At 57.6% G+C, this 132,071-nt stretch overlaps 13 protein-coding genes, 1 long non-coding RNA gene and 1 other non-coding gene across 23 annotated transcripts in view; 8 read left to right on the plus strand and 7 right to left on the minus strand.

Moving 5' to 3' along the window:
* Positions 1 to 513: 513 nt before the first annotated feature.
* On the minus strand, positions 514 to 9,808 carry PELI3 (pellino E3 ubiquitin protein ligase family member 3). 3 transcript variants are annotated; one of them, XM_008146910.3, is made up of 8 exons: positions 9,685 to 9,808; positions 8,401 to 8,550; positions 7,793 to 7,864; positions 5,435 to 5,564; positions 4,271 to 4,372; positions 3,313 to 3,507; positions 2,807 to 2,995; positions 514 to 1,518 (listed from the first exon to the last, which is right to left on the minus strand). In XM_008146910.3, the coding sequence occupies exons 2-8, from the start codon at positions 8,547 to 8,549 to the stop codon at positions 949 to 951; spliced, it is 1,407 nt and encodes a 468-aa protein (XP_008145132.1). In that variant the 5' UTR covers position 8,550; positions 9,685 to 9,808; the 3' UTR covers positions 514 to 948. The 3 variants fall into 3 exon arrangements, with proteins under 3 accessions (XP_008145132.1, XP_054581528.1, XP_028009642.1); XM_054725553.1 differs by lacking the exon at positions 2,807 to 2,995; XM_028153841.2 differs by lacking the exons at positions 7,793 to 7,864; positions 8,401 to 8,550; positions 9,685 to 9,808 and adding an exon at positions 6,161 to 6,192.
* A 6,531-nt stretch (positions 9,809 to 16,339) lies between these two features.
* On the plus strand, positions 16,340 to 19,123 carry MRPL11 (mitochondrial ribosomal protein L11). The gene is made up of 5 exons (XM_008146914.3): positions 16,340 to 16,564; positions 16,914 to 17,009; positions 17,445 to 17,538; positions 17,629 to 17,788; positions 18,845 to 19,123. Exons 1-5 carry the CDS (start codon positions 16,442 to 16,444, stop codon positions 18,948 to 18,950), a joined length of 579 nt encoding a protein of 192 aa, XP_008145136.2. The 5' UTR covers positions 16,340 to 16,441; the 3' UTR covers positions 18,951 to 19,123.
* A 4,013-nt stretch (positions 19,124 to 23,136) lies between these two features.
* Positions 23,137 to 27,849, minus strand: NPAS4 (neuronal PAS domain protein 4). The gene is made up of 8 exons (XM_008146916.3): positions 27,675 to 27,849; positions 26,825 to 26,976; positions 26,550 to 26,652; positions 26,172 to 26,433; positions 25,884 to 25,993; positions 25,406 to 25,541; positions 23,850 to 25,279; positions 23,137 to 23,185 (listed from the first exon to the last, which is right to left on the minus strand). Exons 1-8 carry the CDS (start codon positions 27,847 to 27,849, stop codon positions 23,157 to 23,159), a joined length of 2,397 nt encoding a protein of 798 aa, XP_008145138.2. The 3' UTR covers positions 23,137 to 23,156.
* A 20,502-nt stretch (positions 27,850 to 48,351) lies between these two features.
* SLC29A2 (solute carrier family 29 member 2) lies at positions 48,352 to 55,207 on the plus strand. Of its 3 annotated transcripts, none has more exons than XM_054725282.1 (12): positions 48,352 to 48,640; positions 48,895 to 48,976; positions 50,113 to 50,273; positions 50,500 to 50,639; positions 51,033 to 51,167; positions 51,779 to 51,876; positions 52,112 to 52,196; positions 52,737 to 52,873; positions 53,115 to 53,220; positions 53,317 to 53,402; positions 54,272 to 54,354; positions 55,020 to 55,207. In XM_054725282.1, the coding sequence occupies exons 1-12, from the start codon at positions 48,612 to 48,614 to the stop codon at positions 55,129 to 55,131; spliced, it is 1,254 nt and encodes a 417-aa protein (XP_054581257.1). In that variant the 5' UTR covers positions 48,352 to 48,611; the 3' UTR covers positions 55,132 to 55,207. The 3 variants fall into 3 exon arrangements, with proteins under 3 accessions (XP_054581257.1, XP_008145139.1, XP_054581256.1); XM_008146917.3 differs by having other exon boundaries at positions 48,353 to 48,640; positions 54,155 to 54,354; XM_054725281.1 differs by lacking the exon at positions 48,352 to 48,640 and having other exon boundaries at positions 48,794 to 48,976; positions 54,155 to 54,354.
* Positions 55,208 to 60,705: 5,498 nt separating this feature from the next.
* Positions 60,706 to 60,787, minus strand: TRNAS-GCU (transfer RNA serine (anticodon GCU)). Its single transcript has one exon. It is a non-coding gene; the product is annotated as a tRNA-Ser (tRNA).
* Positions 60,788 to 61,258: 471 nt separating this feature from the next.
* Positions 61,259 to 63,207, plus strand: B4GAT1 (beta-1,4-glucuronyltransferase 1). The gene is made up of 2 exons (XM_008146918.3): positions 61,259 to 62,425; positions 62,666 to 63,207. The coding sequence occupies exons 1-2, from the start codon at positions 61,370 to 61,372 to the stop codon at positions 62,855 to 62,857; spliced, it is 1,248 nt and encodes a 415-aa protein (XP_008145140.1). The 5' UTR covers positions 61,259 to 61,369; the 3' UTR covers positions 62,858 to 63,207.
* Positions 63,208 to 63,790: 583 nt separating this feature from the next.
* BRMS1 (BRMS1 transcriptional repressor and anoikis regulator) lies at positions 63,791 to 70,547 on the plus strand. 3 transcript variants are annotated; one of them, XM_054724972.1, is made up of 11 exons: positions 63,791 to 63,928; positions 65,060 to 65,392; positions 66,617 to 66,762; positions 66,868 to 66,958; positions 67,108 to 67,235; positions 67,410 to 67,489; positions 67,569 to 67,665; positions 68,206 to 68,298; positions 69,096 to 69,160; positions 69,559 to 69,598; positions 69,971 to 70,547. In XM_054724972.1, exons 2-11 carry the CDS (start codon positions 65,319 to 65,321, stop codon positions 69,976 to 69,978), a joined length of 822 nt encoding a protein of 273 aa, XP_054580947.1. In that variant the 5' UTR covers positions 63,791 to 63,928; positions 65,060 to 65,318; the 3' UTR covers positions 69,979 to 70,547. The 3 variants fall into 3 exon arrangements, with proteins under 3 accessions (XP_054580947.1, XP_054580946.1, XP_054580948.1); XM_054724971.1 differs by having other exon boundaries at positions 70,054 to 70,547; XM_054724973.1 differs by lacking the exon at positions 65,060 to 65,392 and having other exon boundaries at positions 70,054 to 70,547.
* Positions 70,548 to 71,483: 936 nt separating this feature from the next.
* On the plus strand, positions 71,484 to 77,674 carry RIN1 (Ras and Rab interactor 1). The gene is made up of 10 exons (XM_008147035.3): positions 71,484 to 71,590; positions 71,729 to 71,909; positions 72,007 to 72,121; positions 72,210 to 72,282; positions 72,382 to 72,473; positions 72,629 to 73,378; positions 73,622 to 73,927; positions 74,223 to 74,354; positions 74,465 to 74,616; positions 75,721 to 77,674. The coding sequence occupies exons 1-10, from the start codon at positions 71,502 to 71,504 to the stop codon at positions 76,183 to 76,185; spliced, it is 2,355 nt and encodes a 784-aa protein (XP_008145257.2). The 5' UTR covers positions 71,484 to 71,501; the 3' UTR covers positions 76,186 to 77,674.
* Positions 77,675 to 87,695: 10,021 nt separating this feature from the next.
* Positions 87,696 to 90,309, plus strand: CD248 (CD248 molecule). Its single transcript, XM_008147036.3, has one exon. It carries the CDS (start codon positions 87,719 to 87,721, stop codon positions 90,038 to 90,040), a length of 2,322 nt encoding a protein of 773 aa, XP_008145258.2. The 5' UTR covers positions 87,696 to 87,718; the 3' UTR covers positions 90,041 to 90,309.
* A 12,415-nt stretch (positions 90,310 to 102,724) lies between these two features.
* Positions 102,725 to 107,471, minus strand: TMEM151A (transmembrane protein 151A). 2 transcript variants are annotated; one of them, XR_008557996.1, is made up of 3 exons: positions 107,237 to 107,301; positions 105,527 to 105,640; positions 104,961 to 105,026 (listed from the first exon to the last, which is right to left on the minus strand). XR_008557996.1 is itself a non-coding variant. In XM_008146919.3 (2 exons), the coding sequence occupies exons 1-2, from the start codon at positions 107,309 to 107,311 to the stop codon at positions 103,695 to 103,697; spliced, it is 1,407 nt and encodes a 468-aa protein (XP_008145141.1). In that variant the 5' UTR covers positions 107,312 to 107,471; the 3' UTR covers positions 102,725 to 103,694. The 2 variants fall into 2 exon arrangements, 1 of the variants encoding a protein (XP_008145141.1); XM_008146919.3 differs by lacking the exon at positions 105,527 to 105,640 and having other exon boundaries at positions 102,725 to 105,026; positions 107,237 to 107,471.
* A 2,225-nt stretch (positions 107,472 to 109,696) lies between these two features.
* On the plus strand, positions 109,697 to 113,713 carry YIF1A (Yip1 interacting factor homolog A, membrane trafficking protein). Its single transcript, XM_008146920.3, has 8 exons — positions 109,697 to 109,902; positions 110,469 to 110,680; positions 110,844 to 110,948; positions 111,064 to 111,142; positions 112,530 to 112,587; positions 112,738 to 112,893; positions 113,325 to 113,418; positions 113,510 to 113,713. The coding sequence occupies exons 1-8, from the start codon at positions 109,872 to 109,874 to the stop codon at positions 113,654 to 113,656; spliced, it is 882 nt and encodes a 293-aa protein (XP_008145142.1). The 5' UTR covers positions 109,697 to 109,871; the 3' UTR covers positions 113,657 to 113,713.
* A 388-nt stretch (positions 113,714 to 114,101) lies between these two features.
* CNIH2 (cornichon family AMPA receptor auxiliary protein 2) lies at positions 114,102 to 119,815 on the minus strand. The gene is made up of 6 exons (XM_008146922.3): positions 119,735 to 119,815; positions 115,991 to 116,059; positions 115,514 to 115,561; positions 115,160 to 115,272; positions 114,914 to 115,057; positions 114,102 to 114,718 (listed from the first exon to the last, which is right to left on the minus strand). Exons 1-6 carry the CDS (start codon positions 119,813 to 119,815, stop codon positions 114,691 to 114,693), a joined length of 483 nt encoding a protein of 160 aa, XP_008145144.1. The 3' UTR covers positions 114,102 to 114,690.
* A 974-nt stretch (positions 119,816 to 120,789) lies between these two features.
* Positions 120,790 to 127,837, minus strand: RAB1B (RAB1B, member RAS oncogene family). The gene is made up of 6 exons (XM_008146923.3): positions 127,729 to 127,837; positions 125,990 to 126,062; positions 125,623 to 125,718; positions 125,415 to 125,510; positions 122,288 to 122,419; positions 120,790 to 122,207 (listed from the first exon to the last, which is right to left on the minus strand). Exons 1-6 carry the CDS (start codon positions 127,740 to 127,742, stop codon positions 122,013 to 122,015), a joined length of 606 nt encoding a protein of 201 aa, XP_008145145.3. The 5' UTR covers positions 127,743 to 127,837; the 3' UTR covers positions 120,790 to 122,012.
* LOC129151055 (uncharacterized) overlaps positions 127,104 to 132,071 on the plus strand; it is a 9,774-nt gene continuing 4,806 nt past the window's right edge. The window contains exon 1 of the long non-coding RNA XR_008557855.1: positions 127,104 to 127,348. This is a non-coding gene — a long non-coding RNA (uncharacterized LOC129151055). The remainder of the gene's footprint in view (positions 127,349 to 132,071) is intronic.
* Positions 128,662 to 132,071, minus strand: part of KLC2 (kinesin light chain 2) — a 9,803-nt gene continuing 6,393 nt past the window's right edge. For both annotated transcript variants that reach the window (XM_008146926.2, XM_008146925.3), the window contains exons 10-16: positions 131,664 to 131,713; positions 131,479 to 131,546; positions 130,721 to 130,829; positions 130,485 to 130,643; positions 130,289 to 130,413; positions 130,005 to 130,062; positions 128,662 to 129,659 (exon numbers count right to left, since the gene is read on the minus strand). In XM_008146926.2, coding sequence (XP_008145148.2) covers positions 129,576 to 129,659; positions 130,005 to 130,062; positions 130,289 to 130,413; positions 130,485 to 130,643; positions 130,721 to 130,829; positions 131,479 to 131,546; positions 131,664 to 131,713 — 653 coding nt within the window. In that variant the 3' untranslated portion in view covers positions 128,662 to 129,575. The remainder of the gene's footprint in view (positions 129,660 to 130,004; positions 130,063 to 130,288; positions 130,414 to 130,484; positions 130,644 to 130,720; positions 130,830 to 131,478; positions 131,547 to 131,663; positions 131,714 to 132,071) is intronic.

The following is a 132,071-nucleotide window of genomic DNA, read 5'->3' on the forward strand; positions in this document are numbered from 1 at the left end:
CTCCTGACTGTCCGCAAACGAGGTTCCGAATCCTCCGTCCAGCATCTTCCCTCTCAGCACAGCCCCAACCTGCTGCCCTCCTGGAGCCCCTGCTCCAGCCACGCTGCACCCCACTCAGTTCCTGCTTCCTTACCTCAGAGCCGGTGTTCCACCTCTCCCTCCCGCCGAGGGCACCCTCCCCTTCCTGTGGGGGATCCCTGAGCTCCTATGCCACCTCCTCTGTGACCCTCCCTCACTTTCCCACCTGCCAGTGAGACCCGCGCCGCAGCCCCTGGTAACTCTCTGACCCGGGCACGCAGGAAGCCATGCTGTCATTGGGCAATGCGCTCTGTCGTCCACTAGGCTGGGAACTCCACCAGGCAGGGAGCCCGGTCTCATTGTCTTTGTGTCCCCAGAACCCACCCGGCATGGAGTCCAGCCCACAGTGGTATCAGCAGGTGCTGGCCCCAGCCTGCCGCCGCCTGTAACTCCGTCAGGGGCGGGAGGCACTGCACACATGCGGGACACGTGGGGTTGGTGAGGGCAGCTGAGCAGCAAGGTTTATAGAACCCAGGGCAGCAGCAGGGTGGATATCTGAAGCTGGGTCAGCAGGCTCCGGGCACAGCCAGCCTCAACTGGGGGTCAGGGGCCCAGGGCCCTTTCACTCCCCCAGGGGCACAGTGTAGGCGGCATGATGTGAGACACCCCAGGAAGGGCCAGGGATGGGGGTGGGCTTTCTTCCATCAGGCCAGGGCAGAGCTGGTGCTGAGGACCCCACCATTCTGGCTGGAGTACGGGCCTCAGGAACACCTCTGGGTTCCCAGGGGAGGGGCACAGCCCATCCAATGCGTCCACGTGGTGCGGCTAGGTGCCCGCAGGTAGAGTCCCACATGCAGAGCTCCCTCTAGGCTGCAGGAGGTGGGGGAGCTGGGTGGGCAGGTGGGCGAGGCAGCAGGCGGTCTTGGGAGCCTAGTCCAGCGGTCCCTGGAAAATGAGGCGGACACAGCCATGCTCGCCGGTGAGCCAGGCCCCACAAAAGGGGCAGGCGGCGTGGAAAGCGTGAGTGCCGTGGGGCAGTGGTGTCTGGGCCCAGTAGCGGGCAGTCTTCTCAGAGCAGACATGGCCGCAGGGTGCAAAGGCATGGCTGGGCGGTCCGGGGTCCAGACAGAGGCCAGCCTCCTGGCCAAGCCACAGGGGCACATAGGGCCCCACAAGACGGCAGAGAGGGCACTCGCGCTCCTGGGGACCCCGCTCTCGCCGACAGCCCCAGCCGTGGTAGCCGTGGACGTGGCCGCAGCGGACGTAGACCCAAGGCTGCTGCTTGTCAGGGGCCGTGCGGCCCCGGGCCGGGCTGGGGAAGGCCAGGGTGCTGAGGCCCACGGGGCACTGGGGCCGCGCCGCATTGGCTTCCTGCCGCTGGGCCTCCAGCTGCTTCAGCGTGGGTGCCCGCAGCAGCCCCGCCGGCGTGCGCCACAGCAGCGTGGCCCCGCACAGGTCGATGAGGGAGCCGTCCCGCAGCACATTGGACTCGTTCTCCACCTGCCAGCGGAGCAGAAGGGCCTTATTGCCCAGGAGGCCCCCAAGCCCCTACCATCGGGCAGCCATCTCCCCAGACTAGCCACCCATCCATCCCACGGAACCTCCCTGGAGAGGGCACCCTGGACTGTCAGAGCCGGCTGGGGGGAGGGGTGTGGCTGGGACAGAGAAGGGGAGGGTTGGGGCAAAGGAGGGGGGAGGCTCAAGAAGCCACGTGGGAGGGCTGGCAGGTGCTCCCAGGCACACGGGGTCCCCCACGCAACAGAGCAACAGAGCGTGGGCCTTGGTTACCTCATCCGTCAAATCAGGAGGTCTGGACCCACACGGAGTTTTCCCAGGCTCCCCCCTAGTGGCAGAGGCAGGAAACTCCTGTATCCGACACGGGACTGAGCCCACAGCAGCTGGACTCTAGAGCTAGACTGCCTGGGTGGGAATTCTGGCCTCACCAGTTACTAACTCTGTGTCCCTGGTCGAGTAACTCGACCTTTCTGCGTCTTCATTTCTTATCCTCCAGACGGATCCCACTTTCCTGTATGTCGAGTGGTTCGCATGAGTCAATCAACGTAAACTGGACCGTGCCCGGAACGTAGTGCATGCCAGTGACACATCACGTGCACCATTTTTAAAAATCATGTTTCCCCAAACCGCCCAGTAGAACTGATGCTCTGGGAAGATAAGCCACGTGGTTCCTTGAGGTTTTGCCTCTCCTGGCCTGACACATGCATACCCAGAAAGAGCTCGGCTTTGCCCGTTGGAGGAACTTGGCCACATGGCCTTGGGCAAGCTCCTGCCTCCGTCTCAGACCCTCTCCCAGCTGCTAACATTCGTTTCTATCGGGACCGCAGGGCGCATTCCCTGTCACCTGCGTCAGAACTACTCCACAGGCTCTCCCGCTGGGAGAGGATGACAAAGCTAAGCCCGTCTGCAGGTGACAGACACGTTACAAACTGCCACCAACACTTCAGGCTGTAAACTGCTCACACATGGGCCAAGTGTCACTCTCATAAGAGCGTGTGATTTCTTGCAGCTGCTGGCATCCTCTAAGCCATTGGGTACTGCATGGTGTGTTTGTGCTCCACCTCCTATCACCCCTTGGACCTCCAACAAGGGTGGTACTTGGGGACGTTAGCCTGGTCCCCTCTGTGCAGGAAGTGGCGCGTGGAGCCTGTTGGGGCTCCCTCGTGCAGGAGGACTGGAGACCACCTCCTGGCTTGGGCAGGGAGACAGGCAGATTTGGAGATCCCAGGAAGGATGACTGCGCGGGGAGGGAGGGATGGGGCAGACCACCTACCAGCTTCCCCCGCTGCTGTGCCGAGCGGCTGTCCCTCAGAGTATAGACGTTCCCACAGACTGAGATCTCCCGCCAGACACCTGGGGCCGAGTCCTCAGAGAAGCCGCCCGCTGGGTGCATCACCAGGACCCCATTGGTGGTTAAGCCGTCCATCAGGCCATCGGGGGTCCGCCATTTGGCTGCCCGCTCCTGGGACCACACGTGGGATCAGACCACACACCCCCAAGTGGCCCCCAGCAGGTCATGAGCCAGGGGGGCTGTCCCTCTATCCTCAAGGTCACAGGTAGCCCAGAGGGGACTAAAGTTGGCGCTGCCTGCCCTTGGACGTCATCTGACCTCTCTGAACCTCACTTTGCTCATTTGCTAAGTGGGGTGCTAATCCCTGCATAGGACATAGTTATGATTACGGAGGGCTGGTGACATCACCCCAGGATGCTGCCCCTCCCCAGCCTACCCCACAGCTCACTCTCAGATGAAGCGCTGGTCCCTGCCTGGGGCTCACTCACTCCAAGGAAGATGTTGCTGGAGGCATCGAAGCCAGCGGCATAGATGCGGGCAGTATAGGGCGGCCGGCGGTCACACAGGATGCGGCAGGCATAGCGGGAGATGGTGCTCTGGGGAGAGGGGCCCTCAGCCACCCCTCCTCCAGGAGACGTGTCTGTTACCACAAAGTCGATCATGTTCTCTGTGGAGCGGCCGATCTGTGAGGAAGGGGAAGGCAAGCACAGGAACGCTGTGTGTACAGGTCAATCCCCCGGGCTTCCCACCCCCGGGTTTCCTGGTAGCTGCTCTGCATGTAGAGTCACCAAATAATGAGGGGGCAGCACCATCTCAAGTCCCCGGGGAGCTCCAAGTCCAGTCGCCAAGGTCTAGAACTTCTCCCTCACCTCCCCCAAAGTTCTGGGGAGCACCCCACTCAATAAAAACTAGTCGACTTGCTGACTAACAGTGAAAGGGTGATATCTATGGTCTGGAAGTGCTCACATACTAGCAGCAACTAGTGAATTTTTAGTGTTTATTATATGCCAGACTCCTTGCTAAGCATTTTCTATGCGATATCTCACTTCATCTTCCCAATAACTCCATGGGCCCCACCTGAGCGATGAGGTAAGCAAGGCCTGGAGAGGTTAGGTGACTCTTTCTCAAAGCCACCAAGCTAATAAGCAATGGAGCTGGGATCTGAACCAGGTGGTGTGACTCTCACACGGCACTCTGAACCCCTAAACTGTATGTCCTCCCACAGCTAGGGAGTCCGGTCTTGGGTTTGAATCTTGATACAGCTACTACCTGCTGTGGGCCCTTGCTGGGATGTCCTGTTTCCTCATCTGAAGAGTGGTTGACTGCACTAAGGCCCCCAAAGCACCTTCCCCGGGGCCCCCGGTCCTCCAGCCTCACCCTGGAAGGTCTGTAGAGCCGAGCTTTGAGGCTGGTGGCCAGGAGGCGTGAGGAAGGGCCCGAGCATACCTGGAACATGTCTGTGTCACTGTCATGTGTGTATTCGACTATGACCGAATGGCTCCGGGACAGTGTGTACGAGATGCTGTGCTGGCCCCGGTTACTCAGTGCCTGGTGGGGAGAAAGAAGAAGTCACTTCTCAGGGCACATAGCCATGAGAAGGGTGAGCCTTTGAACTAGAAGCTGGAGCCCGGGGCCAGCGGCCACTCCCGGGGAAGGGTGGTTCTACCCTTTGCAGAGGTGTGCGGCGCAGCCAGTGCTTCACACAGGTTACCTTTGCTCGCTCCAGCCACCCCAACAAGGAGACATGGTTATCATTCCCATTGTACCGCTGAGGGAACAGCAGCTCAGAGAGGGGAAGACATTGGCCTAGTCATGGAGCTGGAAACAGCAATTCTAGCCTAAAGGCTTTTCCTTTGTCATTGCTGTGTGACTCTCATGTCCCCTCTCTGACCCCGGGCTGCCTCTAAAATTAGCCCTAGCTGGTTTGGCTCAGTGGATAGAGCGTTGGCCTGTGGACTGAAGCATCCCGTTTAGATTCCAGTCAAGGGCACATGTCCAGATTGCAGGCTCAATCCCCAGTGTGTGTGTGTGTGTTGGGGCAGGGAGGGGCGACTGGCATGCAGGAGGCAGCCGATCAATGATTCTCTCATCACTGATGTTTCTGTCTCTCTCTCTCTCCCTCTCCCTTCCTCTCTGAAATCAATAAAAATATAATAAAAATAAAATAAAATGATGCTACCCAGCTGGCTGGCGTGGCTCTGTGGTTGAGCGTTGACCTATGAACTAAGGAAGTCACAGTTTAATTCCCAGACAGGGCACCTGCCCAGGTTGTGGGGTAGATCCCCAGTGTGGGGCAAGCAGGAGGCACCCGATCAATGATTCTCTCTCATCATTGATGTTTCTATCTCTCTTTCCCTCTCTCTCTGAAATCAATACAAATATTAAATAAATAAATAAATAAATAATGCTGATAACCGTCCAGTGGATGGCATCTGGTGGTCAAGGAAATGCTTTGCAAACTGGAAAGGACTGTGCACACTGCAAAGACTCTCCCATTTCTCCGGGAGCCCAGCAGGCAATGAGTAAAGATACAGTGAGCTCCCGGGCTCCGGTGGGGCGGGGCCAGAAAGGGCAGGACCACTCCCGGCTCTGCTGGGATAAGCGGCTTGCCTTGGAGATGAGCGGCGTGGAGATATGGTGCATGACGTCTGGCTTCACTCCGTTGGCATGTGGCCTGCGGTTCAGTGCCAGGCGGCTTCGCCGGCGGCCCTTGTCCCCACTTGATAGACACCCATTGTAGCTGTGGATAGGGGGAGTTAAGAAAAGGTTGCAGGGAGAGAGGGACAAGTGAGCCTTTGAGAGACGAGTAGAGACTGCCAACTTCTGGGCAGATCCCACCTCAATAAACAAGCCCTAGAACCACCTGAAACCAGAAGACCCTACTTGTCAAAGTGGTGCCTTTCGGGAGCGGACTGGGTCAGAACATCTTCAAAGGATTTTTCACTAAATTAACCAGTGGTTCCTGGCCCCCTAAGCCGTGCCTGGCCAGATGCTGGGCACTGGGGTGGCATAGGTGATGAACCACAGGTCAGTTCTATGCTCTAGTGGTGGGGGAGGGGGATCCTCAGCTTTTCAAGGAACCTGGGTGCCACCTGCCATGACCCAGGCACAAGTCAAGTGCACCACAAGCCCAGAGGCAGGAGAAGGGAATTCTGGCCCCAGGATCACATTTCTAGGAGAGAGAACACCTCTACTGGGCCTTGAAGAACTGGAAAGGAGTCACCTTTAGCAAACTGCCATTTATTACACCATAGTACTACTGGAAACCAGAATGAAAGGAAAAACTAGACCCACAATGCCACGACCTCCATATATCCATTCACATCAAAGTTCTACCTTCCTTTCCAGCTCTTGTCCGGAGGGAATGATGTGGAAAGCAAGGATGGGGTGAGTCACAGACTTGATTGCTGCCATGTACTGGAGCCTCCCATGTTCCTGGTGCTTCATTAATTACCTAATGGAACCTGTGCAATGTCCTGCCAAGCAAGTATCTTTCTTCCCCTTTTATACATGAGGGAAACTGAGGCTCAGGGAGGTGAAATGACTTGCCTGAGGTCCCAGGCTAATAAGAGAAGAAGTCTCTCTGGCTCCAGCCTTTCCTGCAGAAGCCCTTTTAGAGGTAAGGCTCACCGTCAGCAATGGCCCCGAGGCTGGCAGAGCTTGGTGAGATCAGGGCATGGTGACTCGGGTGGTGAAGTGCAACAGGGGAAGATGAGGTTTGTGGAAGGGCCCAGAAAACCAGGCGGAGGAGCCTGGACTTTATTCTGTAAGCAGAGGGGAGCAATGGATGGTTTGACAGGATGAAGAGCTGCCAAATACAGCCAAGGACCACTTGATCAGAATCTTCTAGGAGCTTGTTAAAATACAAGCTCCACCCATGGAGATGGTGATTCTGTAGGCTTGGGATGGGCCTGTCACTGGCCACTTTCCATGTGTTCTCCAGGTGGCTCAGATGTACAGCCAGGGTGGGCTTCAATGCTCGGCATTGAACCACCAGCTGTCAAGAGGACCTGGCCCTAGGTCTGCGCTCTCCCCCATCACTAGCCTCACCTTCATCTGCACAGACAGCCCTGGTTTTGGAACACCAAGCAGCTGCTATTCTAAGGCAAACACCCCTGAGCGGGCATCACTCTTACCCTTGTAAGCTCTTTCCACATATGGGGTGGGGCAGTTCAGGACCCAGGCTGGGGCTCAGGAGGGCCTAGCTGACATCCTGGCTTGTCCATTTATCACATGACCTCTGTAAAATGGGGCTAATTTATCAGGACCTACCTGTGGGTTCATTGTGAGAACTAAACATGATAAAGCATTTAAAAATGCTTGGCACAGAGTTTGGCATATATACAGCAAACCCTTAATAAATGTCAGCTATTATTATTTTTTAAAGCACATGGGCCTGGCCAGTGTGGCTCAATGGTTGAGTGTTGACCTATGAACCAGGAGGTCACGGTTTGATTTCTGGTCAGGGCGCATGCCCAGGTTCCGAGCTCCATCCTCAGGAGGGGGCATGCAGGAGACAGCCGATCAGTGATTCTCTCTCATCATTGATGTTTCTATCTCTCTCTCCCTCTCCCTTCCTCTCTGAAATCAATTAAAAAAAAATTTTTTTTAAAGCACATGGCATGTGTAGGTCAACAAACAGTAGCCATTATTATTTCTACAAAATCATCATAATGATAACATAGCTCCTTGAATATTTTCTTCAGGGCAGATGGCAGAGAGAAAGGCCAAAAGGAAGTACTCATGGGGAGAAAGAGGGATCTGTGTCTGGGGGCAAAGCAAAGTGGTTGTTGCAGGGATCCTGATCAGACGGAGACCAGGAAGTCTACCCAGCCACCAACTCACATCACTTCCTCTCTTCAGGCCTGTTTTCTCATCTGTGGCATGAAAATCAGCTGTGGCTTAGTGAAAGCGCACTAGACCTAGAGTAAGAAAGACCTGGATCCAAATCCCAGCCCTGCCACTTACCAGCTGTGTGCCCTTGGGCCAGTCACTTCCCCTCTCTGAGCCTCGGTTTCCTCACCTCCTTCCTCACAGCATCTTTGTGAAGATTGAAATGAAATAATGTCCATGAAAGGGCTTGGCACAGGCCTGCCTCCCAGAACACCTGATACGTGCCAGGCACTGTTCTATGCGCTTTACAGAAATCACCTTATTCATTCCTTCCAACAACCCTCTGAGGTATTATCATCATCCCTATTTGTAAGAGGGGAAAACGGAGGCGGAGGGAAGTTAAACAACTTGCAGAGGCAGGATTTGAACCAAGCAATTTTGATAGAGAACCAGAGTTCTTCACCTCAAACCACACTCACAAGGTGCTTTATGAAAGGCAGCTGTGTTACTTTGTTCTGATCAGAAACGGGTGGGTAGTTAAGAGTTGTCTTCGTAATTTATGAACGATGGGAAGATAAAATAACGATTATGAATTAAGTGGGTTTGGTCAACTCTGTCCCTCAGCTGGGAAGGTGAGGAAGGACAAATAGCAGAAGGTCATAGATGGGGAGAACTGGGGCCCTTGGTTTGGTTGCCCTGCAGGAAGCCTGGTGCCCCACCCCACCTGGACGAGGGACGCTCACCCCAGGACGATGAGTTCGCCATACTTGATGGGCTCCTCGCCTGGCTGCACATCTTCACCAGAAGAGAGGATGCAAGAGCCCTGGCTCCCAGGGTGCTGGAGGTCTGAGGTTCGGGGGGACCCCACGTCAGGGTTTCCTTCCAGCACCATTCTGGGCAAAATGGGAGAGGAGAAAAAGAATTTTGTAGCCTCCCATCCCATCCCCCCTCAAGGCCAGCTCTGGCCTGCTGCAGGGCCACCTAGGCTAACGCCAGAATGACCTTTCACCGCCTCTGTTGCTGTGGCAACCACTTCACCTCTGCCTCTCCTAAACTGCCCTGGGTTGCTGGGATACCAGGGAAGGGAGTTGATAGGTGGAATGGAACCAAGAGGGAGAAGCCCCACAGAGGATCAGAAAATTTGGTGGGGTCAGAGGGATGAACTAACTTGGAATGGCCAGAGGCTTCTTTTTGGCCAGGACCCCAGTCTGGGATGTTTTTGGAAGAAGGGTACCCCAGGAGTTGGGGGTCCTTAACTCCTCATCTCAGACTCAGTTCCTGGGTTTAGCTCTCAGCCCAGGACCTTCCTTCTGTCCGGTTATTGGAATCTGTCCTTTTTAATCTTTCCGCCTCTTTGCAGGTCTGGCCTCTGTCTGTCTGCTTTCTCAATGACTCTTCGTCCTCCCCGCCTCTGTCCTCTTCGCCATCTCCCTTCCCACCTTCTTCCCCATCTCCGCCTGTTTGTCCACCTCCACTTCCCTATCCATCTGCCTCAGTCTGTCCATCTTGGCCTCGCCCTCCGGCCAGGCCTCTGGACCCATCCCGGGTGCGCGCCCCCTTCCTCCCTCAGGTGTCTGTCTGCAGTCCCCGGGCTGTCTGGGTCTCTGGAGGCCTGTGGGGGCGGCGCTCCCCCCTCCAGCTACGGCTGCAGCAGAGCCCATCTCCGCAGGAAGCCTGTTTGGAAAACATACCCGCGCAGGAGGGGCTGCGCCGGGGCAGGCCCGCGCCCCGCACCCGGGCCAGGCACAATGACGGCCCAGCGCATACGCAGATACACACCCGGGGCCCCTCCACACAAACACGCGCGTGCACGCACAGTCCCGCACACCCCAAGCCCCGCAAGCAGAACCAGGACGGGCGCACAGCCAACCCTGGTCCCGCGACTGCAGGCGCGAGCGCCCAAACAGCCACAGGCACTCGCCCTCGGACCCACTCCCCCTGCCACCCCCAGACATGCAAACACGCCCCCTGCACCCGCCAGGGCCCGCCCGGCGCAGCCCCCGCCCCCTCCGCCCAGGCGTCCTCACCTGGCAGCTCTCGGGGATCCGCTCTGCGCCGATCCCTCCGCACCTCGACTCTGCTCGGCCCCGGGGCCGCTGCGGCGGGATGGGCCCGGCCCGCGGCGGCTCCGCGCTGCCTCGTCACGGGGACACCCGGGGCCGAGGGAGGGGGACCAGCGCGAACCTCCACGCTCCACCCCCCGTCCCGATGCCCCGCCCCTGACCCGCCTCCATGAGAGCCCCGCCCACTCCAGACTCCGCCCCTTGCGGCGAAGTTTAGCCCTAATAACCTGAGCACCGCCCCTTCTGGGAAGACCACGCCCCTCTCTGACCCCGCCCCCGGCACTGGGAGTCCCAGATCGCCGCTGTCTCAGGAACCCCGTGGACTACCATCGCGGGTTCGGCGACTCCCTGGTAGCCTAGTTCGGGCTACCCAGATCCCGCCCTGATTTCTGGGGATTTCCCGGGTTCCCCCAAAGACCTGGGCGCCCCCTCCGCCACCGCAGTCTAGGGCCTTCGCGCTGGGCAGGAGGCCCCTCTTCCCACATTAGTCCAGGGGCTCTCCACCACCCCCCACCCACACCCCCCGCCTTCTACTTGGGGAAGCCGCAGAATTAGAGGGGTGAGCTGGGGCGGGAAGGAGAGGGAGAAGGAAAATACTAGAGGAGGCCGACGGGGGGGGCGGGTTGGAGAGGGTTGTGCATCTGCAGGGAGGCCGCAGAACGCCGCTGCGTCAGACCTTTTCTTCCAGCCCAGCTCGGCCACTTTCCTCTCCTTGGGTGCCTTCTGGCCCACTCTGGACCCCCTGGTGCCCAGGAACACCTCCCTCCCGCCGGCCGGGCACGCGCGCACACACACCACGCGAAATGCCACAAAAGGGATGGAGGGCCCACAACCCCTGGCGGGCCTTGGCGCGGAAGATATCTCATCTATTGGTCTGTACAAGGTGCTACCCACTGTACTTGGAGCAAAACAAGCCCTTTAATTGCTGGGAGGCAGGCACGATAATCACCCATTTTACAGATGAGAAACAGATTTACAAACTCGGTCATGGTTATTCTACTAGAAAGGAGTGGATTTCAGCTGTGAGATTCCAAAGTCTGGACTCCTAACTTCCTTACCTGTGATAACTAGGAGTGGCAGGATGGGCTCAGAGCAGGAGAGGCCCAGAGATGCATCAGATGAGATCCCTTTAGGACATTATCTCTTAGTATGTTTGGAGCCATAATCAAGAAATGAGGGAAGCTTAGAGGATGGATTCTCAACCTGCATCTTTGGAGTGAGTGTGTGTTCCATTGCGGAAATCAAACAAGGTTACACAGAGGAAATGGCCTTTGGCCCTGTCATGAAAGGTAAGTGAATTTGCCCACAAACATCCTGAGAGGGAGCATCCTTCCCCCGCCCCAACTGTTGCTTGTGAAGCTCCCAGCCTCTGAGACCACCTGGGCCCCACCACATTCACACATCCCACTAACTCCCCCACCAAAAATAGTCTAGGCTACCAACTGCTTTGCCAACTGTTCTGGGGCCCTCTGTCAGATGAAACAAGAAAGCCGAAGACAGCAAGTCCTCTAGGGGCAAAGGCACTGTGATCAAAAGGAAACACCACTGAGCAGGCTGGACTGCTGGGCTGCCAGCAGCAGGTCATGCAAACCCTGCACCACAAGACAGCTCCCACCCCTGAATGCCTACTGTATGCCCTCTTCCATGCCAGGTATGCACAGCTCCATTAGGACATAGGGACACTGGGACAGCCTCACTCCCCTTTGCACTCCCAGCTTCTAGCACGTTGTCTGCCAGAGCAGGCCCATTGACCATGTGCTAGATTACTATAGAAACCTCAGTTCACAAATGAGAAAAGGGAGACTATTTGGTGTGTGTGTGTGTTTTTCCTTTTTTGGCAGGGGGGAGATACTTGACCCGGATCCCACAGCAAGGTAAGTATAGATCTGAGGTTTGTCCAGAGCCCCCGTGCTTTCCACCTCACACCAGAAAGACCGTGATTTCTCCTGCCGCAGAGTGCCGGAATCAACTCGGATCAGAGCTGCATGGTGGGCACAGCCAGACCTTAAGGGGCCTCCAGAAGCCTGAGCTGGGACTGATCCCAGCACTGTCCAGACAGGGGAGGAGAAGGGACAGCTGGATACCACCAACAGACACAGATGCCCAAGTTCAGACACAGATGCCCAAGTTTCAGCCTTGGTTTCTGGCTCTGAGTCCCATGCTCTATGCCAAGAACTCCAGTTTCTTAATCTCTCTATCCTCAATATCCTTATTTATAAAATGGAAATAATATTAATATCTACCTGTAGTGGGATAAAAACTTGCAGGATTCAAAGGGGGAGGGCTGGGGAACGTCAGATCTGTCAACAATTTAAAAAAATGCAGTAGCCCTGGCCAGTTTGGCTCAGTGGATAGAGCGTCAGCCTGCAGACTGAAAGGTCCCAGGTTCGATTCTGGTCAAGGGCACATGCCCCGGTTACAGGCTTGATCCCCAGTGGGGGGCGTCCGATCAATGATTCTCTCTCACCGTTGGTGTTTTTCTCTCTCCCTCTCACTTCCTCTCTGAAATCAATATATATATATATATATATATATATATATATATATATATATATTAATGCAGTATTATTCTGAGATCCCTTTGTTCAGCCCCTCCCTTCTCTCCCTTCAATCTAGATCTTAACCTTAAACTGCTTCAGAAAAGGGGCGGGGGGGGGGCGGGAGAGACAAAGAGAAGAACAAGATACAAGTTTATTTATTTTTTTAACTAGAATTGTTTATTGATTGACTTTTAGAGAGAGAGGAAAGGAGAGAAGAACAGAGAGAGAGAAACGGAGAGAGACTCTGAGGCTAGGCCAGGCTCTGGCAGCCTGGCCTCTCTCGGAGAGTCTGAGCAGAGTGGGAGCACTACTTTCAAACTATAAAGAGAGGCTTGGAATTCCAACAGAGATCGTAAGCCATTTACTCTCTGGCTGTTACAGAAAAAAATCTTGCTAACCTCTCTCTGATCTAGGATTTTTAATTCCCTTTATAGTCTCGCACAGCTGTTTAAGAACTTTGGAGAGGTCTCTTTCACTAAAGACTGTCTTTTCCAAGCCAATTAGCCATTCATTAGAAAGGTGGGGGGTGGGGGGCGGGGGCTGCACAGACTGCATAGGAGTCCCTGACTTAGTAACTTAGGCAAACGGATTCCCACTGTAAAGTGAGAGTCAGAGATTGCAGGTGGATGGGGGAAGAGGAGGTCGTTTTTTCCGTCTTCTCCGTGTCTGACCTGGCAGAGAAAATGCACAAGCACAAGGCTGGGGCTGGAGAGAGGGCATTTGAGGTCTTTTGTGTGGGCGTGCCACCTTCTGTGTGGCACTACTACCCCCTGTATGCTGGCAGCTGTCATCTGGACCCCAGCCTCTCCACATCAGGCACGAGCAACACAGGTTTGGAATCAGGAAGCCACAAGAAACCACGATAGCGGGAATAGCCTAGGAGCAAAACGCAAGCTTAGAACCCTAGAATATTCCAGCAGGACGCGGTGGACAGGTGACCTGTTTCCACCCCTGCTCTGAACGATTGGGAGCCTGAGACTCAGGCAGGAACAAACCTGAGCCACAGCCAGAGCTGGGATTGAAAGGCAGGGCCTCCCCCTCCCAGGTCACATGCTTTCTGGGGATCAGAACTTGCCAGGCCCACAGTCCGGTAACCAATAACCAGGAAGGTCATTGGGTGCCACTGTCTCACAGAAGGAAGCCTGGGCCTCAGGGAAGGGGGTGACCCCCATATGCCCCTGGCAGGGTGGCCACAGGAGGGCCATTTTTCTGCCTCTGGAGTTCCAGCAGCCACGTCTACACCAGAGCTCCAGGCTGTGGCGGGGCCTTCCGGGAGCCCCGTTTTCTGCACACGCGGGGCAGGACGGCGAGCTTCAGAGGCAGCCTCACCTCAGAGCCCTCCGCCTTCCCTTTGCGGGGCCATCAGGTGATGTCCACCTGCCGTCCTGGTTAGCAGACCTTCCCTGTGCTCTTGTTTCCGTTGCGTGACCAGTTTGTGTTTTATTCTGGATTTGTCTCCCACGTCTCGCTCCTCTGAAAAAGCCCAGCTTTTGCCATCTTGAATTGAGAACCTAGACCATTTTTTCTGAACTGCCTGACCGGCACCCACAAGCAATACCTGTCCTCCCAGCAGGACCAAGGGAGCCAGCTTCAGTGCATGGGAGTGACTTGCACAGCCACCTTTCCCTCAAGAGTCAGGAGCCCTTTCAACCTCTGGCTCTGAGCCACAGTGGGGTGCTGTTAGGATGCTATTGTCATCCAGGGGAAAGATGTTGGTGCTGATACTAGGGTTACAGCAGTGGAAGCACGGGAGATAATACATGCAGGGATCATTACATTTGTTACTGAATTTTAATAAGTGTCTCAGATGGACCAAGACCCTCACTCTGGGGAAAAAAGCTGTATTGACATTGACAAGTTTTCGGGAACTGACACTCGCTGAGTTGGAGAGGATAGATTGATGGGGCAAGAATGGGGGCAAAGCCGAAACCGTTTGGCTCAGTGGATAGAGCGTCGGCCTGCGGACTGAAGGGTCCCAGGTTCGATTCCGGTCAAGGGCATGTACCTTGGTTGCGGGCACATCCCCAGTAGGGGGTGTGCAGGAGGCAGCTGATCGATGTTTCTCTCTCATCGATGTTTCTAGCTCTCTATCCCTCTCTCTTCCTCTCTGTAAAAAATCAATAAAATATATTAAAAAAAAAAAAGAATGGGGGCAAAGAGACCATAAAGGGGGCTGTCCTGAGTGTCCAGCCAAGGAAAGATGAAGGCTGAAGTGACAATAAAAATAGTTAACCCTTAGAGGTGCTTACCATACACCACATGCCAGGCCTGAGCTAAGCACCCTACCTGGGTAATCTCATTAAATCCTCTCAACAGTTCTGTGTGGTAGGTATCCTAATTATTATTACTAGTAGCCCTGCCCACGAATGCACCAGTAGCTCGCTGCCGCCCTCCAGTAGCTCCCCCCGCCCCCCCTCCCCCTCATAGCTTGCTGCCCTGCTCCCTCCTGTAGCTCTCCGCCTGCCCAATTATAGCTCGCTGCCCCACCCTCCTGCTGATCCATGATCCGGTCGTTCCGCAGTCCTTCGTGGTGAAACAACCATTTGCATATTACATCTTTATTATATAGGATTATTTCACAGTTGAGAAAAGTGAGGCCTACAGAGGTGAAGGGACTTGCCCCAAGTCACACAGTGAGGGAGAAGTGTATGTTGGGAGAGGCTGAAAGTGGATGTCACCCCTTCTCTCTGGGCAGTCACAGAGGGGATGGCAGGATTGGAGAGAACTGTGGGGATGTAAGTCGATGGACTTGGGGACAGTTGGATGTGGGGGCTGAGGGAGAGGGGTGAACTGTATGTAGGCAATTCTAGGTCCCATATCTCCGTGTCTTCCATCAAAGGTTGAAGGAAGCTCAGCCCACTCCTCCCTCTGCCTTCCTCCGTCTCTGTCTGCTTTCCTGCTGCTACAGGGGGCTTCCAGGGTACCGGGCTGAGCATTGTTTGTGTGACAAGGACAGATCTCAGAGTAACTTTTCTTCTCAACTTCATCTTTGTTTCCATTGGTGGAAATCGGAATCCCGGCCCTTGCCTCAGCAGAATGTACCTGGCACCCAATGTCGTCCATTCACACAGGTCCCCATGGCCTGACTGGACCTTCACCCTGAGAAGGCCTCTAGCTGGTCAGCCATGCCCTTCAGGGCTGGCAGCTTCTCTGTTCTCTCCATGTCACCCGTCAAAGCACGGCCATTTCTGCCCAGCCTTCAGTGGTCACTACACAGCTGTTCCCTCCCCAGGGTCTTTTTTTTTTTTTTTTTTAATATACTTCTATTGATTTCAGAGAGGAAGGGAGAGGGAGAGATAGAAACATCAAGGATGAGAGAGAATCATCCATCGGCTGCCTCCTGCACGCCCCCTACTGGGGATGGAACCCGCAACCTGGGCATGTGCCCTTGACTGGAATCAACCCTGGACCCTTCAGTCCGCAGGACTACGCTCTATCCACTGAGCCAAACCAGCTAGGGCCCTCACCAGGGTCTTGCTGCCTCCTTGGGGAATGGAATTAGCCACCCACAGACCTCTGGCCTGAACCACTTTTCTGGGCTCCATTAACCCACCTGGGAAGCAGGCTACTGGCCTTTCCAGCTGGGACCTCCTACATCTCTCATCACTCCACTTCCCTCTGTCTCCTTTATCCTTGTAGCCCAGTGAATCTTTTTATCCTGTGTACACTGGGGGTCCAAACTTCATCAAGTTCACAGGCAGCAAGAGGAACATGCTGTACTCTTAACCATACCGCCTTTGAACAACATGTGAGGAAATGAGCTCTAGGTTCATTTCAAACCCAAGGACAATCGCCTTGTCCAGCAGATAGCGCCCCAGCGCACAGCAATCTGCGGGATTTGCAAAGCGGCCAAAACTACCATACCCACAATGCTGTGCGCACATTAAGGGCCTTCTCTAGCTTAGCTGTCCGAGGTACTGCCTGTGTGCTCTTCGGGAAAAATATATGTACCCGAACCATTCGGGTCCTTCCTCTATCTTCAGATGGCAAGGTAAAAGGTTTTTTTTTATGTCACCCTCTTTGTCTTACTCATTGGAGGACCGAAACAACTCTGCTCTTCTTTGGCCTCACCAGCCCTAACCTAAAGAGAGGACCCGTGACCTCTGACACAAGATGGCGGCGCCCAGAGCCATCTGTCTTGCTTTTGACCTGAGGTGAACGAAGGCAGTGAGCCCCGCGTCATGTCGAAGCTAATTCGGGCCACTCGGGCGGCCAAGAAACCCGAGGTCGGGGGCGTGATCCGGACCATCGTGCGAGCGGGCCAGGCCATGCCGGGGCCCCCACTAGGCCCCGTCCTGGGTCAGGTGCGGCGCGCTGGGTCTCGGCGTGGGAGGCGCGGGAGGGTGGGAGCTAGTGCTTGGGTGGAGGGCGCGGGCTCGGGAGCCGGGGAGGCCTCGGTTCCAAGCGCGGCTCTGCTACCCACACGCTTAATGTGCCTCCTGGAGGCTGCGCCTCCTCAGCGGACTGTGGTGCGGACAGAGGGATGCTGCGTGCAGACCACCTGGCTCATAAGTGGTCGTTGAGTCTGGGTGGAGGAAAGAGGATGGGGACATGGAGACATGGAGATGGAGATGGAGGAGGGGTGGAGGGAGGCTCCCGGGTGGTAGGGAGCGCTCCTTCCTCCCTATACTAGCCCCTGTGCTTCCGCCACAGCGAGGCGTTTCCATCAACCAGTTCTGCAAGGAGTTCAACGAGAAGACGAAGGACATCAAAGAAGGCATCCCTTTGCCCACCAAGATCTTTGTGAAGGTGCCGAACGGGACTGTGGGCCTAGTTTCTTCTCATCTCCCCACGCTCCCTCAGGCTTGGGACTGGTCGCCTGGGGTTGCCACCCGTCCCTAACTCGGGGCAAGTCTCTTCCTGTTCCTGGGCCCCACTTTCCCCATTTACGCAGTGGAGACCAGAGTGTCTTTTCTGAGCCTGCCCTGCCGCGTGGCAGGTCTTCCATTGGTCCTTTCACGTCTTCGGGACTTCCTGAGCACAGCTGGGCCTGGAATAGACGTGGCAGGGCTGTTTGCTACAGGTTTATTGTGGTCTTTTGGAGGGACGCCATCAGAAAGGGCCTCAAGGGAAGGGGAGACAGGAAGTTAGAAGTACCCTCGGTTGGGGCAGCAGAGGTTGGGAGAGGCAGGAAGAGATATTCTCTTATTGATTGATTGATTGATTGATTGATTTTTCATTAAGCCTGACAGGACGTTTGAAATCAAGATAGGACAACCCACTGTTACCTACTTCCTGAAGGCAGCTGCTGGGATTGAAAAAGGGGCCCGGCAGACAGGTGAGGGTCGGGTAGGCCCCTGGGATTTGGGGGTGGGGGGGCTGGAAGGAGGCAGTGACACCTGAAGGGCTACTTGTTTCTTCCCTCCAGGGAAGGAGGTGGCAGGCCTGTTGTCCTTGAAGCACGTGTATGAGATTGCTTGTGTTAAAGCTCAGGACGATGCCTTCACCCTGCGGGACATGCCCCTGTCCGCCGTTGTCCGCTCCGTCATTGGCTCTGCCCGCTCCCTGGGCATTCGTGTGGTGAAGCAGTGAGTGTTCTGGGGAAGCACACTATAAGGGGAGGACCTGGACAGTTCTTGACTTTGGGGCAAGACAGAGTGTGCACATTAGTGGGAGAGTCAGCTTCTGAGTCAAAGGACCTTAGAGTCTTGGGAGCCCCATTCATTCATTTGGAATACATTTGTTAAGGGCCTTGTACGTGTTAGATGTTGTCTGGGCATTTGATGAAACTAGGAACAAGATAGCCATGCTTGGCCCCACTTTTAAGGAAGTCACAGTCCAGAGCTGGAGGCAGATGCACAAATGGAGCATTAGACTGCAGACAGGCAGTGTTGAAGGACAGCTGTCTTGAGAACAAAGTGTAAATGCTTCTGATTTGCCTGGTGTGTCAATGGGAACTTTGTAGGAGAGGTGACAGAGATCTGGAAAAGGAAGTCAAGGACTGGGGGCAAGCATTCCAAAAAGTGGGGATTCCTGTGAAGGATGGAAGGTGAAAGAGTGCAGCAAAGAAGTTCAGTGTAATCTGGTGTACAATCCGGCGTTACAGGCAGAATAGGAAATAGTTGAGAGAGGCCAGGCCAACAGGGGCCCCCACCTTGGGGCTTCAGATGACCGCAGGAATTGTGTCTTTGAAGTGAGATGTTAGGTGAGAGGGCGTCTGGCCCAGACAACAGCAGAAGCAGGGTCAGCACTCAACCCTTTACTGGTCTTTTGCTGCCAGTTGTTTCCCAGGAGAAGTGGGGTTCAGCAGGGAACAAGAATGGACTTCACTTTTCCCAAATCTTTACTTTGACCGAGAGCACAGAAATGCGTACATCTGATCCCTGTTGAGGGGGAGATACACATGCCCAAAGGCTTTATTGCACAGTGTTGTGGGGCACAGAGGAAGAGCCAGTTGATCTGGCTGAGATGTAGCCGGGGCCTCAGAGGACCGTAGGGCTTAAAGAAGGGAGCAAAAGGCAGAGGTGGTGAGGATTGGCAGAGGAAACAGATGAGCAGAGGTATGCGAAGTCCAGGAGGGGAGAAAGGATTCTGAGACAAGGACGTGGGCCACTCACTCGCCATCTCTTTTTCTGTACCTGCAGCCTCAGTGCGGAAGAGCTGGCAGCTTTCCAGAAGGAGCGAGCCATATTCTTGGCGGCTCAGAAAGAGGCCGATTTGGCAGCTCAGGCAGAAGCTGCCAAGAAGTGACCCCTGTCCTGCACACTCCAGAATTTGGAAGGGAGCAGCTGGAAAGGCTGTGCTGAAGGGGAGAGGGGAGATGACACCAACCTGATAATGATTGCCCTGACTTCAGATTATGTATTTTTGCACCTATGGATGTATCAGGGGATTCAGCCTAAGTAAACATCTTCTGTCACCCACTCTTGAGTTCTGTCTTAGGACCCTGGGGGAAAGGGACCAGTACTGATGGTGGCAACACAGACAGCAGGGCTCTTCATGCTGCTTCTCAGATACATGATCCGAGGCTCAGCCAAGCAGAGCAACTTGTCCAGGTTGAATTGGTGGCAGAGGTCGGCGTAGTAGCCCTCCTCCCCACCGATGACAAAACAAGCAGGGTAGGTGGGGGCTGCGAACGCTGGGGCTGTGTGTACAGAAGCAGCAGATGTTGCTTGTGCTGTAATCAGAAACATATTTTTTAAAATATATTTTATTGATTTTTTACAGAGAGGAAGGGAGAGAGAGAGAGAGTTAGAAACATCAATGAGAGAAAGCATCGATCAGCTGCCTCCTGTACACCCCCCCCCACCGGGGATGTGCCCGCAACCAAGGTACATGCCCTTGACCGGAATCGAACCTGGGGCCCCTCAGTCCACAGGCTGATGCTCTATCCACTGAGCCAAACCAGTTAGGGCCAGAAACATTTCTTAACTCTTGGGGACTTGCCAGTTCAACAGAAACAGACCCCTGTGGTGACTTCGGGTCACAGCCCCAACAGTGTTACTGCACAAGTGCCCAGATCCCACGGCTATTTCAGGCCCCTTTACTGAGCTGATCCTCGCTCTGGATCAGGTGTTAGCTGAATGTGAACTATTGGGCTCGTGGCTACAGACCCATGGAAGAAGCAAAGCTTCAGTGGGTCCCTGCCCAAGGGGGGAGAAGACCTTAGGAAGCCCTGGTCTTTTGTTTCCCCGTTCCCCAGAACATCAAGGACTTGTCCCTGCAGAGAAGAGCGGAGGAGTCGGGGCAGAAATGGATTCACGTTTACCGAACACCTGTTAATGTGCTAGTCTTTTTGTTTTGCACCGAGATTTGGAAAACACACACAAAAAATAACTCCAGTTTGGGTAATCCCACCACCCAAATGAGACTCCTACCAGTATTTAGGTATATATCTTTTCTACTCTTTGTTTCTTTGTGCATATATTTGTATATAATGGTGTTTTTTTTTTAAATAAAGTGGTGTCATACTCTAGATACTGTTGTATTTTACTTTTAACTTGGCAATTCTTTAGAACGTTTTTCATTATCTTCTTTAAGCAATTTTTGATGCCTGCTTAGTATTTTGTCTTGTGAGTGGACCATAATTTATTTAACCAAGTCCTCAGAAGCAGCAATAAAATAACTGTTGGGTATTTTATTTGCATTAAAATATATATATATACATACACAGCCCCGGTGGGTATGATTCAGTGGTTGAGCATGACCCAAGAGGTCGCGGTTCGATTCCCAGTAAGGGCACATGTCTAGGTTGCAGGCTCGATCCCCAGCGGGAGGTGTGCAGGAGGCAGTCAATTGATGATGTTTCTCATTGATGTTTCTGTCTATCCCTCTCCCTTCTCAAAATCAATAAGCATATTTAATATACATCACATACACAAACTGAGGATGAACATCATTTGCAAAACAGTTTTGAGTGGCTTATTATCAGGTACTGTGCTCAGTGCTCCTACTACTGAGGACAATAAATGTAAGAGACACAGTTCCTGCCTTCAGAGAGCTGGTTCTTTCCCTTACTGAACAACATACTGTGCACTTTCTGCAGACTGTTTATTTAATTTCTGTTATGTCTCCCACAGCTAGAATGCAGGCTCTGGGAGCCCAGGGACCTTGTGTCTTGTTCGCTGTTGCATTGCCAGCACCCAGAACACTGCCACATGTAGGTATTGTAAATACTATTTATCACATGAAGAAATGAGGCTGCAGAGCCAGCACTTGAACTGTCTTCATGACCCCAAAACTTGAGTTCTTTTTCCTGCATTCTGCTCCCAGGGCAGAGTCTGGTATCTGTAGGAAGAGAACTGGCTGAGAGTCAGATGTGAGGGTGCCATTAAGCAAGTCCTTTCCTCTCCCTGGACCTCTGTATATCTATCTGTTCTAAACTTTGAAGCTCTGAGAGGAACAGAAGCAGTTACTTCTCTGTCCAGCAGGTGGAGCTATTGGCTCTTCTAATTTTTTCCTCTCCAACTAACTTGGTGGCCAGGGTCTCTTTCTGAAGTCACCTTCCTTCTCAACAATTCGCACACTCTCTCCTATCACCCACCACCTCCACCAATCACCAGCGAAGTGCTTTTTTCATATATATATATATATATATATATATATATATATATATATACATACACACACACACACATAAATATATATATAAAAAACATATATATTTTTTATTGATTTCAGAGAGTGAGGGAGAGGGAGAGAAAGATAGAAACATCAATGATGACATAGAATCATTGATCAGCTGCCTCTTGCACACCCCCTACTGGGGATCCAGCCCACAACCTGGGCCTCCTGATTCATAAGTGGACAGTCAACCACTGAGCCACACCGACTGGACTCCAGCCCCAATTTACCTGAGAAGAAACTGAAGCTCAGGTTCCACTCAGCAAAAAGTTGGTGAGTTTAAATCCAGGCCTTTTTGTCTCCTAATTTTCATTTTTCCCCTACCACACCCTGTGGCTGTTGGGCCCTCAAGCTCGGAGGAAAACAGTATTTTTGAAAGCTTTAGTATGCTGCCCTGGAGGGAAGAGGCTCCCTGCTCCAGTTCAAGCCTGCCGTCTCGGGTAATCTGGGATGGGATGATTTGAGATGGTGGTTCACGGGCCCAGGGCTTGGATGCAGATGACGTGTTGCCCACTGATGGCTCTCACCAACTCGGGGGGGAATCACTTCTTCCCTGTGATGCTCCGTTCCTTCATTAGTGAAACGGCGCTAACAGGCCTGTTCAGAGGCCTCGTTGCAGTGAATGAGGGATAGAAACGTGTTTGTCAGCTGAGAGGCCCACGCAAGGTGGTGATCATTTCCAACAGGCCACAAAGGGAAGCTGTTTCCCTGCAGGACCAGCTGAAGAAAGAAACTCATGTCCTGAGACTTCAAACCCATACCCAGGAAAATGCCAAGCGGAACCCGCTACCCATCCCCAGGCCCTTCTGCTCCTCCCACACTGTGAGCACTTCAAGCCCGAGCACGGAGGAGATGCCAATACCCTCTAGCATTTTGAAGGCAAGTTGTGGCATCTGTTGTTTCAGCTCCAAACTCTCCAGCTTCCAGCACAGGGTGGACGGCACACTGTGCACTCAGATGTTGCATGAACAAAGGCATGAGCAAATGAGTGAATCAAGAAATGCCAAGCCGTCTGCAGGTCCAGACTTTACTTCCAGACCCCACGCTCCCATCTGAGCCTTCCAGCCCTCTCAGGTCCCCACCCTTCCCTCTTTTACAGCATGACACCAGACGTACCAAAAAGGCAAACTGGACTTTATTATAAAGTTGGCTACAAAGTCACCACAGCACCACGAGGTGGCCACCTGGGCAGGCCCAGGCAGTCTGGCAGCCGGGTGAGTCCTGCACCAGGTACACGCTCTCGTGCAAGCACACGTGTGACAGCGGCAGGTCTGCCTTCCTCCATCGGAAAGAAACGTAGCGTCTCTTCACGCCCCCCACCCCAGGTGCGGGGCGCAAAAGTCACAAGAAGGGCCGCCAGGGCGGCAGAGTCCATCGGAATTGAAATCCCGTTACTGGTGTGTAGAGAATTCTACGTGGGTGTCAAGAGCCCCTCGGGGCACAGGCTGGCCCGAATGGGTGCTGCCTTTCCCCCACCAAGGCCCAGGGGTGGCTTGGCCCCCAGGAGTGGAGAACTGGCCCAAGCCCATGGGGCAGCACTGGGGGTAAGTGAGACTCCCCCATTCTCCACTTGAAATCCCATTCAAGGAAACTCACTACGAGTGAATACAGATTGAAATGGAAACTGGGATCGCTGGAAGTCTCTAAATTTTAAAAAGAAGCTCCCCTCCCTAGCCCTCCCTCCTCCCCCCACCCAATCCTGCAGGGCCTGGGGAATCAGATATATCCCCCTCCAGCCCCTAGAATCCCCCCAACAGTCCCGGGGGGGTGGAGAGCAGCTCCACGTCTTGATGACAATATGCCATACTTGACGACGTTAAGTCACAGACTTATTCAAAACGTTGGTTCCCCTCCACTTCCATCTGCAGAGAGAGAGAGAGAGGGAGAGAGAGAGGACAATCAGTAGGCCTATTAGGAAAGCCAGGCTGAGGATGTGGCACATAGTATGGGCTTCAAATATGTTGGCCCAATGACTGAATGATCACAGAGGTTTAGCAGAAAAGGGAGCAATTTGGACAGATGGAGTGAAACCATGGCTGTAGTTTTGGAATGTATGGAGCCATAGCAGACAGCCTCTCTTACTTTTCCAAATGCCTATAAACGCTCAGTCTGTATCCCCTTTAGGGATTAAGAATACTGAGATGGGGCTCTAATGCCTCTTCCATCAATTTGTGTGGGACCTTAGGCGAGTTTCTATAACCCTGGGACCGTGATTGTCTTCATTTGTAAAATGAGGTGATGATGGCTGATCTAGGCCCTTCACAGAGTTTAGAAGGAGGAACCATTAGTGAAGGATCCTCTTGCATTTATCCCACACCCCTAACCCCTGCCCTTCAGGCCTACTTGTCAGGAATGTCCAGATTATTTTTCATTAGTTCTGATTCTCACTGCTACCCTGGGCAGCAGACAATATTATCCCATTAATAAAGTGGAGGTACAGAGAGGGGAATTTACTCCTCTAATTCCACCCAGTACCTCGCTGGCAGGACAGGGACTTGAGGTCTTGAACTTTTAGGCTGGACTCACCTTCATGGAAGCTGTCTTGAACTTGGCTCTGGAGTTGATGCAACTCATCAGTAAACCCATCGTAGGGGAATGCTGAGACACCTGTCTCAAAGGCGGTTTCATATGTGGCCAGGTCCTCCAGGAAGCTGTGGTCTTCTGGGGACAGGTTGTTGCAAGGCGACAGGGCCCCTCCTGGGACCGCTGCCTCAGGACCCTCTGAACTCCATTCCCCATTGGGGTCTGGGGTAGAGAGATCCATGAAGATGTCTTCCACGGGCACCTCTTCCAGGAATATGTTATCAGGGTCCGCCAGGAAGTCCAGCTCCTGGCATTTCCAGGGTTTCAGGTCCAGGCTGAGCACAGGAGGGCCAGACAGGGACAGGTTGGAGTCCAGGGGCTCCAGCCCCCCAAGTGGCTCCAGCCCACCTGTGCAAGCATCAGCCGAAAAGGGCCTGTCCATGCCCTGAGCCAACTGGCTGATCTGCTGGATGAGACGGTCTATCTCATTCTGCTCTTTCTCGGAGTAGTGGAAGAAACTCTGTTTGACTGGAGAGGCCTCAGGTGTAAGCAGGCCTTCGGGCACCAAGGGGAGGTCCACAGAGAGGGAGCCCCGGAGCTGGGCTAGGGCCAGGAGTGTGCAGTCCCCATTACCAGGGCTGCTGGGACTTGGAGGCAACTTCTCATAGAGAAAACTGCATCCCTCCTGGGCGAAGTAAGTCTTGGTGGGATTGGGACTCAGTTGTTCTGGGAAAGTTTGGCTGGGGCTGTTCAGATGTGCTTGGAATGCTGTGCTGGGAGGAGTCAGCTGCTCATGGGCAGGGCTGCCCAGAGGCTCAGGGAAGGCAGCAGTGCTGGGAAGCAGCTGGTCTGAGAAGTTGGAGGTGCAGGGAGTCAACTGATCTTCATAGCTTCTGGCTGAAGTTTCAGTCAGCTGGCCTTGTAGTGGGCTAGTCAGTGGATCTGAGAAGGTTGCACTACTGGGTGTCAATTGATCAGAGAAGGTCATGGTGCTTGGAGTCAGCTGTCCTTGGAGAGAGCTGGATGGAGTGGACAAGTGGGCTTGGAAGGGCTCGTGGAGGCTGAAGAGGAAGGCACAGCCTCCTGGCTGGTGTGGTGTATAGGGTGGGGTGCACACAAGATCCTTGCTCAGGTCGGCTTGAAGAGAAGGCTCAGAGCGAGGTGGAAATGTCAGGTAACTGAAGCCCAGCTCTTTGGGAGGTCGGGGAAGCTCTTCTGATGTTGAGACAGCACCCATCTCAGGAGCAGTGGGGAAACTGGTGCTTCTGGGAGCCCCCAGGGCTGGGGTAAAGAGTGGGTTACGGCTGGAGCCCTGCTCCTGGGAAAGGATGTTCTCAGGGAATGAGGGCAGTATGGTTGGGGTACCCAGGACATAGGTTGCCTGAGTGTCTTCAGAGTTCAGCTGCTGGCGGAGGCTCCAGGCCTCTGTATTACTGGAGAGGAGAGAAGAGATAGCCAGTAAGGATTTGGTGTCCACTCCCAGTGCAGTTCCCAGATCTGTATCTCCTCCATGCCCACCTCTGCTGCCCCCCACCCCAGGCTCCTGCCTCGCAGCTCACCTGATTGGGTAGTTATTGGCAGTAATGGGGCCATCTGGACCTTCTGAGTATAACAGGCAATAAATCCATGCCCAGCCTCCAGGCTTGGCCTGCAGTCTCACTACCATCTCTGCCTGAATATCTCCACTCTCAGCCACTGAAGGGAAAGAAAAAATGCAGAGTTAGGACACATATCACATAACATCACCTAAACTATCGCCCCACTGACCTCTCCACTGAGTTTGGGGATCAATAGCATGCTCTTCTGACTACCCTAACCTGTACCACTCAGCTCCCCACCTTGGCCTCACCGTTTGGAGTCCCCCAGTTCTGATGCTATTTTCACCTTTACTCCTCACCCTAATGGGCACCCTATAGCATCCAAAACTGCTGGCCTCTGGTGCCTCCCCAGCATCAGCCTTGACCAGACCTTCCTGGTAGGATCTCCCATGCCCTTTCCCAGCTCCCTGCCTTGTCCCCAGCTTTTCTGGACACTCACACAGGCGGTAGTGTTGAACAGAAGCGTGGCCCAGGTCCTCAGGGTGCAGCAGTCCATACCATGATTTACAGAGCAGTTCACTGCGCTCAAAGCCCAGGTAGATTAGGACACTGGGAAAGTGGAAAGGGTGAGGTCAGCTTTCTGTTTTCCCTGCTTGCCAAGGCATCTCACTCCCTCCCAGGTCCTCTGTTCCCTTAGATCCCATCCTCCCTGCCCCTGACTCCAGAATCTAGGGTCCCCTCATCTCTGGCCTGCTTTCTTCCTGGGGTCTACACACTCTGGGCTTACCTCTCAGAGATGTCCAGTAGGGCCATGTCCTTAGCATGACGGCTCTGGAACATGGCTAAGAAGAGTGAAGCAGGGCCAGGGCCAGGACCAGGGCGGGGTCTCGGCTCCAGTGGAGCACAGAAGGCTGTGAACACAGGGTTTCCTGCCCAGTAGGCTCCAGGTGGATGAGCATGGAATCGGCCTCGAATAAGCACCAGTTTGTTGCCTGCACTCTGGCGCCTAAGCGACTTGGAGGTGTTGAAGCGACAGCGGAAGAGGCGATCTAGGTGAGTGAAGAGAAACACTGATAAGAAGGCAAGTGGTTGAGAGATGGCAGATGAGGAGGAGCAAGGCAGCAGACGGGAGACTGGATTGAGGAAGAGAGAAAGGAGAGCTCACCGGTGTCTAGGGCAGAGGGCAGGGCGAGTTGCTGTCGCACAGTTAGGTGGTCAGCTGGGTCAATGATGTCGTAGATGCTGTCACCCTGGGCAACCAGGTCCACCTGGAGAAAGGTGAAGAGGAAATGATCATTAGTGAAGGCATCAAGAGCCGATCCTTGACAAATAGCATCTTGCAGGGTGTAAACCCTTGCTCCCAAGTAATTCTCAGAAGTAGGAAGCTCATTGGGTCCCATCTGTGCCCTGGCCCAGCTGGGGGAGCCCCCCAGCACTCACCATGGAGTGGCCCAGGTGCTCGCTCACACTCTCAGACAGATATAGCAGCTTCCCCTCGGCTGTGAATACAAGCAGAAAGCCAGGTAGCGCGGCCACTATGTCTTCAAGCTCTTGAGTTGAGAGAAGCCCTGTGGGGGCCCCCAGAGGAGCACCTGCGGGATGAGAAGACACGGTGAGTCGGGAGTAAGACTAAAAGGCAAAGCAGACGTGAGGAAGGCATGGAGTGAGCTTTGGAAAATCCAGAGGGATTGCTCGTGGGCCTGCCTCTGCACACACCTGTTGACCCACTGCCCGTGGTTCTTGCCTAGGGAACCTGTTGCTGGACTTCCAAGTCCGGCCGGGCCTTCTGCAGCTCTGAATGTCAGGACCACGGACAGCGCGACAGAGCCGCCCTGGCATTCAGCACCGCGGGCAGCGCCTCGCAACCGGGCGGTGCTGTCTGCACCGTGGACAGCGCTTCCAAAGCGGCAGAAGCCCTTTCAGCACCGCCAACAGGGGCTGCGCTCCCCCAGGCTTTGGCGACTCTATCTCTGCAACTTCCCGGGCTTTCCTCTCCGGGCTCCGGGAGCGCCCCTGCGCGGGTGGGAACTGGGGCCATTCCGTCCTGGCGCTCTTCCTTTCCTAAGTCTGGCTCTAGGGACACTGTCCAGGCTCTCTATCCCCACCCAGAACTAAGGTGAAGTCTGGACAGAGCTCGGAAGGAAAAGCAGGAGTTCCTTAGTCCCTGATCCCTTCTCTCCCAGCTCACCAACATGCTACCCTAGACATGCGGCAGCCCCGGAGGGTTCCCTGAGCTCCACTGTCCCCCGTGTCCGCCAACTCGGGTCTCCAAAAGCCCCAGTTTGCTCACCTCCGGCGAAGAAGACGCCCTTGCGAGTGTAGATGCAGGCAAGACTCATGATGTGCAGGTAGGACAGCCGGACCTTGTCCGCTTCGGCCAGCGGCAGCAGCTCCTTGAGGTTCCGGATCTCGGCGTTGATCTGGTCGCGGCGCGCCTTGGAGGCGCCCTTGGTGGAGCGATACATGCCTAGCAGCTGCGGAGCTCCAGCCCCGGCGCTCCGAGCACCTGCGGTCCTGTCCCGAAGCCGGTGGCTTCTTCCTCCTCGCTTCCCCGTCTCTCGCTCAGGCTCGCTCTCTCCTCTCCTCTCCTGGGCTCCGCTCCGCTGCGCTGCCCCCGTCGTCTGCCTCGATCCGCCTTATATAGCTCCTGCCAGGCGTGGGGGGCACGCTTCAGAGAAAGGGGGGCGGGCAAGCGGGAGGCTGGGCTAAGCAAACTGCAGCAGGAGCCACTGGCAGGCGCTCCTCCTCCCTCCCCGACTTCCTACGTCATCCCGTGACGTAGAACGAGAGCAGGAGGGGTGCCGGCGGGAGGGGGAGAAAGGAGGCTGCGGAGGGGGCCGGGGCTGGCGGCAGCCGAGCTGAGGGGCAGGTGCTGCGTTAGGAAGGCCTGAAAGGGGGTGCAGGGACCCAGGCGTCCGAGTGTGTGCAGCCCAGGGAAGCGACAGGGCAAGGGTTGAGGCGGCCAGAAAGCCCCTGGCAGGAGAGGCTGCGGAGGCCCAGGAGGGGCTGGTTCCGACATGGATTTTTAAAGGAGAAAAGAAAATGGGGGAGGGCATGGTTGTCCACAAACTCCCCCTTCCTAGCTGCTGGCCAGAAGTCACCTTCACGCGAGGGGAAGAAGGGCCTTCGCTAGCCTCTGCGGGACAGGTCACAGCGAGGGTTTCTCTCTAGGGATTCCTGACTCTGGGATTCCCTTAGTCACTTTCAAAGAACAAGCCTCCTTCCCCGCCCCCCCTCCCAGAGCCAGGCCTCGGAGATTTAGCAGGAGAGTCACACGAGGGTGGGGTCTAAGCCCCTGGGGTGGGTGGAAAGGGGGTCCTGAGGAAGAGGGGTCAGCTGACTTTGGCCTTGGTTCTATTTTCCCTCCGCCAAGAATGGAAACAGCAACACCTGCGCTGCAGGCTGCAGTGATTCCGCGTTTTCCTGTCAACTAATTAACCTCAGCCAGTGGCGGGGAAAACTGAGGCAGGGCCCAGGGCATGGTGAGGGTCTGAGTCTGCCCCTAGGTATCCCTCCCCCCCATCCGCCCCTGTCGCCAGCCCCCAAAGTGAACGGTCCCCCCCCTTCCCCGCCCCCCGCAACCCCCGCCCGACTGCAGGCTGGTGTCTCCCGCGGGCTGGGGGCGGGGGCGGGGGCGGGGCCGGGGAATCCCAGCTCCTTATTTGGAGAGGAATCCTCCAGCGTGTGCCGCGGCGCAGCGGCAGGCGGAGCCTCGCTGCCTCCGCAACGCTCCGGAGGCCCCCCCCCCCCCCCCTCCGCCTCCGGCCGGGAGGATGGGGAAGCAGCAGAGAAGCGAGGGGGCCGAGCTGGACCTTCCAGGAGAGATCCTTGCACCTACCGCGGACCCCTTGACTCCTCAGGCTGCCCTCCACACCCCTGCAGACCCCTCTCCACCTTCGGTGCTAGGACTCCTCTCTCAGCCTCTCTACCTTCCACTCTCCACACCCCCCTCTCTCGGCCTGAACTACTTTCTTTATCTCATTGCCTTGTCTCAGCTTCCTGCGCCCTCTACCCCCAACACATTCATTCCCCTTCGGCTCTCTCGAATGTCCTTTGTCGGTTTTGTTTCCTTGGCCCCATCTCCCCCTTCCTTTTTTCTCTTTCAGCACCGATGATTGCTCTCTACGGGGGGCCGAGGGGTTCCTTTCTTTTCCCCAGGATCCTATAAAAGAAGAAGGGATAGGCTAGGGGATGGTTTGTGCGAAGTCTCACTTGGAAGACGGGGGCTTGTGTGAAATACTTGAGGGGCTGGAAATGAGGTCACTTTAGAAATGGGAGAGAGGGGTTGGCCTGATTGTAGAAAGTCACATAGGAAGGGTAGAGATGCACGTTGACAGCAAGAAGTGAAATTTGGGGTCAAGGAACTCCTCACTCCTTGCGGGAAAGGGCAGTGGCAAGAGAGGCAGACTGGGAGGAGGAGACAGCCAAGGAGAAGGGTGGCCGACCGCTCGGACATCCCCATCGACCATCAACCGTCCAGTGGCACAACTGAAATGGAGGGGAAGGGTGTGTGTGTCTGCACCCTCTCCAACCCTATTTGTCTGGGTGACAGAGCAATGGCTCCACTTTCGTCTCTATCTGACTCCTGACCTACTCACCCACCCCTCCCTTAAGCTTCCTTGTGGACAAGCCCTTGATCTTCGGATGTCCTTCTTGTATGAAAATCCAGGGCAGTATTCCTGTTCTCTTCGCGCACTGATGAAGCTCTAGCCCTGGCTGGGAGACATTCTTAGTGTCCCTCTCCATGATAAGTGTCTATTGGTTGGGCCCAGCTGGTCTTCAGTAAGCAGAACATTGTCAGTGAAAGAATGGGGCTCTGGTCGCTGTCCATGGTTCTGAAAAAGTCACCAGGGACATCATATTGGCCATGGTCTGCCTGGGACATCCAAGTAAGAGCTTGAGACCACACAGGCCTCAGAATGAGGTCCCAATGGGATGCCCCCCCTTCTTCTGAGGATGAATATGGGAGAGGGTACCAGGGGCCAAGATTTCTGAGCTCTAGGAGTAAAGGAAGCATGGGGGGAGAATGGGGTGCAAGGGAAGAGCCCTTGGATTTTTCCAAGAGATTAGACTGGGGAAAAGAGAGACACTCTGGAAGGGAAGAATGGTCTAGAAATGGACAAAAGAGGGAGTAGAAAAAGGTTCATCCTAGTTCGCCCACTCTGATTCAAGTTGAGAAGCTCTGAATGCCCCAATGTCTCCTCTCCCTAGGCTAGCTCCCACTCCCTTTTCCTCCCACCTCCATGGAGCTATTTTTAACAGTGAAGAACCAAAAATAGCTTGGCAGAAGCTTCAGGCCGTGGGAGAGGAGCTATTTATATCACCAGTGACAGTTCCAAAATAGCAAGCAGGAGAAGGGGGGCGGCTGGCACACTAGAGAGCTCCTGGCCGCTGCTAAAAATACTGGCAGTGTGAGTCATCCTGGCCTGGCTGAGTCACCCCACTCCTCCCCCCGCACACACACACCCCAAGCAGCAAGCAGCAGCAGCAGCAGCAGCAGCAGAACAGGCTAAGAGTTGGAAGCCCGAGGTGGGGGTGGTGTCAGAGCCCATAGACTATAGGAAAGTGGGCAAGAGAGTGAATTGAGAGAGGGGCTTTGGAGTGAGTACGTGGAAGAGATAGAGAGCAGGAGCACTCCAGCCAAACCCGCTGGGTGAGCCTGCAGCATTCCCAGCTATGCACGGCTGTTTGGCTATGCTCGGGCCATTAAAGGGAGGGAGCCAGACTGTGAGAGTGTGCATGTGTGTGTGGCTGTCCATTTAACCATGACTGCATGGTTAAATTATGTTTTTGTCTGTCTGCACATGTCTTTGTAGTGGTGTGTCTGTATCCCTATGCATTTATGCCTGTCTTTATAAAAACGTCTAGGACTTCTTGTGTTGTATGTAGTTCTATGTTTGTGCCTGCCTGTATGTATTTTTATTTTTTTGCAGCTTTCTATATGCCACCTTGTCCGTGTGTGTGTTTGTGTCCACGTCTGAGTCTGCCCTGGGCCTTTCTCTCGCAGCATCCCATGCTGTAGGGATTGGTATGTATCCCCAGCCTCAATGCACCTTCTGTTGCCGTCCTCTCTGATGTCACTGTTGGGCTCTTGCATCACCTATCCCTAACTAACCTCTCTCCACCCAGCATCTTCTCTTCTTTCCAGCCCTTGGACCCCAATCATTTGTGAAGTTCTCTCCGCTGCATGCAATCTCTAGTAAAATGATGGAAGAAAGGAACCCCATATGACCTCAGCTTTTTCCCTTGAACAGTCCCGAATCTTCCCTGGCCTGCAGGAGAAGTGGTTTTTCATCACTCCATATTTGGGGAGCTGAGGGAAGAGGACTTTCTTTAGTTCTAAAAAAATTTCCTGGTGTGGGCACAGGCATGTATGGCATATGCGTGTGCACACACACACACACACACACACACAGCCAAGAGAGAGAATGGGAGAAAAAAAATATCAAGGTCCCTTCTTTACTGAGAGGAGCTCGCATCTGTTGCCATAGCAACCCGCCCACTCCTTCCCCGAAAAATCACCAAGAAGAGGTGATGGCATTGAGGAGGGATTGGCTGATTTCTTTCTTTATTATTTTTTCCGAAAAAGGACTTTTTATAGCAAGAACAGGCCGTGAGAACCCTTGCCCATATCTTCCCATAGCTTTATTGGGATATGGAGGGACATCACCCCTCAACATCTATCAGAGAAGAGGAGGTGTATCTTTTCCATAGATTTGGGGGACAATGATCTCCTGGGAGAGAGCTGGAGGGTAAGTAGGGAGTCTGCTCCTTTAGAACAGCCCTGATTAGGGCTGCTTTTCTGGAGACTTGGAGCAAGGAATTGGACAAAGGGCTGTCAAGGTGTATCCTATCTTGGCCTGGACAGATGTATCTATGAGAAGGAGAAAGAAGGAGGAAGGGAATCACACACACACACACACACACACACACACACACACACACACACACAGAATGAGTGAATAGCACATGAGTATCACTGGCTGGGTCTTCAGAGCACATGACAAGATGCCAAGGATTGCAAACTCTCAGTGGTGGTCAGGCAATTGGACAAGATGACTCAAGAAAGTTCCACTAATGCAGCTGGTGGTGCTGCAGTCACCTGTGGTGAGGCCACAGGTGTGGCTACTTGACTTGCACCCCTGGGAACTGGGGCCATGGGCGAAGAATTTGGGGAGCACTGAAGCTTACCTTTCTTCACTCTAGTCCCATCCTGAGTCTGAAAGGCCCCCTCTAAAGCCTGCCCAGCAGCCCCTGCAGCCACATGACTTTCTCAAGTGAACCGTAGCCTCCTGCCAAAGGACAGGGCGGTGGGAAGGAAGGGATGCCACGTTTCCACCTGTGCTTGGCTGGCTGCAGAGACGGGGCTGAAGGCTGGACAGCCAGACCAAGAATCTGACTCTAGAGAGAAGCAGCTCCCCCTTCCAGCGGGCTGCTGCCATCCTCAGCAGTCAAGGGCATGGCCTGGGGAGGCGGGTGAGCTCTGAAGTGATGGAACAGAAGAATGAAAGGACTTCAGATTTACTCTGATCTGTTAGCCTATTCTCATGACAAACCTGACTCATATTATTATGCCTATTTGGTGAAACTGAGGCTCAGAAACAGGCAACTACTGCCTAGTCAGGTGTGGCTCAGCGGTTGAACGTCGGCCCAGGAACCAAGAGGTCACCGATTCAATTCCCAGTCAGGACACATACTCAGGTTTCAGGCTTGATCCCCAGTGTGGAGTGTGCAGGAGGCAGCTGATCAATGATTCTCTCTCATTATTGATGTTTCTATCTCTCTCTCCCTCTCCCTTCCTCTCTCTGAAGTTAATAAAAATAAAACATTAAAAAAAAAAGAAACAGGCAATTATTTACTCAGTGTTACACAGCAAGTCATTGGTGATGCTGGGCCTTAAGCCCCCAGCCCAGGCTCTTTTTCTTGCATTACGGGGTACAGCTGTGGTCTACAAATGCTGGCCTGCATGCCAAATATGGCCCACTGAGTGGTTTTGTAAATACAGTTTTATTGACACACAGCTACATCCCTACCATCTATGGCTGTTCTCACCCCACAATGGCAGAGCTGAGCAGCTGAGACCATATGCCCTGGAAAGCCTAAATTATTTACTAACGGGCCCTTTACAGAAAAAGGTTTCCATCTTTTAGAGTCAAGGATGAGTTCAAACTAGGACTATCTCTGCATGTCTCTACTTTTCTCAGCCAGAAGCTCTCTGGGCCCAGGGCACACTAAGCTATCATGTCATCTCTTTCCTCTCCCAGTGCCATGGAGCAATAGTGTCCTGCACTCCTTAAGAGTGGGGAGATCGGGAGGCCCGGTGGAATAGGCTCCTCACTAGCTTCTAGCCTTTTGTAGCTGTGTAGCTATAGCCTCCCCATACAGGAGTGATGCTCCACATTCTGTTTCCATGGCAACATAAGTTGGAGTTGGCAATGAAGAGTCAGGGTACTCCATTCCATTCCTATCCCAACCCCAGCCTCAGGACTGCATTGCAGGAAGTGGTGGGGGGAAGGGTGTCCCTTAGTTAGTGATAAAGGTACTATCAGGGGAAAATGTCCTAGTGGGAGGAAAATGACAGCAGTGTCGGGCCTCAGGCCTCCTGGAGCCTCCAGTTTAACCCAGCGGACGAATCTCTATACACCTTCCCAGAGAGGTTTAGTAACTTGCCCAGGGTCACATGGCTAGAATGAGAGGAATCCAGAATTAGAATTCAGGTTTTCTGATTTCTACTTCTTTCTATTTTTTACTAGATTGTTCTTTTGAATTCATGGGTGAAAAAGGTTTTCTAACAGATTCCCAAGCGTTTCCACCCCCATCCCCCACCCCCACCCCGGTTCAGGGCCTAGGGCCCAGCAGTCCATGCATGAAAGTGTCACCCTCAGAGAGCTGGTTGTGCAATGGCTGTCTTGTCTTCATCTGCATCTTAGCAGGCGGTTTTTCTTTCTCCTAAGGCCCTTTCATTATGTTATCACTCCCCCAGTTCTACTTGCACAGAGAAGTATTCAGAACATTTTATCTATTTATGGTTATGAAATCAACAAATCTCATGTGAAGAGGGTACACGTTGGCACCCACGTGTTGAGACCATCAGAGCCGGGTGAATGGGCTGAGCAGAGAAGGTGAGGGGCATGGAGCCATGGAGGGGGCGGGAGGGGGAGAGAGTAGCTCAGGTGGGAAAAGACGAAGCTTTTCTGGAAGCTTTTCTGGGCGAGGACCTGAAGGCAGGCCTGAGAGACGAGGGCACAAGTAATGCCATGAGGAGGAGCGAGTCAACCCAGCCATATTCCCAGTGGGAGAGAAAAAGCCATCAGCTGAAAACTCTCCGAATGCAGAGCAGAGCCCAACACTCCTCAGCACCGTGGGAGAGACAGGAGTGCAGGGCATTGGCCGTGACCTAGAGGAGCGGGAGGTCAGGAGGAGGGACAGACCTACTACCATTCATCTATTAGTCCAGCCCAGTGCTCCCACCACCGCGCTCCAGTTGGTGTCGTCCTACTTGCCCTGCTTGTCCTCCATTTGTGTCTGGGGCTCCTCCTCAATGCCCCCCCCCCCCCCCCGCCACCACGACCCTTGGTGCTTCTTCGTCCTGCATTGTCACTGCGTGTCTACTTGTCTGTCTCCTCCACCTGCATCTGTGTCCGGTCTCCAGGGTCTCAGTGTCAGCGTAGGGCCCGTCCGCCTGGGCCTCAGTCTGTAATTCCCTCATGTACACATGCCCGAGGGCTGAGTCTGTGCCAGGCTCTGGCAATGCAATGGCTGGGTCACACACACCGGGCCTTAACCTCACGGAGCATCCGGGCTGGTGAGACAGTGGGAACTGGATCGAGCCATGTAAGCGGGATGAGGTCTGCAGGGTGTTTTGGGGAGAGCCGAGGAGGAGGTGTGGAGAGCTGGGGAAGCTGCGTGTCAAGGGATTGTTTGACTGGGCGAGGCTGTGCTGGGTCAGGTGTTCGTGGGGGGTGGACAGCGGAGTGCAGCCCTGTAAGTGAGACTGCACAGGCACCGGCAGCCACGGAGGCAGCACGGAGGCGGCCGCAGCAGCCTGAGGCGGTTAAGATGTGCGGTGCGAAGGCCAAGAGGGCCAATGCTGAGGCCCAGCTCCACCAGGCAGTCTGGCTCCTGTGCTCCAGGCAGGACGGAGCTGAAACGGCTCAGTCTGCAGCAGAGGGCTCTGTGGGGAAAAGGCTGAGTTCTTTGTGGACAGGCAGGCAGGTAGGAGGGCGCCTGAGGCTCATAGAGGCAGAGGGGGTGGAGGTCAGAGGGAAGCTCTGGGATGGGATGCCCGCGCGGAGTCCTGGCTCCTTCACGTTGGGCAAGTGACTTGACCTCTCGTGCCTCAGTTTACCTATCTGTTAAACAGGAATGTGAAGAGAGAAACAGTAGCCACATCAAAGGATTCATGAGAAAGCTAAGTTACAGCTCTCGGAACAGTGCCTGGTACACACAGGAGCACAATAAATGCTGAATGAGGAAATGTTAGTCATTATTTTAACTTTATGAAAAATATAATTTCAAACAAGGCTCTGAAGCGATGGCCTGGGCTGGTTCAGGAGGCAGCACTCGCCCTGTCGCTGTGAGTGTGGGGACAGGGCCTGGGCGCCCACTGGCTCTTTGCAGCCTTGGCCCAGGTTGGTCTGAGAGCACCAGATGGGCGGGGCCAGGCTGGAGCTGCAGAGGTTCTGAAGAGAAGGACGAAGATGATGGGGGGGGGGGGATCACACAACACCATCCGGAGGGTCCAGCCTGGGTCCCCGTGCGCTCCTTCCTTGGACGGCACCGGCTCGTGCACTGCTCAGCAAGCCGAGGGTGGGAGCCCAACATGCCCCTCCAGTGCTCAGCCGCCGAGTTCCCCTGAAGCAAATCTGACCGTGGTCTTCCCCAGCTTAAAACCCGCCTGGTTCCCATCACTCCCCATCCCCAGAAGCCCTCCTAGCCCTTTGTCCCCTTCTACTCACAGTGCCTCGGCCACCATAGGCTCCGGGCTCAAGGGTCTCCTTGTTACCACCTGAACCCACCTGGTCACAGGAGCGCTTACTGACTCAGCACTTCCCTGGGCCTTACATACCTAACGCGTGCATTCACTTCACCCAAACCTCACAGCAGCCCTGTGGCCTCTGGGCTGTTATTATTCCCATCAGCCCTGGGCCCCGTGGAGAGGAAGTCTGTAGGGAATGGCCCATGGGGTCTCAGGAAAGATTGACAGGATTAAAGGCTGGGTGACCTGGGAAAGCAGTAGGCCCGGGACCAGGCCAGTGGCAGAAGGGAAGCCCTAGACGCAACCCAGAGCCCCCCGGGCGCAGGGGAATGAGGCCCCCCACTAATGGGAATGCTGGGACTCAGGGAATGGGCTGGACCATGGCAAGAAGAGGTAGTGGCGATGATGGCCTATTGATGGAGCAGCTTCTGGAAGCAGAAAAAGATGGACCTTCTGTGCAGAATGGGGGGGCGGGGGGGAGACCAGGAAGCTCTAAGAGGAAAGACCACCCGGCTGAAGGGAGAGCTCCCGAGTCACCCAGCACCAAGGACTGGGCTGGAGGAGCCTGTCAGGACTCACAGGCCCGGGAGGAGTTGGAGGTGGCTTAGTCTAGATGCTGGTGGATTGTGTTTGGGCGGGAGGACCAGGAGACATGGATTCTGGTCCTGGCTCTGCCATCAGCCTGCTGGTGTGTTATGCAGGTTCCTTCCCCCCTCTGGCCCTCAGTTTCCTTCTTTACACAAGGACAGTGGGTTGGACCACTTGGCCTGGAGGGGCCCTCCCGTCTCGGGCAGCCTGAGCATCTCTGGGGCCCAGGTCCACCTGGCCAGTGCCTCTCAGTCTTCGGACCAAGTTTCAGGTGGGGATGAGCCCGTGTGCCCAGTGCTAGGGTCTGCGTGGGCCTGAAGTCACAGAGCACCACGTCCTCGGCCCTGGATGAGCAGGGCCACTTTGGGCCCTAGAGACCTGGCCTGTGCGGAGGGAGGGAGAACAGGTGTTGGTGCTGACCCTGTGGCTTTCCTTCTTCAAACCCAACCTCTCGGGGGCTATTCTCACAGGCCTGTGCCAGGCGCAGCAGGGACTCACCATTGGAGAGGTGCGATGGGGTTTACGGGCTATAAAACAGGTCGTCCCCAGAGAGGCCTGCACAGCTGTGGCTGAAGTAACTCCGGCCTGCAAATTGGCTTCAGTCTGGTGGGAGGAGAAAACAGCCCAGAGGTGTCGTCACAGACCGTCACAGAGAGACTCCACAGCCTGGCAGGACACCCCATTTCAGAGAATCCCAGACTCACAGTTGGCGTGGGGGCCCCCGGAGATCATCCACGTGGAGTGACAGCCTAGCGCAGAGAATGGAGTGGCTCACGCAACACGGCCAACACTTCGCACGGGTGGGCCCCGAACCAGGTCCCTCTCCCAGCGTGGTGGCCTCTGTGCACCTCCCGAAGGCTGGCCTTTGGGGTCACGGTGACAAGCCTGGGCCGAGAGGCAGAGCTCTGGGTTGTAGTCTCAACAATGCGCTGACTCGCCGCTTGCTGTCTCAGTTTCCCCTTCTGTGCATTGAAGGATCAGCCTTTTCCAATGGATGCCCCTTGGAAAAGCCAGTCAAGGCTCAGGGCTAACTGCTCCAGAGCATGCGTCTCTCTCCTTTGCCAGACTTGGTGCCCAGAGCTGGGCTGATCCGATCCACCTCTGGTCCCAGCCCTGGTCCCGAGTAAGGGCCCAGAGATGTCTAGAGCCCACGGCTCCCTGGGCCTAGTCACGCACTTCACAGCTGTCTTCCAAAGAGCCGGTCAAATGCCCCTGCGGGTGCGGCAGGGAGAGCGCAGGCATGATCGGGATTGGGCAGGGAAGTCCAAAGAGTTGGGTCCACATGGCGCTGGGAGCCCTGCCAGAGCCTGCAGGCCACACCTCCGTTCAGAGGCCAACTGGCACCGGTAAGCAGTCTGGAAAGGTCTGGCTCAGGAAAGTTCCAGAGAGCTGGTGGGCTGCGGGAAGCCTTTGATGGAAGCGGATGCTCACAAGCAGCAACCTGGTTGGAAGATCATAGAGTCCATGGTAATCCAGAGGCTCCTCCAGAATGAGATGGATCCAGAAAGCCCACCTAGGTCTGGACTCTGCTGGGGAAGACACAGCAGCTGGTGCCGCAGCGGGGAGGGGAGCCTCTACTGCGGGCGGGGCAGGGGCCGGAGACTGGCATTCTGTGCCAGCTATTTTCAATGTCAAGGAACAGGAGAAGGACCTCCGTCTAGGAAGTCAGCATCCTGGGCTCCGGCCCATGCTCTCCAGGAACAAGCATGCCACGTGAGCCTGGTTAAGTCACCACTTTTCTCTGGGCCTCAGTTTCCCTTTCAGCTTAATGAGAGGGTTGGGGAACCTGCTGAGGGCCTTGTAGCTCCATCCTAACCTGACCTCAGGCTGAGCCCCAGGAGGGAAGGGAAGGCAGAAGGCTGGCGGGGGCGGGGGTCTCCAGAGGCCCACGGTGGCCTCCGGGCAGTGAGTCCTCACCTGGTCACCCTGCGGCCTTGTCCAGAGAGGATCCCCAAACGCGCTAGGCCTGGCCTCTGGTTTCCTTCCAAGATTCCTATGGAACAGGAGTTTCCCTGTTGAGAGGGTGGGGAGTGGGGGTGGGCGAGGGGCAAGGGCAGGACCTCCTTTCTCCATGGCTGAAATTTCCCTAAAGTCAGTGGAGGGCGCTATGGTGGTGGGGGGCGGGGGGGGGGGTGCAGAGGGTTTGGTGCAAGGGGCTCCCCGACCCGCGCCGGTCTCGCTGCTCGCGGGCGGGGGCAGCTCCCTGGCTCTGGCGGAGCCGCCACTCCGCCAGTTGCCTTTAAAGGCGCCAGCGCGCGCGCATCAGCAGAGGAGCTGCGGCTCTCTTCCAAAATAGGCAAGAACTGGGAAGCCGCGGGAGACCAACTGCGAGCCGCGCCGACGTCACCCGGGGCCTCCCTCCCCACCACCTGCATCAGGTCTCCATGGCAACGGCGTACCACGACTGCAGTTGAATGAGCTACACGAGAGGTGGAGCGCGCGCTCCCTCTTTCTGGCGTCCCGGCCCGAGGCCGCACTGGGGAAGGGAATGCCGACCCGGCGCCAGGAGGAAGGGGGCGCCCTCATATTGGAAAAAACTCCAGTACCTTTGTGTGTCCCGGGAACCCAAGAGCTGCTCGGTCCAGGGACCCCCAAGCCTTCGGTTCAGGGCTCCTCAGCTCCCAGGGTTCCCCTTTATCCCCATCTCCCCTATCACTTCGTTAGCTCTCTGGTCCCCAAACTCTGCGGAAAAGCAGACATCGTGGGCTTAAGGCGCCACCGCGTGGCCGCTGGTGGCGCTGTGTCAGGGACGCTTGTGGCTGGGGTCCCTTCGTCTATGCCGCCCTCTGGTGTTTGCGAGAGGGAAGAGCATGAAATATCTCAGTCTTCACATTAGAACCCTAATTAACAAAGACATCTCTGACATTCGGTAACGGTTAGTGAGTGCTCCGAGGTGCCAGACACTGCTGAGTGCTTTCTGGTGTCACTTCATTTCGTTCTCACAGCAACCCTGCAATGTAGATGATGATGAGGAGGAGGAGGAGGAGGAGGAGGAGGAGGAGGAGGAGGAGGAGAAGGAGGAGGAGGAGGAGGAGGGGGATTACTACTATGACGGCTGCCATTTTACAGATGAGAAAAGCAAGCTGAGAGAAGTTGTGGCTTGCCTAAGATCCCACAACTGTAAGAGGCAGAATTGCCACCTGAACTCATGGTTGTGTGCACAATGCTTGACCCCTCCCTTCCAAACCCATGGTCTCCTTTGATTCACTTCAGAGTCTCTTGAGATAAGCAGGACAGCACTTATTAAAATTATTCCCACTTTACAGATAAGGAGGCAAGGCTCCTAGAAGTGAAATGTTTGGCTGGAAGTTTCCGCAGCCATGGATAGAGGGCAGGTCTCTAGGGCCCTGATCTGGGGATTTTTAGGATGAGGTGGCAGGATAACGGGGAGTACAGCACATCCCTGAGAGACCTTGCTCCTTAGCAGGACAGACTGAGGAGCCAGCTCATCCAGAGGCACTCCTCCATTCGCAAATGCAGCAGCCCAAGGCCAGGCGAGGGGCAGGGACTCTCCCCCATCCCCAGGGCTCTGAGAGCTCATGGCAGCTGCATGCTCCATTTCCTCCCCGCATTTGAGGATATGACTATATACTGTGCACCCCACTCGGTGTTGTTTTCTAATGCCATCTTCCTGCTTATGCTGGACCCTCACTGCTGGGGTGAGAAAAACCCTCCCTGGTCTCAGCTTGCTGCCCTGCTTTCCAGTGAATAACCGTCCTCAGGTCTATCGCCTTCTTGTATTCCTGCGAAGACGCTGACCCCGTGCAGGTCTCTGGGCGTTGTTGGGTTAATTCTTACTGGCTTGTATTTGGGGTGAATGGGAACACCTGTCCTCCAGGTTTGTTGTAAACTTTGGCCAGGGGATTGGGTTTATTAGCTGGTTGCTCTGGTTTTAAGGGGAGATTCATGGAGATTTAAAATCTGTCCCTGCTGCCGCTGCTGTCCTCCCCATCACTCTCAGCTAACCCGCTTGGAGATGCTAAGGATCTGCGCATAAGCCGTTAAAGGGAACGCAAGGAACCAGAGTTTGCAATGTCTAAAGCTCCAGGTAAAGGCACTGCTGCAGCGTGATTTAGATTTATCAGGAATTTATAGCAACCCGTTAGCTACAAGGCATGTTGTCCCCGCGTGGGTGACAGTAACTCCACTTACTTGGCCTGCAATGGCCATTTTTGTCCCATTCAAGGGACACCAGGTCAGTCCACACCTTTCCTTCCCCCTGGGTGGCTCCGCTGTCTTCCCGTGGGCTCGTTAACAGGATTTGCTGCCATTCCAGCGACCCTGAGAGGGTTGCAGAGATCCACCCAGAAGTCACCTTTATCCAGACTCCCCCAGATGTGTCCCCAAGTAGCCTCTCCCCAAGTAGTGCTTTCCTACTGCTTCCTCCAGCTGCTGACTGGGGTTGGGGTGCCCCCTCTTTCCAACTCCAAGGTTTCTCTTACGAGGGTTGTGTTTACGGTTATCCACATAGACTCTCCCTGTCTCCTGACTCGAATGTCCTGTGGAACAGCCAGTGGCTCCCAGCGCCACCGTTGGGATCTGTTGTTAAATTCCCGATCCACTCACCATTCCACCACTGGGTGACGATCGGCCATGTGTAATCTCCCACCCGCCCCGGAGCTACACCCATGGCTTCCGGGGCTTTTCTCCACACCCACGGTCTCAGCGTCCTGGCAGTGGGAGTGGAGACGGGCAGAGACGCGGCCTCTCAGCGGTGGTTTTCCATGGCTATCAGTTCTGATTCCCTCCAGGCGGGGCCAAGAACGGTCCCGGGGGTATTTTCTTTCCTTCTTTTTAAAAAATATGTTTTATTGATTTTTTACAGAGAGGATAGAGAGTTAGAAACATCGATCAGTCGCCTCCTGCACACCCCCCACTGGGAATGTGCCCACAACCAAGGTACATGCCCTTGATTGGAATCGAACCTGGGACCTTTTAGTCCGCAGGCCCGATGCTCTATCCACTGAGCTACTGAGCCAACCGGGTCAGGGCTTTGGGTGTTGTTCATCTTCCTCTGGTTGGGTCCCAATTCCACCTTGATATCCTGTAATTTATGGACTAAGTATGAGCCACCACCAGGACACTCTCTATCAGGAGCTCTCAACCTTGACACTATTGACATTTTGGGGCCAGATGGTTCTTTGTTGGGGGACTTTGCGAGCCTCGCCCTAAAGAGCCCAGCCTAGTCCTTAAGGGCCCAGTCTAGGCCCTAGGAGCCGAGCCCAGACCTAATAGCCAAGCCCTTCCTCTCGGAAATCAATAAAAATATACATATTAAGAGCAAAACAAAACATGCTGGCCTCAAGAATATAGAGAGCTTGGCGTGTCCTGGGAAGGGGCCCGGTGAGCTGAGGGAGGAGCCATCTGAGCACAGTGGGAAACCACTCAAAAACGTGAGCAGGAGGTTGATTTAATCTGATTTTCATTTCTGAAAGGCCACCTTGGCTCCCAGCGCCCAGTTCTTGGTTTTAACTGCCATTCTCCAATAAAAGCCACGGGCCTCCCTGGGGCATGGCTGCGTCAGGGCTCGGGCAGGGAAAGCACCAGCTGAGCCTGTGATAGTAACTTTATTACTGACCTGCAATTACTTTCATTGCGGGGCAGCAATAAAATGTTTGTTGTCAAAAGGGTGACTGCCTCTGATTGAGCGGGATTGAGAACCGCTCCTCTGAGAGCAAGGCAGTACTCAGAAGCGAACGGATGGGGACTGGTCACTTGGAAGAACTCCAGGGGCCAGTGCTGGAGCAATCTGAGCAGCAAAGCAAACAGCTTGGTACTGGATTAGGACTCAAAGTTAATATATATACTTGCGGCCATGCTGATGAAATAAAGGAGGGAGAAGGGATAAACTGCGTCACAGAAGAAATCCAAATATATGTGTAGCTCCCCCCCACCCCAGTGCTTAGCCACACCCACCTTTGACTGGGGACTGGACTCCGAGGCTGACTTCCAGAGAATAGAGTATGAAAGGGGGGAAATGGTAGCTTTACAGCGGATAAATCTGGCAACAAGACCTCAACCAAGGGATCAACGTTAACATCGCCCGTGATGTCGTGTGAATATCGGGTACTCTCTGATGTGTGATCAGAAGGGCATTTACCGAGCGGTGTTTCCCCCCATAATACCAGGCCCGTCATAGTCAAAACAGAAAACCCCCATTTGGGGGACATTCTACAAAATTCCTGATCAATGCTGCTTAAAGGGATCTGTATATATATATATATATATATATATATATCATCCTTAGAAGTAACATGGCTCTGCAAAGGAAATCTTTTAAAAATATTTTCTTTACTATTTGGTATTATTGGGGAATTAGTCAACTCAATCAAGGAAATAACTCAACATCGTAATTGAGGTATTGCAAAAATGATGTCATATAGCTTTAGATACATTTGAAAAGTTGATCTGCTGGAAAAGGAGAAAAAAAAACCCACTAAAATGAAGGGAATTATCATGACATTTAAAAGCAATGCTTTTTGGATTAAGAAGTACAAACTGGTAATCACAAAATAGTCACGGATGTAGAGTGCAGCACAGGGAATACAGTCAGTAATACTGTAATAACTATGTATAGTGCCAGGCGGGTACTAGAATTATCCCGGGGGGCGGGGGTCACTTTGTAAATTACATAATGGTTTAGCCAGTATGCTGTACACACGAAACTAATACAAAATAATATTGAATGTCAACTGTAATTGAAAAATAAAATAAAAATAATTTTAAAATAAAAATAACCCTTCTTATAGGAACTTTCCAGCTTCCATTTTTGTAGCAATTTGATATGACCAGGCCTTAAGATTCTCTCTTTGGATACTATTTTAAGTGACAAAGACACAATGGCCAGATTTAAGGATAAGTTTGCACTGACAGTCTAGTTTGGATATTAAATCCACCTGAAGCAGATGAGGAGTGCTAGCCAACACTGACAGGGAGAGTTATTTGGATTTAAAACTCTGTTTGAGCCCCAGACATGATTTAACCAATCTACTTATGAATAGTTTGGGATCCAATTATGACTTTCACCTCCACTTCTTTGGAAAGAACTAAATAGCATATGGTAGCATTTCCAACAATGTATTTATTCCAAAGACCCTCACTGCACCAGCATGGATACTGCAAAAACAACAAAACCAGTTGTAAATATGAGTATTAAGAACTCTAAGGAGGACTCCTTTGAACAGACTTAGAACAAAATATTATTAATTCATGGGAATAAGTGAAATGCAGATCTCAATGCATTTAATTAATAAAGGTTGTTTTAAAACAACGTTGTATAATAAAGTCACATTTAAATTTCATAAGAAAAAATTCATATTCCTAATTCCATAAGAAATCTACAATATGAAAATTGCATATTGTAATTATTTACTTATTTTGCATTACCTAGATTAAAAAAAAATCTTACTCATATACTTTTCCCAGAAACATACCCAACCAACCACAATCTCATATTATTGCTTATTCTTTACAATCCACTCTATACTCTATTATTCTACCAAAAGATATTATGATCCCATAATAACATGGGGGCCACATTAGTATGGAGTCTCTCTATGCCTTCACATGAAGTGAGATTTCAAAACAGGAGACATGTCTTGTGACACAATCCCACGTCATTACATCAGGAATTATTTTGACAGAAAACATAAATAAAGCTAAGATCATTTACAAAAATATCATAACTTCTTCTTTTCTCTACTTCAGCAGGAATTGATTTGGGTTTTTCTACTTCAGCAGGAATTGATTTGGGTTTTTCTACTTCAGCAGGAATTGATTTGGGCAGATTTCAATGAAGGGTATGTATCCCTTTCTCTTTCACACAAATAGACTGGTCTATAGTTACTATCCTTCCTGTGCTCATGGTGGTGTTCACCTGTGTCATTTGCTTTCGTTTTCCTGTTCTTCTTGAATTACCTTCTGATCCTCTAACTCCTCTAAGCTTATTTATTACAAGTACAAGCTTCAAACTCTGTTTTATCGTTGTGCCCAAAGATTCACCTATGGAGATACTCACTCTTTCATTATAAATTATTCATTTTAGCTTTCCTTTGCATTACAGTCAGGGCATTAGCATTGCTTTTACATTGTGTGGACGGGTTATGTTACTCGTAAATCTCTTTTAGGATTATCGAAGCGGTGTTACAAAATGTGCTATAAAAAGAGGGTGTTGGGTTGGGCTCTCAGGGAGGGGAGGGGCGGAGCTCCCAGGCCCGGAGTTCCCAGGCCCGGAGCTGAGAACAAGTGCCCGGAACAGCGGTTCTCCACCAGGGGCATCTGGCACTCTGTGTAACACGCCTGGGGAAGGTGCTCCTGGCACGCAGTGGGCGTGGTCTAGGATGCACAGGACAGCCCCACGACCAAGAATTATCTGGCAAAACGACAACAGCGCTGAAGTCAACAAACCCTGACCCGGAGGAACTCTCCCATGAGCGGTCTGTGGTCACCAGGCAGCCCCTGGCTGTCACTCGGGAATGGGAATGGGTGGGAGGTGAGTACATGGACTCTGTGTACTTTGCTCAACTCTTCTGGGATTTAAAACTGTGATAAAAATAAAATCTATTATTAGATTTTTAAAAACCACGTGGGCCATTTTATGAGCCACCCTAACCCCATTTTACATGTGGACACAATGTATTATCTGTAAGATTTGAATACCCACCCCATTTTTTCAGCCAGGCAGCTACTACCGATGTAGAGGGACAGCTGCACTCTGCTTTGTTTGGAACTTTGCCAAGACTTGGTCACCATTTCCGAAAACCACAGCTCACGGCGGCCTGGTGGTCTCTGGGCGGCCGGTCTGCCGGGCGCCTGACCGTGTGCAGCCGCTGCATCCACTGAGGTTATGTACTGACGGCTCCCCTGTGCCTGAGCGTCCCCGCGCTCAAACTTCTCTTGATCCTGAGTCGTACTATGAGGATTTTGTATTGACATTAACTTTTTGTGTGTAGTGGGTTTTATTATCTATTCATTTCATTGGGGGATAGCAATAAAATATGTGTGATGACAAGGGTGACTGATTCTGATTGAAGTGAGAATCTCTCCTGTAAAATGAAATCCAAATGCCTTACTCAGCCCTCAGGCCTGTCAAAGCCGGCCGGCCGTCGCCGAGCCGCTGCCCGGTCCTTCCACCGTGCCTGCCAAAGGGATCCACTTGTCTGTCCCAGAATGTGTCAACGTCCTCACGTCCCTGGTCCCGGTACAGGCTGTCCTCTCCCTGAAAGGCCCTCGCTCCTCCTCACACAGGTCTCAGCCAACGCTGTGTCCCCACCTCAGCTCCTCACATCCTTCCTTTGAAGCTTGTGCCTCGGCTGTGCACCGCCTGCACTGCCATCTACCGAATTTTCTTGAAATGACCCATTTTTCAGAAATACATTTTAATTTATATTAAGTTTATAAACAGATTTATTTTAAAATTTAAATACATTCTTAAAAGTTGTTTAGCCCTAACCGGTTTGGCTCAGTGGATAGAGCGTCGGCCTGCGGACTGAAGGGTCCCAGGTTCGAATCCGGTAAAAAAAAAAAAAGTTGTTTAAACCAATTTATATTTTTAATTTATTATATTTAATTTGTTTTTTTTTAATTCCAGGAAGTGTATTTTTAAATTTTATTATATTTAGTTAATTTAATTTAAATAAGTTTGTGCCGAAACCGGTTTGGCTCAGTGGATAGAGCGTCGGCCTGTGGACTGAAAGTCCCAGGTTCGATTCCGGTCAAGGACATGTACCTTGGTTTCGGGCACATCCCCAGTAGGGGTTGTGCAGGAGGCAGCTGATCGATGTTTCTCTATCATTGATGTTTCTAACTCTCTATCCCTCTCTCTTCCTCTCTGTAAAAAATCAATAAAATATATTTTAAATAATAAATAAATAAATTTGTAAGTTTATTCATTAAAATACACATACTTTTATTCTTCAAAGAAAAGTGTATGTAATTACCATAAATAGGAAACTAGCATGTGTAGGCCTAGAAATAAAGCAATTATAAAAAACAGAGAAGAAACATAAGAGTTATTTGTTTCTATTCAACAGAAGCCCTTGTTAGAGAAGGAAAGATGAACAAGTCTAAGAAACATGTTAGCACTGAATTGAGACTTTCCCCCTTTCCAAAGGCTTGAAAGCAAACTGAAAAGACAGTGTAATTTATTTTTTTATATTTTTTATTGATTTTTTACAGAGAGGAAGGGAGAAGGATAGTTAGAAACATCGACCAGCTGCCTCCTGCACACTCCCTGCTGGGTATGTGCCCGCAACCAAGGTACATGCCCTTGATCGGAACCGAACCTGGGACCCTTGAGTCCGTAGGCCGATGCTCTATCCACTGAGCCAAACCGGCATCTCTCAGTGTAATTTAATGCCGCCTCTTCTCCCTAAACGCTCTTGCATATCACTGCGGCCCCTTTACTCACCGAGCATTTATCAGGCACCTGCGTGGACCAGGCTGTGGCGCCAGATGTTTGCAATAATAACATACTGACCCAGACAAGCAGTCCTCGCGGGCTCCCCGTCGGCTGGAGAACACACACACACACACACACACACACACACACACACACACGGAACCTGGGAGTGGCCATAAAACTTCATCACTTAAGACAGTAATATGTGATTTAGAGCCTCTCACTTCAGCATCCTCTATGCACGTGACTGCAGAGAAAACAAACCACCGTAAGTTGTATGAGTTAGAGCAAATTAATTTCAAAATACAATGCTCTACAGTCTTCCAAAGTTTTTCACAAAAAGTAATTTTTTCCTTTTTTTTTTTTTTTTTTTGCGGCAGTGGTGGGAGAGCACAAGACCAGGCTGAGGAAGGAGCCTGGGCTCCCCGCCGGGTCCCCCGTTTCCGCGGAGCCTTTGCTGAACCCCTCACGGCTGCGTCACAGCTCAGCCTCACCGCCCAGAAGTCCGCTAGGACGCCCCACGGGGGCCCCAGCCGGTGCTGTGCGCCCCAAAGAGCCGGCGGTTCCCAGGCACCCGCTGGAGTAGAAGGGCCCGTCGGTCCGTCTGCCTCCCGGGCCGGCCGGGGAGCTCCGCCGGCCACCGACGGCCTCTCCAGCCTCCGGGGCGCAGCCCCGCTCGGGTTACACCCTCCGCCCGGCCCGGCCGGCCGGCGCCGCCGTGGGCTCCCACCTTAGGGGGCGCTAGCGCGAATCTGGCACCAGCGGGAGCTGGAGGGGGAGACACCGCGCCAGGTCAGCTCTGGGTCTCGGCGAGGGGAAAGGGGTACCTCCCCTCCCCCCGCCCGCAGGGGCCCGGACAGCCGCCTGCCGAAGGGGAGGCGCCCGGGGCCTTCCCGGACCCACCGCCTCTAAGCCGCCCTGGGCTGCGCGGGAAGCCGCAGGGTCCGGGGACCGCGGGGCAGGGCCAGGGTCCGACCCCGGTCCGGAGCCCAGGCCGGGCGGTGGAGAGGGCGGGGCGACGCTCTGTCCCGCCCCGGGGGCGGGGCCGAGCCGGAGCCTGCGGAAGGTTAGACCCGGGGAAATTGGCCTGCGACTCCCTCCCGCACCCCGCCTCTCCCCTTCCCCTTCGAGGACACCCGATCCCCCTCCCGCTGCGCACCGCCGGCCGGAACGAGCCTCCTGGGCGCCCGGGTCCTCGGCCCCGCGCAGGTGCAGGTGCGGCGCCCACCGCTCTCCCACCGGGCGCATCGCGCTGGGCGGCCATGGCGCGAGGAGACATCCCGCAGGACAGGCAAGTTGGGGGCCGAGCGGGGTGCGCACGGAAGGAAATCCGGCGGCCGCAGGCAGCGCAGACCCGCTCCGATGGGCGCGCTGAGGCTCAAAGCGGAGCGAATGGAACTACAGTTCCCATTAGCCGCCTCCCTCCGCGGCCTGCGCCAGGGTGATGGGGGCTGTAGTCCGCTCTGGAGCGGGGCGGGGGGCGGGGGCGGGAGGGGCGACCGAGGAGCTGCGTCCTCGGGGTGACCTTCTGACCGATCCCCACAGCTACCACCTGGTCGGGGTCAGCTTCTTTATCCTTGGGCTGGGCACGCTCCTTCCCTGGAACTTCTTCATCACGGCCATCCCGGTGAGACTCGCGGCGGAGTGACTGCCCCGCGGCCACAGCCGCCCTCTGTCCCTTCGCCGCCGCCTTTGACCCCTCGTTCTGCCGGGGGACTGCCGAAGCTCGGAGCCCCTGAGGGAGGAGGTGCCTCTGGTGGCTAGGAAGGTCGAGCTTTCGGGGCTGCCCGATCCTAGGGGGCAAGGCCCCCGGCTCAGGGAGTTCTGTGCCAGTCACTCCAAAACTGGGTGCCCAGGCCTCTGTACGAGTTACATTCATTCATCCAACGGAGAGTCAGTGTGCACCTGCTGTGGGCCCCGCCCTGGTCTTGGCAGCGGGGGCACTGGCGGAAACAGCAGAGGAGGGCTCGTCCTCACAGGTCCTCACCGAGCTGAGTTCTCGCCGGGGAAGGCAGGATCGTAGCGCGGCGTTCTCTCTGGGACCAGGTTATTCAGTACAGCTTTCCAGACGCTCCTCAGTGCCTGGCTCTGTGCTGGGCCCCGCACACCCCAAAATGAATTAGCCCCTAGTCTAGAAAGCAAGGTGGGTGCCAGAGAGCCATTAATAATGTAGCATGACACGTGGCCTCCCAGGCTTGGAGCAGAGTCCTGTGTGTCTCCAGGGCAGGGAACAGAGCAAGAGATGGGGCACAAAGGGGAGGCTGGGGTCTGGTTCTGAAGGCCCCCCAATGCCGTTTCAAAACCTTGAGGCTTTGCCCTGCAGGCACTAGGGAGCCATGGGCATTGGGAGGGGGAGTTAAGCAGGATGTGCGTTCCGGAGGGAATGTGGTTGGCCGGCACGCCCGCCAGAGCCTGGCTTGCTGAAGCGCTCAATAAACACTCAGGAATCTGGAAGCTGCTGCTGGGCGGCGGTGGGGGCTGGAACCAGGACACGGATGAAGAGGGGTGATCTGGAGATGAAGCAAGGCTCCGGTTGGGGGTTCTTAGGGCTCGGGCTCTGTTCCCGATCTCAGCCGTTCAGTTCAATGCACATTCACTGAGCTCCAGCGGTGCCAGGTTCTGGGAACAGTACAAGGACAGACAGACAGTCCCCACAGAAATGAACCAAACCATCCCAAGGCAGGGCCAGCCGCGGGGCGGCCGGGCGGCTCCTGAGGGTGTGCGGTGGGGTGACCCTGTCCCCCCTCCCCGGAACCCTGGCAGTACTTCCAGGGGCGGCTGGCGGGGGCCAACAGCACCGTTGTGACCTGGAGCGCCAACCACACCGGCCCCGCAGACACCTTCAACTTCAACAACTGGGTGACGCTGCTGTCCCAGCTGCCCCTGCTGCTCTTCACGCTCCTCAACTCCTTCCTGTACCAGTGGTGAGAGGCCGCCTTTGACTCCCTCCCAGGCCGCCCTCCCCTCCGTTGTTCCCGCCCCACCCCTGCCGAGGCAGCTCCACTGGGCCCGGGGAAGGCCTCCCATCCTGCCTCCACACTCCCTGCATCTCCCCCACCCCCACTGCCCAGCCCTGGGCCTCACCTCCCGCCGCCTCCCTCGGCCTGACCCGGGTCCAGCTGATGCCCACTCTGCCCCCCTTATGAGCAGCATCCCTGAGACGGTGCGGATTCTGGGCAGCCTGCTGGTCATCCTGCTGCTCTTTGCCCTGACGGCGGCGTTGGTCAAGGTGGACATGACACCCGGACCCTTCTTCTCCATCACCATGGCCTCTGTCTGGTTCATCAACTGTGAGGACCACTGCCCCTACCCACCTCCCTGCCCAGCCCCCCCAGGACTTCAGCCCAGCCTCCTTTTTGTAGCTAAAAGGGCCCAATGTATACAAAAAGGGAAGGCAGCAGCAGCAGCACCCATATCCCTGATGAGAAACTGAGGCCCAGAGGGAGAGGAAGTCCGTTGTGACAGGCCCGCATTGACCTAAGAGCTGGCCTCCTGACCTAGACCTGCAAGTCTATGGATGCACCTCAGAAGGGGAGTGAATGGGGGTTGTTACACCAGAGTGCCAGGAGTCTTATGCCTACCAACCTCATCCAGAGTCCACAGTGTGTCCTGCTGACACCTCCTCCAGGGAGCCCCTGAGCCTCCCTAGCTGAACGGCAGTCCCCATTCTCGTCCCTCCACAGCCTTCTGCGCAGTTCTGCAGGGCAGCCTCTTTGGACAGCTGGGCACCATGCCTTCTACCTACAGCAGCCTCTTCCTCAGCGGCCAGGGCCTGGCTGGGATCTTCGCTGCTCTTGCCATGCTCATGTCCATGGCCAGTGAGTAGACTTGACTGACTGGGGGTGGCGGGGAGGGAGGGTGGCCTCTGGGGTTCTGGGGGGTTGGGAGAGTGTGCCAGGAGTGAGATGCTGTGGGTTCTGGGTGGAGACAGAGGTGATGGGGAGCTGGGTTCTGCAGTGAGAGAGTGACTGGGTGAGGATTGGGTTAACTTGGAGTCAGGGGCAGGATTCCTGAGGCCAACTGTGACATGTGGCTGCAGGTGAGGTTGAGGCAAGGAGGAACAGGTTAGGGATTCAGATAGATTTGTGTTCAAATCACACTTCCTCTGCCCCCTAGTGGCGGGGCATTGGACAAAGCACCTTACCGGTGTCAGTTTCCTTACCAGAATGGTTATTATGGTTCCATCATCAGATTGTAATAATGAGCACGTAGTAGGTTCTAAAAACAAACAAACAGGACGGTGAGAGTGAGAGAAGCGAAGGGCTGGGCTGGGGCCCTGACAAGATTCCCGCGTTTGTTTGTGAGCGGAGCGGAAGAGGCCAGGAGATGAATCTGAGAAGGCCATGATAGGAAGTGGGACCAGAGTTGTTACCCTGTGGGAGCACGTGGGACCAGCCACCTCCCTGCTGCAGCTGGAGTTTCCTCACAGGTGGCGTGGATGCCCAGACCTCTGCCCTGGGGTACTTCATCACACCCTGCGTGGGCATCTTCGTGTCCATCGTGTGTTACCTGAGCCTGCCCTACATGGTGAGCCTGGCATTGAGCTCAAGGCTGCACTTCAGAGCATCTCAGATGCAGCCCCGACCCGAGCCTGAGGTCCCAAGAGACACCAAGCGCGGTGGAGGGGCCCTAGCCCCAGTCCAGATCCCCAAAGGAGTCAGCCACTGGGGCACTAGGGGACCCCAGCCTCTAAGCCAACAGGGTGTGGAGGGATCCGGACACCTCAGCCAAGCCAGGCAGGACCAACGCTTGCCTTCTGCAGGAGCTGGCCCGCTACTACCTGGCCAGGAAACCATCGCTGGCACAAGGTCAGGAGCTGGAGACTAAAGCTGAGCTCCTGCAGTCTGGTGAGCCCTGGGCCCTGCTGGGCGGGGGGAGGCCCAGAGGAAGCTAGAGGCACCTCCACAGGGAAAGATGTCCTTTCTGTCTCCAACTAGAGCCCTCACCCCTAGTAGTAGCCTTGTACGCACAGAGGCAGAAAAAAATGTCATGAACGAAGCCCTCCCTTTGCCCTTTGGGCCTCAGAGTCCTCCTCTGTAAACGGGGAGGCAGTAGCACGTCAGGCATGCAAGTTCTGGATCCGAATGCATCTGAGTTTGAGTTCCAGCTTCACAACATCCAAGCTGTGTGACCTCAGGCAAGTCACTTAACCCCTCTGAGCCTCCATTTCCTTACCTATAGAGCCATGGCAGTGAGATAGTCCATTCAAGGTGCTTAATCTACCCAGCACATGCATGTGCTTAATAAATAGCAGCTAAGCATATTTCTGTTGTGAATCCTCTTTGCCTGAACCCTGGGCTGAAGGAGGGCCACTTGTTTTAATTGCTGGGAATCTCCCTTCATAGATAAGGTTCACAGGCATGACCCTGCCATCCCTCTTGCCCCAGATGAGAAGAACGGGATTCCCAACAGCCCTCAGAAGGCGGCCCTGACTCTGGAACTTGACCCTGAGAAGGAGCCAGAGCTGGAGCCGGAGGAACCCCAGAAGCCAGGAAAACCTTCAGTTTTCATTGTCTTCCGAAAGGTTTGGCTTGGATATAACCCCCAACCACCATCCCTGGGGAAGAGACGCCGCTCTCTCTAGCCCTCCCCAGAGACTCAGAATGGAACGGGGCCTTAGGGGCAGGGTCCTAGTGGGTCGGGGACACGGCTGAGCCAGGCCCCAGGTGTCCTGCTCCTGGGCCAGGGCTTTGGCAGGAGGGGGGGGGCTGAGTGTTAGGCCCCAGGCCTGCCCCCCGGCTCACACCCCTGCCTCCGGCTCCCAGATCTGGCTGACGGCGCTGTGCCTTGTGTTGGTCTTCACAGTCACCCTGTCTGTCTTCCCCGCCATCACAGCCATGGTGACCAGCTCCACCAGTCCCGGGAAGTGGAGTGAGTGCTGGGAAGCAGAAGAGGGCTGGGCAGGGGAGCGAAGGGGAGAGGAGGAGGAGGGGAGTCGGGACCAGGATGAGCCTCTCTCTCTCCCAGGTCAGTTCTTCAACCCCATCTGCTGCTTCCTTCTCTTCAACATCATGGACTGCCTGGGGCGGAGCCTGACCTCGTACTTCCTGTGGGTGAGCACACCTGGGCGGGGGTGACCTGAAGGTTCTAGGAAGCAGCTGGATATCAGAGGGTGTGAAAGAGCACAGAACGGTGATTTCCCAACGGGCCAGCTGGTCTGGGCCTGGAAGGGGACAGGCACCCGGTGGCGGTGAGCGCCGGCTCCGAGAGGGATGCCAGCCAAGGCTGGCACCGTGAGCTCCTTGAAAGCGGAAGCTACGTCCAGTTGACCTGTGTCCTCAGCACCCAGCCCAGGGCCAGCCCTCTGTGCTTGGAGACTCGCGTGGAGGTTTCGGCACCACGTGAGAGGGGGCACAACATCCCTAGTGTTTGCGTTGCTTTCCGCCAAGGTGCTGCTTCATTAAATGAAATCTTCCAAGGAGACACAATAAATAAAGTAGATCCAAGAGGAGCTGCTCTGATCCCCAGCTTCCAATCCCATTCAGCACCCCCATCCGCCCCAAAGGGGTCTGTGGAACCCCCGGGGATGTTCGGAGGAACCAAGTTTGAAAACCAAAGATGCCGCCTAAGGCCTCTTCCAGTTCTGCCATGGAGAGACCGCAGGCTGGAGACGGGGAGAGGCAGAGGCCGGTCCTTGCTTGCTGGGTGGCTTGGCCCATCCCCTTGCTCTCCACAGGCCCAAGAGCTGGGTCCTCACCAGCTCCTGTAGGGTGGCTCAGGGGAAGTGAGGCATGAGTCTGCGGGGGTGCCCCTGGAGCAGAGACCCTGCTCGCAGGGACTGCCCTGACCCCAGCTTCTGCCGCAGCCGGACCAGGACAGCCGGCTGCTGCCCCTGCTGGTCTGCCTGCGCGTCCTGTTCATTCCGCTCTTCATGCTGTGCCACGTGCCCCAGAGGTCCCGGCTGCCCACCCTCTTCCCACAGGACGCCTACTTCATCACCTTCATGATGGTCTTTGCTGTTTCCAACGGTTACCTGGTGTCCCTCACCATGTGCCTGGCGCCCAGGTCTGGGGACGGCCCGCGAGGGCCTGGGGGAGTTGGGAGGTGGGTGAACTCTTTGAGGGGGGACAGCCTGCAAGGGAGGGCTCATTCTGCTCTGGCCAGCCCTGCCCCGGCTGCCTCCAGGCCTCGCTGGTGCCACCCTGTCGGCCCAGGAGCTCGGTAGGCGATGACTCCACTGGGGCGGTTCCTGCCTGGGAGTCACCCAGGCACTGGTTCTGGAGCCTCCTCTCTGGGCCTCAGTTTCCCCATCTGTGAAATAAACGGGTTGGACTATTATTTCTTAGGGCCCACCCACTCCCCAAATTCTCAGTTGAAGGGGAGCTAAGGTTTTGCTCAGAAGCAGAGTTCATAGGCTATTAGTGTCGGGACAATGGAGGGAGAATCCAGAGGTGATGGGGGCGGGCCGTTTGGGGACATTTTATCAAGAGGGGAAGCAGTTGAATCTGGAATCCTGTAATACTGGACCCCAGGGGACCTAGAGATGCCCTTGTCCAGGGTCCTCATTTCACCGGTCAGGAAACAAGTCCAGAGACAAGGGCCTAATTACGGGGACTGGAGGTGGGGTCAGCACAGACCAGAACTCAGTGCTGTAAGGAGGCCGGGCCACTGGGGCTGGGTCCAGGCTGGGCAGGGCGTTTTCTAAGAGCTCCCACCCCTGTGTGTTCTAGGCAGGTGCTGCCACACGAGAGGGAGGTGGCCGGCGCCCTCATGACCTTCTTCCTGGCCCTGGGGCTGTCCTGCGGAGCCTCCCTCTCCTTCCTCTTCAAGGCGCTGCTCTGAAGGCTGCGTGGAGGGCCTCCCAGCAGCTCTCTTCTCGCTGCCCCTTCGGAGCCCAGACCCAGGGCAGAGGAGTGGCGAGCTGGCTCAAGCCTCTGCTGGGCCGGGGCCCCTTGGTCTGGAGGTGCCAGGAGGAGGCAGGTGCTGTTTCCTTCCCGGGCCTCCTCGGGGTGCTGCGAGGAAGATTTCACCACCGGTCATTCCAGCCCTCACCCAGGATGGAGGCGACGCTCAGAGATGGACGCGGTCCAGAAGCACAGAAGCCCTCGCTGAAAAGGTGGCGGCCGGGGAAAGGGCCGAGGGCCATGGCCCTGCCCCAGCATCAGGAGCGCATGTATTTGTTGGTCACAAAAAACAGCCCTGCCCATCGAGGGAGACCGAGGCCACAGGCGGGGGCCTTGCCGAGGGTGCGGCTGGTGTGGGCCCAGCCTCAGGTTCCGCGTGGGAGTGTGGGCCAGCCCCGGGCAGGAACTCTTCTTCTCCCCAGGCCTCAGCGACCCCGTGGGCAGGTCTCTCGGACCCCAGGACAGAGGATGCAGGGAAGTTGAGGGGAGCAGGGAGAGAGACAGACGTTAGGGATCTGAGGGTGCTCCCAGGACCCTCTGGGCCTCAGACAATGTTTTTGTTGCCAACACTTAGTGTCTCCACCCCCGCGCCCCGCGGGGCCGGCCAGGTCTGTGGTTAGCCTGCAGGTGTGCGCTGCGCTGTACAGTGTGCAGCGCCCTCTCACAGCGGCACTGAGGCCTTGGAGGGAGGCAGGCAGGGATTGTACTCCCCCTTTGTACAGGGGAGGAGCCCGAGTCCCGGGGTAAGTGGCCGATTCACAGCAGAGCTGGGGCCCAGCCCCCACCCCCCTCCTCCCTGTAGGTGCTGTTCTTCCAGCCCAGTTCCTGCTTCTCTTCCTCAAGGGGCTCAAAGCACAGCCCTGAGCACACACTCCACCTTTCTGCGGTTTCTCTCTCTGCTCCTGCTCCTGGGTCCAATAACAATCTTCTCCATTTGTATAATGATGTCTCTGAGTCTTTCTTTCCAAGGTGCTTTCAGCTCTATTGGCTTTGATGAGCAGGGTGGGGTGGGGATGGTTGTACCCATTTGGCAGATGGGATGACTGAGGCCCGAGAGGGGCAGGGATTTGTGAGCATTCCTGCAGTGGCCAAGGGATATCGACCTGCAAGGAGCCCTGTACTCCTGGGCAGAGCACCGGGCTGCATGGACGACTACCACTCTCCCAGGCTCCTCTGCATCGCAGGCTTCCCTTTCTCAGAAATGGAGCTTTACAGAGGCAGTCAGCTGACTCTCTAGGGCAGTGGTCGGCAAACTCACTAGTCAGCAGAGCCAAATATCAACAGTACAACGATTGAAATTTCTTTTGAGAGCCAAATTTTTTAAACTTAAACTTCTTCTAACGCCACTTCTTCAAAATAGACTCGCCCAGGCCGTGGTATTTTGTGGAAGAGCCACACTCAAGGGGCCAAAGAGCCGCATGTGGCTCGCGAGCCGCAGTTTGCCGACCACGGCTCTAGAGGGACGGAGGAGAGGCCTGCTTCACACACACCTGTACTACCATGCCCAACCCAGAGAAAAGCACGTGTGGGTTTTTTTTTGCCATTTTAGGCGCTGGCCTTGCTGCCCACCTGCCCTCGTGCCTGCTGTAAACATTCACTGAGGAGCTTTCTATACCGGGAGCTGAGCCAGGGCCCCTGCTCGGAAGCCAGAGGCTGCATTGATATCAAAGAGGAAAGTGAAGCAGTATATGGCCTTGACAGCTGAAATACAGCCCCAGGAAGATCCTGAGTGAGGATTCATTCTTTGGACCACAATTCCTGGTGCCAGGCCCTGGCTGGTCTGGGGACCCTGAAACAAAGGAGGAGTGGTCTGTATTCCGAGGCCATAGGAAACAATGCAGCTCGTCGTGGGGTTGCGAAGGCCCTGTAACAGAAGTCTCCAGAAGAGGGCCATGGGTCCTGCTGGGGAGTCAGGGCGGGCGTCCCAAAGGAGGCATTCCCCCAGGTGGGTCTTGAGGGATGAATATGAGTTTGCTGGGCTGGAGTGGGGGAAGGGCACCCCAGGCAGAGGTACCAGAGAGTGTGGAAGGCATGGACATGGAATATTCAGGGAACAGTGGGGACTCTGGCAGGGGGTGGGGTGAGGAAGCCCCTAGGATGTGAGGGAGGGAGAAGAGAGGTTGAGGCTGGAGCCGTGGGCTGGGGACAAATGATAAAGAACCTTAGCAATGAGGACTAAATGGGATTAGAGAGAGGAGGAGGGATACAGGAGAGAAGGGGGCATTTGCCTCTACAGAGATGCTTACCTTGGGGGTTAAGAGTCCTAAAATCAAAGCCAGGCCTTTCAGAATGCAAGGTTGTTCAACATACAGAAACACATCGGTGGAAGACACCACACAGCACATGACCAGAATGAAGGGGGAACCACATGCTCATCTCAACTGATGCAGGAAAAGCATCTGACAAAATCCAGCACTTCAAGATGAAAGCACCAACAAACAAGGGATAGATGGGAACTTCCTCAACCTGATAAAGGGCATTTATGGAAAATCCACAACTAATGGCGTACTCGGTGTGAAAGGCTGAAAGCCTTCCCCCCCAGATCAGGAACAAGAAGAGGACCCCACTTTTACCATTCCGTCTCTTCACCTTTGTACTGGAAGTTCTAGCCTGAGCAATCTGGCAAGAAAGAGAAATAGACATCCAAATTGGAAATGAAGAAGTAAAACTACCCAGATTCACAGATGATATAATATATACATATACAGAAAATCCTAAAGAATACACACACACACATGCACACACACACACACACACGACTATTAGAGGTAATAAGTGAATTTAGTAAAGTTTCAGGAGTCAAGATCAAATACAATAGTATTTCTACACATTGTTCTGATGAATGGGGTTTTTTTGTTTTTTCTTTTTTTAAGAATATTGTATATTTTATTATTTGTACACTCTGTGTTACATATCCTTTATTTATTTTTTAAAAATATGTTTTTATTGATTTCAGAGAGGAAGGGAGAGAGAGATAGAAACATCAATGAAGAGCCCTAACCGGTTTGGCTCAGTGGATAGAGCGTCATCCTGTGGACTGAAAGGTCCCAGGTTTGATTCCGGTCAAGGGCATGTACCTTGATTGCGGGCACATCCCCAATAGGTGGTGTGCAGGAGGCAGCTGATTGATGTTTCTCTCTCGTTGATGTTTCTAACTCTCTATCCCTCTCCCTTCCTCTCTGTAGAAAATCAATAAAATATATTTTTATATAAAAAAAAAAACACCAATGATGAGAGAGAATCATTGATTGGCTGGGGATCAAGCCTGCAACCCCTGGCATATGCCCTAGATCAGAATCGAACCTGGGACCCTTCAGTCTGCAAGCCAATGCTCTATCCACTGAGCCAAGCCAACTAGGGCTAATGAATGGGCTTTCCTCCCTCCCCAGGCCATACTCTGACACCAGCTGAGTGTCCTACAATGTCACTATCTACTGGGGAGAGCATCAGATTCCACAAGTTAAGGCCTCAGTCCCATGAGACTGCCCCACTGCAGATGCCAATGGCAAGTCCGGGTTGTAACCTGTACTTCTGAGCAGCTGGCTATAAATCAGATTCCAGCACCCCTGCCCTGGGGTTCAATTAATTTGCTAGAGCAGCTCACAGCACTCAGAGAAACATTTTCTTGCTGGATTACAGATTTATTATAAAAGCTAGAAGTCAGGACCAGCCAGATGGGAGAGCTGCATAGGGCAAGGTCTGTGGGCAGCAGCCCCCTTGGGAACGGTTTTGAACTGCTCTTTGAATGTCACCTGCCCCACTCCCTCACAGCCAGCCCCTGACCCCGGCCCGGCCTCTCTGCCCACAACAGAGGCTTTGGCCTTCCTCTGGCCCCTTCCATGTGGCTTTCCTTGATAACGGCCAAGCCCAGTCACTATTTTTCAGTCCCCCCTAGACTAGAGCCCCTGGGGACTCTTCAGAAGCCTCTGATTTACTGGTTCAGAAAACAGGAATTGATGCCTGCTGTGCGGCTAGCATTGCAGTGGGTGAGGGAGGGTATTGTGGGCAGATGCCCCAGCAAATTGAGGTAGAAAATAGGTGTTGTATGAGTACCGTAGATGAAAGACAAATGCTCAAAGGGCCAGGGTGGGCAGGAAGGTGCAGGGTTGAGACGTTGGCAAAGAAAAGACTGTTTGCAGAGGGGGAGTCACTCTTATCCTCTAGCTCAGTGGTCGGCAAACTGTGGCTCATGAGCCACATGCGGCTCTTTGGCCCCTGGAGTGTGGCTCTTCCACAAAATACCACGTGCGGGCACGCATGTACAGTGCGATTGAAACTTCGTGGCCCATGGGCAGAAGTCAGTTTTCGGCTCTCAAAAGAAATTTCAATCGTTGTACTGTTGGTAATTGGCTCTGTTGACTAATGAGTTTGCCGACCACTGCTCTAGCCAATTGTCACCCTGAAGGAATGCAGGCCTGGTGTTGCCAGATCTTCCAGAATTCAAAACAGAAGCTGGAAATGTGGGGTTTATGTCCAATCTCCTGATTCACCAAAGTTAAAATTAATGTAATTTAATTGTGTCGTTGTTGTTTTTAACACTGAGCAGGTCAAGAAAACCCAAAAGGCATCCAATCTGGCTTCCGTGCCTCCAGTTTCCAAGGCCGGTGCTGAAAGGCTCTTGCGCACAGTTTTCTCCTCTGGCCCAGGTCACCAACGGACACCTTCAAGGTCAGTGCCCGTGTCCCCTGCAAGGCCTCATTCCTGGTGCCCCACACAGTTCCTGGTCTGGGCGGCTCCGTAGGAGTATGGCTGGGGGCTGTGGAATATAGGGCTCCTGGCCACTCTTCAGCTCAGCAACCTTGACTCTCTGCCTGTGGAGTAGTGGAGAAACACCTTGCCCTGTCCCAGGACACCCTCCCTTCTGTCCCAGAGCACCTTCCCAAGACTCACAGCGCCAGTTATTACCTATCATTGACGTAGCCGTCCAAGTACCTGCCCTTCCCCAGACTCTCCTCTTCGAAAGAATCCACGATTCAATTATTCACACACTCATTGAGCACCTTTTGTATAAGGCTGGTGTTAGAATACTCAAGACCTTCTGCGTGTGTGTGTGTGTGTGTGTGTGTGTGTTCAGGAAGAAGGGGTGCGGATACAAGGTCTCCCTCCTGGGAGAGTTGCTGTGGGAGGGAAATCACTGGGCTGAATGGAGTAATTAAGGAACAAATACCACCCTCCCCACCACCACCACCACCACCACCACCACCCACCCTTGAGTTCCACTACTTTAGTCAGGGAAAGGGTGACTCTATATACAGGCCCCTAATTTGGCTTTGGCCAGAATTCCGGTTCTGGTCTTCAAGGTGCCACCGAACCCTGGGCCCTCTGTCTAGGGAGAAAGAAAAGTACACCTCTGACGGCCCAGAGGGTTCCGACACAGAGTATAGGAAGAGCCTGAAGCGGGAGGAGATGCGTGGAGAACTGGGGCTCTGGTTGGATCAAATTGTCCCCTACGTGGTGCCCCAGACCAATGGGATGTAGAAAATAAAGAATCATCTCCCGTGTAAAACGCGACCGACGAGGATGGGATTCGAACCCACGCGTGCAAAGCACAATGGATTAGCAGTCCATCGCCTTAACCACTCGGCCACCTCGTCCCACAGGGAAGCCTCACCTTTCTAACTTCCCTTATCGCTTATCTCCTCCGCACCATCTGAGCCCCTCCTACACCCGGTGCTCCGTGCAGCCCTGGTAGGATCTCCTGGGGGGAGAAACCGCAGAAAGAAAGGGTTTGTGTGCGTTCCTTTCCTCCCGCCGCAGCCGCGAACCCGCCCCATCCTTCACCAAGCTGCAGCTGAGCTCTGCCGCGGTTTCCCTCCCTGAGCCCGGGGCGAGCGCGTCAAGGTTTCAGGCCGCGGTCGGCCCGGGGTGCGGGGGTCACGTACTGACCCGGAGGGAGTGGGTTGCTTGTCTCTGGGAACCCAGCGGTGCCGCCTCGGACAGAGCCAGCGTTTGCAAAGCGCGCCGCGCGGGCGGCGAGTGCAGTCGCTCCTCCAGGCGTGCAGGGGGCGCCCTGGCACTCCCGGGGGCCCGTGCGGGCGAGAGGGGCTGTGCACGGGGCTCGGCTCGCCTCGGCTCGCCTCGGCTGCGCTCGGCAGGCTGCGGTAAATCCGGGCTTGCGGCGGTTGGCGAGGCTGTGGCCGGGTGGTCCCTGCTGTGCGCCGCGAGCCCCGAGAGCCATGCAGATGTCCTACGCCATCCGGTGCGCCTTCTACCAGCTGTTGCTGGCCGCGCTCATGCTGGTGGCGATGCTGCAGCTACTCTACCTGTCGCTGCTGTCCGGGCTCCACGGGCAGGAGGAGCAAGAGCAGTATTTGGAGTTCTTCCCCCCGTCCCCGCGGTCCGTGGACCAGGTCAAGGCGCAGCTCCGCGCCGCGCTGGCCTCCGGAGGCGTCCTGGACACCAGCGGCGACTACCGCGTCTACAGGGGCCTCCTGAAGACCACCATGGACCCCAATGATGTGATCCTGGCCACGCACGCCAGCGTGGACAACCTGCTGCATCTGTCGGGCCTGTTGGAGCGCTGGGAGGGCCCGCTGTCCGTGTCGGTGTTCGCAGCCACCAAGGAGGAGGCGCAGCTGGCCACGGTGCTGACCTACGCGCTGAGCAGCCACTGCCCCGATATTCGCGCCAGAGTTGCCATGCACCTGGTGTGCCCCTCGCGCTACGAGGCCGCTGTGCCCGACCCCCGGGAGCCGGGGGAGTTCGCCCTGCTGCGGTCCTGCCAGCAGGTCTTTGACAAGCTAGCCAGGGTGGCCCAGCCCGGGGTCAATTACGCGCTGGGGACCAACGTCTCCTACCCCAATAACCTGCTGAGGAATCTGGCTCGTGAGGGGGCCAACTATGCCCTGGTGATCGATGTGGACATGGTGCCCAGCGAGGGACTGTGGAGAGGCCTGCGGGAAATGCTGGATCAGAGCAAGCAGTGGGCAGGGACAGCGCTCGTGGTGCCTGCCTTTGAGATCCGCCGAGCCCGCCGCATGCCCGCAAATAAGAACGAGCTGCTGAAGCTCTACCAGGTGGGCGAGGTGCGGCCCTTCTATTACGGGCTGTGCACGCCCTGCCAGGCGCCCACCAACTACTCCCGCTGGGTCAACCTTCCCGAAGGGACCTTGCTGAGGCCTGCCTACGTGGTGCCTTGGCAGGACCCCTGGGAGCCATTCTACGTGGCTGGAGGCAAGGTTCCCACCTTCGACGAACGCTTTCGGCAGTACGGCTTCAACCGCATCAGCCAGGTGCCTATAAGGGAGAGGGCAGGGGAAATGGGGCGGCAGGGCGCGGGGTCAGGGAGCTATGAGTGGCCCTGGATGGGAAGTGGGCATTGAGGCAGGAGAAATGATAGTTCAGTGGTGGTTGTGGGAGATCCAGGATGCCTCCGGAGGAGTGGGATGCTGGGGTCAGCTTTAGGATGTCAGTCTTGGCCCTAGGAATATCATCAGGCTTTGCTGACCTGTCTCTCCCCCCCCCCCCCACAGGCCTGTGAGCTGCACGTGGCAGGATTTGATTTCGAGGTGCTGAACGAAGGTTTCCTGATTCATAAGGGCTTCAAAGAAGCCTTGAAGTTCCACCCCCAAAAGGAAGCCGAAAATCAGCACAATAAGATTCTTTACCGCCAGTTCAAACAGGAGTTGAAGGCCAAGTACCCCGACTCGACCCGTCATTGCTGAGTCCTTCCCTGCCCTAGTTTGAGAAGCGTCAGCCTCCTCTCTCCTTAGGCTGCCCCTCAGGCCTGAGAGGGGTAAGAAATGTCACTCCACTTGACAATGGTAGCTGTGGTGTTGGAACACTGGACTTTGAATATGGGGTGCTGGGATCGAGTCCTGGCTTTACCACTAACTAGCTGAGTGGCCTTGAGTAAATCCTGTTCCCTCTCTGAGCCTCGGCTACCCCGTCTGTAAAAAGGGAGGTGAGACTATCTACCTCACAGAACTGTTGGGAGGCTCAGATGAGATGCTATATGTGAAAACACTCTGTAAGCTTCGTACAAATGTGAAGTATTATTAATATTATTACAGTATTATTGTTTTTATTATTGTTATTATTAACAATCTTGGGTGGGTAGGCAGTAGGAGAGCAAAAAGTATGAATGGCGCAGAGGGAGAAGTCTGAGTACTTAACAAAATGGGCTTTTTGTAAAGAAATCAGATAAAGGCTTTGAGTTTAGTTCTTAGCTTTTGGGCTGAAGCCTAAACTTCCTGGTTCTCCCAGGCCTCGCGAGTTCTGGAGAAGGGAAGGGTCTGTGAGTTCTGCACCCTAGAATAGACTGAGCTGGGTTGTTTGCCTACCAATGACAATGTAAATAAATGAGTGTTCACAACTACAGTTGGCTCTATTACTCTCCTGAACCGGGCAGGCGGAGGGGTCGCGGGGTCGCCTCTTTCACGCCGCGGGGCGGGTGGAGGAAGGTGACCGCGGACCAAGGGGCACCACCTGTACAGCAAGGAAGCCGCAAGGGTTTTTTCCGGCAGGCTGACGGCCAGTGTGCTTGTCGACTGGTTGCTGTGGAAACCAGCGCGCGGTATCCCAGCATGCCTCGCCCCAGCTGTCCAATTGGGAGCTTCCCAACGGGCACCTCTTGATGACGAACACGGAAGCGCGGACAGGCCCCGCCTTCCAGTACAGAGGGACCGGCGCTGCGGTTCCGGGAGCCGGGGGGCGGCGGCCAGCACCCGCAGCAGCGGGCACCGGGCACCTGTCGGAGAGTCTCGGACTTGAGGCCGGAGGCTCCACTCCCTGCGGTGCGTAACGCCGCCCATGGCGCCCGGGTCGGTCTCTCCAGCTAGTCGGTCGGAGCCCGCCCAATCTCCAGGGCCAAAGCGGAGACCTAACGGGCCGGACGCGTGCAGGGCCGCGGGCCCCAAGCTGGCCGCGGAAGAGCCAGTGATTCCCCTGCCCGTGCCGCGCGTCCCGGGATGGAGCGGGGCGGGAGGCTCCGGGCGCGCCGCGGAGGGGCTGAGTTGTCCTCTTCAAGGGTGGGGACCATGGAGGCCTGCCTTCGAGATGCTCACTTTCTGAAAAGATTTGCATGTGCACAACGCCTTCCCATCCCTTGCCCCAGCAATCTTGACAGCGCTCCGAGTAGCAATGGCTATTCTCTCTTTGCACCTGGGGTAAGGAGAGGAGGTTGTGATTTAATTGAGCTCATCAGTAGAATAAGAGGCACCTGGAGTAAACTACACTCCCCACCCCAACCCCTGCTCCTGCTCTTCCTGGTCCGGATTACGTTGCATTTTACCAAGTAAATATATTTAACAGTGAAGAGGAATTGCAGAGTTTGGGAACTGTTGAAACCGAGGCTTGAGAATGGAAATGAGGAGACTGGTTTGGAGAACCGAGATTTTCAGATCAGGTTCAGATTATTTGTGAAATCATTGAGGAATGTGACTAAACTCTCCTCAAGTCCAGTTATTTTACAAAACTCGAAATGCTGTCTAGGAAGGTTAACAGGGTTTGCTACTACTACATGGGCCTGGGGGCTACCAAGAGTAAAAGCCAACTCCTGCCTCACAGACGTTTAATTTGTATTTGCAAACCCTCCAGTCATCAGGTGAGCCAGTACTGTGCTAGCTAGGTGATGAAGGCTCCTGGTTGTGGGGACAGACATGTGATGGGCGAACAGAGAGGAAATGTAACCAACTAGGCTTCCTGGAGGGGTGGCGACAAGACAGTGTCCAGAGAAGTGGGAAGAACTTGGCCGTGAAATAGAACCCCTGCAGGCAGAGATTATCTGTTGAGAGGCCGTTAGTCTTCCTGTTAGGTGACCTCTTGGCAGCATGTGGCACTGTCACCTCTCCTTCCTTCTAAAATTCTCTTCATGACATCGAGTTTTTTCCTCCTCCACCTCTTGGTAATTTCCTTTTCCTTTGCAGGGTTCTCACCCTCTTCCCCTTTGGTGACCCTGAGAGTTCCATCATGAATGTCTTCTCACTCCACACATCCTGCCTTGCTGCTTGCACCCTCTCGAAGGGTCTGAAGAACTTGCTATATATCATTGCCCAGATTTCTTTCTGAGGCTTAGACCCAGGTGCCCCCACCCTGTCCCTCCCCTCATTTTGAGGTCTTAGCACATGCTGCTCTACGTGGAATGTTCCTCCCTCAGCCAGATCAGCTCATCGTCTGCAAGCCCTCATGCTGCAGCAACTCCAGGTCCCAATTAGATGCCTCTCCCATATGCCCCTGCTCGCAGCTCTTCTCACATCACAGTAATGGTCTGCTTCTTTGCCCCTTTCTCCCAGGAACTTGTAAACAGCTTGAGGTCAGAGATTATCTGTCTGTCTATCACAGCTGTGCCCAGCACCTACCAGAGTGTCTGATGGTACCTAGCATATATTAGAGTTTCAAGGAATATTAGATGAGTGAATATAAGAAGGAATGCATAATAGTATTCGGCGTTGCTGAGAAGGCAACTATGATAGGCGTTAAAAATATTGGCATTAGCCGAAACCGGTTTGGCTCAGTGGATAGAGCGTCGGTCTGCGGACTGGGGGGTCCCGGGTTCGATTCCGGTCAAGGGCATGTACATTGGTTGCGGGCACATCCCCGGTAGGGGGTGTGCAGGGGGCAGCTGGTCGATGTTTCTCTCTCATCGATGTTTCTGGCTCTCTGTCCCTCTCCTTTCCTCTCTGTAAAGAGTCAATAAAATATATTTTAAAAAATAAATATTGGCATTAGTCACAAGGGGATCATGAGTTAACTCTGCAGAATTAGTTGCAGCCGACAGCGATGATACAGAAACAAATGGGGACAAGTGGGAGGTGACAGTAGGAAGAGCAAGTGTGCGCAGGACCTGGAAGGTGTCGCCGTGAGGGGAATGTGTGGAGCAGCCAATGGAACAGGGTGAAGCTTTGTGTTTCTGCTCTTCCGAAATGTCAGGGAACACCTGCGCCCGCCTCAAGTCCCACGGGCAGGAACTGTCGGGAGGGAGTGTTGAAAATACAAGAGCGGGAAGGGAGCACTGCTGACATGAAGTCCCAGAGGAAGCAGGAGATGGGACGGGACACGGCACTGTGGGAGACAGGAGGTTGTGGAGTGTTCTGTTCTCAGGAAGAGACGTGGAGGGCGTTATAGGCAGCAGCACCAGCACGAGGCGGGTGGGGGAGGAAAGGAGTGCCTGGCGTATTTGAGAATTGGCCGTTAGACCGTGGGGTGAAGGAGCTGGACGAGTAGTTCAAGTCTAGTTGGTGCAGGGCCTTGAAAGGCCAAGTCCCATAGGCAGCGGGGAGCCCGCCCTCGGCCTCTCCCATCTATGGGGATGTGCAGACAGGGCCGCTTGCAGCTTCACCCAGTGTGTGCTCAGGTTGTGGCGAGTCCAGTCACTTTCCCAGCTGTCCCCAGCTGCGGTCAGGCTTTGCTGGACTCCCTGAGTGGCCACTTACCTGCTTGGAGCTGTGGGGGGTGGCGAGTGATGGCTCTCCCTCTCCATCCAGAGCCCAGATGCCGCTCCAGCCTTCAAGCAAAGACACAGAAGAGATGGAAGCCGAGGGTGATTCAGCTGCCGAGATGAACGGAGAGGAAGAAGAGAGTGAGGAGGAACGAAGTGGCAGCCAGACCGAGTCCGAAGAGGAGAGCTCAGGTAACACACACGCACACGCGCGCACACACACGCGCGCGCACACACATGCCCACGCGCACACGCCTGCCCACGCCTCAGCCGGCCTTGACTGCCCTCTTGTCCCAGAGATGGACGATGAGGACTACGAACGGCGCCGCAGCGAGTGCGTCAATGAGATGCTGGACCTGGAGAAGCAGTTCTCGGAACTAAAGGAGAAGTGAGCGTGGGACGCCTGGGGCTGGGGCTCCAGGCACTTGGGGTGAGGCGGGCCTGGTGCTGGGCAGAGGTGGCTGAGGCCAGAGTGAGTACCTGTCATGGACCAGGTACTCCGTATGTGTTTGACGGATGAGCCCATTTTCCTCCCAGGTTGTTCAGGGAACGACTGAGTCAGCTGCAGGTGCGGCTGGAGGAAGTGGGGGCTGAGAGAGCGCCCGAATACACAGAGCCCCTGGGGGGGCTGCAGCGGAGCCTCAAGATTCGCATTCAGGTGGCAGGTCTGTGGGCTGTCCTGTGCCCTGGAGTGGCCCCCAGGCTCCCTCCCTGTTCCCCTACTAACCGATGGTCCCTTCCTCTCTCATCCCTGTCCTGCCCATGTTCCCAGCACTCCTTTTGGGGCACTGGAGTCCCTGGCCAAGCTGGGCCTCTCAACCCCCTCCCTCCCTCTGCAGGGATCTACAAGGGCTTCTGTCTGGACGTGATCAGGAATAAGTACGAGTGTGAGCTGCAGGGAGCTAAACAGCACCTGGAGGTGACTGAGGGGCGCCACGGGAGGAGGACTTACGTGGCCCACCTGTCCCTCCTGACTGAGCTGCTCCCGCCTCTTCCAGAGTGAGAAGCTGCTGCTCTATGACACGCTGCAGGGGGAGCTGCAGGAGCGGATCCAGAGGCTGGAGGAGGACCGCCAGAGCCTGGACATCAGCTCGGGTGAGGCCAGGGGCCAGCGCCGAGCACCCTGCCCCCGGCCCGGCTCTGTCAGTGCCCACTCCTGCCAGGACCTGAGCTTCCCTGCCTGCTCAAGGGGATAGGAAGAGGGGTGTTTGTGGAGCCTGAATGAAGCCAGGCATGAAAGGGCCCGGCCCAGTGCCTGGCACACAGTGGGGGTTCAGGAAGAGTGGGTCCCCTTGCTCTCCTTTGCCCTTGCTCTCTTTCCAGAATGGGAGGTGACATTCTGACACTCCCACACATAAGTAGCCACAGTCCCCGCCATGTCCATAGTGCCTACATCATACGGGGCTCTGGGGCGGCAGGAATTGTCCTCATCCCACTGTCCACTAAACAAATGAGACGGAGTCCCATAGAGGTGCAGCGACCTCTTCTCCAGGTCTACTTCTGTGCGGTTGGGACCTGAACTCAGGTTCTCTCCCCTGTCCTGGGAGCTGGTTGGTGGGGAAGGGCAGGCTACAAGGGCGGGGGGGTCCTGGGAGGGCCAGCACCACGGTCCTGACTCTGGGTCTGGGGACACAGAGTGGTGGGATGACAAACTGCACACCAGAGGCAGCTCACGGACCTGGGACTCCCTGCCGCCCAGCAAGAGGAAGAAGGCGCCCCTCGTTTCTGGTATCCTTCCCCCCGCAGGGCCGGAGCGGGCAGAGGCGGGTGTGAGCGGGCAGCGATGCCTGGGAACCTCAGGCGGGAGCCTGCTCACACACCTCGCCTGGTCTGCCCCCGACAGCTATGGCTTCTCTCTCATCTGCATCCCTGTGGTCTAAACTGGGGCACCCGCATGTGGGAGTAGTTGCCTCTGCCCCACCTTAGCCTTTCTCCCTCTGGCACAGCCCAGCACAGAGATGACCTGAATTCTCACCCCTGCTCCCCAGCCCCCTGCCCTGGTTCCTGCAGTAACAGCCGAAGGGCACCGGCCGCCTGGCCTTAGGAATCGGGTTCAGGGAGGGAGGGAGGGAGGAACCTGGTCCGCACGGACTTGAGGGCGTGGGGACATCAGGTGCAGCTTATGGGAGGACAGTGGACAGTCCCCAGGGGCCTGGGAAGCCAGAGTTTTCAGAATGGATTCTGTGTGTAGATGGGGAGGGGCCACATGGGGGGACAAGGAGTAGACGGAGCAAGGTCCCTGAGTAGGTGGATGGGCCTGGCCTACTGATCTTGAAGCTGGGGAGAGGGCATGAGTGGGAGCCAAGGTAGGGGAAGTAGGGGTGAGGCTTGGGGCCCACCCCCGCCCTCTTGGACTCGCTGAAATAGGCCATAGCCACACACGCCCCCCCAGAGAACCTGGGGGCCAAGAGGCAGGGGTGGAGCCCAAGCTCCAGCCCACGCCCTGAGCACTGCCTCTCCGAGCGTTCGCGCGCCGGCCGAGGCTCCGCCCCTCCTCGGGCATTGCTTCCTTGACCCTGTTGCAGGCCCGTACATCGTGTACATGCTGCAGGAGATCGACATCCTGGAGGACTGGACGGCTATCAAAAAGGTGGGTCTCGTGCAGGGCCCTGCCCCAGGCGCCAGGTCTGCTCTGCAGGCTCCCACCCTCCTTTCCGAGGTTCCCTGGCACCACTGCCAGCTCACGCCTCCTTTGCCCAGGGCTGCCCTGGAGGAGGGAGCTGCCAGTCTTGTTGGCCTCTCTCGTTCCAGGGCAGGTGTTGATGGGATGGGAGAAGGGGAAGGTGGGATGGCAGCTGGGCTGGGCTGGCCTCTGACAGGAGGGCACATCGGAGCTTTGTCTAGAAAGTGTCTTATGCTTCCCATGCCCTCCCCATCCCCACTCCCAGGCAGCACTGGCCCAACAGCCCCCACCCAGAGAGGCTGATGTGGAGGGGACTTGCCAGGCAGAGGCAGGCTCTCACGGGGCTTTTCTTCTCTCCACCCCAGGCTAGGGCAGCCGTGTCCCCTCAGAAGAGAAAATCCGATGGTAAGGATCATGGGGGCTTCCTACCTCCCACCACCCCTCCCCGCAGTCCAGCCTCCAGAAAGGAGCCCAGGGAGAGGCAATGGCCGTGTCAGACCCATGGCCCGAGAGTTCGGAGAGTCTGGGCTTGAGGGCACTGGGAGTTTGGGAGCAGGAGCCAGGGTGGGGGTGGGGAAGCTCTCAGCTGATGGGGTTAGGACGCGGAGTTCCCACCGTGCCCTAACCCCAGCAGCTGGGGGCGGGCGCCCAGGTACTGATGGGCCCACAGATGAGGGGCAGACCCGGGCCATTCCTCTCATTTCCCCAGAAGAAGTGGCTACTCCCTCTTGGCTTTCTCTCTCCTGCAATGATTTTTCCCTTCCCACGTACCCCTAGGACCATGACCCTGTGATTCACAGCCAGCGGGGCCCCTCGGAGCAACAGGCACCAAAACCCGGATTTACATTTTCCTACTGCAGAGAGGCAGACGGACAAGCCCCTCGGGTCTTTCTAGCCGGCTCTCCAGGGCTGCTGCTGGGCACTGCCCTCCAGCCCTCACTGGTCTGGACTCCTCTGCTCCTGCTCAGGGCTTGTACAGCTGTGGCCCGAGCAGTCCTAGCCAGGCAAGACTGAGTCTCTCATCCCCAACCAGCCCCCTACCTTCCCCTGCCGAAGGTCAGCCCCCTGGCTCCCTCCCTGGCAAAGAAGACCTGCCTCATCTGAAGCCAAAGCACATCCTTCCTGCTGACCTTGGACCTGGCTCCCCAGTCACTGAGCCAGTGTGTTGGACCCACTTCATGGGAACTCTGAACCAGAAATTCTGTTGCAGGGGGGGGCGGGTGCGGAGGGGCCTGTCCTGCCTCTTGCCATGCTGAGAAGGCGGGCTCCCCAGGTCTTCTCAAGGCAGTCCTTGGTGCCTGCCGCCCACACTGCGGGGACGGGAATTAAAGCATTTCCTGGGTCTCTGCTGTGACCCAACGTGTGTCTGATTTACCTTGCAAGGCAGTCAGGGCTCCCGTGAGGAGTGTCTGAAACAGGCAGTCTCTTCTGGGGCCCCTGGTACCCCTTACTACCCAGCAGGAGCCTCCCCACTCTGACTTGGGGTATAGACTGCAGAAAAGGGGGGCTCTCCTATGGCCCATCCCCCCAGAGGTGGGGAGCTGGGCCCTGGACTGCCTGGTGCTGGTGACAGAGTCTGAAGCAGCATGTGGCACAGGCGGATCACGTGGCCGCAGATGGGGAGGGGGCTGAGTGCTGTGTGCAGACTGGGTCATGCCTGCACCTGCCCGTCACTTGGCGGATTGGCAAGGCCTGTGCGTGGGAGGCAGCCGGCAGCAGTGCCATGTGCTGACACCTCACAGCCAGACTCCCCTGTTTAGTGCTGATTGTTAGAACCACCCCCAGAACCTCAGTTAAGCAAAGGGGTTTGTTTCCATGGAGACAGGCATCCTTTCTCCATGGCAACCTGAAATCCCAAAACCCCAGTTAGACTGAGGAATGAGTCATCTGTGACCATCAGGAGGCACCCTTTCACAAGGTGACCCCAATGTGGACAGTTGAGCAACTGACCACAGACGTGAAAGGTGCCCCAAGGGCGTGGAGGCTTGGGCAGAGGGGGAGGAGGGGGGCCCCACTTAACCCCTCCCCTCCCACCCGTGGTCTGAGGCGGCTGCTGCGGGGAGCTCTGTAGAGGCGGCAGCCCTACAGCTGGAGCACTTGCCTGGGAAGGATCCCTGTCCCCCAAGACGGGCCCCAGAACGCAGAGGAAGTGGGCGCTGCCCGGCCGAGTGGACACAGAAGAGTTAACTGGCGGGGTGTGACAGGGCGCACCGCCCTCAGGAAGTGTTACTCACCAGCGGGAATGCTCTTGCCTTGGGGGCTGGACTGCCTTCCTGAGTCCCAGAAGTAACCGAAGGAGCTCCCCGCCATGGAAGCCCCTGGGGAGCCAGGAGCAGGGCCCCTGAGAGCCCCCAGCCCGTCACACTCCTCTGCACCTGGGCACCTGGAGAGAGAAAAGTTAGTGAAGTTGGAGGGGCAGCCTGGAGGGGCAGGGAGAGACCGCGGGCCGGTCTGTCCCAGGGCAGAGGAGGGGGAAAGGGTTGGGCGAGGGGCCCAGCCGCGGGCCGCCTGCTTAGGTCTGGTGCCTGCCTCCAGGCCAGCCCAGGGCCCGATGTACGACGTGCCCGACGCCAGCGGGGGGCAGACAGGTGGGCCCCAGCGGCCAGGACGCACTGTGAGCCTGCGGGAGCGCCTGCTGCTCACGCGGCCCGTGTGGCTGCAGCTGCGGGCCAACGCAGCGGCTGCGCTGCACGTGCTGAGGACCGAGCCCCCGGGGGTGAGTCTTGCCCCTGCCCCCGGAGACTGGCCGGTGGAGGGTGGGAGGGAGAGGAGCGGGACACGCAGGTCCTGAGCGCCAACCCATCCGTCCTCAGACGTTCCTGGTGCGGAAGTCTAACACTCGCCAGTGCCAAGCTCTGTGTGTCAGGCTGCCTGAGGCCAGTGGCCCTTCCTTTGTGTCCAGCCACTACGTCCAGGAGAGCCCTGGGGGTGAGAGGGACTGGCCGGAGGGACGGGGCTGGAAGCAGAGGCTGGGCCGGGGGGAGTCCAGAGAACAGCCTCACTTCCCATCTCCCAGGCGTCTCGTTGGAGGGATCTGAGCTCGTCTTCCCGGACCTCGTCCAGCTCATCTGCGCCTACTGCCACAGCCGGTGAGCCTGCCCTCCGGTGCCGGGGTCCGAGGGACACCCTGTCCTTCCAGCCCGACAACCCCAGGCACCCCTCACTTATCTGTCCCTCTCTGGCCTCAGGGACATCCTGCTGCTCCAGCTCCAGCTCCCCAGAGCCATCCGGCAGGCAGCCACCCACAAGGAGCTGGAGGCCATCTCCCATTTAGGCGTTGGTAAGGCTCCCCTGCTGCCCATTGCACAGGTGGACAGACTGAGGCCCAGGGGGAGAGGGAAGGCACTCGGGCACACAGCCTGAGCCTGTGTCTTGCCCTCCTTTGGGCACATCCCCTCCGTCTCCCTGAGGCCCTAGCTGGTTTCTCTCCCCTAGAGTTCTGGAGCTCCTCCCTCAACACCAAGGCTCAGCCAGGCCCCTCCGAAGGCCCGCTGCTGCCCCGGCTGAAGCCCCGGCCCCCACAAGAGCTGGACCAGGGCACCGGGGCCGCCCTGTGCTTCTTCAACCCCCTGTTCCCCGGGGATCTGGGCCCCACCAAGCGGGAGAAATTCAAGAGGAGTTTCAAAGTACGCGTATCCACGGAGACCTCCAGCCCCCTGTCTCCACCCGCTGTGCCGCCGCCCCCGGTCCCAGTGCTGCCAGGGGCAGCCTCCAGCCAGACGGAAAGGATGCCCCCTCGACAGCTGCTGAGGAGGGAGAGCTCAGTGGGGTACCGTGTGCCAGGGGGAGCCGGCCCCAGCCTCCCTCCCCTGCCCTCCCTCCAGGAGGTGGACTGTGGCTCCCCCAGCAGCTCCGAGGAGGAGGAGGGGGTGCAGGGCTGTCAGGGGAGTCCCGCAACCTCACCCCGCCTGAGTCTCAGGAACCGCAGGCGGCCTTTGCTTCGGTCCATGAGCTCTGCCTTCTGCTCTCTGCTGGCACCTGAGCGGCAGGTGGAACGGGCAGCCTCGGCACTGATGCAGGACCGCCACACCGCGGTGGGCCAGCTGGTCCAGGACCTGCTGACCCAGGTGCGGGCCGGCCCGGAGCCCCAGGAGCTGCAGGGTGTCCGCGAAGCACTGAGCAGGGCCCAGGTCATGCTGAGCGCCGAGCTGGGCCCTGAGAAGCTGCTGCCGCCTAACAGGCTGGGTGAGACTGCAGCCCGGCTCTCGCTGGCTCAGCCCCGTCTCTCACAATCTCAGCCCTTACCCAGGCCACTCTCCCCTCCACAGTGCCGCCTGTCTCACCCCTTCACGTGAATTTCATTCCCCACTCCTCTCCCCTCACCCTCCTGTCTCACAAGATCCCTCCTCCTCTTCATCGCTGTCTCACTGGACTCTGCCCGCACCCTGCCCTGGTTCCCCTGACCCCTGGCCTGCCTCTGCTCCCCAGAACGCGTCCTGGAGAAGTCCCTGCATCGCTCCGTGCTCAAGCCTCTCCGGCCCATCCTGGTGGCCCGCCTGCAGCGCAGGCTTTCCGCCGATGGCTCCCTGGGCCGCCTGGCTGAAGGCCTCCGCCTGGCCCGGGCCCAGGGCCCTGCAGCCTTCGGGTCCCGCCTGAGCCTGCCCTCCCCGGTGGAGACGGAGCAGGTGCGCCAGAAGCTGCTGCAGTTACTCCGCACCTACTCACCCAACGCCCAGGTCAAGCGGCTCCTGCAGGCCTGCAAGCTGCTCTACACAGTCCTGAGGACCCACCTGGGTACACCCCCCGCCTCCCCCGCTGGCTCCTTGCTGTCAGAGGCAGGCCCCTCCAGGCAGATTTCGGGAAAGGCACAGCTGGGGAAACGATGGGTCCAACCCTCCCATCTCACAGGTGGTCTAACTGAGGCCCCGATTGTAGAGCATCCTCGCCCCAGCCCCTGCTCCTGGTTGCCATAGAGATCACATTGCCCAAGGCCTGGCAGGTGGAGGGGCGGGTCACTGTCTAAGGCAAGGAGGACTGTGACCTCAAGGCCTCAGAGGAGCCTGAAGCTTCCCTCTCCGCCACCCCACAGGAGAGGGCGCGGGGGCCGACGAGTTCCTCCCGCTGCTGAGCCTGGTCCTGGCCCATTGCGACCTTCCTGAGCTGCTGCTGGAGGCCGAGTACATGTCAGAGCTGCTGGAGCCCACCATGCTCACCGGAGAGGGTGAGGGACTCACACACATGCACTCCTGTCGGGGTGGGAGGGGGGCTGGAGCAGGGAAGGGAGAGGGAACATGTCACCCAACCCCATCCTCCCTTCTCCCCGTGTCCCAGGCGGCTACTACCTGACCAGCCTCTCTGCCAGCCTGGCGCTGCTGAGCGGCCTGGGCCAGGCCCACACGCTCCCCCTGAGCCCCGCACAGGAGCTGCAGCGCTCCCTCAGCCTCTGGGAACAGCGCCGCCTGCCCGCCACCCACAGCTTCCAGGTAACAGGGCTCCATGCCATCCACCCAAACTGAGTCCCAGCAGGGAAAGGCTGGTCCTGCGCCCCCTGCAATAGGAACAGCACCCCACGCAGAACAAGGTCAAGACAGCCTTTCTGGAGAGAGTACGTCCCACGTGCCAGCACTGTGCCCAGTGCTCTAGGCGCTCAGCCCTGAATCTTCACAGAAACAGGGCCATCATTACCCCATTTCACAGATGAGGAAACTGAGGCGTGGCATGGAAAGGGAATGGGACACAGGTGGCTGGCTGAAGCCTCAAATCCTGGCTTCCAGCCCCAACTGGGGCCCTGCCCACCCCTGGACTCAGGCTTCCAGCCCGAGCTCCCCTCACCAGACACCATCCCTGACCTTCACCATCCTCGCCGCCCTTCTCAGACTTGGTTAAGAGTCCAGACTGTAGTCCTAACTGGTTTGGCCCAGTGGATAGAGCGTCGGCCTGCGGACTGAAAGGTCCCAGGTTTGATTCCGGTCAAGGGCATGTACCTTGGTTGCGGGCACATCCCCAGTAGGGGTGTGCAGGAGGCAGCTGATCGATGTTTCTAACTCTCTCTCCCTCTCCCTTCCTCTCTGTAAAAATCAATAATATATATATATATATATATATATATATATATATATATATATATTTATATATAATATATATTTAAAAAGAGTCCAGACTGTAGCCAGATCCTGGGTTCAAATCCGGGCTATGCTACTTTCGGGTTGTGGGAGCTTGAGCAAGTTAGGTAACTAATTTGAGCCTCAATTTTCTCATCTATAAAATGGGATAATAGTACCTACCTCCTGGGACTGATAGGAGGATTAAATGAGTTAAAACCAGGGCACATGCTCAGGACACAGAGTTAGCTCCATCTGAGTGTGATGGCCAGGCTGTAGGCCTGCTGGGACCATCCCTCCAGCCTGCCGTGTGACCCACCAGCCTAAGCATATCGCCCCCTTCCTCAGGGCCCCCCTAGGGCCTCACCTTGTCCATAAAGCTTTTTCCAGTTGGTTCTGCAGAGCCTAAACCGGGGCCTCAAGCTTTGCAGCCAGATACGTACCAAGCAAGGCTGAGTTTCTGTGTTTGTTTCTCCTCCTGCACAGCATCTCCTCCGAGTAGCCTACCAGGACCCCAGCAGTGGCTGTACCTCCAAGACCCTGGCCGTGCCCCCAGGGGCCTCGATTGCCACCCTGAACCAGCTCTGTGCCACCAAGTTCCGAGTGGCCCAGCCGGACGCTTTTGGCCTCTTCCTGTACAAGGAGCAGGACTACCACCGCCTGCCGCCGGGAGCCCTGGCCCACAGGCTGCCCACAACTGGCTACCTTGTCTACCGCCGCCAGGCAGAGCGGCCCGAGACACCGGGGGCCTCCCTTGGGGGTGCAACGGAGGAGGGCAGCAGGGAGCCAGAGGCAGGAGGCAGGGAGGAGAAAGGGGGCAGGGAGATGGGGACATCGAGGTCAAAGCCAGTCCCGGTGACAACTGCTGAGCAGGCGGGGAGCCAGGCCAGGGGAGGCCCTGCTCAGCCAAGTGCGCTGGAGGCTGAGGGAGGCCAGGCCGCAGAGGAGTAGCTGGGAGTGGCCAGCGGGGCATTTGGGGCCGAAAACTCTGAGCCTGCTGGGAAGGCCTTTAGAGCCCTCAGCCCCACTCACTCTGTGCCTCCACCTCTGCTGCTCATCTCTGACCACACCTGCCGGGGAAGTGCCTGGACTGGCTGCATCTGCGGCATTGGAGTGAAGTTGAGGGGCATGGGGACCCCCAGACCAAGGGCCCAAGGGCCTCTGCCTCTTACGCTTCTGCCTAGCCGGAGGCCGGCAGCCCTCCAAGCTGGGGGCTTCAAGGCCGTGAGAGACTCCACCTCCTCCCGGTGTCAGGATGACTCAGGAGGCAGCAGGGGCTTGGGCCAGCCCTGCTCCAGGCCACCTGGAGGACTGTACCTCCAAACCTCAGTGCCCTCACCTGTAAAGTGGGGGTGCAATGCCATCCTGTCTTCTCCCAGAAACCTTCCAGGCGTCCAGATGGATGGTTTTTTGGCAGAGCAGAACTCAGACCATGGGAAAGGGAGGGAAGGAGGTGGGATGTCAGCCTCCCCCCGCTCCAAGGGTCAAGGGTCGTTCGCTGCACTTGCTGAGGCTGACACCCTCCCGTCAGCCCGTGGAGACCCCGGAGGGCAGGTCCCGCTGGAGGGAGCAGCACCCAAGTTCTATTCTTTCCCAAGATGGGCCGACCTCCCGGGCCCTCTGGCATCCCAGGGGACTTGGACAGGAAGGCGGCTTTCAAATGGATGGGGGAGGGGGGCTTGGAAACCATTTTCTCTGCACTTCACTCTTTGGACCTCTCAAGAGCTTTACGGGAGTTTGTGCTATTACCCACGGACGTTCGGGAAAGTGACTCCTGAGATATCACACAGCAGGCCATTAGGGGTGCCCCCACCCCAACCAGGGCATCAGGTTCCAACTACACCCTAGAGCCCTTCTAAGCCACCAATAAATTAACCCTCAAGGCCCAGCAGAGCAGGCAGCAAATCCGAGCAAAGAAAGTGCCGGCAACAGCCACCAGGGGGTGCGTGTGGCCCAGGAAGCTGCGGAGTGGGTGACACCAAGAGGCGAGGGTGGCTCCCAGGCTTTGCGCTGGCAGCCAGCCACCGGGCACCTGGGGGACGGCAGGGGCTGAGGCTGCGGGCCCTCAGCTGCCTCGGGGTCAGGGGTCCGGACGCGGCCAGCCTCGCCGGGACCACTGCCTGGGAAGGAACTGTCCCCTGGTTGAAGGAGGACCCCAGCCCGCTGCCCACTAAGGGACATGCGCCCGCCCGTCAGAGGTGACAGCTGGAAGGTGGAGGCCTGGACGTGGGGCAGACAGACAAACCAGATGCAGCCCGGGTGCGGGGCTTCCAAATGTCTCGCCCGGCCACAGGCAGCGTTTCCCACCTCCACCCTCTCCCCCAAGCTTCTCGCAGGTTAGGGAGTCTCCCCTTCGGGCTTTTGGTGCCTCCCTCCCTGTCCCTCGCCCACCCCCAGGGCCTCGCACAGTGTTGGACACTCCGCGGGCGCTCAATAAACACTGTCCACCGACTGGAGTTTGATGACAGTGAAGGGCAGTGAGGCGGGGAGCTGGGAGGTCAAGGGAGGGCTGGGTCTGGGAACCAAGCACAGGATGTTGCAAGTTCAGTCGGAGAGCAAGGGCCTGGAAGGTTGCAGGGGGTACTCGGAGAGCCCCAGGCTGGATGGGGAGCAGGAACTGGGACTGGCTGAGGCTTCTGGGCCCCTATATCGGGGGCCTCTGCACGCCGCTCTCATCCCCCTCCCCTGCGGAGTCCTGATCCCTGGCTCTGGGAATCCAGCACCATCCCCCCCCACACACACACACACACACCCCACCACCCCGAAGTGGCTCAGCAGAGCACTGCCAGGCCCTGCCTGCTGCCTGGGTCTTTTGATTTATCTTCTTAAGAGATTCTGACTGGTCAGGTCCAGGCCGGGTAAATCAGCATAAACAGGGTCATTATACAGGTGTTGGGACTCCAGGCAGGGAAGGCAGTGACAGGCTGGTCTAAGACTGATCTCGTTGTCTCCATTTTACAGGTGAGCAAACTGAGGCTTGCTCAGGGAAAGGGGCTTGTTACGGGGCTCGAACACCAGGGTCTGTGGAGCTTCTGATTCTCCAATCCTCCCAAACAGAAGGACTCTTTACCCGTCCACTCGGCAATAATCTATGGAGTGTCTGTCTGGACCAAGCACCCCCGCCCCGGCCAGAGGGGAACAGATGTGATCTGGGGAGGAATCAGAATCTGCGCTGCCCGACCGAACCCCAGCCTCCCACCTTTGGCCTCTGGAAGAGGAAGCGGGGCTCTGAGAGGCGCCACGCCGGGCCGGAGTCCACCGCCCGCTGGAACAGCGAGCCGGCGCTGGGACCTCGCAGGAGCACCCACCCACTTCCTCCCTGGGCAGTGCTGCCTTCATCACCCGAGAGCCGCCTGTTTATTGTCTGTCTGCCCCGCCAGAAGGCCACAGCCAGGGTGTCCTGGTTCCCGCTAAGCCTCGGGGCCTAGAACAATGCCCGGCCGGAAACTGGCACTTAGAGAATTCCTGCGGGGTGACTGCTTCGGGACAGTCATCGGGGCTCCTGGGCGTGGGCAGTGCGTTCTCCTCAGCCACCGCCAGGCGGCAGCACGCACTGTTCCCAGCCTCAAGCCAGGCCCCCCTCTCACCTGGGGCCACCCAGGGACCCAGGGCACTCAGAGGACCACGCCCAGCCTGACCAGGAAGAAGCAGCTCTGCAGTGGGGCCGGGGCCCTGGGCCTGGGAACCGTCCTCCAAACGGGGATCCTGAGACCAGAGGTCGGAACGTGCTGAGGGAGGGGCCAGGCAGGCCCAGGAGTCAGAGCAGGACAGGAGTCAGAGCGGGGCGTGTGGGCTGGCCCGAGGGCCCACTCGGGACGGGGCGGGGGGGTGGGGGGGTCAGGAAGGCAGTCCACGACCTTCAGCACGGAGTGCTCAACACCCTGCCCTGGCTTCGAGGCCCATGTTCACACCCAGAAACACCCTGACTCACATCCGCAGTGGGTGACACCCTGCCTGCCACTCATGTGAGGGAACACCCGGGCACCCCCAACCTTAACAGGAACACCCTGACAGGTTCACCATTTGTGCCCTGCGGGATGGGACACAGGGGCACACATAGGCCCCTCCTCCGACCCACAAACATCCCTGGATCTTCCAACTCACAGATATTCCCTCGGCTATTTCCTCTGCGGTTCAGAATGTGACTCCCTGACACACACACAGGGACAGGCTGACACATACGTGGTGACCTGCTACACAGAAACCTCACAACACACACCTAACCGTGCAGGACTGCCTGACACACCCGGTCCCCGCTCAGACACGGCACACAGGCACGGACACCGAGACCCACACAGACACAAACTCAGAGACACACACGTACTTCTTATACTTTTGATCGTGCAGAAGAGAGCCAAGCCCTTCTGACTAATCTCACTCCCAGCCCGAGCCTATCTCAGCCACCATCAGCCACCCTGCCCCATGGGGAACTCTGATGAGGGCTGGGAGCTGCTGGAAAGACCCCTGTGTGTGTGGGGGGGGGGGGGGGGGGGCGGGGTGGCGACCCCACTGGCCGGGCGGAGCAGGAGCGGCCCGCTGGGTGGGGAGGCCTGAGCTCATCAGATTCCAGCCCGAGTGATTCACCGGAAGGGCCTGGGGAGGATGGAGGATGGAGGATGGGGTGGGGGGTGGGGACTGGCTCAGGGACTGGGACTTTGGGGGCCTAGGTCCTTCAGACCAGAGGGTCCTGGGTCCAGAACAAGCCTCTAGACTGGGAGAGGGGCTTCCTGAGGGCAGCACCGCCCAAAGGGCCTGGCTCCTGGGAGGGCTGAGGACCCAGAGCAGAGCCCCAGGATGAGACAATGGGCCCCTCCCACCCGGGCCTGGGCCCCTGACCCCACGCCTTCCTAGTCCAGCAGCTGGGTGTCTTTAGCAGGGGTTAGGCCAAGGGTGGGGGCAGGGGTGGGGTGACCTTCATGACCATTTTGGCCCCTTGGGCTCTCAGCCCGGGTGGACCCCAAGGCCCTGAGGGGCTGGGCCCGCTTGGCCCTGTCAGGCTCCGGGTTAAAGACCCCCGCCGCCCTGCCAGGAGAGGCTTCTGCCAGAGCCGAGAAGGCCGGCGGCCGCACAGGGATGTTTTCCTGCTGAGGTGGAGCCCTCGGCTCTGCCCCCAGCCCTGCCTGCCAGGCCCGCGATGCTCAGAGGACCGAGCTGCTCGAGCTGCTCGTGCGGGGTGACAGGAGGAAAGGATGGGGCTGGGGTAGAGCCGGGGCACAGGAAGTGCCTTTCTTGGAACTCTGCACCAAAATAGCCGCCTGTCCCTGCTCTGGGTCAGTGTCCCATGCGGGAGGTATGTGTCACCAAGGAGACCTTCCCCAGGGAGGGGCCGGGGCTGACCTTAGTCTGGCTTTTGCCGCCACCCTCCCACCGCCTCCCACCCCGCCGCCCCCACCATCCCTGCCTCAGGCTCTGCTCCACTTTGAAGTCCTAACATAAATATCATGTCTGCTTGGGTTCCCCTTCCCTGCCGGTCACAGCCCCCAGACCTGGCTCCCACCCCAGCCGGCCAGCTCCGGGGGTGCGTGCCAGGGGCGCGGAGGGAGGCCTGGACCACCCAGGGAAGGTGGTGAGCCAGAGACCCTGGTTAGGATCGGGGAGACAGAGTGGGCAGGACACCAGATGGAGAGGGAGACGCGGAAGTGGGCAGAGAATGGAGACAGACTCCAGAAATCCACCAGGTGACAGTCCTGGGGACAGGACAGGAGAGAGACCGAGGCAGGAAGGAGAGCTGGGAACGCCGACACAGAGACGGGGGGGGGGGGGGGGGGGGGGGGCAGGGAGGAGGGGGCTCTGCCGGCTGAGCCCTGGCGAAGTGAGGGCAGGAAAAGGGCGCTGGGCAGGAAGAGAAGGGGCAGTTCCAGGGCCAAGGGCTGAGACCGGGGCAGCAGCGGGCAGGACCTGGTGGAAAGAAACGTCCCTGGCAACAGAGCCACTGACCTGCGTCATTGGCCGTGGGCTGAGGGGCTGCCAGGACAGGGGCCTCCAGCGCTGAGGCCAGGGAAGCCCTCAGCAAGCTGAGATGAGTGGGTCACCCTAGTGATCGGCCTCTGAAGGGACCACAGAGTCCACTCCAGAGTCACCCCTCCACAGGCGAGGACGGTGTGGCCGAGAGGGTGAGCTGGGGCTTCCCTGGAGGAGCACGCAGCAAGGCCAGGGCAGGGCCAGCCTCGGGGCCCCTCCATGCAGCTTCAGTGGCGATGGACACCAGAGGGAGGGCAGGAACGGTGAGGACCAGGAGAGCCTCTGTCCTGGTTTAGGCTCTCCAGACACGGGGATGGTCCCTGCTCTGCCTCCATCTGCCATGTGACCTGGTGCCAGCCTTGTCCCTCTCTGGGCCGTGTGCACGGAGCGGGAGGGCTGGACCCTTCTAGCTCTGCTGTCGCCTCCAGGACTCCCTTTCTTGTGGGCAGATGCGGCCAGATGTTCAGGTCAGGCATCTGCCAGGGAAGGGACTGGGGCCCCAGCTGGGCCCAGGTTGGGCAATCTGGGAGCAGCCATGCTTCTTCGCTCACAGCTGTGGGCACAGGTGTGGGCCCACGGGGACTCACACACATCACCCAGCTGTGCACACCACAGCGACGCCGGGCTGTGCAAGCACGCACATGGTCAGGCACGGACACCGGGCACACCCGCAAACACACAGCCCCCTCCGTGGCAAACACCTCCAGCTGTCAGAAGCCTCTTCCCCAGGGGCCAAGCCTGCATAACACCCCTTCTTCCTGAGCCCCACCTACCCCAAGCCTGTCTCTTCCCACCCGGTCCAGTCCTTGCACCACCCCCTTCCCACGGGGCTCTCCCATCCAGAAGCACATGGGGTGCGGCCCGGCCCAGCATGTGGGGAGGGGGAGGAGGCCAAAATCGCTTCCCTCCCTCCCAGACTCTCATCCCTCCCCACGTCTGCCCTGGGATCTCTCCCACCTTCTCTCCTGTGGCTCCCACCCAACCGGCGCCTCCCGCCCACCCGTAGGCCCTCACTCCCCACGGCGAGGTGGTTTGGGAAGAATTTAGAAATGGAAGGAGATAGGGGGATGGGGACAAAAGAAGAAGGAGGAAAGGAGGTGATTTGTACACAAAGCAATGTGCTGGCTCAGCAGCGGGGCGTGCCAAGGCTCTCTAGGATGCCTGCCCAGGGGGCGCCCCCTAATCACACTCGACCTCCCCCCATCCTGGTTGTTCCACTGGGCCCTCTTCAGGCCAGCCCCTCTGCAGGCCCGTCACCCCACCCACAGGCGCACGCACTGCATCCAAAACCACCATCTGGCTTGTCCCAGTAGCTGGGAGACAAGGCTCCTTCTGGGAGAGTGGGCTTCTGTTTTCATGCGCCTCTTTTTTCTCTCTCTCTCTCTCTCTCTCTCTCTCTCTTTTAAAATATATTTTTATTGATTTCAGAGAGGACAGGAGAGGGAGAGAGAGATAGAAACATCAATGATAAGAGAATCATTGATCGGCTGCCTCCTGCAGGCCCAACACTGGGGATCAAGCCTGCAACCTGGGCATGTGCCCTTGACTGGAATCGAACCGGGGACCCTTCAGGCCACAGGCTGATGCTCTATCCACTGAGCCAAGCCGGCTAGGGCTCATGCGCCTCTTGAGGTGAGCTCACCCCATAAGGGCCATGATCAGAGCAGGGAACCCCAGATTCTTGACCCCCTATGTGAGCTGAGCCTGGCATCCTGAGCAGTCCCCACCCCAGGCAGGGAGACACATTGGCCTCAGGCCCCAGCAGAGAAAACAGGCTGCGTGGTGGGCATCGCACGGGAGCCAGCCAGGGGTGGCCGAGCTGTCCCGCCCACCTGACTGCACTCCTGCAGATCCACGGAGCCGCACTCTGAGATTGCCCTTCATCATGGTGGCGGCTGATTATGAGCTAGCACTTCTGCCTGAATCCAACATCTCATCCACACACCCATCCACTTAGCCATCTATCTGTCCATCCACTTCTCATTCCTCCATCCATCTATCCATCTCTCTACCCCATCCATCCGTTACTGATTCTTTTATCTAACGACCCTTCCATCCATCCATCTGTCCACCCATCCATCTGTCCACCCATCCATTCATCCACCCAGTCTTCTGCTTCCACCCTTCCGTGCATCCTCCATATCTCCACCTCCCCAGCCTCCAAGCATTTGCTGCATCAGTTAGCATTTTCTCTGTGCAATGGGGGAACTGAGATGAGTCAGGCTGAGCAGGACCAACAGGAAGAGTAAGACCACAACCAGTCCCTCTCTACCCTCTCACCCCAGATCCCTGATGCTGTGCCCCTGCATCCCCCATCCTGACTAGGACAGGAAGTTCTTAGACTGCCTCAACCTCACCTCTCCCAACCTGGACGGGGCAGGCGAGTGCCAGGCACCCACCCAAGCTGGGCACCCAGCTATGCCTCCAAGTCTCACTTTCCATCTACCAAACCCTCAGTCTTGTTGGGGTTAGGTGTTCCCCACTGCTCCTCACCATGGTTCCCATTTCTTGACTCAAGCTTCCCTCCATTTGCAAGTAGGCTCAGCCAGACCATCTGGAAATTGGCCTGTGACCCTCCTCCTCCTGCTTCCCTTGCCTGCCCCCAACCCCTCACCCCAGTAGGGCTGGAGTCCTGACCTCTGGCCTGACACGCCCACTAGCCAGACGGCCTGCAGCCTCCCCTCAGACGCCCCAGCACTGGCCATTGCCCGGATCATGACTGGGCCTGCCACACCCTTGGACCAGGCTCTGGGCCGCCCCTAAGGAGCCTCCAGAGGCTGCCTCCCCCAGCCTGGCCCGCCCTGCTGCCCAGCTCTCCAGCCAGCTCCCTCCCTTCTCCCAGACTATTGCAACAATAGCTGGTCCCTGGCCTCCAGTCCCCTCTCCACCCATCACACACCAGCCGCAGGGATCTCCTGTCATGCTCCTTCCCCTCGGCCCCCACAATAGAGGCCAGCCTTTCAGCCAGCCTCTCCACTCCTCACCGTCCCTCTAGATGTCCCGCACTCCAGCCCAGGGGAGTCCTTTGTGTTCTCCAAACACATGTTGGGCTCTTCCACCTCAGTCCCTTTGACGAGGCTGTGCCTTCTTCCCGTCATGCCTTCCTCCCATCTTCATTCCTCGATGTCATGCCCAATTCTCAGGCTGTGTTCAAATGACTCTTTGGGGCGCTGCAGCCAGAGAGGTAGAAGAAGAGCCAGGAAACCGCCCTGGCTGAGTGCTCAATGGTTAGAGCACCAGCCTGCGCACCAAAGGGTTGTGGGTTCAATTCCCAGTCAAGGGCACGTGCCTGGGTTGCAAGTTCGATACACAGCCCTAGTTGGGGTGTGTGCGGGAAGCAACCAATCAATGTGTTTTTCTCACATCGGTGTTTCTCTCGCTCCCCTCCTCCCTCTCTCCCTTCCACTCTCTCTAAAAATCAATGGAAAAAATATCCTCAGGTAAGGATAGCTGAGACTCCCTGGGCCTCATTTTCCCTATCTGCAGAAGGCTTGCTGATTTTCAGGGACCTCCCAATTCTAGGATGGTCTGACTTCTGGGGAAGGCTGGGTAAATGGAGGAAACAAGTGAGCTCAGGCAGAATCCCAGCTTCCCTCATGTAGTTGCTATGAGCCAGGTTCCTTACTTAACTAAGTCTCATTCATTCATTCATTCATTCAGCAGCATCTATGGGCCAGGAGCTTTCCGGGCTCAGGGGATACAACAGGGAACAAGACAGTGACCCTGCCCTCTTGGAGCTCCGTCTCCTAGGGCAGGAGTTCTCCACTGAGGGCAATGTTGCCCCCAGGAGAAATGACCGTTGACAATGTCGAGACATTTTTGATTGTCCCACTGGCGAGATCCTACCGGCAACTAGGTAGAGGCTAGGGATGATGCTAAACATCCTACAAAGCACACGAAAAGGAATAATTACCCAACCTGCGCAGGAATAGTGCCGAGGTTGAAAATCCCCGACTGTTGAGGGATTCAGGCCAACAAGTAAATACATACCATGTTAGATAGGGATAAGGGCAAAGGGGAAACACGGAACAAGACTGGGGCCTGGGAGCCCTGGGGTGGGGGAGGGGAAGGTGGTCAGGGACTGCCACTGGGACTGAGCCCCGAAGGGAGTGAGGAGGCAGAGCATTCAAATAACTGCGGGAAGAGTGGTCCAGGTGGGGAGGAGCCAGGCAGAGGGATTGAGGGAGAAATGAACCTGGTGAGTTTCGGGAACAGCCCGGAGCTCCGGAGCGGCTGGAGAAGGGGGGGTGGAGGGGTTGGGATGAGCAGTTTCGGGGTAGATCCCATAGGGCTGGCGGCTGTGGTTGAGAACTTGGCCTTTCCTCTGAGTGAGACGGGGACCTCGAAGGTTCTGAGCAGGACCTGACTGAACGTGACTTAGATTTTAAAAGGATCCCTCTGGCAGGATGGAGCGGGCAAAGAGGGGCTCGGGAGAAGCTGTTGTGAGAATCTAGATGCCAGATGACAGTAGGGGCCAGAGGAGGATGTCAAAGAAGGTGGTGAGAAACAGATTCTGGTCTGTTTGGAAGGGGAAGCCCACAGGACCTGCTGAGAGAGTGGGGTGTGGGAGAAAAAGGAGTCAAGGATGATCTCAAGGCGTTGGGCCTGAGCCAGGGACAGGCCGAACTGCCCATGTTGCTGTTCCTCACAGGAAGCGGGTAGACCTTGTCCGTGCTTCACAGATGTAGACCTTGACAGAACCACCTTCTGGGCATAGAGCAAGCACTTCGAAAGCCCTGGTTCTCAAGGGGCCTGGCTGTGTGTGCAGGGCCTGCCCTGGCACTGGAAGGTGGTTAGCAAAGCGGCCCTGGGCCCCACCCCCACCCAGATTTGCTCGGAAGACTAAGGAACACTTGCCTCATGCTTTGCAGCTGACAAAGCACATTTGCAAACACTGAGTGCTGTGATACAATAGCCCTGCTGAGCAGAAAGGCCCTGACTCATTACCCCCGTTTTGTACATAAAAATGGAGACCCAGAGAGGGTTAGCGACTTCCCTGCAGGCACACAGCAGACCAGCGGCAGAGTGAAAAACTGGACCAGGGCAGCCCGTGGAGGGGCAGAACCTCTCCTTCAGGTCCCCACCCCCAGATCAAACTTCTGCCAAGAGTGCAGTGGGTGTGCATGGGTTAATCTGACCACCAGCTCCCCAGGGGCCACCCTGGACCGTGGGCTCAGTGCACAGGCCTCCAGAGGCCTCCACGAGGGGCAGGGAGAGGACCCTGGCCAGGCCTACGCAGCAGGCCCTGACGACAGGGAGGGCTCCACACGTGTGATGCCTGTGTCATACACACATGTGTGTCACTGTGTGCCCCATGCCCATACATGGTCTCTCACCAGTTCCCTAGGGGCCAGCCCTCCTCCCCCCTCCCCCCACACCCTGCCCTCCTGCAGCAGGAGCCCAGAGAAGCATTTCCTGTTTGGGGGTGGCCTGCTTTCCCTCTAAGCCCAGGTTCCCAGGACCCCAGGCTGAGCAGAGGTTTAGGGAGAGCAGCCCCCTGCCCCTCCTCCTTCCACACACACCCCCAGTCCAGCTGGAGCCAGGAAGCTTGGGGTGAGGGGGAGGTTGAGGCAGGAGTTTAGTATATAAACGAGGGATTGAAGATGGCTGTGCCTGGCCCTGGCCGGAGCTCGGTTGGTTCGAGTGTCAGCCTGACCAAAGTTGCAGGCCGGATCCCCCCACAGACGCGTACAAGGATCAACCAATTAGTGCATAAGTAAGTGGAGCAACACATTGATGTTTTCTCTCCTCCAACCCCCTTCCTCCCTCTCTCTCTCTCTCTCTCTCTCTCTCAAATCAACAAATAAAAAAAATTTTTAAAAGAAGTCTGTGCATGCTGTGATCAAGGGGCTCGCTGCCATGTGTTAGGGCATGTAGAATGTGTGTGCACCTAGGGGTAGCATGTCAGAGCACGTGACTGTGTGGGAAGGGGGCTGCAGGCCTGCGTGGGTCTATAGTGAGGGGAAGGGCTTAGCATGTCAGACTATGTGCAAATCTGGTCCATGGAGAGAGCTCTTGTGTGGGGAGAGGAGCATACACACGTGTGTGATGTGAAGGGCATGAGTCAGAGCATGTTCCCACATGTATGGCAAGCTGTCGGGCTGTGAGACTGTTCAGGGGTGTGATGAGATTGGTGTGTCCAGATTTGGGTCACGGTTGGTCTCTGGGAAGTGACCTCACCCCACGCCAAGAGCCCCGGGCGGCGCGGGCGGCGCGGGAGTTTTCCGAGGGTCCCAGCCTCTCCCGGCAGCCTGGTCCCCGCCGGGACTCCCCGCCCCCGAGCGCTCCTCCTCCCCTCCCCGCCCCCAGCCCCAGCACCCCCTACCCTGCCCCCCGCCCGCCTGCTTCCTGCTCGGGCAGCCCCCCGGGAGCGGGAGCGGGGAGCTGGCGGCGGCCCCAGCCCACTCCTTACAAGGCTGCAGTCCGGCGGGGCCCGCCCCCGGCCCGCCCCCCGGAGGCCCCAGGCCCGCCCCCTGTCAAGAGCGGCCGCGGCCCCGGCCCGGGCCAGTCGGGGGGCGTCGCGATGCTGCTGCGCCTGCTGCTGGCCTGGGCCGCCGCGGTGCCCACGCTGGGCCAGGTCCCCTGGGCCACGGAGCCCCGCGCCGCCTGCAGCCCCGACAGCTGCTACGCGCTCTTCCCGCGGCGCTGCACCTTCCTGGAAGCCTGGCGGGCCTGCCGAGAGTTGGGGGGCGACCTGGCCACGCCGCGAACCCCTGAGGAGGCCCAGCGCGTGGACAGCCTGGTGGGTGCCGGCCCGGCCAGCGGGCTGCTGTGGATCGGGTTGCAGCGGCAGGCCCGGCAATGCCAGCCGCAGCGCCCGCTGCGCGGCTTCACGTGGACCACGGGGGACCAGGACACGGCCTTCACCAACTGGGCCCAGCCTGCCCCCGGCGGCCCCTGCCGGGCCCAGCGCTGCGCGGCCCTGGAGGCGACCGGCGAGCACCGCTGGCTGGAGGGCTCGTGCACGCTGGCTGTCGATGGCTACCTGTGCCAGTTCGGCTTTGAGGGCTCCTGCCCAGCGTTGCCCGAGGAGGCTGGCCAGGCCGGCCCCGCCATCTACACCACACCCTTCCACCTGGTCTCCACCGAGCTCGAGTGGCTGCCCTTCGGCTCCGTGGCCGTCGTGCCGTGCCAGACTGGCAGGGAGGCCTCCGTGCTGTGCATGAAGCAGCCCGAGGGCGGTGTGAGCTGGTCGCGGGCTGGGCCCTTGTGCCCAGGTACCGGCGGCTGCAGCCCCGACAATGGGGGCTGCGAACAGGAGTGTGTGGAGGAGGCGGATGGTCATGTGTCCTGTCGCTGCGCTGAAGGCTTCCGGCTGGCGGCGGACGGGCGCAGCTGCGAGGACCCCTGTGCCCAGGCGCCCTGCGAGCAGCAGTGCGAGCCCGGCGGGCCACGGGGCTACAGCTGCCACTGCCGCCTGGGTTTCCGGCCAGCCGAGGACGAGCCCCACCGCTGCGTAGACACAGACGAGTGCCAGATCGCCGGTGTGTGCCAGCAGATGTGTGTCAACTACGTCGGTGGTTTTGAGTGCTACTGCAGCGAGGGCCACGAGCTTGAGGCGGATGGCATCAGCTGCAGGCCCGCTGGGGACATGGGGGCCCGGGCTTCCCAGGACCTCGGGGAGGAGTTGCTGGCGAACAGAGAGGATGAAGAGAACAGAGGTGAGGCCTGGGAGGACTTCGATGACGGCTGGACGGAGATGCCTGGGATGCCGTGGATGGAGGCCACACAGCCGCCTGACTTCGGCCTGGCCTACGGACCTAGCTTCCCAGAGGACCGAGAGCCGCAGATGCTCTACCTGGACCCCACCTGGCCTCCCCCGCTCAGTGCTCCCAGGGCCCCCTATCACTCCTCAGTGCTCTCCGTCACCCGGCCCGTGGTAGTCTCTGCCACACGCCCAACACTGCCTTCTGCCCACCAACCTTCTATTATTTCTGCCACACACCCACCCCTGGCCCCTGCCCCGGAGCCCCCTAGGATCCCTGCCATGCACCCAGCTTTGCGCCCTGACCACCAGTTCCCCGTGATCTCTGTCAACTATCCAGATCTGCCCTCTGTCCACCAACCTCCCGCTATCTCTGCCACTAGCCCAGCACGGCCCCCTGCCCCTCCGCCCCCAGTCATCTCAGCCACATACCCTGAACTGTCCACTGCCCACCAGTCCCCCCTGTTTCCAGACACCCAGGTGGCTGAATCCCAGGCCACCACTCATTGGCCTGGAATCCCAGCTAACCACACCCCTCTGGTCACCGCCTCCAGTGCTCGCCAGTCCCCTGTGACCCCAGATGTCCCGGTTCTCAAAGCCCAGGACACCCACCTTCCCAGAACCTCGACTCTCCAGCCTTCTCTGACCACTACCTCCAGGTCCCCTGTGGCCCCTGCCCGTCAAGTCCCTGTGCCTGCTGCCACCCAGCCCCCAGTCCTTCACACTCCCCTGCCCCCTCAGAGCCCCACTAACCAGAATGCTCCCTCCAGCCCTACACACACTTACTCCCAAACCCCACAGGTCCCAAGAGAAGGTGCCTCTCATCCCAAGCTGACCCCAATGCCCTCAGCAACCCCCACAGCAGCCCCCACCGCCCTGGGGGAGGCCAGTCCTGCAGGCCGAAGCCGGAGGGATGACCGGTGGCTGCTGGTGGCACTCCTCGTGCCAACATGCGTCTTCTTGGTGGTCCTCCTCGCACTGGGCATCGTGTACTGCACCCGCTGTGGCCCCCACGCGCCCAGCAAGCGCATTACGGACTGCTATCGCTGGGTCACCCACTCTGGGAACAAGGGCCCCACAGAACCCGTGCCCCACCGGGGCAGCCTCCCAGGAGTGCAGACCTGCAGAACCAGCGTGTGACGGGGCACAGCACCCCTCTGTGGGGGAAGGGGAAGGGGCATGCATTGGACACGTGGCCCGGACTACACCAGTGACCCATGGGGCTGCCCAGATGGACAGAGGGCTTTCTGCTCCCCGGGGCACAGCCAGGCTCCTCTCAGTCAACCTCTAGACTTGACTCATGGAAACTCTGCTCCTTGGTCTGGCACTTACGACAGAGGGGATGCCAAGGCCCCAGGACCTCAGGGGTGGGTGCTGGGTCTTCTCCAATAAACCAGGTGCCGACCTCATCCAAAGCTCCCGACCCCCATTGGTGCCTGAGGGGAGGGTCTGGGAGGGTTCAGAAAAAAGAAGGGGAACTTCCTTCAGCTTGTCTGGGTCCCCAAGGAAATGAGGTAAGACCCCTTAAGGGAAGGTATGCTTCAGAGGTTCTCAGGGAAGTAGGAGTGCAGAGAGGGCACAGCCTTGCCCAAGGTTACACAGAAATCCAGGGAATGGGAGGTTTGGGGTGGAGAATTCCATATTTGTGCTTTATACCAAAACTCCAAGAAGGTAGGGCTGAATCTGGGGGAGGGTTCTGGAATGAGAGCTTCTGCTGAACTGGAGCCAAACTGGGGTTTAAAGGTTAAAGGTGAGCCTTGGGCCTGGTGATCCTGGGAGTGAAGAGGGTCTAGTGGGTGAGCTTCTCCTAACTTTCTTCTGGAACTTCCCTTCCCGTCCCTGCAGGCTGCCCAGAAGCTGGTGGCTGGGCTCGGGGTCACTCAAGGGTGCTACCCCTCCTCTGGAGTGCTCCGGAGGCACTCCTCCTGCTCTAGGGAGGAGGTGGGAGTCAGAGTCTAGCAGGCGAGGCTGGGGAGAGCACTAACTAACCCAGGAGAGACGGCCCACATCCAGCTCCCCGGGCCGCCTCCTGAGCAAGGCCTTCCCATCTTGGGCCACATTTTGCCCTTCTCAGTGGTGTGGGCCAGAAAGAACAGGGACCTCAGCTTGAGCGAATGTTCAGGCTGCTCAAGGCTAAATTCCCATAAACTGGAGGAGGGGATGGTCAAACAGCACAGCCTGGAGAAACCATGCAACCTCCAGCATCTTGGGCTCACTGCCTTGGGCACAGGGAGAGGAGGAACCTGGGCCGGGGAGGTACCGGTTCCCACTGCCTCTGTAATTTTTCAGTTGCGGCCTCTAAGGAGCCTCTAATTAGGACGGAGCAGAACCACCGCGACCACCCGCGCAGGCGAGGAGGGGTGGCCCAGAGGCCCCTTCCCTACCAGGTGCCCTATGCCACTGCCTGGCCCCAGGGACTGGCCTGGGCTGGAAGGCTAAGCTGGGCCCCGAGGGACTATTGAGACTAGAGGCCGGAGCTGGGGACCAACCTGAGGGCGGAGGGGGGGGGGTGCAGGGGGGCGGAGGGAACGCTACGCACAGCCCCCGCCCCCTCTCACGTTTCCCTAACTCAAACCAGACGCCCCACCAGATCCTGCCCAAGTTTTTAACCTTGGAGACGCCGCCGGAGAGGTTTGCTGCATGGGAGTGGGGGTGGCGGGGTGGCCCAAACGCCTGAGTCTGGGAAGGAGAGGCGTGCGCCGCCTTGGGGGTGACAAAGCCTGCCAGGAGGAGAATGGCTGGAGCTCCCTCCTGTGACCCTGGGCTGGGGATCCAGAGCGTCTCAACGCGGGCAGGAAGGAGTTAAAGGCACTGCTCTCGAAGGGAGGAGACGGGAGTGGCGAAGGGGGCCCAGAGCCGGCTCTTTGTCATACCGTAATGAGCACCAGATGCGGAGCTGCGTGCGGGCCTAAACAGACGGCCTCCCAGGGCCGAGCCCCGCCTGCGCCCAGCCCAGACTTCCCAGGCCCGGAGCTGCGTCTCAGGCCCCGCCCACTGGCTCTCAGGCCCCGCCTCACCCAGACCTCCGCCTACCAGCCGGGTCCCGGGGAGCTACGAGCCACGCCCACTGACTGCCGTCAGGCGCCTCCTCGGGAGCTCTCCAGAGGCCCCGCCCATCAGAGCTACAAGCCTCGCCCCCTGCCAGCTCAGAGATTCACAGAACTATTGCCCCGCCCCTGTTAGCTCCGCCCAGAATGGGGCAGTACCAACGGCCCCGCCCACCAGGGCCGTAAGCCCCGCCTCCTCAGCGCAGTGTGCTCGGTCTAGCGGAGTTATTCCCGTTTCCAGGAGATATGAACTGGGTCCGCCCAGAGTTTACACATTCTCCTCACGCAGCCCCGAATAACAGAACTAAAACTCTGCCCCTCCCCAGAGCCGGGGACTCGGTGCACAGCGCAGGGAGTCTCTACAGACAGTGACTGTCGCAGAGATGCAAACTCTGCCCTCTGGGAGTTCATGCGGTCCCCTCAAGCCCTCAAACGCCTCTGCAAACTCCGCCCCCAACCACAAGCCCCGCCCCTTCACCAAGGGGTACAAGTCGTAGGGGCGGACCCCAGACCCGCCTCACCAGGGAAAGAACTCCGCCCACGTACGTCTCTTTCCCTTCGCACTGAGGTAAGGGCCCACCTACACAGAGCCCCGGGCCCGCCCAGTAAAAATGCCCACGTCCCGAACCGTGGCGGCCCCGTAAGCCCCGCCCACCCACAGCGCGCCTTGTTCACAGGGCTTTTTGCACAAGCACCGCCCACGTAGAGAATGTGCCCCAACCTCTTCTCCCAGGCTCCTCCTCCTGCCTACGTTAGCTCCGCCCAGCGTTAGCCCCACCTTCTCGGAACTCAAGCCCCGCCCACTCTGGGCTTAGGACCTTTGAAGTCTCCCACCACCTTATGCTCGGACTAGTGGGTCAGAACCCCTCGTCCCGGACCAAGTCACCCCTGAACCCTGCCAGGCGCCCTCTCTCCCTCCCCACCCATGGCTTCTGTGCGTCTAGATTGCGGATTCTCTGGAGGGAGCTCAGACCCGGTGTAGAGCCCAGTGCACGGCATCGATGAATGGGCCTTTGGTGCCACCTGCCTTCCGCACCGCAGCTTGCAGCCAGCGGGAGGCCTGGGTCCGGGCCCCTCGCCCAAAGCGCACTAGTGCTCAATAAATAGTTGCTTCATTTATGTTTTTGCTACTCAGATATCTGCCAACTCCTTCCCTCCACCCCGCAAAGCAGCAGATCGGTTGCAGGTGCCCTCCGTTGTATTTGAAAGACGTCAAGGGGCTTCGCACCGGCCCTCAAGCCATTCTGTGAGCTGAGATGGCCCCTGCCCGTCTTTGCAGAGGCTGGTGGGACTCCTGTTGTCCCTTCCCCACGAATTCTGTTTCCCAGGGGCAAAAGCGCAGTCTCTCACCAGGGGGCCCAGAATTGGTAGGACGGGGTCCTCCTCTAACCCAACTTCAAAGTGGACACCTTCCCTAGGGGCGGGTGTTTGGAGGGATGGAGTGTTTGGGCTCAGAAGCTCTCACGTGAGAGCTGAGAGTCACACTTTTGGGAGCGGGATTGATTTCAGAGCAGATCTCTGTATCAGCACTCATCACTACATTTGAAAATATTCACCTGCTCACTCCCACACAGAGTGAGGCCAAGGCAGTTGAGATCAGCTCTTGGAGCTCAATAAAATGCTTTTCAAACATTATTGGGACAGGTGGCGGTAGCTAAGGTTGAGGGGGGCAGAACTAACACCTACTGAGCTCAGTGAGGTACGAGCACCCACTGGGTACCCTGCACTCCCTGCATTAAGCCCAGGGTGGAGCCACCTCCCGACAAACTCAGGCCTGGGGAGCGGGAGCCTTTCCAACTGAGGTTCCACCTCTGATGCCCTGGCTGCTGTGAAGGGGAGTAGGGTTTAGTGCCAAATGTTAATGAAAATAACACTGAATGCTTATTATATGCCTAGTCCTGTTCTGAGGGCTTTGCATGCCTTAACCCCGTGGTCGGCAAACTGTGGCTCGCGAGCCACATGCAGCTCTTTGGTGCCTTGAGTGTGGCTCTTCCACAAAATACCACGGCCTGGGCGAGTCTATTTTGAAGAATTGGCGTTAGAAGAAGTTTAAGTTTAAAAAATTTGACTCTCAAAAGAAATTTCAATCGTTGTACTGTTGATATTTGGCTCTGCTGACTAATGAGTTTGCCAACCACGGCCTTAACCCATTTAAGATCCATAACAACTCTCACGAAGTAAGTGCTATTCTTTCACAGTTTACAGGTGGGAAAGCCTTGCTTTAGGCCACAGTGGAGGTTTGAACCCAGGTAGATTCTGTGATCTTCACCCCTGGAGCAGGACCAGTCCATAGTGATAGCCATGTCTCTGATCAGAAAATGCCCACTATTAACAAAACAAAACAAAAAACCCCAAAACCCTCAAAGCCCAAAGCTCTTCTGAAAGAAAGCATTCATTGAGACACGTGCAGCCACAGAAATGACCAGGTCCTGGCACGTGCAGTCCGAACCGCCAGCAGCAGGGCTAGGTGGGGAAGACAACGCGTCCGCCGTCCTGGGATTGACAGAGATCTTTTACACAACGAGTCTGGAGAAGAAAGATCTAAGTTGTTTCGAAAGAATTTGCATTAGCTGTAGATAAGTGGCGTGGGAGAGGTGATGGGGATAGTTCTGAGATAAGAAAGAACTGTTTTATGCTTCTGGATTGGTTGTGGGCAACCGTCTAGAAAGTTCATGCAAAGGCAGGATGCAGTAGTGTGTGGTGGTCGCTATCCTCTCCAGATAAGAGCTCTAATAACCACCTGGAAGCTGATTCAAAGTTTCAACATACATTCAGGAATGTGAGCGATTCTGGTTTTGGCCAGTGGCTCTGTGAACTAATTAACCTCCTTTCTCCACCCTCCCCCCACCCCCTCATTCTCCGGCCTGCTGCAATTTAATTTAGGACATCTCATAATTTTTCTCTTGTCGCCACCTCCCAGGGAACTCACTTTTAGGGATGAGTCTGCAAGACGTGGACTCCCAGGCTGATCACACTGTGACTGGGGCGTGTGGAAGCCTTCCCCACCCACGGAGAGTGGCGGCGGTTTTGGTGGATGATGCTGGTGAGGCATTCACTGCCTGTGACCTCGTGGGAGCCAGGCCAGGGCTCCAGCCTCGGTGCAGCTTTAGACCGCTGGTAGTGGTCTTGTTCTCCTGTGATTCTGGTTAGTTCAGGGTTTTCTCGCCAGGAGGCCAATTAAGTGCAATTAAGAGCAGGCACCTGCACCAGACAGCCTTGCTCTGACTCTGGTTCCACTGCTGGAGGGCTGGGGTCCCTAGGCAGGTTCCCTAGTCACACATGTGCCTCCCCATTTGAAAAGTGTGTGTACTATGAATCCACTGTAGCCACAATAACCTGTTGAAAAGAAGAAAGGACTGTCTGTGAAGGAAGTCAAGGGTTCCTGCGGGAAGCCAGTGAGGACCTTCCGGGTGGCGGCGTGAGGGCTGCAAGAAGTGCCCTCTGCTGTGGCTGGCACTTGGGGAGCCCTGAAGACAGACTCCAGAAGTCGATCATGGGGAAGCGCAATCAGAGGAAGCCGACGCGCCAAACCCACCAACCCCTAGGGCAGAGGTTCCCAAACGTTCCCGGCCTCCTAAGTGTCTCCGTGGTTTTTTTTCGTGGCCCCTGTGGACCCCCAGTTCCATTTAGTAAATAGTTAGGGCCAAACAACATAATAAGTACTCAGTAGTCATTTGAAAAAAATTATACACATAGGAAGATGCAAAAATATTTTATTTTATCCTCAAATAATCACAGTCACTGGCTAATGGGGCACGTGATGGGCACCGTATAACTTCTCAAAACTTGGAATGGAATTGGGCATCACCACTGTCGTTCCCGTCCCATGTTGCCTTTCCTTGTGGTACTTACTTTTCATCGTGGCAGCTGCCCAAACCCCAGTTCCACAAAGACATTATCATCCAGCCGAAACTGGTTTGGCTCAGTGGATAGAGCGTCGGTCTGCGGACTGGAGGGTCCCAGGTTCGATTCTGGTCAAAGGCATGTACATTGGTTGCGGGCACATCCCCCAGTGGGGGGTGTGCAGGGGGCAGCTGGTCAATGTTTCTCTCTCATCGATGTTTCTAGCTCTCTATCCCTTTCCCTTCCTCTCTGTAAAAAATCAATAAAATATATTAAAAAAAAAAAAAAAAAAGACATCATCATCCAAAGAAAGATAGCGCTGTCCAAAGTTGAAATTGTGAGGTGAGGCCCGGCCGGTGTGGCTCAGGGGTTGAGTGTCGAACCAGGTCACGGTTCGATTCTGGGTCAGGGCACATGCCTGGTTTCGGGCTCCATCCCCAGTCGGGGGTGTGCAGAAGGCAGCTGATCAGTAATCTCTCTCTCCTTCTCCCTTCCTCTCTCTGAAATAAATAAAAACATATTTTAAAAAAAGAAGAAGAAATTGTGAAGTGCTCGAGCGGGACTTTGCCAGTTGTCTGACAGATGTTCTGTATCCTGTTTCTCTCAAAGGTTTCCAATATTCCACAGCGTCCCTGTGAGCTCGCCACAGGGCGTGGGGCCTGACATCAAAGATTCTTGTTAGACACCAGCGTCCTGACAGAGGACGCTAGCCCTCCCCTCCCCCCTTTCCTACTTCATTGCCAGGTTTGTCTCATGGAGGCTGATGACAGGATGGAAACTGAAATCGAAATGAGCCTAGCCGGTTAGGCTCAGTGGATAGAGCGTCGGTCTGCGGACAGAAGGGTCTCGGGTTCGATTCTGGTCAAGGGCATGTACCACTTCAAGGTCCTTAACCTTAATCACATCTGCAAAGTCCCCTTTCCCCTGTAAGATCACACATTCATAGGTTCTGGGGATTAGAATGTGGACATATTTGGGGCCATCATTCCTCCGACGACACTTAGGGACCAGGAAAACAGTGGCAGGTTGGTGTGCAATCCTGCTAGCCACAGGCAGCAGGTCCCGCGTGGAGAGCCCAGTAGGACAGAAGATAAAATCTACTTTTTATGGTTGGCGTGTTTATTGGGAGAGAAACTGCCATTTGAAAGTTCCTGGCCACTTTATGCCTGAGTCCAAGCAGCTGGGAGAGCTGCCCTTGCTGCTGCCTTTCACAGCTGCCAGGCCTGTCCGGAGGCCACGTGGCGAAGGGGGCCTGTGTTGCCACGGCTGCCACGGCTGCCACAACCACTGGGGCGAGGGGCTGAGTTACGGAGGCGTTTCCAGCTTTGGCCTTCATCCTGGAACCATCGAGACCCTGGTGCTGATGTGCGTCTAGCCATCCCTGTCCCGCCACGGCCACGCTCTCTTAGGGGCCCTGGAGGTTCCTGGCTGCCATCTGATCTCGATCTGCAGTCCCTGAGCTATTTCATCACTTTAAACCTTGAAAGGAGAGGAGGTCTCAGATGCTCTTCTCCCAGGGCCACCTTGAGCCCAGCCAGGCAAGGTCCTTTGATGCTCAGCAAAGGAAAAGGGAAGCTTTGGTGGGATGTTGGGGGTGAGGGGTAAATGTGGGCTGAGAGTCAGACCTGGAAACAAGCGGAAACTGGGGCAGCGTGGGAAGTGGGAGCAGGGTCTCTGGACCGGCGTGATCAGGCCACTGCCAGATGCTTGTCCCCAGCCGTTCTCAGGATCTTTGAGACTTTGCCTAAAATCTACATTCCAAGGAAGGAGTAACCATCTGGCTTTCCTTGGGCCCTGTGCCTGCAATTTTGTCTCTTGAGGAGGAGGGGAAGGCTCCCAACTACAGACCCACCAGCTGGGTTTAAAGTGGCAGGCAACTCTATTTTCTTATACTCGTCCTAGGACATGCTTAGAGAGGGAGCAGGGTGGGGAGGGAAGAGAAACATCGATGTGAACATCGGTTGCCCTCCCTACATGCCCTGACTGGGGGGGGAGGGGTCGAGCCTGAGAGCTAGGTATGTGCCCTGACCAGGAATCGAACCTGCAACCTTTCTTTCTTTTTTTTTTTTTTTTAAATATATTTTATTGATTTCCCACAGAGAGGAAAGGAGAGGGATAGAGAGCCAGAAACATCGATGAGAGAGAAACATCGACCAGCCGCCTCCCGCACCCCCCCCACCGGGGATGTGCCCGCCACCAATGCACATACCCCTGACTGGAATCGAACCCGGGACCCCCCAGTCCACAGGCCAACGCTCTATCCATTGAGCCAAACCGGTTTCGGCCGAACCTGCAACCTTTCGGTGCACAGGACAATGTTCCACCAACTGAGCCCCTCCGGCAGGGAGGCAGGCAACTTTGAAGTGGCAGTTTCTCTCACTAACAAGCGAATAATAAAAAAGTAGATTTTGTTCTCTGCCCAGTAGGTGCTCCCCCGCAGAACTTGCTTCCAGAGTGCCGGCTCCTTGCCTGGCTCCCGTGTGCGTCCCTTAGGACACGGACACACACAGAGCCCCACATCCCCTGAGAACAAGGGCCACTGCGGGGCACAGGGTCAAGCGGAGGCCACTGGAACCCCCTGCGCACTAAAATAATCATCACTTCACTCACTCACCCCAGATTTATTGAGACACTATGATGGGTCAGCAACTCCACAAGGGGTCAAGGATACAAAAGGAGCCAGATAAGAGAGCTTCGGGAACACGTGAGGTGAGACCGCTCGGGGCCCTGCCCAGGCAGGAGGCGGTGGTGACCTGGAACTAGGCAGAGGCAGAGGCGGGATGGGAGGAGGTGAGAGGTGGCAGGAGAGTGGACTTAAACGGACCCGGGCCGGGTGTGGAGGGGAGGAAGGACGCCAGGGTTTGCCTCCCAGGTGGTGCTGTTCAAGGGGGCGGGGACGTGGCGAAGAAGCCACTCGGGGAGAGAGCGAACTCGGGCTGTGTTTGGGGTCTGTAGTTGGTAGTGTTTGGAGGTTACTCAAGTGGACTGTTCGAGAAGGCAAATGGGTGCCCAAACCCAGAGCTCAAAGCAGAGGTCCAGGTGGAAGATAGAGGGTTTCCGTTGCGCCCCACGGCTGGGGATCCCAGAAACTACCTTCCCCCGGGGGGCCCAGCACTCCCTGCCCCTTGCTTTCGAGAAGCAAGCAGTGCAAGAGGGGCACCCGACTCCTCACTTCATAAATGCCCTATTGCTGGAATTTTGGCATGATTACATATTCTGTTTATAAGGTTTTTTAGAGGTTTGAACGTGCTCTTTAGTAAAGCATTAGCCTTTATACTATTGCAGTCTTTTGTAACACATGGTTCCTGTCTTTTAGAACATATTGTGCTTTTATAACAATTAAATTGAAACTCCTCTACTGAAAGGAAGTTAGTATTTTTGTTTTGGCCAGTTTCATTTTATAAGGTTTTAAAACAGCGGCCAAAGAGAAGAAAAACGCATCTGACCTTTGGAGTGTGACCTTGGGCTTCTGAAAGCTAGCGGGCTTCGGCCTCTCTGCCATCGGAGACAGGAGTTCCTCCTTGGGGCAGAGTGGTCAGCCTCAGGCCCAGAGACCCTCCCCGTGAGGGGGCCGTGGCTCCAGGGTCTTCTATCAGCCATGCATGACATACACAACAAGTCACCCCCAAACTTAGTGTGAAACAGGACTTCTACTTCTCGCCATTCTGAACGTCAGCAATTGGTGTAGAATCAACGCGGTGGTTGTCTGCTGGTTACACCGGGGTGACTCCGGGGCTCTGTCATCTGGGGCAAGTCCCCCCGGCCTCACTCTCACATCTGGAAGCTGTGCTGGCTCTTGGCTGGGGCCTCCGTTCTCCTGTGTGTGGTCTCTCGTCAGGCAGGACGTCTGCACAGCTGGCCTCAGGCTCCGCGGAGCACAGGTGGACGCTGCGTGGCCCTGCGGCCCGGCCGCAGCTGCACAGCCTCCCGTCCACCGCATTCTGCTGGTCAAAGCACGTCTCAGCCGGCCCAGATTTACAGAGTGGGGAAGTGGGTTCCACTGCTGGAGGGAAGGAGCGGCAAAGAATCCGTAGCCCTGCCCGGCTGGTGTGGCTCCGTGGTTAAGCGTTGACCTATGAACCAGGAGGTCACGGATTCGATTCCCGGTCAGGGCACATGTCGGGGTGCAGGCTCGATCCCCAGTGGAGGTTGTGCCAGAGGCAGCCAATCAATGATTCTGGTCATTGATGTTTCCATCTCTCTCTCTCCCTCTCCGTTCCTCTCTGAAATCAATCCTATATAATAAAGACGTAATATGCTAATGGTCTTTACGCCATGAAGCATAAAGACCAACTAACAACCGGATCACAGATCAGCAGGAGGGTGGGGCAGCGAGCTACAAGCGGGCAGCGGAGAGCTACAGGAGCGGGCAGGGCAGAAAGCTATGAGGGGGGGTGGAGGGAACTACAGGAGGGTGGGGCAGTGGGCGGAGAGCTACTGGAGGGCGGCAGTGAGCTACTGGCGCTGGATTTGTGCGCAGGGCTACTAGTTACAAATAAAAAGAATTTCTGGCTCCATTTAATCTACCACAGGTGAGAGTCCCCCCCCCTCAAAATGACCAGAGCAGGTCACTCTGTCCTCAGTAGGCCCACCTCTGACACGCCACCTCCGTTCTCCCTCACAACAGCAACATAAAAGGTTGGCATTCGCTCTAACTGGTTTGGCTCAGTGGATAGAGCGTCGGCCTACAGACTGAAAGGCCCCAGGTTCGATTCCGGTCAAGGGCATGTACCTTGGTTGCAGGCACATCCCCAGTTGGAGGTGTGCAAGAGGCAGCTGATCGATGTTTCTAACTCTCTTTCCCTTTCCCTTCCCCTCTGTAAAAAATCAATAAAATATATATATTTTTAAAAGGTTGCCATTCATTTTGCAGACCACTCTGCAGAGATTGGTCAGTTAGGAAAGGCATTTGGCCCAGTGACTGATTGCACTGTTGAAGAAGGCCATAGTATATCCCCTATCCCACATGCTGATCTTACCATGTGATGTTGACATTGTAAGAGGTGGGGGTCTTATGTTTCCTTTCCTTGAAACTACTTGGACCTTCATAATAACCTTGACCTATAGAAATGGGCAGAAGTGATGCATGTGACTTCTGAGGCTAGATCATAAAGGACAATACAGCCCCCACCCCACTGGTACACTTGTCCTTGGAACTTAGCCACCATGTTATGAGGAAGCTCAAGCCATGTGGAGAGGCCCTCTGTGAGTGCTCCAGCCCATAGCCCTAGTGAGGCCCTCAGCCCTCAGCCAGCATCAACCGCCAGTCATGGGAGTGAAGGAGCCTTATGCTAGCTTTCCAGTCTTTCAGCAGAGGCTCTAGACATCGAGGAGCAGAGATAAGCCATCCCTGTTTGCTTTTTCTGAATTCTTGGCCCACAGGAACAAGGAGAGACAATAATGATTATTAATTTTTTTTTAAGCCACTACGTTTGAGGGAACATTGTTATGCTCTGCTATCCTCAGCACTTGGCTAGAATTCTCAAGGTCATCTCCTGATCCAAGAAAGCTGCCGGAGTTCCAACTATCACATCCGCATTCCACACTGAATGCAGAATCCTTAGAAATCCCTTGCAACACATTCTGTTTATATTTCATATGCTAAAATTAAGCCACACTATATGGGCAAGGAAGGCTAGAAATGTTGGCACACGTACCGCTGTGCGGGGTGCAAGGGCCCACCTTTTAGCTGGGCTCGCTGCCATCTAGAGGAAAACCGGGGTTCTGTTTTTGAGGAGAGGAGAATGGATAATGGCTAGGTGGCTCTGGTGCGGGGGCAGGCAACGGAAGAGGGAAATCTTCTCCATGCGGAGGAGCTGGAGCCAGTACATTGACCCCTGCCCACTCAGCCTCCTTGAATGCTTGGGCGCATAGAGTTTCCCATCTACATCGCTCCTTTACAAAGAGTTGACTTCCCTCCCAAAGAAGTGAGGCAGCGAGTCTCCAACCCCACCCTTTCCACGTGGCCAGTGGGCAGCCAGACTTTTGCCTAAAATCCTAACATGCAGCCCTGACCTTATCACTTCCCTGCTCAGCCACCTTCATGGCTCCGGTTTGTTCCGGTTAAGCACAAATGTCGGGGTTTGGTATCGGAGGCCTCGGCCAACTCTTCCACTGTCCTTTGCTTCTACCTCCTCGTCGCGCCTCGCTTCGGGGCCGGCACCCAGGCCTTTATGCAGGCGGGTCCCACTGCCCAGGACACCCTTTGCCCTGTCTGTGCCTGGGAGAACCCCTCCCATTCTCGGCACCCTTCCAGGACCACCCCTCGCCCTCACAGAGCCTTTGCCCGAATTAGAAAAAGGTTCCCTTTATCCGGTGGATGCAGTGCCGTGCCAGGGCTGGAGGAGTGGCCCCCAGGCTGGATCCCACCCACACGTGCCCCTCAGCCAGGCACCGTAAACACCTCGCCCAGCTGTTCCTGGGAAGAGGCCACGTGCCGGGACCACGCCAGCTCCACCAGGAGGTGAGGCTCTTCCTTAGCCCCACGCTGTCTTCAGTGCCCAGGCCCTGATGTGGGGCTGGCTGCTTTCTGCTGTGTTCTCCAGCCAGCTCAGCGCCCACTCCCCCAGGGAACTGAGCTTGCGCCACAGGCCATAGCTCTTGCTCCCCACTCTGGGGGCCAGTCACCACTCCCTTAGTCCTCAGCACGCCCAGGAGCAGAATGGAAAGCCCCACTGGACTGCAAGAGGGACCACTTGGACCACGCCTTAGGAGTGACCCAGATACCAGCTGACTGAGTCAGCTGCTCAGAGCCACTCAGACCTGAGTCTCAGAGGCCCCAGGCTGGGCAGGGAGGTTCCCTCTCAGCTTACCCTAGCCCTGGGGTCACTGGAGCGCAACCCCGCATCCCCTCCCAGAACCCAGGCTGGCCCATTGCCCTGGTCGTGGTGGCCCTGGACCCACTGCTCAGGAATGCACATAGAAGACCTTCCGTTTTATACCTTTTATTTTATCTGCATCTCTACTGTCTCCTCCCTCCCCCACCGGCCCCTGAGAGGGGGTGGAAGCCCCAGTTGGAAGGGAAGGGACTACTCTTTCCTCCCTGGGAGAGGGACGGTGTCCCCTGGGCCAGGCCCTACTGATCAGGGAAGCAGAGGCCTCCATGGCAGAGCAAGGGCATCGTCCAGGAGGCTGGTCAGGCGGAGGCCCCTCGGATGCCCTGTGGCCCTGGGCCCTGTGGATCACCAGGAAAAGGACGAGCAGAGAAGCCCAGAGCGTGTGTGCGTGGCTGACAGAGGCAGACCTGGACTTTGGGGGGCGGGGGGTGTGGAGAGCAGGGACCAGGGAACGTGGCCTTGGGTTATAGGGTTGCTGGATGTGGGGTGAGTACACCAGGGAAACGGGGGTGTAGGATGGGGCAAGGCTGTGCTCTAAGAACCAGGCTCCCAGGAGAGGGGCCGTGCTGCAGGGACTGATCAGGGACGGGCCCCAAGAGGCCAGAGGGCAGGAGGGCAGCTGTCAGGGGGGAGGATGGGGACCTTGGGTGGGCGGTAGGGCCAAGGCCGTGGTGCTACGGTAACCAGCTCTTCAGCTTCATGGATGTCAGCCCAGCTGGCCATGGCCCCAAACCACCCATTTGTGCTCTGGGTTGCTCCAGGGCTCCCGGGGTGGCCTCAGCCACGCAGGGAAGACCCACAGGAGGCAACAGCTGTCCCCAGGACGCCTCCATTTCAGCCTTCTGGAAACTTCCTCCCCTGCCCAGACAGAAAGACTCCCAAGACAGATCATCTGCCCTTGCAGGGGGTGGGGCCTGGTGGTGGTGGGCAGGAGCCATGCTGGGACAGTTCATGGACTCGGCTTCGGTGGAGCCCCGACAGGACCCGGGCTCACTGCCTTTTAGTCTGTGTGGGACCGTCCCTCAGGCAGGGGGGCCCTTGGTGGGGTGGGGGAGGGGCCACGGGGTCTCAGAAGGCACCCTGCCCGTCCCCCTGGCAGCCGCTGTCCCCGTGGACAATGAGCACCGGGAAGTAAAGGGCGTCCTCATAGCACGGCGGGCTCTCCAGGGGCTCCGTGTCCTCCCCGCGGCGCCCCAGCGGCCCCCCACTCAGGCTCCGGAAGACCCCGGGCGTGGCCCGGCCGCCCGCTCCCAGCGAGAGGCGGCTGCGGCTGAAGGGCAGGCGGGGCCCGCTGGGCCGGGCCGGGGGCAGCGAGTTGCTGCTGACGGAGCGGCGGCAGCGCTGGCAGCCGCGGAGGTAGGCGCCCGAGCCGGCGCCCATGACCACCGCCTCCGAGTAGCTGGGCACCAGCTGCCGGTTGGAGCAGATGTGCCACTCGAGCTCGGTGAAGTCCACGGTGGCCACGCGGGAGAGGGGCGGCGCGCTGGGCGGGGCGCCGGGCGGGGGCGAGCCGGCGCCGAACAGCTTCTCCACCTGGTAGTGCACGTGCGCCGTCCCGCACGCCGCCACCACGCGCAGCGGCCAGGACAGCGTGGCGGCCGACACCAGCCAGAAGACCCAGGCGCGCGCGTACCAGGGCGGGCGGCGCGGGTCGGCGAAGACCATGAGGGAGTCGCGGAAGTCCACGTCCTTCAGGTGCATGCCCTCGCGCGCCTCCAGGTAGTCGTCCAGGCCCTCGTTGGCGCCGAAGAAGCGGGCCCGCTGCGTGAGGTACGAGGCCTCGGCCTCGGCGCTGCCGAAGCTGAAGCACTTGGTGAAGCGCAGGCGCGTGGCCGCGTGCTCAGCCAGGCCCACCAGCTCCTTGGACACGTCGCGGACGCCGTGCGCCGAGTAGTCGAACTCGGCGCGCGCCGTGCGGCTGTCGGCGCGCTCGTGGTAGACCTGCGTGGTGGTGTAGGCGTCGCCGTTGCGGTAGCGGGTGATCTGGCGGGTGCGCCGCACGTAGTGGTAGCTGGTGGCCTTCCACCAGACGCAGGGCGGCGCCTGCTGCAGCCGGCGGATCAGCGCCAGCACCGTGTGCGCGTCGGTGCGCGGCGCCTGGCAGGACCGCATGTGGCAGTGCCAGCACTCGGCCAGGTAGAGGAGGTAGAGGAGGGAGACGAAGGCCAGGGGGATGTACAGGTAGCCATCCGAGCAGGGGCTGGCGGGGTAGGTGGGCGGCGGGGCCCCGGCCCCGCGGGCCAGGGCTGCCTCGGGCCCCAGGACCAGCCTCGGCACGGTAGCCAGGCGACACCAGGCCACCACGGCGCCGCAGGAGTGGATGAGCAGCGTGAGGAGCAGGCACTTCCAGTGGGACTCGCGGCACAGGGAGCTTCCCAGGGACTGTTTCAGGGGCCGCTGCTGCAGGGCGGGCAGAGAGGGAGGCAGCGTCAGGGCGGCTGTCACTTGTGCCTGCCACGCCACTCCAGCCCAGCGAAGGAGGTGGTCTGTTGCTCCCCACTCTACAGATGAGGAAACTGAGGCTCTGAGAGATTGAAGAACCAGCCCCAGGCCTCTCACCCTTCTAGCTAACTCGCAGGAGAGCTGCAGGACTCAAACCCAGGCCTAGCTGCCCCGAGTCTATCTGGGCGGGGTCATTTCTCAGCCAAGGGCATCTAGGACAAAACGGACCCATCCCTGCCAAGAGAAGGAAGAACCCTCTAACTGGCCATTGAGAAAACTGAGTTCTGGCCCGGCTCTGCCCCAAACTTGCGGTGTGGTCTTGGTCATATCCCTGTCCTCTCTGGGCCTCCATCCCAGACCTGCAGGTGTGGGAGGCCAGGGTGGCAGGGGCCCTAAGGGTAAAGAGCACCGGCTTTGGAGCCGACTGTCCCGGCCCCCGGGCTGGCTCCACCACTTACTGTATGACTTGGGCAGGTCCCTCATGCTTTCTGGACCTCAATTTCCTCATCTGTGCACTGGGGTTGTTGAGAGGATTCAATGAGATCATATGTGTGAAGAGCTCAGCACAGGGTCTGGCCGTGGGAATAAATATTATTACTGTCACCCTGAGACTCCCTCCGGCCCTGTGGTTCCACTAGGGACAGCAGGAGACTTGGGAGAGGTTCTTACGGAAATGAGAAAGAGGAAGAGCTGGGAACGGGGGAGGTGTGAGTCTGGGGGAGCAGATGGAGTGCCGGCCTCCACTCCCCATCTGTGCTGAAGGAGGGGGTGGGACCCAGCTGCTGGGCCGCAGGGGCCACTCCCTGGCCCAGAGGGTTTGGCCCACCCTTCCTGCCAGCCTGTCATCCACCTCATTCCCAAGGTGCCCATGGAGAGAGAAAGGGGAGGCCGTCGGGAGAGGAGGGGAAAGGGAAAGGGGAGAGGTGGTCTCTGGTGGAAACAGCAAAGGTGGGGTTAGTGGGCCACCTCTCCCACTCCAACCCCCCAGGCCTGGAGAGACCAAGAGGAAAGGAACCACTCCCATCCCATCCCTCCCCCTGCATCAGCCACCACAGTGCACACCACCGCCCTGACCCGCAGGTCCAGCGATGCACACACCCACTCATCACACATCCCACCCCACACATCACCGCAGACCCAGCCACCGCAGATGTGTGTGCTGCCTGCTCATCCAAGACACACCAGATCCTCACCTGTGCCCAGGGCACAACCCCTATCCCTACCCCACGACGTGGTGTGCAGGCACACATGCACACACACACCACAGGACACATGCATGCATGTACATGTTACACATTCACTGAAGTCCAGGAACATACCCGGCCCTCACGTGGCCGCAGTGTACATTCCACCCCCACCCCTTCTGCAATCTGACACCCACACCCACAGACTGGCTCTGTAGGAGAGGCTTCCTACAAAAAGACACTCACATGCACTCACACATGACCACTTTACCAAGCCCAGCGGCCCATCAGGCCGCACCTGACCTGAGGGTCCATAGGTCCCACCCAAGGTGTGGGGAGTACGGACCAGCATTCACACACCTACAAGCATTCACCCAAACACACACATAGACCCACTCACCACGTATCACCCAACACCCCACACAGCTAGGGCTGAAGAGGAGCCATCCTGGGGGTCCCAGCCAGCAGGATAGGTCTAGGCCCTCACAGCTGGGTGAGGAAGCAGGGGTACCAGAGGCCTCCTCCTTCCTCTTTCCCTCCCTCCTTCCACTATCTCTTCCCCCCCCCCCACCCCCCCAAGTGCCTGCTACTGCTGCTGCATTGCAGGCTCTGCCTGGCACCTCGTGAGCAGCCAGGACAGGCTGGGGGCCTGACCCCTGGGCCCTGGGGGTGAGGGCAGCGCTGCGGAGTGGGGGTTTGAGGGGCCAGGCGCTGACGTCACAGGAGGGGGAAGCTGGAACAGGGGACGCGGGGGCGGGAATCGCCCCCCCCCCATCCCTTCCCAGATGCCCCACCCCTGCACCCACGCGGGTCCCTAGGCCCAGGACCCCTCGAAGGGCGCAGGCTACCCCAATGACGTCATTGTCCGCAGGGGCTCGGGACTTCCCACCTCAGCCCCTGTCCCGGGATTCACTCCTTCCCTTGCCCCCTTGCCCCGCTCCGACCCGGCTCCGGCTCCGGCTCCCCGCCACTCAGAGCCCATACCTCCTCTCGCAGCGGCTCGCCGTCCGTGATGAGAGCAGGCACCTCCCCGCCATCGCCACCGCCGCCCTCGGGCATGGTGTTCTGGCTGCTTGGGCGACCAGGGCCCGGGCCCCGGGCATGATAGGGGAGCAAGAGGGTGCCGCTCGGCCCGGAGGGCGTCCGCTCGGCTCGGCGGCCGCGGAGGGAGTGCACCGAGCTCGCCCGAGCGCGGCGGCGGCGGCGGCGGCGTTGGCGGCCTCGGTGCCCGGCGCCCCGCCCTCCGCTGACCCCGCCCCCGCGGCACCGGCGGCGCCGCCGGCAGAGCCTGGTACCGCGGGCGCTGCCCCAGCCCCCAGGAAGCCCAGGCTGGGTGCACCGGCACCTGGGTTCCCTCCGGCCGCGCTTGCGCCTGTGATCCGGGGCGAGTCTTCGCTCTCTGGGGCCCGAGTTTCTCCCGCTCCCCTACCCCCGCTGTGCAGTGAGGAAGGAGAATTTCGAAGGTGGGTGTCTACTTCTGAGGAGCAGGCCCAGGCCTAAGTGCACCCAGACCCCAGCCCGGAAGCCTCGCTTGTAGGAGAGGAGGCAGTTACAGCCCAGACAGATGGAGAGAGCCCCATTAGCTGGACAGAGGCTCTGGGTTCCACTTAGCGCAGGCTGACTGGGGGCCCAGGACGCCAGGCTGTGTGACCTTGGGTGGGCACTCTCCATCCGCAGCCTCACTTGTCCCACCTGAGGAATGCAGATGGAAAGGCGCTAGATTCAATCAAAGCACAAACATCCATCACACGGTTCAGGGGGTGGAACCTGTCCTGCCTGGGAGGCCTCCTCCCAGGTACCTGTAGCTCCAGTGCTGCTCCCTGGCCCTCAGGGGCCTCAGACCTGCACACCTGTCCCTGGATCTGGGCCTAGCCCCCAAGCTAGACAATCGGTGGGTGGGACATGGGGAGCTGCAATGCAGGCAGGTTTTGTTTTGTGATTCTCGGCCCCGCCCCCCTCCGCAAAGGGCAATTCAAAGGCCATTCGGTTCAACACCCCTGCCCATTTAAAGTTGAGGCAACTGAAATGGTAGAGAGAAGGAAGGACTGACCCTGGGTTCTATCCATTCATTACGTACTTATTGGCACAGATGTTTATTGGGTGTCTTCTAATGCAGGTACTGTGCTTGGCACTGTGAAGACAAGGCAGGAGTGGAGAATGACACCAGCCCTGTCCTCATGGACGTTACATGCAGGGCAAACTGGTGCAGCCAAAGGGAACCTAGAACTTGACCTTCAGCCTCCACCCCAAGCCAGGTTAGGCCTCTCTTCCCTTTGTCTCTCTGAGAGGCACAAGTAGAACTGACTTTCAAGGATAGCTAGACTTTGGACAAGTGGACATGAGAAGGAAGAGCATCCCTGCTGGAGGGGACTTTTGGGAAAAGGCACTGAGATTGGACCACGTGGGCCAGAAAGTCACCCGGTGTAACTGGACACTGGGTAGCTAACTAGAGGGAAGTCACAGACGCCCTGATCTTGCTCCTAGAAAGTGGTGGCTGAGGCCTGTGAGAAGACTGGTCCCCAAGGACTGTCTCCGGGGAGGTCGAGTGGTCAGAAACGGGGTGGAGAGAAAGGAGGCCCAGGGATCACGAGTGAGGCTTGGGGGTGGTGGGGTCTCACTTCGATATGACCGAGATGACCGCAGGGCCAGCAATGACTCAGGTGTTTCAATGGCAGCACATCTCCACCGCCTATACCACAAAACAGGCCTGGTCAGGATCCTGTCCCAACTATGCCATCCAATCTCGGGACCTCAGTTTTTCAATATGTGTACTGGTGTTGGTGTGGATCGAGAGCCCAGGACCTTCCAGCAGCAGGCCCCCGGCCGGGGTCTGCAGGATGGCGTCAGTGGCAGTAGATCATTTCAGCACCCGACGACGGACAGCACCCGCGCAGGAAAAGGGGTGGGAGGCGGGAGGAGGAGTCAGCATCCCCGGCTCGCTGGGCTGTGCTGTCACTGCCCGGTCCGGCCTCCTACCAACACCTCCCAGGCAGCCCGGGCTCCACGCCAGGACTCTGGGGTGTGGGGGTCGGGGGAGGAAAGCGAGTATTGAGAGCGAGGGGCAAAAGACCAGAGGGGCGGGGCTTGGCCAGAACCCCACCGCCCCGGCCCTCCCGGAGTAGGTGCGGCGAGCGAAACTCCGTTCCCGGATCCCAGCCGCAGCCGGTCTACGCCGGGTGGCCGCCGGGTGTAGTCGTGGCAAGACTGGCATCAAGTGCCCACTGCGCAAGCGCGGAAGTATCTCTCAACACCCTTCTACAGTAACTTCCCTATTGGCTGCTCCGGCCGAACCAGCAAATCCACTATCCAATCCGAGAGCACCTCGAATTGCTCCGCTTTCCGCCCCTCCCGGAAGTTGGCCGCTGCCGAATCCGCTTCGGCGACGGATTGGCAGCAGCCAATTGGGAGAGGGGAGGGACGAGCCGCCGCCGCCGAAGGACCAATAGCCGGTGGCTCACGATGACGCTACCGACATGGCGGCTGCGGTCGCACAGCCCGGGGACGTGTCGGGCTACTCAGTAACTCCGGCCGGTGCTCAGCGAGCGGAGCGGCTGCCTCATTAGTATTCGAACCCACGAGGCAGCGCAGCGGGCCCTCCGGGAGAGCGAGCGTCGCGGCCATGGCTTATCACTCCGGCTACGGAGCTCACGGTGCGTGGGGCGGGCGGGGCGCGGCCCACCTGCCTCCGGAGGGTCGGCGGCATGGCCCTCTCACCCCGAGGGAAAGGGGCGGCCTGACCGCTGCTCAGGGTGGCGGGTGTCATTAGGGTTCCTGCCCAGCTCCACTCGACAACGCGTCCTGGACTTCGCCCTCTCGGCCGATCTTGAGATGGGGCAGTGACAGCACAGCTGGGATCCCCATTCCGGACCCGGGCACGAACAGGGCCGCCTCCAGAACTCCATTCCCTGTCATGACCCTGCTGGGTCCCCGACCATTGCCCCGGGTCTTCGGGTACCCAGCCGTCGCCTTTCCCACCTTTGTTCATTTGGAGATGCCCTTGCAATTGTCTTCTCCACCTAGCAAACTTCTCACTCTCCAAGGCTGTTCAGAGATCACTTCCCTTGAGAGGCCCCCAGGAACCCATTCCCAGGCACGGCCTCCGCTCTTTCTTTGCCTACATTTAGCTCCTCTGAGAAGAAGCCCTGGGGAAAGGGAGGGTGGTTTGGGCTCATGCTTAGTATTCCTGTCACCTACTCCGCTACCTACAAACCCACAGGCTCCAAGCACAGGACCCGGGCAGCTCCGGATCCCCCTCCCCTCTTCGATGACACAAGCGGTGGTTACTCCATCCAGCCAGGAGGATACCCAGCCCCGGGAGCCGACGTGGCCTTCAATGTCAACCACTTGCTTGGGGACCCAGTGGCCAACGTGGCTATGGCCTATGGCAGTTCCATCGCATCCCATGGGAAGGACATTGTGCACAAGGAGGTGTGGTGCTCCCCCAGGGCGAGGGTGGCAGGATTTCTGGCCAAGGCTGGGGCATCACGGAACCCCACCTGCTCCTCACAGCATCCCTCAGGGAAGGAGCACGCAGAAGAGCACCCTGAGGTTCGGTGCACTGTGCCCCAGCCTCCTCTCTCTTCCCTCCCAGCTGCACCGTTTTGTGTCTGTCAACAAACTCAAGTATTTTTTCGCTGTGGACACAGCCTATGTGGCCAAGAAGCTAGGGCTGCTGGTCTTCCCCTACACACACCAGGTGAGCCGGCAGGCCCCCTCGCTTCCCTCATCCTGCTCCGGACTCTGGCCCCCACACCTCAACCCCCTTCTTTCCTCTCTTGTCTTTTCCCCTTGGCTGCCGCTGCCATTGCCAGAATTGGGAAGTGCAGTACAGTCGTGATGTCCCTCTGCCCCCGCGACAAGACCTCAACGCCCCTGACCTCTATATTCCCAGTGAGTCTTTGACCTGGGCTGGGGGATGTGAGGGGACTTGTGTCTTGAGGCGCCAACGAGGAGAGAGTCATGTGTTGCTTCAGCATCTGCTCTTGGTGCTTTTGTGTGTGGCGTTCACGCAATACCAGGTAGACAGCGGGTGACCAGGAAGGAGCTTCCTGGGTATGCCTTCAGCGACCTCAGGGGACACCCTTTGGACACCTTCCTGCCTCCTGACTTGGACTGTGCGCCTCCCCAGCCTGGAGCCTTGGAGTTAGACCTCACCCTGGCTCCTTTCACGCTTTTGTGAAACAAAAATTACCGCAGTTCCTCCTGCAAAGGCTTGTGGTGGAGTCTTAGCGCGGCGGTGTGCACTCAGCACAGCACCTGGCCCGTAGGAAGCAGACAGTGACTAGTAGCTGTCATCATCATTAGCACTGCCCCCAGGCCTGCTCAAAAGCCCCCTCCTTCTGAGTCCCCAGACTTCCTGTCCACATGGCAAGGTCAGGCTGCCCACACTTTGCTGTGGCTGGCGGACTCTACACCTGACTCCTCTGTTCTGAGAGTGCCCCGGCCAGCCCGCAGAGCAGCTGCCGGGAGGGCAGCTAGCCAGCCCAGGGCCCGCGGAGGGACATGGGCTCTTCTTCCACCCTTCCTTCCATTTCCCTCTCAGGACCACTGAGTAAGGCGGGCACTCCACTCTCCTTTTACGTGGAGAAGCCAAGCTCAGAGACTTGAGTATCTTGCAGGTGGTAGAGCTGGTTTCCTGACCCCAAACACTGCCCTCTGGTGGACACATCAGTTCTGGTGCTTCAGGCGGGCCGAGGACAGGACTGATGAGTTACTAGTAAAGCTGTGAAAGCCCAGCTCCCACTGGCTCTGAGCTTTTGTGAAAACAGTCACACGTGGAGCTCTGCATGGGCAGGGTGGCCAGAGCTGTAGCTGGCACCAATGTCCAGACTTAGACCTGGCTGCAGGGAGGTCACCCCAGGGCCTGGACCTAGGGACAGCCTGGGTCGTCCATCCAACCTGCACTTTGGTCCTATAGTTTTTCCTGAGATCAGTTTGGCCCCTGCCTGTGGGTCTAGGATAAGCAATAGCCTTGACCAGTGATGTTTCTGAGATACAGCAGGAAACTCGGTGAGTTTCCTAGCACAGGGACAGGGAGCCAGGTGGCTTGGTGGTCCTGAGAAAAGGATCAGGTGGCATTTACACGGGGAATGGGCTGAGCTGGGAAACGCATCCCAGGCAGGGTACCGGGGGGCTGAGTGTGAAGGTTGGTCAGGTTGGGATATGCAGGGAAGGAAGTATGAGGGGGAGACGGGGGTGTCAGTGGCCTCGAATGCCTAGTTGGGGAGGGCTCTGGTTGAGGAAACCAGGCTGATGGCATCTCTCTGGCTCTTGGCAGCAATGGCCTTCATCACCTATGTATTGCTGGCTGGGATGGCACTGGGCATTCAGAAAAGGTCAGTGCCAACCCCCTCCCCATTCCTGCTCTTCTCCACAGCAGCCTCGGGGATCTGTGCCAGGCCCCAAGCCCACTCCCAGCCCCCAGTCTCACACCTGCCACCGGAGGGCTGGTTCTCAGTGGCCCCTGCCCCTCCCCCCGGCCACAGGTTCTCCCCAGAGGTGCTGGGCCTGTGCGCAAGCACAGCTCTGGTGTGGGTCGTGCTGGAGGTGCTGGCCCTGCTCCTGGGCGTCTACCTGGCCACCGTACGCAGTGACCTGAGCACCTTCCACCTGTTGGCCTACAGCGGCTACAAATATGTCGGGTGAGCACCTGGGAGCCAGGCGGGAGGCTGGCCTTGGGGAGGGCTCTGCGGCCCTGGGCTCCTGGCCTGGAATGGTGACCCTGGGCGTGCTCTGCCCCCTCTATCATAGAGACCATTTCCAGCAGTCGCTTCAGGAACGGTGTAGTGTTGTTCAGGTGGGGAACGTACAGTCAGTCTCCGTGGGAGCACAGGGGGGAAGGGTCTGGAGCTGGGGTAGTGAAGCAGGTCTCAGATCCAGGTCCTGGGCCGAGTCCTGGGCCTTTCAGACTCATTCTGAGTCTAGGTCCCTGTGGGGACAGACTGGGGGCAAAAAGTCCCGGGTGGTGGTGGGTGGGGTCTGTGCTGGGCTCTGGGCCCTGGCTGGTGGGGCCAGTCTCAGGCCGGGACCCTCGTGGGGGTCTCCAGCCGCCTCCTCACCCCTGGCCTTGCAGGATGATCCTCAGTGTGCTCACAGGGCTGCTCTTCGGCAGCGATGGCTACTACGTGGCTCTGGCCTGGACTTCGTCGGCACTCATGTACTTCACCGTGAGTCTGCGCTGCCCCCGCCCGTCTTCCCCAGGTTGGAGCTGGGGGTGAGCCCTCCCCGTCCCCGCTCAACGGCAGCTCTTTCTTCCAGGTGCGCTCTCTGCGAACAGCAGCCCTGGGCCCCGACAGCATGGGGGCCCCAGCCCCTCGGCAGCGTCTCCAGCTCTACCTGACTCTGGGCGCTGCAGCCTTCCAGCCCCTCATCATATACTGGCTGACCTTCCACCTGGTCCGGTGACCCCTGGCCCCCACTGGCATTGATTTTTCCATACATTAAAGATTTGATTTCCTTGGTTTTGTCTGACCCTCATTTCTGGGGCCTGAGGGGGGTTGCTGGCACCTCCGCAGTGTCCAGGGGAACAGGTTTGGGACTGTCTGGAAGAAGGGGGACCCCAGGGAGGGCTCCCTGGGTCAGCGGCCTTGATACTTCCTGTAAGGCAGTGGAAGGGTTTCATTAGGAGCCGCTGTTTATGCCTGGGAATGTGATGATGGAAGGGGGCCGTGCCAGGGAGACCTCGAAGGCCTCTGGTCCATCTGAGGGGGACCCCAGAGGGTCTGTGGGCTGGTACGCAAGCCTAGCTGTGCTGAGGGTGTAGCTCATGGATGTCCCTTCTGTAGTCCCTTTCCCCCAGCTCTTCGAGCCTTCCAGGAGCAGAACTGGGGCCCAGGTGTTTGCAGTAGTTTATTCATATTTTGTCACAAATGGCCGGGGAGGGGGTGCCGGACTCCTCCAGGCAACATAGAAAATGGGTCCAAGAGACAGGGTGGGCTGGGCTGGGCAAATGGGGACAGGAAGGAGCTTGAAGAGAGAGCCTGGGGAAGGGGAGAGGGCAGACTAGGAGTGGGACTGCCCCCCTGCTGAGCCTGCTCATTCTGGGTGTGGGTACCCCCCCACCTGCAGGGGGAGCCTCAGGGTGGGGTTGAGGGGGGGGGCCCAAAACTTCCAGGGTCAAGCCCTGCCCCTTGGCAGGGCCCCAAGTCCTTCCCAAACTTGGACAAGGCCGGAGGTTCCGCCCTTCCAGGACTGACCGCCATGCCCACAGGCTGGAGGAGCTCCTGCCCCTATTTAGAGCTCTGCCCAGCCCTAGTCCAAGGGGAGTGGGCTCTGAAGGCGGGAGGTCCCCGCAGCAGCAGTTTGGGGGGTGGAGAGGAGGCCGGGGGCACCAGTGCCCCTTCCCTCCTCAGGGCTGAGGCCACTGCGGCCGGGGAGCAGGGCTGGGGGTGCACAGGCGTCCGGTCCGTTCTGGGCTCGCTCCCTGGCCGGCTTCCCCCTTAGAAACTCACCAGCGTATAAACCATACTGTGGGAAGACGAGGCAGTAAGCGGAGACCTGAGCAGGCCCAGCTACCGGCTGCCCGCCCTGCCACACCCTGGCTTGCTCTCAGTCCTCAAGGGCAAAGGGCAGGAACTAGGAGCCCCACCATTCCTGGGATTGAAGGCATGGTGCCTGGAGCATCCCTTCCCTGACTTCTGACTGCGGTGGGCAGGGCCTCACCTGTACAGATAATAGAAGAAGGAGAGCAGGTAGAAGGCGAGTTTGCACCAGGACTCCTTCTGGCAGTAGTTGAGGATGTCGGCATTCATGATGGAGACTGCATCATACATGACCTCAGAGCCATCCGCAGGGCGGTGGAAGTACCTGGGGCGAGGGAGGGACCTGAGTGCCCACCATCCAGGCTCCCACCCCCATCCTGCCCCTGCTCCCCCCTCTCACCCTCCCTGAGGCAGCTGCTTCCCTCACCTCCAGAGGTGGTAGAAGAGGAGGGGGATGTTGAGGCCCAGGGTCACCCACTCGGCTGCACACAGAAACATCAGACAGAAGAGGCCGTGGATGGAATACTCTGGGACCACCAGCTGGGGAGTGAAGGTGAGAGGTCAGTGGCCTGGTGCCAGGACAAACCCAAGCTTCAAGGGCATGGAGGGAGCTGGGATTTGGAAACTGCCCACCCGCCATGATCTCTGGGAACTACAAGGGCCTCTAGCCTCCCGTTCCCTCCCAGGTAGCAGAGCAGACCAAACAGGCTCCGGAGGAGGAAGGTCACAGAAAGGGGCTGAGCTGGGCTAGGAGCCTCCGGCCTCCAACCCGGACACTGACCTTCCTCAGGAGGCAGCAGATGCGTTCGATGTTTTTTAAACGCTCGCGCTGTAGGGGAGGAAAAAGCCGTGATGGGGACGGCGGAGGTGGAGGAGCAGGTATTGGAGGCACCCGCCACCCTCCCGGGCTCCCGCACCGCCCTGCCTGTGGCCGCCAGGGGGCACCAGAGCAGTCTCGGCAGGAAAGCAGCCACACCATCCCCATGGCAACCGTCACCATGGAGGGACTTTCACCCGCATCACCACGGCAACGGCGCAGAGCTTGGCAACGGCTGCCCCACCAGGAGGAACCCGAGCCCTGAGCCCGCGCCAGGTGTTCTCACCTGGGGTGGGGACAGACAGAAGGAGGGGCAAAGCCACCGGGCCTCCTCCCTCCGCACAGACACCCCCGTCTTCCCGTCCGCCACCCCACTCAGCCCACAACAGATGGAAAGACAGACGGACGGACACACCTCGGCACAGCACATGTATCACTTACTGCCCGCGCTGGGTTCCCCTGGTCGATGGGGTTCTTAAAGTCGGTCCGAAGCTCATCAAAGGCTATGATCTGGGGGAGGGGTGTGTGCCTGTCAGGGTTGGAGCAGCAGCGTATGGCCCCCCACCCGTCCTTCTGTGGGACAGTAATTCATACATGGGGGCCAGACCAGATGGAGCTTGCTGCAAAGGTGGGGAAACAGGCTCAGGGAAGGGCAGGGGCCGGCCCAAGGTCAAACAAGTCTGGAATGGAACCCTAGTGATGCCCAATACAGGCCATGTCCACGATGTTTCCATCCAAAACACCCTGAGATGGTATCTTCTCTGCCGAGCCCTGTGCCAAGCACTGGGGTCCCCGAGGCCTGGGACACAGCTCCTGCCCTAGTGGAACCCCAGGCTTGGGAGACTGGGACTGCATTCCAGGGTGATCAGGGCTGCAGGGCACAGGGAGAACCTGAAGTGGGTGCCTGACCCAGTGTCGGGGTGATGCAGGGTTCCGGCTGGACTCCGGTGTTTGTCTGGTGAACAAATGGGGTTGGGGGAGGGCAGTCTGAGCAGCAGGAACAGCAGGTTCAAAGGCAAAGGGCTGAAAGAATATTCTGGAAGTTGCAGATTCTATGGGGCTAGAATGAAGTTGTGAGGTGAGTGGGAAGAAAGAAGAAAATGGTGAAAGATGGGCTGGAGAGGTCAGCAGTCAGCCATGGGTGCTCCGTGAGGCTGGACCGATGTTGGACTTGAACAAACAAGGAATGGGGAGCCACTGGAGGGGTGTGATGCAGCAGAGTGGGGGCGCCGAGTCGACGTAGAATTGATGGAGCAGGAATTACAAACCGGCTAACAGTTTCAGCCAGGATGTACATCATGCTTACTCGATGCCAGCAGGCTTTGTTTGTGAACCCATTTAATGCTTGCAACAACCTGATGATGTAGGTATTATTTCCATTTTGCAAACGAGGAAACAGACAGAGAAGTGACTAGTCCAAGACCACACAGCTAGTTAGTGGCAAGCCAGGATTCTAACTCAGACTCTAGAGTAAAATCCGTAACCACCTTACCATATTCGGGACAGACCAATGAGGGGATCTGAGTGAAGGGAGTGCAGTGGGAAGGAGAGGTGGGTGGGTTCCAGGGCTGTTTAGAAACCAGGCTCCAGAGAGCTTGAAGAGCATCGGCGCCGAGGCAGAGGGGCCCAAGGTGCCTTTGTGTGTTAGGGCACCTGGAGGGGCAGTATCCTCACTGGGATGGGGAACCTGGGGGAGCAGGTGTTTGAGGGGATGATGGGACAGACCTCGGGAGAACTGGCACGGGAGGAGGTCTGGCAGAGGAGCCTTCTGGGGTTCCCTCCCCTCAGCAGCAGCCTAAGATGAGACAGCAGGCCCACCGGGCCCTAGCAGCCCAGACCCCAGACGCCGGGAGGGAGAGAACACGGGCTTCCTGTTCTCCATCTGGAGCAGCACCCCCAACTCCCTACTGACTCTGGGCAGCCACCCGCCTGCCAGGCACGGCAACAGGGTCCACAGCGAGTGGAAGGGTGCGTCTGCCTGCCCCAGAGCGGGTACCATCAGCAGGAGGCGGGTGTCTCGCCTCCTACCCCCCAGGCTGCCTGGCGCTGACTCAGCCCCCTGGAACAAACAATCCCCCACGGTGACAGCTGACACGCGTCACTCACCATCAGGGTTGCCTAGAAACCAATGGGCTTGGGCTCAGGCTGTGGGGTGGGATCTGGGGTCCTGCCCTGAAAGGTTCTAATTCTTACCAATTTGGATCTAGGACCACACCTCCTGTCCCCACCCCACCCCCTGAGCAGGCCCTGCTCTGGGCACTGTAACGTACACACCACAAGCCCATTTCACCGACGAAGAAACAAACTCAGAATGAGGGATCTCTGCTAAGGTCACCCAGCGAGATCGTTGAGCCAGCACGGCGCCTGACATGCAGTAGGTGCTCAGTAAATGTCTGTTGAGACAGCTTGGGCCTTTCTCCCAGCTTGGGGACCCCACAAGGGCAAAGCATGAGTCTTATTCATCCTTGACTTTCCCAAAGCCACCCAGAGCTGGTTCTCAGGAAGCATGGACACAAGTTAGTTGGATGGATGACTTCTCTGAGGACCCCCTAAGGACAGGGACCCCCCCCCCCATAGGGACTGTGGGAGGCCTCTGGGTAGGGAGGGGCCCAAAAAGGGGCTTCTTGAATTCGAGGAGCCTTTCTCCCAGGAGCTGGTTCGCTCTGAGTTCCCAGGCTCAATCCCTTCTGTCCTCAGGACCCCAGCCCTCCTGCTCTGTCCAAGGCCCAGATGAAATAGGGAACTCAGAGAGAGCAAGATGGGGGCGGGGGTGGATGGAGAGAGGGGAAGAGAACAGAGAAAGGGGGAGGGAAAGGAAAAAGCAACTGAGAGGCCCAGAGAGAAAGACAAAGCCAGGGAGAGAGAGGGCTGGAGATGGGGTGTGTGTGTGTGTGTGTGTGTGTGTGTGTGTGTGTGTGTGTGTGTGAAGGTGCCTAAGGGAGCTCACTCCTTACACAGGAGAGACAGTCTGAGTCCATGGAGTCCTGATAGAAAAGAGATAGGCAGCGGGGGCAGCAGGGGATGGTGAAGGGAGACTGGTCAGAGCTGGGGAGGACCACGGAGCAGGCAGGCAGCAAATCCCAGGAAAAGGAAGGAGAAAGGAAGTGGGGAGACCAGGAAAGAGGCAGGTGAGACAATGCGGAAGAAGTGAGAAGGAAGGAAGGGGGACAGGGAAGGACTTGAGGGGGAAAGGGTAACCCCACAGAGGAAAAAAATCAGGGAGGTGTGTGCTGGAAGTGCCAGCAGAGTTGAGTGGGCCAGGGCGAGATGGGTTGGCTGTGTGATGGGGGCTGAGGAGGGACAGAGGAGGAGGGAGGGCAGCGAAGGGGGGCGGGGGGAGCTAAAGGCCCCAAACAATGAGCTGAAAGGCTGGTTGATGGTTCTGTGGTGAGGAAGGGAGCCAGGCAGGCGCACCACCAGGAGGGCCGAGAGAGAACGGGGGAGAGGGGACCTCTCTAAGGCAAGGCGGTCAGGACGAAGAAATGAGAAATGGAGATTCTCAAAGGCCAGGTGTGAGGCCAGGCCACAGTGAGAGACAAACCACAGGGAACAGCAGACAAAGGGGAACGCGGGGGCAGGCAGAGGAGGGAAGCTGGAAAGTGGGGAGGAGACGTGGTGGGAAAGGAGGGGAAGGGAAACCCAAGGTGAGCTGGGTGGGGGGGGCAGGTCTCTGGGGCTGCTCAGAGGCAATCGCTGCTGGGTCAGGAGGGGGATGGGAAGGAAAAGGGTTAATGGGCTCTGCGATCTGTGGGTCCTGTAAACAGATGCAGTTGCCATAGCAACCGGCTCCATCACTCAGGCTGGAAAAACCCACAAGGGGGGTGAGGGGGGGGGGAGCAAGCAGACCGACGGAAACGGGGGCAACTGGATGGTGATGGTGGTGGGGGCAGAAAGAAGCAAGAACCCCAGAATTCCACCCCACACTCCAAGGCTGCTTGGGGCAGGGGAAGGGAGTCAGGGACGACTGACAAACCCACCGCGGCGGGGCGGGGGCGGCGGAGGAAGGGGCCTCCCTGGGAAGGGAAGCCGACCACAGGGTACTAATGGGGCCTCAGAAGCCGGCCGGTGGGGGAGCAGAGAGGAATCCCCAAGTTTCCCTGGGCCCTGAGACCATCCATCCTCGGGTGCCCTCCCGCTCCGGGCGCCCCTTGCCCCACCCCGCCCCCAGCCCCAGCCGGGCCTTACGTGCCAGATGACAAAGAAGATGAGGGAGGCGCACAGCACCAGGGTGAGCATGTAGCAGAACGCGGCGAAGGTGAACGCCATGGCCCCCGCGCCGGGCGGCCCGGGGGGCGCCAGCGCGGGGCCCGGGCGCAAGGGGACGCCCCCCGGCCCGCGCTTAGGGCCGGCCGGGCATGGCCCGCAGGGCTCGGGCTCGGGGTCGGGGGACGCTGGCGGCGTGGCCGGGGCCGGGGCCGCGGGGCCGCGGGGCGCGGGCCGGTGGGCTCGGGCGGCGCGTCCGCTGCCGACTGCCCGGGCCCCGATCGCTCATCCTGCGATCCCTCGCCCGCGGCTCCCTCTCTCCAGCCCGCGAAGCCGGCGGGGCGGAGCCGGGGGCGGGGCCGCCGTGCCAGCGGCCTCGGGCGGGGCCGGGTCTTCGTGAGCCCAGCCGCCAGTGCGACCTGGCCCGAGTGCCAGCACCCGCCCAACCTCGGCGACACGTAGGCAGGGACGCCCATCTCTGGCACATCCGCCCCTCCACCTGCCACGGGGTCAGACTACAAGCCCCTCAGACTAGGTTCACTCGGACCAGCACCCACGCCGCTCTCACCCTCCGGCCAGAGGCAGCGCTGAGTGAGGGCTCAGGTGGGAAGCACTCGTCCCGTCCCCGTCCGGGGGCAGAAACACCGGGCTTGAATCCAGTGAAGCCAGAGCGGGGGCAGAACCAGAGGGCTGGAGAGATGCGGGCCAGGCCCAGGCCCAGGGGGGCACGATGCCTGGGGTCCCCGGCTATTGCCCAACTTCACACCCTGGTTGGGTGCTGAGCGGGTGTTGGCATTCACCTGGCTGCCGATGGCCTGCCTCCTTCCCTGTTGGAATCGTGCTGGGCCCCAGGGGGCCAGACCACAAGCACAAGCCGCAGCTCTCCAGGCTTCAGGAAGTGGGTCAAGGACTTTGGACAGCAGCCCTGGGATACAGCCCAAGCCCAGCCCCGGGTGCAGCCCACCAAGCCCAGGGCTCCAGTTCCAACCCCCACCTCAAGGCGGCTCCCACCACAGACCACACACAGCCACCGCAACTTCCTTGCAAAAACCCTCGGCTCACCCGAGGGCCAGTGGAAATTTATTTTTTTGTCCTTTCTGTCTTTCCCCCAAGTGGCTTTTCCTTGCAAAATGCCTGACATGACACCAGAGGGGAACCTGGGAGAGGGGGGCACCCTAAGGGGCGACCCAGGGACTTAAATACAAGCTGGAAGGCAGGGCACAGGTGGGACAGGCGAGAGACAGCACAAGGGACATGGCTTGTCAGGTAGAGACCAAAGGTTTGTTTTTTGCAGGAAGAAGCTGTGCCAGAGGGCCAGGGGCTAGGATCCTGGGTGGGAGGGGGTGAGAAGAGAGGCCCCCAACCCTGGGTTGCACCCATATTCCCCAGAGAAGTAGCAACAGAGGACGAGGATCTGCCCTCGTAGGCTCCAAGGAAGGGAGGGAGGAGGTGCCGGCAGAGTGAGGGTTAAGGCTGGTGCCCAGCCTCTGGCACGGTGCGCCTTCCACCTCCGCCTGCCTCGAGGACAAAGGGGCACGGTGGGCAGGCAGCACATGGGCCTGGCTCTGGCAGGGCAGGGGGTGGCAAGAGCAGGCTCCCTCTGGGCACAAGACACAGGCCCAGCTCGGCTGCCCGCCCACCTGCACTAGATGGGCTCAGACCTCACTGTAGCTGGACGGCTGGAGCTGTGAGTGTGGGAGGGGTGGGAGGAGCAGTAGGGAGGTGGCGAAAGGGGGGGCTGTTGACCCCTGTAACCCCCATGCCCATCCTGAGGTCCGACCTAGGACCCTGGATCCCAGGTCCTGGTCCCCCGGTCCCATTTCTGACCCTGGGCACTGACTTCAGCCTGGGGCAGTAGAGGCCAGGGAGGCCCTCAGTTTGTGGGGAAGGGTCGGGCAGGGGAGAAAAGAAGAATAAGGAGAGAAACCCACTGCAGCATACAGGGGGCCCGGGGAGGGAGACAGACAGAGGGGCCCTCATCCCAAAGAAAAGTGAACGGTGGGGGATCTTTTAGTCACCTAGAGGCCGCCGCAGAGCAAGGCCCGCCCCCGCCCCAGCCCCAGGTCCTGGGTGTCCTCCCTCGGGGGCCCGGGTAGAACCGAGGCTCAGGGTGGCAGGCAGATGGGCCAGAGGGAGATGAGGAGCCAAGGACACCCCAAAGCCACAGACTCAAATACCCCAGGAGAGGGAGGCACCTCCTGCCCCCTCCAGGAGCATCATCTGGAGAAGGTGCCCCTCCTGTCCCACCCCCGTGCCCCTTCTAGCAACAGCCGCCACCAGCTGGCTTCACAGGGGTGCTGTCGATCTTGAGGTTGGGTCGCTCACCCCCGGTGGCAGCCCCAGGCCCCATCCGCTTTTTTATTTCAGCAGCCATGGTCATGAACGCCTGCTCAACGTTGGTGGCATTCTTGGCACTCGTCTCCAGGAAGGGGATGCCCAGAGAGTCTGCAAACTCCTGACCAGGGGAGAGAAGAGGAGAAGCGGGCGTGAGAGGCAGTCGCCCCGCCCCCCGGAGGCCTGGCCCCGGCCGCTCACCTTGGCTGTGGTGTTGTCCACCACCTTCTTGGTGGTGAGGTCACTCTTGTTGCCCACCAGGAGCTTGTTGACATTCTCGCTGGCATAGCGGTCGATCTCCTGTAGCCACTGCTTCACGTTGGCATAGGACTCCTAGGGCAGCCGGGGCCAAAAGTTACTTTGCTCCCCACTCCCACCCCTCTAGACATGGAGAACAGGGGCTTTGAGGGGAAGGGGCGGCCCTGGACTCCTGAGAGAGCAGGAGCCCTGGACTCAAGGGACCCACAGGAAGTGCCCTCCTCTGTCTGAGACTCCAAAAGCCAGCCCCAGCCCGGCCCCAGCTGTCTGCCGACGGCCCCAACACCTAACAGTGTGGGCCCAAGGGCCTGCAGCTGCTCTCCCTCCGATACACAAAAAGGTTGGGGAGCAAATGGCATCAGGAGAGAGGCCAGGAAGAGACAGAAATCCAGAGGAACAGGTCAGCAAGGATCACCAAGTTCTCGCAGTGCCTTATAGTCCCTTTAAGGGTGAAGTCTTGGAGCCCGTGGCAGGTGAAGGGTCCTTGCAGCGGAGACCCTGGCCTAAGAGGGAGACAGGTATTCTGGGAACAGAGTCTAACATTCATCCTACCTCTGGCACCAAGAGCCTCCTCACTCGGCTCTCTGGGACTTTGCCATTCCCCACCCCCAACCGGCACGCGGGAAAGGACGGAACTTTTAGGGTTGTGCTGGAGCCAATGCCACTTTCCTTTCTGAGGAGCCAGAGATGACAGATATCACCAGGGTTCAAACTTACACCCCCCTGCCATGTCCCAGGGTTCAAACTTACACCCCCTGCCATGTCCCAGGCTGGGCCCTATGCTGAGCACTGGGGATAAAGAAGGAATGATACCTGGACCCTGCCCTAAAGCACTCGGGAAAGGAAGGACTAGACCAGGACACACACGGTGGCGTGACAGGGTGCCGAGCGCTGCAGGGACAGGGGAGCGGGAGCTCCAGGACTATTACTGCCTGCGGAGGCTCAGCTGACCCACACCTGAAGGGACGAGCTGGCCTTGTGAGAAAGCGAGTGAGGGGTGGGGAACGGTGCAAGGGGAGTAGACGGCATTCGCTAGGTCACAGAGTGCGAGGGGCATGGTGCCTCTGGAGTGGGGAGAAGCTGCATGTGGCTGGGACACAGGCCCTAAGCAGGGAAGGAGAGGGCGAGGAGCAGGCTAGCACCTAGAGGAGCTCAACCTGGCTGCGTCTGAGACAGTCAGGAGCCAGTGGGGGGTTTTCTTAGGGAGGGAGTGGCAGGAACACACCTGTGTTCTGGGAAGACAGTCCTGGCAGGAGTGTAGAGGCCAGATCAGAGCGGCAAGAAGATGGAGACCAACAGGGAAGAGAAGCTGTGCCCTGACCAGGGAGTGGGGCAGGGAGGAGCACAGGACCCAGGCAGACTATCCTGGGTGAAGCCCTGGCTTTGCCGTTGACTGTGTGACCCCAGACATGTCACCTGGCCTGAGCCTCAGTTTCCTCTCCTCTATAAAGCAGTACCTCCCAGTGGGGCTGTGAGCATGGGATAATGAACGCAGGCCTTCTCATAACAAGTGCCTAATTAGAAGGAGCTGCTATTATCCCATCACTGCTATTATTATGAGGAGCCAGATTTGAGAGGGGATGGGGGAGGGCAGAGAGGGCCTCAGACTGTCTGGATGGGGGAGGGAAGAGCTTTCTGGCCAGGCAAAGAGGGATGCAAGAGCTGGTTCAGGGAGAGATGGCGAGGCCAGTGTGGACACGCCGAGTTCCGCAGATGGCGTGGAGCTCACGAGAGGCTGTCCAGGAGCAGGAGAGGGTGCTCGGAAGCAAAGAACCCTGGATTCAAACACCGGCTCTGCCTTTCTGGGCTGCGAAACCATGGGCAAGTTACTTAACACCTCTCCAGGCGTGTCTCTTCCCCAGGAAACGGGACCCACCACATAGTTCACTGGGTAATACTGGGAAGATCAGGACACAGACACCAAGTACCAGCGGAATGCCGGACAAGGAGATCTACAGTGAGAGCTACTTAGACACAGGATCCCAGAACATAAGACAGAAGCCAAACCACTAAGCGGGCCAAACCGTGCAGGGAGTCAGGAGGCGGCGTGGGGCAGTGTCAGGAAGCACCACATACGGGTATGGAGGTCAGTGCAGGGTGAAGCAGTGAAAAGCCACTGAGAAGATCATCTAGCGCAGCAGGAGCTGGGAGAGCTGGAGTTAGGAGAGGACAGAGTGAAAAGCCACGAGAGGTCGATCTGGGCGAGAACTGAAACGAGGTCACAGGATTTGGCAGTTAGAGGTCCGTGGTGACCTTTGTGTGAGTGGAGCACAGTTCACCCGCAGCTTGTCCAGGAGGCACCACCACGGGTCCCTGGTGAGCCGGAGAGCCCCGCTGCCCTAAGAGAGGGACTCCTTCTGGCCCGGAGCTGATGTAAGCATCTCCATGTCCCCAGAGCCTGGTCCCCACTAAGCAACGAGGTTTGGTAGAAAGAACAAAGTAGAATCAGCAGACTAGGCTTTCTGTCTCTGCCACGTGACCAGCTGCAGGACTGAGCAAGTCTCCTCTCCGCTCTGACCACCTCACCTGTGAAATGGGAACACAATGCAGACCTCCAGAGTGCTATGAGCACCCAAGACTGACAGGCTCTGTCAACTATGAGGTATGCCGTGACTGCTTCTAGTTAACATATTGCTGCCAAAGACACACGCCTCATGCTGCCACAACAGGCGCAGGGCTCCCAGACCTCTGCCCACACTGGGCCCAGAGTGCAGGCCCCTCGCTTCCTTGTCTAAAGCTCTCCATTGGCTTCTCCAGTGTCTTTACACGGGACGCCATGGGCCCAGCACAGCAACCAAGCAACTGACTCAACTCCCTCAAAACACAGGTGCCCAGATGGTCCAAAATAAGGTGGCAAGTCTGTCGGGGAGGGGCGAGGCCTGGCTCGGTTAAGACCCTGCAGCAGGGCCTCTGAGGATCTGTTTCTGCTCTGTTTCCCTCTTGGTGAAATGGTCCGGGTCCAGTCTCCTTCCCAGGCCACATCAGGAAGAGGATGGGAGAGTAAAAAGAAGCCAGAGTCAAAGGTCTGAGGCTGAGAAAGCAAAGCAGGGGAAGGTGAGCCCAAGGGTACCTGGTCGGTGACGTCATACACCACAATGATGCCATGAGCTCCCCGGTAGTAGCTGGAAGTGATGGTCCGGAACCGCTCCTGACCAGCCGTGTCCCACTACAAGAGAGGAGGAGAGAAGGGCAGGTCAGCCCCGGGCGCCATGCCCAGAGCCCCTATCTCCCATGGCGGATGCCTCGGCACCAGGGACCGTGGGAAGAGCGACACTCACGATCTGCAGTTTGATGGTTTTGCCATCCAGCTCAATGGTTCGGATCTTGAAGTCCACCCCGATGGTGCTGATGTAGCTCTCTGTGTATGTGTCATCCTGGAAGATCAGGGGCCAGTGAAATGTCCTGAGTGGACAGGCCGGAGGCCTAACGAGAAAACCTCCCTCAAGTTTCCCGCCCCAGCAAAGCTCCTAATTGCATCCAACTTGCCAGCCATGTGCCCTTGTTCAGTCAGCTATGTTGCTGGCAGGTCCTGCAACTTCATCCTTGATCCCCAGGTCTTGTAACTACTGTGCTCTGGGTTGCCCATTCTCCCTCCAGCCACTAGCCAGAAACCCAGAAGGACGGTATGGGAGACTTCTTACTCACAGCAAACCGAAGGAGCAGGCATGACTTGCCCACGCCCGAGTCACCAATCAAAAGCAGCTTAAACAGGTAGTCACTAGAGAGAAAGGATGGGAAGGTGTGAAGGTAGGTAGGGAGCCCACCCGCCATCATCCTGGAGCCACAGTTACAGCATTCTCCCAGACGGAGGCATGCCTCAGTTTAGAGTACTAAGGTGTTCACAAGACCCTCCCACAAGTCCCAGGAGGGGGAGAGCTGACCACCCCCCATAACACAGCTGGCCCAAAGGCATGAGTATGAATTCCCACTTTACAGAGAAGGAAACTGAGGTACAGAGAGGGACATGACTTGCTGAGGATCACAAAAGGTCAGGTGACAGAACTGGGTACCCTACCCTGATTCCTGACAGGCTCCCTGGTCTGGAGCCCAGTAGGGACTATCTAGGGGACCTGCCTGGACTGCCCTGTGGGGTACCTGTCTTGGCAGGGGAGGCCCCAGAAGTGGAAGCCAGGGCCCAGCCTAGAGCTTGTTGAGTGAGTAACTGTGTAAAGAGCACGCTGTGAGGCCTCTAAGAAGAGGTGGCAATAACAACAGTCAGCAGTTAAGATGTATTGCGTTCCTACTTGTGCCTGACCCAGTGCTAAGAATTTCAAATGCACCCTTGCATTTAAGCCTCGCAACAGTTCAGTGCAGTGGGTTGTTGTTATTCCCAATAAATGAGGAAACCAGAGTTCGGAGAAGGGAAGTGGCTTGCCCTGAGTTACACAGCAGTTAACTTGAAGACTGGAAACCAGGTTCAGACCCCGAAGTCTCTGTGAGAGCCTGTCAGTTCCCTTCTCTAACCCCCTTGCGATCCAGCTCAGAGCCACCCTTCCCCGAGGAAACCCGAGGCCTGGATCTGGAGGAGAAAAAGGAAGTGGCAGCGCGGGGAGAAGAGAACTGACACTTCAGGAAAACTGTCCATGAGAAGTCTGGGACAGAGATGTGGGCCACCTACCCCTAGGGGGAGTGACCAAGAAGGAGAGTTTGAGGAAAAGAGAATCTCACTGGAAGGGGAGAAGCAACTGCCACACTCATCTAAACATCAGCAGTGACAGCCCAGGGAAGGGGTGTGACGGGACACTGGGGCTGCGCCAGGGAGAGGAGAGGGCAGGAAGGGACCGGGAGCGGCAGGGCAGCTGGGCCCAGACTGGGGCAGGACCTGCGACGGGAGGACCTGCGGGAGAGCTACCCCGAGCGGCGCCTCGGGGTCTCGGGGCCTCCCGCGTCTACCCAGCCCCTGGGCCAGCCCCAGGAACCAGATTCCGGGAGAATGGGAAGAGCAGACGGATTTACGGCCCGACCTAAAGGGCAGGAGTCTGGACCGAGACCGGGAACCATCTGGTGAGAGACCTTAACGCTGAGGCCATTGTCAGCACCCAAATCGCCACTTTTAACCAGATGGGGAAACTGAGGCCTGGAGAGGCCAGGGCTGCGGGTCACCTGACCTATAAGGCCTGTTAGGGTCAGTCCCTCGGGCTCCAAGTAGCGTCCCTCGGGGTCGCAGTCTCTGGGCCCCGGGTGCAAGAACTAGGGGTGTGGAGCCAGGGTCCTGGGGGCCCCGGGGGAGGGGCAGGACCCGGATGTGGGGGGGGGGGTCAGCGGAAGAGGGACCCGGATGTGGGGGCCGCACAGTCCTGACCCGGGCCGGTCAACCCGGTAAGCGCACAGCCCCGTACTCGGGATCGAGGCTACGCCGGACGGCGCAGGCGGGGCTCACTCACTATTCGGGGTTCATGGCGGCAGCGGCGGCCCGCTCGGTCGCTCCCAGTCGGCTCTGCTCCGCCTCCTGTTCCAAGATGGTGGCCGCTCCGCCCCAGAGGCCCCGCCCGCGACGCGCAGCCGCAAACATTCCTGACTGGGACCTCGCTGCGTTGCTTCTCGGGACTTGTAGTCTCCTTACGTTGTCCAACATAGCCCACAGCGCAGGCGTAAACCGGGGAGCCCGAGCCTTCTAGCTCATCACTGCGCATTGCCTTCTGGGGCTTGTAGTTCACTCTCTAGACATACCTGGGCTTTTGGACAGCACTTGGGAGCCTTATGGTGTTCTGGAGTTGGAAGCTCTATTTAAGGCTGGGGTTGACACATCTGACAGAGGCAGTTATCCCTATCCTCCCGCCTCCCGGAGTATCAGTAAAAGTTCATTTCTCCAGGGTCCTTCGTTTACTGGCGTTCCTAACTCAGCCACAGGCCCCGGGGGAAGGTGTCCTCATCCACATTTTATAGATGGAAAAATCGAATTTCAGTAATTCGCTCAAGGTCTAACAGCTTACTAAGGGGCAGAGCTCAATCAAAGGCCAAAATTCTCTAGAACCTCAAAGATGAAAACTGTTAGATCTTGACCCTTGGGACCCCCAATTATGGGAAAGGAGAATATCTGGGCTCCAGTTGGAGGAACGGGACGTGAGCGACACACACACACACACACACACACACACACACACACACGCGCGCGCGCGCGCGCACGCACACACACACACACGCGCACGCGCGCACACACACACACACACACACGGGACGTGAGCGACACACACACACACACACACACACACACACACACACACACACACTCTTCATTCGCAGCCTTTCCCGACCCCGACCCCAACCCCAACCTAGACCCTGGGAGCCCTGGACTTCAGCCCCAAAACAAGCCCGGCTCAGATTCAAACCATCTTTATTTCTACAGCAACATTTGAAAATAGAGAACGACCACCTCACCCCACAACTGGATCAGCCCCTCCTGCCATAGCAGGGACATCACTGTCCCTCGAGAGAAGCTGCAGGCGTGGGAGAAGGCGTGGCTGGATGGCTCGACAGGCAGTGCCTGGGTGGGGTCGGGCGGGAGGGACAGTGCATAAGGCCGGGATGCAGGGCAGGGCCCGGCGTTGAGGGGGCTGGTAAGGGGAGGACTCTCCATCCTGGGGCATGGAGCGATGGCAGGGCAGGATGCATCCCTCAGAGTCCACACCCCTCAGAGTCCGGGAGGAGCGCGACAAGGCCCAGGGAACCTTTTGGGGAGATCCCCAGATGTGTTGTGGAGCCTGGGAGATACCACCGCGTGGAATGGGAGTGATTAAGGCCTGGGCGGTACCACTAGAGAAGGGCAGGGTGAGGGGAGGCCCAGGCAGTACGGTAGACTGAGGAGAGGGGCGCGGCCAATAACTTATTTCTCTATATACAGAAGCAACGGCCGAGGAGGGGCAGGGACGGGGGGGGGGGAGGCAGGGCAGGGTGCTGACTGGAGGGCAGTTACTTAGTGTTCTTGACTCCGGGGTGGGGATGGCAGGCCACTGAGTCTCTACCTGGAAGACCCCAGCCAGCCTCTTTCACTGGCTCTGAACCTAGGGACAGGGGCCCTGCTGGGAATAAATAAGGGGTAGAGCTGGAGCCGGGCAGGCCCAGCCTCCAGGGCTCAGGCTGAGATGACAAGGGAGGAGGTTACCCTGAGATTGAACAGAAAAGACAGGGGTCCTTGGGAGAGTCAGGCAAGACAAGCAGCAGGCCCATGCGCAGGGCTGGGGGTGAGGGCAGTGCCGGGTGCAGGCTGTGGCAACTGGCTGCCCCTTCAGGATTAGCCCACCAGGGAGCTTCGTCGGGAGAGGTCCATGGAGCTGGAGCTGAGGGCGCGGCTGTCAGAGAGGCCTGTGCCTCCAGGCTGTGGGCAGAGGGGGCATGTGGCTCAACCTTGTGCTGCTGCCAGTCTGTGCTTCCCTGGCCAGAAGGGGAAGGGGCCTGACCAGCCAGAATCCCTGAGCCCCACCCATGCCCCATCCTGGTACTCTGACACCCCTGTCCACCTCCACAGTGACAGTGTTGGTACTGGCCACTTGCATGTCCACCCAAGCAGGGGCTGGGTTTCCCTAATTTGTCTCCCCAATGTCCAGCCCAAAGCCAGAGACAGACAGTAATGTTGCCGGATGAAGACATGCTTGAGAAGCTCATTAGGTACATAGGGCATGCAGGCCTCCAGCCCTGGGGCCTGGGCCTCCACCCACCATACCTGGGCTGGCTCTTCCACACTCTTGTTGAGGAAGTTGAGAGAACTGGCCCGCTTCATCCTGAGGGGAAAGGAAGGCCAGGATGTGCCCATGGTGGAACTGGGAAAGGTGGGAAAGGGGATCGGGGTGGGGTTGGGGAGGGAGGCTGATGGGAGAGGCCCAGATTTGGTGGGTAGTGGAGCTTGAGAGATGAGGGAGCTCACCCTGAGTCAGGAGCTCATTTGGGTTGTTGGGTGGGTCCTTAAAGCTCACCCTGCGTGGTCAACTTATCAGGGCAGAGGCTGACCTGGGGTTTGGGGGCTCCTGGGGGCCACCCCCCTGCAGCTTCTTCACCAGCATTTCACTGCTGCGCCTCAGAGCATCTCGGAGCTTCCCAAAGGAGCCGCTGCGCCGCAAGGAGCCACTGCCATCCTGTGGTGTGGACAGGCTTGTCTGTCATGCTGGCTACACAGCCTCCTGCCCACCTCAACCCCTAGACTCACCCCGCTCCACTCGGCTGCAGGCCCTGCCTCCTCAATGTCAGACTCAGACCGAGCCCCAGCACCGCCGGCCACATCTCGGCTGCCACGGCGGTCTCCCCGCCCACCACTGCCATCTTTCAGCAGTTCCACCACCTTGGTCTGGCTCGCAGGGTCCAGGCCCTAAGGAAGTGGAGGGCACATTAGGTGGAAAACAGGGCCAAGTAGGTCCCTGCCCAGTCCTCAGGTCTGTCGCCCACCTGCTTGCGGCTGCGGCTGGCACAGTCCTCCAGTGTGTGTGCAGCTTCTAGCTTGCCCTGGCGCCGGTACAGGGCCCCCAAGCTGCGCAGGGTGGTGTTGACTGTGGGGCTGTGGACAGGACAGCGGGACAGTCTCAAATTCTGTGTTCCCCAGGAACCAGGGCCTATCCTGGCATCCAGCCCATACTGGGCTCTAAGGAACCAGCCGGCCAACCAGCATCTTACCCCTCCTAGGTGTCAAGCCCTGTGATAGGAGGCCCATCTGCACTCTCCTGTCTTGGAATCACCCCAGGGCTTGGGACCTGGCCCCAGGGACCTAAGTGGGATATTGCCAGTAAGAATTGAAGCTGGGAGACTCAAACCCTGGCTGAGTAGCTCAGTTGGTTAGAGCATCATCCTGATACACCAAGGTGTTGATTTGATCCTTGGTCAGGGCACATACAAGAACCGACCAATGAATGCATAATAAGTGAAACAACAGATTGATGTTTCTGTTTCTGTCTTTCCCTTCCTCTCTCTAAAAATCAATAAATAAAAATGTGAAAAAAGAAAAAGAAAAGCTGGGAGACCCACGAATGAGATAATTAAGCTTTCCCAGTACAGAAAGCCATTTTGGGGTGGCCTGTGAGCCTGGCCTTGAAAGAGAAGCTGATAGGGAAGGGGTAAGCAGTATGAACTGTGCAGCCGGCCACAGCCCTCACCCGAATACTGTTCCCCTGCTACCTGCTCTACCACCAGCCCTGCCCTGTCGTCCTCACCTGTCCACTTTACAGGCCTTGTACCAGCTGCCATATTCCCCATAGGCAGTGCTATCCCGGCGCTTATCCTGGGGGAAAGAATGGTCAGGGGTGGTGGGAGGAGAAGGCCCTCCCCTCTACACCCCCCCAACTTCATCTTCCTTCCCTGGACACCCACTCCAGCCCTGTCCCGCAGTGCTTGCTACCTTGGTCTCCTCCCGTTCCTCTGCGTGCATCCAGATGGGCTTGTTGTCCCCTGGGGAGAAGAAAGGGGGCTGTCACCAGCCTCCCATATGGGCCTCTGCTGTTTGGGCTGACATAGAACTGGGGTCTGGGGAGGGGGAGGGGGTAGCCAGGAAGAATCAAGGTTGGGCTTGTTGAATGAACAAACAAGAATCAGACCTAAAACATTAGTGACCCTCCTCTGAAACAGATGACTGTGGCATAGGCTTGTCCTTGAGGGGCGTGGGGGAGCAGACCCTTAAACACCTTGGGCCCACAACTGAGCCTGAATGATGGGCCAGGCTGAAGGACCCAGAGCAGGAAATGATTGACCACCAGGGGCCAGAAGGTAGCTTCCCAGAGAGGGAGACATTTGGGCTGGGCCTCCATGG

This window comes from Eptesicus fuscus, chromosome 13 (genome assembly GCF_027574615.1).
Source record: "Eptesicus fuscus isolate TK198812 chromosome 13, DD_ASM_mEF_20220401, whole genome shotgun sequence".
Taxonomy (NCBI): domain Eukaryota; kingdom Metazoa; phylum Chordata; class Mammalia; order Chiroptera; family Vespertilionidae; genus Eptesicus; species Eptesicus fuscus.

Coding starts and splice junctions, on each gene's coding strand:
- CD248 (XM_008147036.3), top strand. CDS start 87,719: ATGCTGCTGCGCCTGCTGCTGGCCTGGGCCGCCGCGGTGCCCACGCTG.
- B4GAT1 (XM_008146918.3), top strand. CDS start 61,370: ATGCAGATGTCCTACGCCATCCGGTGCGCCTTCTACCAGCTGTTGCTG. Junction 62,426..62,665: donor GCTTCAACCGCATCAGCCAG/GTGCCTATAAGG, acceptor CCCCCCCCACAG/GCCTGTGAGCTGCACGTGGC.
- NPAS4 (XM_008146916.3), bottom strand. CDS start 27,849: ATGTATCGCTCCACCAAGGGCGCCTCCAAGGCGCGCCGCGACCAGATC. Junction 26,977..27,674: donor GGGCGTCTTCTTCGCCGGAG/GTGAGCAAACTG, acceptor CTCATCCCGCAG/GTGCTCCTCTGGGGGCCCCC. Junction 26,653..26,824: donor AGCACCTGGGCCACTCCATG/GTGAGTGCTGGG, acceptor ACCTTTCTCCAG/GTGGACCTGGTTGCCCAGGG.
- SLC29A2 (XM_054725281.1), top strand. CDS start 48,794: ATGGGGGCTGTAGTCCGCTCTGGAGCGGGGCGGGGGGCGGGGGCGGGA. Junction 48,977..50,112: donor TCTTCATCACGGCCATCCCG/GTGAGACTCGCG, acceptor GAACCCTGGCAG/TACTTCCAGGGGCGGCTGGC. Junction 50,274..50,499: donor AACTCCTTCCTGTACCAGTG/GTGAGAGGCCGC, acceptor CCTTATGAGCAG/CATCCCTGAGACGGTGCGGA.
- MRPL11 (XM_008146914.3), top strand. CDS start 16,442: ATGTCGAAGCTAATTCGGGCCACTCGGGCGGCCAAGAAACCCGAGGTC. Junction 17,010..17,444: donor CCACCAAGATCTTTGTGAAG/GTGCCGAACGGG, acceptor TTTTTCATTAAG/CCTGACAGGACGTTTGAAAT. Junction 17,789..18,844: donor GGCATTCGTGTGGTGAAGCA/GTGAGTGTTCTG, acceptor CTGTACCTGCAG/CCTCAGTGCGGAAGAGCTGG.
- PELI3 (XM_008146910.3), bottom strand. CDS start 8,549: ATGGTGCTGGAAGGAAACCCTGACGTGGGGTCCCCCCGAACCTCAGAC. Junction 7,865..8,400: donor GGCGAACTCATCGTCCTGGG/GTGAGCGTCCCT, acceptor ATCTTCACAAAG/ATGCTGTGAGGAAGGAGGTG. Junction 2,996..3,312: donor CCAGCAACATCTTCCTTGGA/GTGAGTGAGCCC, acceptor GTGTGGTCCCAG/GAGCGGGCAGCCAAATGGCG.
- RIN1 (XM_008147035.3), top strand. CDS start 71,502: ATGGAAGCCCCTGGGGAGCCAGGAGCAGGGCCCCTGAGAGCCCCCAGC. Junction 71,910..72,006: donor TGAGGACCGAGCCCCCGGGG/GTGAGTCTTGCC, acceptor ATCCGTCCTCAG/ACGTTCCTGGTGCGGAAGTC. Junction 72,122..72,209: donor CGTCCAGGAGAGCCCTGGGG/GTGAGAGGGACT, acceptor CCCATCTCCCAG/GCGTCTCGTTGGAGGGATCT.
- YIF1A (XM_008146920.3), top strand. CDS start 109,872: ATGGCTTATCACTCCGGCTACGGAGCTCACG. Junction 112,894..113,324: donor AGCGGCTACAAATATGTCGG/GTGAGCACCTGG, acceptor CTGGCCTTGCAG/GATGATCCTCAGTGTGCTCA. Junction 113,419..113,509: donor CGGCACTCATGTACTTCACC/GTGAGTCTGCGC, acceptor TCTTTCTTCCAG/GTGCGCTCTCTGCGAACAGC.
- RAB1B (XM_008146923.3), bottom strand. Junction 125,511..125,622: donor AAACCATCAAACTGCAGATC/GTGAGTGTCGCT, acceptor CCTCTCTTGTAG/TGGGACACGGCTGGTCAGGA. Junction 122,420..125,414: donor TGTATGACGTCACCGACCAG/GTACCCTTGGGC, acceptor CGGCTGCCCTAG/GAGTCCTATGCCAACGTGAA.
- TMEM151A (XM_008146919.3), bottom strand. CDS start 107,311: ATGCCCGAGGGCGGCGGTGGCGATGGCGGGGAGGTGCCTGCTCTCATC. Junction 105,027..107,236: donor GCGAGCCGCTGCGAGAGGAG/GTATGGGCTCTG, acceptor CCCGCCCTGCAG/CAGCGGCCCCTGAAACAGTC.
- BRMS1 (XM_054724971.1), top strand. CDS start 65,319: ATGCTGCAGCAACTCCAGGTCCCAATTAGATGCCTCTCCCATATGCCC. Junction 66,959..67,107: donor TTCTCGGAACTAAAGGAGAA/GTGAGCGTGGGA, acceptor TTTTCCTCCCAG/GTTGTTCAGGGAACGACTGA. Junction 69,161..69,558: donor ACTGGACGGCTATCAAAAAG/GTGGGTCTCGTG, acceptor TCTCCACCCCAG/GCTAGGGCAGCCGTGTCCCC.
- CNIH2 (XM_008146922.3), bottom strand. CDS start 119,815: ATGGCGTTCACCTTCGCCGCGTTCTGCTACATGCTCACCCTGGTGCTG. Junction 115,273..115,513: donor TCTGCTGCCTCCTGAGGAAG/GTCAGTGTCCGG, acceptor TTCACTCCCCAG/CTGGTGGTCCCAGAGTATTC. Junction 115,058..115,159: donor CTCTTCTACCACCTCTGGAG/GTGAGGGAAGCA, acceptor CCCTCGCCCCAG/GTACTTCCACCGCCCTGCGG.